The sequence below is a fragment of the Dipodomys merriami genome, unplaced genomic scaffold (genome assembly GCF_024711535.1).
Source record: "Dipodomys merriami isolate MVZ:Mamm:240054 unplaced genomic scaffold, mDipMer1.0.p SCAF_7, whole genome shotgun sequence".
NCBI lineage: Eukaryota > Metazoa > Chordata > Mammalia > Rodentia > Heteromyidae > Dipodomys > Dipodomys merriami.
In genome coordinates this window covers 70576084-70683481 of record NW_027206290.1, presented here as the reverse complement: position 1 = coordinate 70683481, position 107398 = coordinate 70576084, and the positions used below count along the sequence as shown (strand labels likewise).

General features: G+C 46.9%; 3 protein-coding genes and 1 long non-coding RNA gene across 6 annotated transcripts; 2 read left to right on the top strand and 2 right to left on the bottom strand.

Moving 5' to 3' along the window:
* The first annotated feature begins 21307 nt into the window (after nt 1–21307).
* Nucleotides 21308–48219, top strand: Snta1 (syntrophin alpha 1). Its single transcript, XM_070007062.1, has 8 exons — nt 21308–21727; nt 25221–25406; nt 40036–40240; nt 42908–43115; nt 43251–43381; nt 45079–45275; nt 47336–47523; nt 47628–48219. Exons 1-8 carry the CDS (start codon nt 21424–21426, stop codon nt 47718–47720), a joined length of 1512 nt encoding a protein of 503 aa, XP_069863163.1. The 5' UTR covers nt 21308–21423; the 3' UTR covers nt 47721–48219.
* Nucleotides 28613–37705, bottom strand: LOC138817319 (uncharacterized). The gene is made up of 3 exons (XR_011368804.1): nt 37621–37705; nt 30272–30356; nt 28613–28760 (listed from the first exon to the last, which is right to left on the bottom strand). It is a non-coding gene; the product is annotated as an uncharacterized lncRNA (long non-coding RNA).
* A 4474-nt stretch (nt 48220–52693) lies between the features above and the next one.
* Nucleotides 52694–83244, top strand: Cdk5rap1 (CDK5 regulatory subunit associated protein 1). 3 transcript variants are annotated; one of them, XM_070007057.1, is made up of 15 exons: nt 52694–52793; nt 53381–53466; nt 54758–55084; nt 56034–56137; nt 57246–57280; nt 59099–59199; nt 61252–61462; nt 63486–63606; nt 66524–66751; nt 68300–68397; nt 69242–69297; nt 69620–69750; nt 71029–71178; nt 72797–72937; nt 79970–83244. In XM_070007057.1, the coding sequence occupies exons 3-15, from the start codon at nt 54778–54780 to the stop codon at nt 80048–80050; spliced, it is 1764 nt and encodes a 587-aa protein (XP_069863158.1). In that variant the 5' UTR covers nt 52694–52793; nt 53381–53466; nt 54758–54777; the 3' UTR covers nt 80051–83244. The 3 variants fall into 3 exon arrangements, with proteins under 3 accessions (XP_069863158.1, XP_069863159.1, XP_069863160.1); XM_070007058.1 differs by having other exon boundaries at nt 53381–53653; XM_070007059.1 differs by lacking the exon at nt 53381–53466 and having other exon boundaries at nt 52750–52793.
* Nucleotides 83020–98102, bottom strand: LOC138817129 (vomeromodulin-like). Its single transcript, XM_070007515.1, has 13 exons — nt 97862–98102; nt 95212–95686; nt 94273–94374; nt 93358–93513; nt 92079–92163; nt 91696–91753; nt 90678–90748; nt 88626–88772; nt 87693–87815; nt 87124–87191; nt 84055–84074; nt 83808–83887; nt 83020–83043 (listed from the first exon to the last, which is right to left on the bottom strand). Exons 1-13 carry the CDS (start codon nt 98100–98102, stop codon nt 83020–83022), a joined length of 1650 nt encoding a protein of 549 aa, XP_069863616.1.
* Nucleotides 98103–107398: the final 9296 nt, after the last annotated feature.

Sequence of the window (107398 nt, the reverse complement as noted above, 5' to 3'; positions counted from 1 at the left end):
GTGGGGATGGGGGCACGCCGGCAGAGAACAGGCATCCAAGAAGTCCTTTCATTCCCTGCAGGCAAATGTGCAAGGAATGTGCTTTAACTTTGAGACCCTGCACCTTGTGACTTCCAATTCCGGATTCTCCCAGACTTAAAGAGGAAGTTCTGGCTTTGAGGTCATCAGGAGGTCAGGATTAGCTCTGTGACTTTGGGCAAATCCTCTGACGTGAGACTCTTTCCAAATCTTTGAACAGAGTGTGTGAAGATTCAGAGCTGAGATGTTACCTGGCTCATGGTAAATGCTCATGAAATGTTAGTTACTATCATCCAGCTACCTAAACTTTCTGATTTGTGGATGCCCTGGTCTACAGAGCACTGGGGTAAGGATAAAGTGAAGAGGGAGGCAAGAAGTAACTTCATCTCTGGAGTCAGGATTCTTACTTCAGGTCACAATCTGGATTGTCTGGGTCCCCATTTCCTTTTCTCTACCACAGGGAGGAATTTGAAGTTTATGCAATGGAAGTCCGTGGTAGAGCACTTACTCAGCATGTAGGAGGCCCTCAAAAAGGCTCACCAGACCTCAGGTTCCTTCACTCAGCTTTGGTACCCTACACTTTGCAAGCTCATCCTCTGAATTTTTGGCCAAATCCTTTTCAGTTTCAAGCATTGGTATCACCATTGCTTCTGGCATCTTGGATTGCTTCTTTACCCTTTTTCTGGCTGGTAAGATTGAGGCTTGGATTGGAGAGTGACAGGCTCAGTGGCACCCACCAGAAGGTGGTATGAAGCTGCTTTAGGAGTGCCCTTCCTTTCTCTTTCCCATGGGTCTGTGCACGCATGCGCAAGCATGCACGTGCACCTGCCTGTACTTGGCCTTAAATTTAGGGCCCAAGTACTTGGCTTTTTCAGTCAAGGCTGGAGTTGTACCATTTGAACCACAGTTCCACTTTGGGCTTTCTTTTCCCCTGTGCTGGTCTTGGGGTTGAACTCGCGGCCTGGGCACAGTTTCTGAGCTTCTGTACTCAAGGCTAAGGCTCTACCACTTGTGCCACCACTCTCCACTTTCAGCTCTGTTTGTCTGTTTGTTTGTTTGTTTTTTGGTTGTGGGGCTTGCACTCTGGGCCGTAGGCTCTATCCCTGAGCTCTTCAGCTCTACCACTTGAGCCACAGTGCCACTTCCGGTCTTCTGGCAGTTAATTGGAGATAAGAGTCTCAGGGACTTTCCTGCCCAGGCTGGCTTTGTTGTTTTTGTTTTTGTTTTATTTTGGTCCAGTCGTGGGGCCTGAACTCTGGGCCTGGATGCTGTCCCTCAGCTCTTCAGCTCAAGGCTAGCCCTATACCACTTGAGCCATAGCACCACTTCCGGTTTTTTCCTTTTTTGCTTATGTGGTTCTGAGGAATTGAACCCAGGGCCTCATTCTTGCAAGGCAAGCACTCTACCACTGAGCCACCTTCCCAGCCCTGAAACTCTTATCTCTAATAAACCACCAGAAAACTGAAAGTGGCGCTGTAGTTCAAGTCTTATAATGCTAGCCTTGAGCTGAAGAGCTGAGGGACAGTGCTCAGGCCCAGAGTTCAAGCCCCATGACCGACAAAAAGAAAAAAATAAGTGGAGAGCTGTGGCTCAAGTGCTAGAGTGCTAGCCTTGAGCATAAAAGCTCAGGAACTGCACCAGAGGCCCAGAATTCAAGCCCCAGGACCTGTAAAACAAAACATATAAATATCTTAAGCTTGACCTCAAATGTGAGTTTAAGGAATCATCCTGCCTCAGTCTACTTAACAACTGGGATTACCTTAGCCTCTCTTTTCACCTGTTCTTTTTTCTTTTTTTCCTCCTATAATACTGGGGATCAGAATTTAGGGCCTATAGGGCTTCCTGCATGCTAGGCAAGTGAGCCACCACTGAGCTACACTCAGTATCCTGACACAGTTTTTTTTTTTTTTGTCGGTCGTGGGGCTTGAACTCTGGGCCTGGGCGCTGTCCCTCAGCTCTTCAGCTCAAGGCTGGTGGTTTATTGGAGATAGGAGTCTCACGGTCTCTCCTGCCCGGGCTGGCTTTGAACCACGATCCTCAGATCTCAGCCTCCTGAGTAGCTAGGATTACAGGTGTGAGCCACCAGCGTCCGGCTCCTGACACAGTGTTAAGCAGTGACTCAAAAAAGAGTAATCTAGGAAGAATATTTATGAAGGGAGTGGATCTTGAGTCAGGGGGTCTTTAATTCATTTTTGAGACAGGGTCTGATTATGTAGCTATCCCCAAGCTGGTCTTGAACTCATGATCCTCCTCTCTCAGCTTCCCAAGTGCTGGGATCACAAGAAGGGGCCAAGAGGTTTGACCTTCTTGAATGTTTTGCAACTCACAGAACTGTTTGGGCTTGGGCAAAGTTTGTGGCATTATATTTAGAGCTGGCAGATATTGAAAAAAAAGCTCTGTCATGTAGAAAAATGAACTTTACAACTTTGGTGGGGGGAGGGGGAGGAGAAGGGGGGTGGGGGGTTAGCTGGGAAGGGATGGGAAGGGGAAACAAAGGAAGAGGCAACAATGCTTGATAAGAAATGTACTCAGGGCTGGGAAGGTGGCTCAGTGGTAGAGCGCTTGCCTTGCATGCATGAGGCCCTGGGTTCGATTCCTCAGCACCACATAAGCAAAAAGAAAAAAGCCAGAAGTGGCGTTGTGGCTCAAGTGGTAGAGCGCTAGCCTTGAGCTGAACAGCTGAGGGACAGTGCCCAGTCCCAGAGTTCAGGCCCCACGACTGGACCAAAAAAAAAAAAAAAGAAATGTACTCATTGTCTAGCCCATGTAATTGTAACCCCTCTGTACGGTGTTTTCACACACACAAAAAAAATGTCTGGTGGAGTCAAAAAAAAAAAAAAAAAGAAAAGAAGAAAAAGCTCTTGTTACATTGACATCCAAATGTTATCTGGTTACAGAGGTATTGGTGAGAAAACTACCCTAAGAAAATGTTTTGCAGGTCTGGGGATGTGGCTCAGTGGTAGAGTGCTTGCCTAGCATGCATGAAGCCATAGAGTTGATTCTTCTGTATCACATGCACAGAAAAAGCCGAAAGTGGCGCTGTGGTTCAAGTGATAGAGTGCTAGCCTCCAGCAAAAGAAGCTCAGGGACAGTGCCTAGACCCTGAGTTCAAGCCCCAAGACTGGCAAAAAAAGAAAAAGAAAAAAAATGTTTTGCAAACAGTATTTAGTGATTTACAGTCTTGTCTTTCTAAGCAACAGTTTTCTGAGACAGTCCAATCATATTACTATAAGGAGACCTCAGTTCTCAGCTTGAAGAGTAAAGGAAGATGGTCTCAGTTCTCAGGTTTATCCAGTCCCTTGTGGATGGGCACTGACATTTTCTCCCATATTTCTGTCACATGTAGTGCTGTAAAGATACCACGAACATATTGAGTGCTTTTCTTTGGTGCCCCGTTTAAAAGTGATTGGGCTAGATTTGAGCATTTGCAATCTTCCTATAGTCCTATATTTTTCACATCTCCCAGAAGAGAAGAACCTCCCTCCACAGCCACCAGAGCAGACAGCAGAAACTGCCAGGACTTTGCCCATACAGGCTGCCTACCCACCCACCTGCCTTCCCTTGTTCTGGCAGATTAACGGTGACCTATGACCTTGACAGGCTGGCCACACTCCCGGCCAATTTCAGCCTGTCCAAAGGAGTCCCAGGGGTGGTCAAGGCCTGGGGATGTGTTGGCCAGATGGGCCTGGGAGGTCTCGGGTTGGCTTATCCCAGGAGGCAGAGCAGGTGGGCAGCCCTTAGCACCCCTCCTCCCCCATCATGCATCACTGGGCTGGAGCAGGAGGCAGATGGTAGGGATGGAGCAGCCTTGCAGCTCTGTCCTGACAAAAGATCCTCTGTACTGCCCCCTCCTCTTCACCAGCTTGGCTAGTCTAGTCTCAGGCTGTGCAAGCACTCTTAGCCCTGGCTGGGCCTGGCCAGTCTTTCTGCTGAGATTGTCCCTTCCCCCACCCCATTTGAAGGGAAGGTTTCCCAGGCAGTGTTTTTGGAAAACCCTTGGCTTAGAAACCTACAGTCAACCTGAGAGACAGCAAGTATGACCAGAATGGTGTGACTGATCTGGTTATAACTGGTCACAGATTCAAATGCAATAATAGGGTCAAGCTCAATGGGTGAAGTAGGGTTGTGGCACACTGGTGCCTGACACTCAAGGAACCTCTATCAGCAGTCCCTGCCTGGGATTGCTATAGATGGGGAAACTGAGGTCTAGAAAGAGGACACTTGCAAAAGAGTATCAAAGAGCAAAGAGTTGGGCATGGGTAGCTCACACCTATAATCCTAGCTACTTAGGAGGCCGAGATCTGAGGTCAAGCCAGCTTGAGCAAACAAATCCTCTAGACTCATAGCTCCAAGCTGGAAGTAGAGTTGTAGCTCCGTTGGTTGAGTGTTAGCCAGGAGGGAAAAAAGATGAGAGAATACACTGGTCCTGAGTTCAAGCCCCAGCACTACCAAACATACACAAAGAAAAGTAACAAGGACAAGCGAATAGGTTTGCTTTGCTGCAGTGAATCCAGACCTGCTGCTGACAGCCAGTGTTGGGATAGATCACTCAAGCTCTCAATTTTCCCATCTGAAACGGCTAGGTAAGTAATGAGGGTGAGGGAAGAGGCTGTAAGGAAGCCTGGTGCTGGTGGCTCATGCCTGTAATCCTAGCTACTTAGGAAGTTGAGATCTAAGGATCATGGCAGGAAAGTCTTGGAGACTCTTATCTCCAATAAACTACTTAGGAAAAGCCAGAAGTGGTGTTGTGGCTCCAGTGGTAGAGTGTGAGCCTTGAGCAAAAGAAGCTTGGAGACCCATCCCCAGGCCTTGAGTTCAAGCCCCAAGACTGGCAAACAACAACAGAACACCTGTGGGCTAAATCTCATTCTTTTTCTAAATCTGGGAAGTGGTTGCAAGCCTAGAGATAAGAAAACCTCAGGGTGGAGAGACAAGAGTCTCAGAGCTTCCATACTAGCTTTAGGCCTGGAGTCCTCCCTAAGGGTCCTCCCCAGTTACAATTGTGAGATCTTCTAGTCATGACTCAGTTTCCTTATCTGTTTTCTGTTTTGGGATTCTATTTGTGTGTGAGTCTGTGTGGGTAGCAGCTCTAGGGGGTTGAACTTGGCCTGTGCTTGCTAGGCAGGCAGTCTACCATTTGAGCCGTCTCCAGCCTAGTTTCTGTATTTGCAAAGTGGGTTAATGCTGTCATTTATGACAGCAATTGCCTCACAGGGATGCTGTGAGGACTGAGAAAATTATTACTCAGGAAGTTTCTAACACATACTCAATTGGAGCTACTGTTGGGGCCAAGTAGAAGATCCTGAGAGGTCCTACCAGTAAAGGTGGGGGGGGGTGATGGTGGGGGGGTTGTTCCCGTTGTTCCAGGCTCAAGGCCTAGCTGAGTGGAGATAGGAAGAAAGAAAGATCACTAGGAGCCTCCACAATGGAGGTTCTGCCTCCATCTTGTGGTGCAACTCTAGGCCTCTGGAGAATACATGGCCTGCTTTCTTTCTTTCTTTCTTTCTTTCTTTCTTTCTTTCTTTCTTTCTCCGTCTTTCTCTCTCTGTCTTTCTCTCTGTGTCTTTCTCTCTGTGTCTTTCTCTCTGTCTTTCTCTCTCTCTTCCCTCCCTCCTTTTTTTCTTTTTTTCTTTCTTTCTTTCTTTCTTTCTTTCTTTCTTTCTTTCTTTCTTTCTTTCTTTCTTTCTTTCTTTTCTTTCTTGTGTCTACCGTTTCTCAGGAGATTGTGATTCAAGGAGCCTCTTGGTGGTTTCAGTAGATTAGGTGGATTAGGGATGGAGGGAGGGAGGGAGGAAAGGAGGGAGGGAGGCCAGACGGCAAAGACTTCAGCTAGACCAGGACTACTTGGGATGGTTTCCCAGAAGTCCTTCTTGTACACAGGGCCTGGGTGGCTTTCAATTGGCTCCTGGGTGCCAATTGAAGTCTATTAATATCAAAGTAATGAGGTAATTACTGTGATTTGGAAAAACTACCCACAAATGCTTTTGAGGGAATTTTAGAGAAAAGAGGGCAGTGATGAGCCATCTGTGAGGAGAGGGATGAAGAGTTTCTTTGAAGAAGTGTGTGTGTGTGTGTGTGTGTGTGTGTGTGTGTGTGTGTGTGTGTGTGTGTAAGCTGTAGGGAAACTGACAGTGTCATGCATGGTTGTGGGAGTTCTGGAGTGACCTGGGGGTAGGTGTGTGTGTGTGTGCTGGGGAGAGCTTATAAGCAGAGGTTATCCCAGATATGATTCTTGGATTAGCAGAATGATCTTCACCTGGGAGCTAGTTTTTATTTTACTTACTTATTGTGCCAGTACTGGGGATTGAACTCAGGTCTTAGCATTCTAGCTTGCTCATAGCTCATGTTCTACCACTTGAGCCATACCAATAGTCTTAGCTTTTTGCTCATTAACTTAAGAATCTGCAAGTTTTGTTTACCCAGGTTGGCTTTGAAGTTCCATTCTCAGATCTCAGCCTCCAGTGTAGCTACGATGATAACTTATTTATGTTTATAGTGAACGTGATAGGAAATTCTATTAGGAAATGAATGTGGTTCCAATACAGAGTAGATCTTTGGTGGTTATTATTAGAGGTGGTGGTGGTGGTGGTTGTGGGGCTTGAACTCTGGGCCTGGGCGCTGTCCCTCAGCTCTTCAACTAAAGGCAAGTGCTCTACCACTTGAGCCACGGCACCACTTCTGGTTTTCTGGTGGTTTATTGGAGATAAGAGTCTAATTGACTTTCCTGCTCTGGCTTTGAACTGCAATCCTCAGATCTCAGCCTCCTGAGTAGCTAGGTTTACAGGTGTGAGCCACTGTTGCCCAGCTCTCTGAGTTCTTTTGCTCAAGGTTAGCACTCTATATTACTTCAAGCCACAGCTCCACATCCAGTTTTCTCATGGTTAATTGGAGATGAGTCTCATAGACTTTCTTGCCCAGGCTGATCCTCAGATCTCAGCCTCTTGAGTAGCTAGGATTACAGCATGAGCCACCAGTACCTGGTTTAGAGAGTAGGTCATTTCTAAGGTGAGAATGATGATTTTTGCCCAACACAAGTTTTTGGGGAAGTATAAGCAGTTTGGAGAGTGAAGTCTCTCCCCAGGACTAGCTCAAGAGACAGAGTTCAGTGGGAACTTAATAACATGCAAATAATGAGGCCACTGTAGGAAACCCACTCTGCAACTGGGGTGTAGACTGTCAATCTTCTTTTTCATTTCTTCTGCTTTTGGGTGATAGGTTCATATCTACCAAGAAGGAGAAATACCCCCAGCCTTCAATCTCCTTTCTGAAACCTCTGCACAGCCCTCACAGACTAACAATTGACATAAAGACCCACATCATGTTGCCTCCCCCCACCCAAGTAATCACTCTGTGACCTCTTCTGGGAACCTACACCCAATCCCAAGGTTGAACCAGAAAGGGCCCAGAAGGTGACTTTCCACATTCCCACAGCCTCTAGGAAATGGCCAAACCATTTGGGAAAGGCCATAAGAGGAGAACCCTTTTGGTAACCCAACACTGTTGGCTAAAAGCTTTTGCTCCAGCTGGTGCTTGTGGTTCACGCTAATGATCTTAGCTACTTAGGAGGCTGAGATCTGAGGATCACTGAAGCTAGCCCAACAGAAAAGTCCAAGAGACTCTATCTCCAACTAACTAGCAATATGCCAGACTTGAAGCCAGTACTAGGAGCCCCCAAGTTCAATCTTCAGTACTGGTGCATAATTCTATTTTCCTAATAAACATCACTCTTTATTATGTTCTTTCTTATTTTTAATATGTTGTTTTACTTTTTGTTTATGTGGCACCAGGGAATTGAACCCAGGGCTGCATGCATGCTAGGCAAGCATTCTACCACTGAGCCACATTCCCAGCCTTTATTATTATGTTCTTATTCTTCTTGGAATATCAAACTACTGGTAACTCACTTTGTCTTCCTTCTTTTCTTTCTTTCTTTCTTTCTTTCTTTCTTTCTTTCTTTGTTTCTTTCTTTGTTTCTTTCTCTCTCTCTCTCTCTCTCTCTCTCTCTCTCTCTCTTTCACTCTCTCTCTCTCTCTCTTTCTGTTTGTCTTTCTGTATTTCTTTTTGTCTGCGATTGGGACTCGAACTTGGTATCTGACACTTTTGCTCATTGCTGGCACTCTACCACCTGAGCCATGCCTCCAATTCCTCTTCTATTATTCTTGTTTTATTTGAGACTGGATCTCACTCTATAGTCTAGGCTGGCCTTGTGCTTGCCTCCTCCTGCCTCAGTACCCTGAGCATATGCCATCATACCTAGTGCCTGCTATGTGGTTTCTGAGCCTCATTTTACAGATGAGGAAAGTGAGACTCAAAGGGCAAGTAACTTGTTTGAAGTTTTGTACCAAGACACTGGTAAAACAAGGGCTTCAGCCCAAGTTGGTCCCATGTTCCTTGCTTGCTTCACCGGGGTAGGGGGTAAAGGTGGGATGATGAGGGGGTATAATTATTATCATCATCTGTGACAAAAATGCAATTCTCACATGGAGAAGAGAATAAGTATTTGGCAACTGACAATCATTAGTAACACACACACACACACACATTGCAATATGGACTGCAAGTATGAGGGCAGCCTGAACCTCACAGGGAAACCCTAAGAAAAAAGAAAGAGGGGGTGGCTGGAAAGGTGGCTCAGTGGTAGAGCGCTTGCCTTGCATGTATGAGGCCCTGGGTTTGATGCCTCAGCACCACATAAGCAGAAAAAGCTGGAAGTGGCGCTGTGGCTCAAGTGGTAGAGTGCTAGCCTTGAGCTGAAGAGCTGAGGGACAGCACCCAGGTCCTGAGTTCAGGCCCCATGACTGACCAAACAAAAAAACAAACAAACAAACAAAAACCAAAAAAGACCGGGAACTGGTAGTTCATGCCTTTACTCCTAGCTACTCAGGAGGCTGAGATGTGAGGATTGTGGTTCAAAAGCAGCCTGGGCAAGGGCAAGAAAGTCTGTGAGACTTAACTTCGTTTAGCCACTAAAAACCAGAAATAGAGCTGTGGATGAAAGTGGTAGAGTGCTAGCCTTGAGCAAAAGAGCTCGGGGATAGCACTCAGACCCTGAGTTCAAGCCCCAGTACTAACCACCCCCCCCCCCAAAAAAAAAGAGAGAGAAAGAAAAGATAAACAAAAATCCCTGTTTTCCACCATCCCTTTTCTGATTCCCAATTCCTTGTCTTCAGCCACAGCCTGGGTGGCCTATTTAAGACCTGTACCATGTAGCCTTGGTTCTCTGCTGCCCTCTGCTGGCAGCAGTGATCCCCTACGATCCTTGCTATTCAATCTTCAAGGCCTCCAGCAACAGCCTGCTAGCCCTCGACAGTGCCTTTGGTGAGTGGTGGCTGGGGGAAAGGGTGGATGCTGATGTCATTGACAAGGCTGATGGTGCCCCTTCTAGAACCTCTGCTTCCTCCCTTTTGAAGTGCTGGATTGGGACTAATAGCTCTTAGACTATGACTCTGAATCTACTGCTAATCTGTTTACTGGTTCCTATTAAAGCCAGCCCCCACTCGCCCTGAAAAAAAGTCATTTGCCTTCTATTCTCAGTGCTTCTACGCTTTGAAGTGTTCTTTCCTCCCTATGGAGCATTGTCAAGAGTCCAGCTTGAACCATCACAGTAACCCTACAAGGCTTATTTTCTTGCTCTAGGACCAGAAATAGAGAGCAGGATTTGTGTCTGGTTTAAGAGGAAAATCTCTCCCTTAATCCCCAGCTGCTCCACCCAATGGCAAGTGTCCTGCTTCTAAGTTTGGTCTATTAGTCTCTTCTTTCCTGCTTTGTACCTGTCCAGAGCCCAACTCTTGGCCCATTTTTCTATGTTCATTCTCTTTTAGGTTTTCTACAAGCCTGACAAACTTAAAAGTGTCTTTTATTGACTTTCCTAACCCTTACCTAAACTGCCAGCAAATCTTAGCATCTCACCTCAATACTCAATTAATTAATTAATTTAGGTGCTAGGGGTTAAATTCAGGGTCTGGCTCATGCAAGGGGACCTGTCCCCAGGCCTCAAAATTGTAGCTCTTAATGATGGGCAATCTTTCCATTCCAGCTGCTTCTACCTCCACTTTAGTCTAAATCACCGTTCTGCCCTCTGAGCAGCTTCAAAAACTTCTGTGCAAATTATATTTTCTCTAGATAGCTACAACCCGCCCCCCTTTCTTTTGTCAGCCGTGAGGCCTGAACTCTGGGCCTGGGTGCTGTCCCTCAGCTCTTCAGTTCAAGGCAGTGCTCTACTGCTTCCAACTTTTTCTGCTTATGTGGTGCTGAAGAATCAAACCCAGGGCTTCATGCATGCAAGGCAAGTACTCTACCATTGAGCCACCTTCCCAGCCCCCCAACCACATTTCTCTCTCTCTCTCTCTCTCTCTCTCTCTCCAATCTAGAAAGAACTTTGTGATTGTCTTGACCAATGGAATAAAACAGAAATGGGAGTGTGTGATTTCTGAGCACACCTCCTTTCTCCTGGTTTGGGATGCTTGTCCTTGTAACTCAGTCAGTGTGCTGTGTGTGAGCCCAGCAGAGAGGAATTAAAGTCTTCTATTCACAATCACAGCCCAGCTCCTTGCCAAGACTGCACACTAGCTTGCCAGCCATATGAGATATTCAAAAAGATTTTCCATGCCAGGCACAAGTGGCTCACACCTGTAACCCTAGCTACTTTAGAGACTGGGATGAGAGGATTGAAATTTGAAGCCAGCTCAGGGCAAAAAAGCTCCAAAAGCTGAAAGTGTAGCTCTGGCTCAAGTGGTAGAGTACCAGCTTTGAGTAAAGAAGCCAAGTGTGAGAATGAGGTCCTGAGTTTAAGCCTCAGTACTGATGCATGCGCGCGCGCACACACACACACACACACACATAAAGCAGCCAGTCCAGGCCCCAGTCACGCTGCAATGTTGCTGAGTTTCATTTATGGTTGTAGCTTAGTTCTCTGTAATATCAGGTCCTGTATTCATGGATTCAATCAACTGCAGATTGCCATTTATTTATTTATTTTGGTACCAGTCCTGGGGCTTGAAGGCAGAGTCTGGGCATTGTCCTTGAGCTTTTGTCCTCAAGGCTATTGCTCTACCTTTTGAGCCACAGCTATACTTGTGGATTTCTGGTGGTGAGTTGGAGATAAAAGTCTCATAAGCCCAGCATCAGTGGCTCTCGCCTGTAATCCTAGCTACTCAGGAGGCTAAGATCTGAGGATCCCGGTTCAAAGTCAGCCTGGGCAGTAAACCACGGGGCAATAAGCCACTCAGAAAACCAGAAGTGGTATTGTTCCTCAAGTGGTAGAGGGTTCACCTTGAGCTGAAGAGCTGAGGGACAGCGCCCATGCCCCAGAGTTCAAACCCTAGGACTGACCAAAACAAACAAACAAAAAGTCTCATAGTATTTCTTTCCCCATCTGCCTTTGAACAGTAATCCTCAGATCTCAGCCTTTATTTTTTCTTTTCTTTTTTCTTTTTTTGGGTCTGGTCACGGGGCCTGAACTCTGGGCCTGGGTGCTGTCCCTCAGCTCTTCAGCTCAAGGCTAGTGCTCTACCACTTGAGCCATAGCGTCACTTCTGGCTTTTTTTTTTTGCTTATGTGGTGCTGGGGAATCGAACCCAGGGCCTCATGCATGCAAGGCAAGTGCTCTACCACTGAGCCACCTTCCCAATTCCCAGATCTCAGCCTTTCAAGTATGTGGGATTATGGGAGTGAGCCTCAGGTGCCTGGCTGCAAATTTTTACGTTATTTTTCATGCCAATACTAGGGTTTGAACACAGGGCCTTGAATTCTTGTCTGTGTTCCTAGCTACTTGGAGACCTTAGGTAGAAAGATTGAGGTCTAACCTGGCCCAGGTAAAAACATGAATCCCTACCTGAAAAATATAAACAACAAAAAGGGCTGAGGGTGTGGCTTAAGTAGCCACACCTCACACACTGGCCCAGTGAGTGCTCAGACTGGAGTTCACCTCCCAGTAGTGTTGAAAAAAGAAAAAAGAAAACACCAGAAACAAACCAGATACTATGCTGCAAATTGTGTGTGTGTGTGTGTGTGTGTGTGTGTGTGTGTGTGTGTCCCGACCCGCAGGACTTCAACCAGGGCAATGAACCTAAGCGAGAAGGAATGAAGGGACAAGAGACACGAAGAAGGACAGCAAGACAAGGATGTGTGTGTGTGTGTGTGTGTGTGTGTGTGTGTGTGTGTGTGTGTGTGTGTGTGTGTGTGTGTGTGTGTGTGTGTGTGTGTGTGTGTGTGTGTGTGTGTGTGTGTGTGTGTGTGTGTGTGTGTGTGTGTGTGTGTGTGTGTGTGTGTGTGTGTGTGTGTGTCCCGACCTGCAGGACTTCAACCAGGGCAATGAACCTAAGCGAGAAGGAATGAAGGGACAAGAGACACGAAGAAGGACAGCAAGACAAGGATTCTGATCAAGCTGCCAATTTTTATTTTTCACATAAGGGTATTTATATGCTTGGAATAAGGAAGCTTTTTCATTGGCCGAAGCAGCTGCAGGGTGCTTGTTTAGGGCAAGGTGAAAAGGTGGTCATTAGTAGCTGCAGGGTGTTTGCTTGGGGCAAGGTGAAAAGGTGGTCGTTACTTAGGGCAGGGTGAGAAGGTGAAACAGCCTCAAGATGTTCCAGTGAGATAGTTGGCTCCCAACGTGTGTGTGTGTGTGTGTGTGTGTGTGTGTCAGTTCTGGGGCTTGAACTCAGTGCCTGGGCACTATCCCTGGACTTTTGTTCAAGGCTAATGCTCTATCATTTGATCCACAACTACTTAAGGCTTTTTTAGTGGCTAATTGGAGATGAGATTTTCACAGAAGCCAAAGGCTAGTGGCTCAAACTGTAACCCTAGCTACTCAGGAAGCTGAGATCTGAGGATCACGTTTCAAAGCAGGAAAGTCTGTGAGACTCTTATCTCTAATTAACTACCAGAAAACCGGAAGTGGTGTTGTGGCTCAAGTGGAAGAGTGCTTGCCTTGAGCTCAGAGATAGCCCCCTGGGTCAGAGTTCAAGCCCAGGACCAAAAAATAAACAAACAACTTATGCCTGTGCACGCACACACACACACACACACACGAATGAGTCTCATGGACTTTCCTGCCTGGGCTGGTTTTGCACCACCATCCTCAGCTCTCAGCCTCCTGAGTAGTTAGGATTACAGATATGAGCCACCAGAGCCTGTCAGCTCAGCAACATTTTTTTTTTTTTTTCTTGTCAGTCGTGGGGCCTGAATCTGGACCTGGGCACTGTCCCTCAGCTCTTAGCTTAAGGCTAGCACTCTACCACTTGAGCCACAGTGCCACTTCTGGCTTTTTCTGCTTATATGGTGTTGAGGAATCGAATCCAGGGCCTCATGTGAGGCAAGCACTCTACCTCTGAGCCACCTTCCCAGCCCCAGCAACATCTTTTAATGTCACAATAAAGTGTTTATAGATTTACAATTCCCAAGTCCCACTGACTCCTCGAATCTATTGACTATTGACTTTCTCCCAAGCAATCCAGCCATCTGTGGTGGAAGGCAGGGGTGCCAAAGCTTTCATGGATGGCATTTAGTTAATAAGTGTGCTATTCTTGGAAGTTTTGTTGGCACTTGTCCACCATCAATATTTTTCTTGTAGTGAAAACATTCCTTGTCATCCTGGACACTTTTTCTGCCCCACCAGAAGTTTCAATGACATGAATTCCATCCTCCATGCTTGCCATTGCCTCCTCTCCTATCACTATGAGCAATATTGTCCCAGCATGTGTTATAGCAGGCGCTCTACCATCAAGACATGCCTTCCACTTCTAGCATATTTTTTGGGGGGGAGGGTAAGTCGTGGGGCCTGAAATCTGGGCCTGGGCGCTGTCCCTCAGCTCTTCAGCTCAAGGCTAGTGCTCTACCACTTGAGCCACAGTGCCACTTCCAGTTTTCTGGTGGTTAATTGGAGATAAGAGTCTTATGGACTTTCCTGTCAAGGCTGGCTCTGAACCATGATCATCAGATCTCAGCCTCCTGAGTAGTTAGGATTTCAGGTGTGAGCCACTGATGCCTGGCTGCATAGTTTTTTGTTTTTTGTTTTTCAAGTACTGGGCTGAACTCAGGGCCTGGGCCACTGTCCCTGAGCTTCATTTGCTTAAGGCTAGCACTCTACCACTTGAGCCACAGCACCACTTCCAGCTTTTTCTGTGTATGTGGTGCTGAGAAATTGAACCCAGGGCTTCATGCATGCTAGGCAAGCACTCTACCCCTAAGCCCCATTCCCAGCCCCTGATTCAGGTTTTTATATCTTGTTTAACTTGTTGCTGCACTTCTGCAGCTTCTCGAAAATGATTTTGCTCTCTTCACTATCTGGATCTCAAGCTTGCTTTGCTTCTCTTGTGGTTCTCCTCGCAGCTGTTCCCCAGTCTTGTGTGGGTGGATACTCACATTTCACTCCTTGGGAAAGGATCCAAGTCACATATCAGAACATAGGGAGTGTCTGTTTGAACTTTTTGGGCCTCTCTTCTTTTAGTTGTTCCATCTCCATCACAATCTCCTTCATCACCACTAGCGCTTGTCTTTCCAGATGCCTTCATACCTCTTCCACTGAGGATCTTGATTGTCTGTATATTTAGGTCTTGCTGTTTAGCTAGACTGACTTCCAACTCCTGATCCTCCTGCTTTACTATCCTGAGAGTAGGATTACAGGTGTGTAGAACCACGCCTGGCTTAGGCTTCTAATTCACTATCCAACTCCTATGCACTGCTGCAGCAGCTCATTTACTATTGTTTCTTTTTTCTTTGCTGCTTTCTCAGCCTTAGAGGCAACTCCTTCTTCCCTGTCCTCTGTATCCAGGTCATCATTCAGGTGGCTTCTTGAAGCTACTGCCTCTTCTAGCCTGCAATGTTGCCCAATAACAGAATTTTATCTATCTATCTATCTATCTATCTATCTATCTATCTATCTATCTATCTATCTATCTATCTATCTTTCTATCTATTTGCCAGGCCTGGGGCTTGAACTCATGGCCTAGGCATCACTGTCCCTGAGCTCCTTTGTGCTCAAGGCTAGTCTCTACCATTTGAGCCACAGTGCCAATTCTGGCTCTTTATATAGTTTATTGAAAATAAGAGTCTCATGGAAGCAGGCCCTGGTGGTTTATGCATGTAATCTTAGCTACTTAGGAGGGTGAGATCTGAGGAGCAATTTGTAGCAAGTCTGGGCAGGAAACTCTGTGAGACTCCTATTTCCAGTTAATCCAGAAAAAGCCAGAAGTAGCACTGTGGCTCAAGTGACAGAATTCTAGCCTTGACCAAAAGGAGCTCAGGAGCAGTGCCCAGGCCCAGAGTTCAAACCCTAGGACCTGAAAAAAAAAAGTGTCTCAACGACTTTACTGTCTGGGCTAGCTTTGAGCCTCGATCCTCAGATCTCATTCTTTTGACTAGCAATGATTATTGATGTGAGCCCCAGGGCACCCGGCAAGAAGTTTGCATCTACTTCATATTAGGCTCCAAAGAAAACAGAGAACACTTAGTCCCAGGACCAGAAAAAAAAAAAAAGTGAAGCTGGATGTTGGCAGCTTGTGCTTGTAATCCTAGCTGCTCAGGAGGCTGAGATCTGAGGATTGCAGTTCAAAACCAACCTGGGTAGGAAAGTGCATATATTTCAAGTTAATCACCAAAAAGCCAGAAGTGGAGTTGTGGCTGAAGTGGTAGAATGCTAGCACAAAAACTCAGGGACAGTACCCAGGTCCTGAGTTCAAGCCCCAGGACTAGCACACTAACATACATATGCATACACAACACACAATAAAACAAACCAACAAATATTAGTTAAGAATAGGCTAAGCTGGACACCAGTGGCTCATGCCTGTAATCCTAGCTACTGAGGAGGCTGAAATCTGAGGATCACAGTTCAAAGCCAGCCCAGATTGGAAAGTCCCTGAGACTTTAAAAAAAATTTTTTTTTTTTTTGGGTCCGGTCGTGGGGCCTGAACTCTGGGCCTGGGCACTGTCCCTCAGCTCTTCAGTTCAAGGCTAGCGCTCTACCACTTGAGCCATAGTGCCACTTCCGGCTTTTTTCTTTTTGCTTATATGGTGCTGAGGAATCTAACCCAGGGCCTCATGCATGCAAGGCAAGTGCTCTACCACTGAGCCACCTTCCCAGCCCAGTCCCTGAGACTTTACCACCAGTCAAACACCAGAAAACTGGAAATGGTGCTGTAGCTCAAGTGATAGCCTTAAGCTGAAGAGCTCAAGGACAGCACCCAAGCCCAGAGTTCAATACCCATGACTGACCAAAAAAAAAAAAAGAAAAAGAAAAAGAAAAGAAGAAGTATAGAAATGACTAGGCTTGGAGGTACAAACCTGTAGTCCAGTTAGTTACTCAGGAAGCTGAGGTTGGAGGGTAGACTGTGCTCAGGAATTAGAGGCCAGCCTAAACAGCATAACAAGATCTTAGCTCAAAGAACAACAAAAACAAAAACAATAAAAAAATGCATGTAACTCCATAAATCAGAACATTTTAGTTTTCCAGTGAAACCCTCCAGTGTGGAATAAAATGTGTTATCTTTCCCTGCCTTCTGGGGCCTACATTATCTTTCTTCTGTGACCTTTCTGGTTTTCTGCCCACACTGCCCACTCCAGTTGCCCACACTGGATATTCATTATATTGCCTAGGCTGGCCTTGAAGCTGAGAGTCTCCAACTCTCCCCTTCCTTAGTGCTGAGACTATAAGGGTGCACAGCCATGCCTGATATCTATGCTGAGGCTTTAATGGTAAGCAATTCAGTACCTACTTTAACAGAGGGAGCTCCCTGAGATGCCTACTCTCCAGGCTTTGTCCTCAAAGGACTTGCCACTTGGAAAGGGCCTAGTGCCTGTCCCTCTTTCTCAAGAGGATCTCCCTTTTTTATTCATTTAATAAATTCTTCATAGTACCAGGTTCTAGAAGATAGAGTTCCTGCTTCAGAGAAGCCTCCATATTCTAGGATGACAGGTGCTAATAGAGTTTAGGGTAGGAAACAGAAAGTGTTTGTGGCAATGGGTCTACAAAGGAATTAATATGATAATATGGGAGAACCATTCAACTTTCACCTACAGTTTGAACAGACCGTTTACACAATCAGGTTAAAAAATAGATAAAAATAAAGCTGGATGCTTGTGGCTCACGCATGTAATCCTAGCTACTCAGGAGGCTGAGATCTAAGGATCATGGTTCAAAGCCAGCCCAAGCAGGAAAAGTCCGTGAGACTCTTATCTTGAATAAACCACTCAGAAAACCATAAGTGACATTGTGGCTCTAGTGGTAGACCTCTAGCCTTGAGCTGAATTGTTGAGGGACAGCACCCAGGCCCAGAGTTCAAGCCCCCACGTATGACCAAAAACAACAATAACAACAAAATTATCTATCTGGCTGGCTATCTATCTATCTATCTATCTATCTATCTATCTATCTATCTATCTATCTGAGGGCAGGTGTGGTGATTCTTGCCTGTAATCCCAGCCTTCTGAGCACTTTAGAGCCTAGGGCAGGAAATTATGTCTGTAATCCTTGCTCCTCAGGAGGTTGAGATTTGAAGGCTGCAGTTCAAAGCCATCCCTGGGGTAGGAAAGTCTGTGAGACCCTGAAAGTAACCACAAAAAGCTAGAGCTGTGGCTCAAGTGGTAGAGTGCTAGCCTTGAGCAAAAAAGCTCAGAGACAGTGCTCATGTCCAGAGCTCAAGCCCCAGAACTGTCAAAAAAAAAGTTCATGGTTGAGAAGGTGGCTCAGTGGTAGAGTGCTTGCCTTGCATGCATGAGGCCCTGGGTTCGAGTCCTCAGCACTACATAAGCAGAAAAAGCCAGAAATGACATTCTTGCTCAAATGGTAGAGTGCTAGCCTTGATCTGAAGAGCTGAGGGACAGTGCCCAGGCCCAGAGTTTAGACCCATAACTGACAAAAAAAAAGAAAAACAAAAAGTTAGCATAAGGGAAGTAGCTGCTAACCTTTAAGGCAATGATTCTGGGTAGCCAAGATGAATAATCATTCTAAAATATGGCATGTCTCTGGGCCTACCCAAAATATAAGGACAATAGGTGAGCTTTAAGCCTTCCTTTCCTCAGATAAACCCCTCACTCTGCTGTCTCTACCCAACTTTTTACCATTTCAAAGGTGAGAGCACACATTTATACATTTATTTGTTTATTTATTTTTTGCTCATCCTGGGGTTTGAACTCTGCACCTGGGTGCTGTCCCTGAGATTTAAAAAAAATTTTTTTTTTGTGGGGTCTGAATTCTGGGCCTGGGCGCTGTTCCTCAACTCTTCAGCTCAAAGCTAGCGCTCTACCACTTGAGCCACAGCACCACTCCCAGCTTTTTCTGCTTATGTGGTACTGAGAATCAAACCCAGGGCCTCATGCATGCAAGCATTCTACCACTGAGCCACCTTCCCAGCCCATGTGCTAGCTCAAGGCTAGCACTTTACCACTTGAACTACAGCTCTACTTTCAGCTTTTTTTTTTTTTTTAGTTTAGTGGAGATAAGAGTCTCATAGATGGGGGGCTGGGAAGTTGGCTCAGTGGTAGAGCGCTTGCCTTGCATGCCTGAGGCCCTGGGTTCGATTCCTCAGCACCACATAAGCAAAAAGAAAAAAAGCCGGAAGTGGCGCTGTGGCTCAAGTGGTAGAGCACTAGCCTTGAGCTGAAGAGCTGAGGGACAGTGCTCAGGCCCAGAGTTCAGGCCCCACAACCGGACCAAAAAAAAAAAAAAAGAGTCTCATAGATGGGCTGGGAAGGTGGCTCAGTGGTAGAGTGCTTGCCTTGCATGCCTGAGGTCCTGGGTTTGATTCCTCAGCACCACACCACATAAGCAGAAAAAGCTAGAAGTGGCACTGTAGCTGAAGTGGTAGAGCGCTAGCCTTGAGCTGAAGAACTGAGGGACAGTGTTCAGGCCCCCCGACCGACATCCTCCCCCCTCCCCCCCCCCCACACACAAAAGACTCTCATAGACTTTCCTTCCTAAGTTAACTTGGAACTATGATTCTTAGATCTCAGCATCCTGAGTAAATAGGATTACAACTGTGAGCCACTGGTGCCCAGCAAGGATAAGTGTAGATAGTCCCAAGGTTTTTAGATAGTTTCCAAGGTCTTGCAACTAAGCATTTAAACAGGGGGAAGCTTAACTGCTCTGTTGCTTCCCAGTTCCAACTTGAATCTTGTCTTTTTTTTTTTTTTTGTCAGTCCTGGGGAGCTTGAACTCTGGTCTTGGGCCCTGTCCCTGTGCTCTTCAGCTCAAGGCGAGTGCTCTACTGCTTGAGCCACAGCATCACTTCTGGTTTTCCAGTGGTTTATTAGAGAGAAGAGCCTTTCAGACTTTCCTGCCCAGGCTGGCTTTGAACTGTGATCCTCTGATTTCAGACTCCTGAGTGGCTAAGATTACAGGCGTGAGCCACCGGCACCTGGTTGGTCCTTTTTATTTCATTTAATTTTCTAGTCTCCTTAGCTATCTCTCTTGCCACAGTTTGCCTCCCACCAGGCTATCTCAGTACTATACTTCTTTTTTTTTTGGGGGGGGTCCGGTCATGGGGCCTCTACTCTGGGCCTGGGCCTCAGCTCTTCAGCTCAAGGCTAGTACTCTACCACTTGAGCCACAGCGTCACTTCCAGATTTTTTCTTTTTGCTTATGTGGTGCTGAGGAATCGAACCCAGGGCCTCATGCATGCAAGGCAAGTGCTCTACCACTGAATCACCTTCCCAGCCCAGTACTATACTTCTATGCCTCCCATCCTCTACTAACATCCCAGCCTTACCTGGGATGGGAGGAAGGGAATTGGTACAGTGAATTGTGGTGCCAGACTGCCTGGGCATATTGTTTCATAAGCCTGTTTTCTTATCTGCCTAGCTGGGTAGTAACAGGACCTACTTCCTAAGATTATCTTGAGGATTAAATGAGACCGTCCATGATTACTGCTGTCACTAGGTATAGGAGGCCAGTTCTAGAGGAATAGCCGTGTCTTTTCCTGGGGCCCCTGTTGAGGGACTCCTGCTTGTCGAGTCAGGACTTCAGATTCTTGGTTTAAGAGCTTGAGCTTTCTGTAGGCTGGGCAGCTCCCCTCTTTCCTTCCTTTGCCCTTCCCCTCTCCTATCCCTTGGGAGTGAACTGGTTTCCTCTGGGAGCTCTGCCTGCCTGGGGTTTGGTGGGAAGCCAGGCCTGTGGGTGTGTGTGGGAGGCCAATTTCTGAGCCACAGCAGAGAGGTATCAGCTGACCAAGCGGGGGAGGAAAGAATTCCTCCAGCTATTTGTTCCTAGGGATTCTGGCAGGGGTACAGTTGATCGGCACCGCCAGTATGTGTGATCACAGGTCATCACCACATGCACATGTAGGCACACACCTGTGTGCACACACACCAAGTGCCACTTATGCTCTGCATCTTTCTTGCTCGGCATACAGAGCCCCTCTCCCCTTCTCTCCCATTCTACTCAAACAGAACAGTGCCCCAGGGGAGGAGCTTTTTATCAGGGCTTTTTCTCATGGGCTTGGGGCCCCTTTATGCCTCTTTAAAGCAGGGCAGTACGTGGGGCGACTTTTGATTTGGTTTCTGGCTTTGGTTCTGGGAAAGAGCCTTACTTTCCTTGGGTTTTGTCTTTTGCCTGATTGGGCCTCTCCCTTTTCTACCATGTGAGGAAAGCTTCCAGTAGCCAAGTAGGATGTGGTGCCCACCCCAGGCAGTCAGCCCTACAGGTGTGTGTGTGTGTGTGTGTGTGTGTGTGTGTGTGTTGTGGGGCTTGAGGTCAGGGCCTGGGCGCTGTCCCTAAGCTTTTGTCAGCCCTACAGGTGTGTGTGTGTGTGTGTGTGTGTGTGTGTGTGTGTGTGTGTGTGTGTGTGTGTGTGTGTGTGTGTGTGTGTGTGTGTGTGTGTGTGTGTGTGTGTGTGTGTGTGTGTTGTGGGGCTTGAGGTCAGGGCCTGGGCGCTGTCCCTAAGCTTTTGTGATCAAGGCTAGCACTCTACCATTTGAGCCACTGCTCTATTTCTGGCTTCTTTGATGGCTAATTGAAGAGTCTCATGGACTTTCCTGCCACTGATGCCTTCTTCTCCCCCACCCCCCCTTGGTGCTACCATGTTCCAGAACTACTGTCCAAGTACAGAGGGTGAGAGCTCAGAACCTTGGGTACTAGGGATCCGGTCACGCTCAGAACTCCATACCTAAGACCTCCTTTTCTTACTCCGTGCTGTTAAACACTTCTGACCCCTGCCCCCAGGTGACCCAGCACCCTATCCTTCCATTCCAGTCTAGCTACTCTCAGCTTCCAGCTCCAGTCTGTGGCCCCGCCCCAGAGATCCCCGCCCATCGAGGCCACGCCCACCCAGACCACGCCCCTAGCTGCCACGGGTAGGGTGGCTGCTGGCCCAGCCGGGCCGGCGCTGCCCTCTGGCCGGGGTACGCTGTGGGAGCGGCCGGGCACGGCGGGACTGGACGATCGAGGCGGCCCGGGGGCTCGAGGCGAAGATGGCGTCCGGCAGGCGCGCCCCGCGCACGGGGCTGCTGGAGCTGCGCGCTGGGGCGGGCTCGGGGGCTGGCGGCGAGCGGTGGCAGCGGGTGCTGCTCAGTCTGGCGGAGGACGCGCTGACCGTGAGTCCCGCCGCCGACGGCGAGCCCAGCTCCGAACCCGGCGCTCCACGGGAACCGGAGCTCAACGGCGCCTCCGAGCCCGGCGCGGCGCCTCCGCAGCTGCCCGAGGCGCTGCTGCTCCAGCGGCGCCGCGTGACGGTGCGCAAGGCCGACGCCGGCGGGCTGGGCATCAGCATTAAAGGTGGGCGCGGGGCGTGGGGGGCGCAAGGTCCTGGTGTCTGGGGGCCGCCAGGGCACACCGGGAAGTTGGAGTTGAAGGCCTTCTGTCCGGGGCCTGGGGGATCTGAGGCGATGGAGGGCGCGGAGAGCACGCCGAGCGCCAAGGTCGGAGCGGCTCTCCGGAGTTGAGATCTCGGGGTGGACACCGAAGGCTCAGGAATGGAGGGAGTGAGGGCGCACCAAGGGCATGGGGGGGAGTTTTGTTTGGGGGCATGGGAGTCTGGGAGTGGCCCCCACCCAGAAAAAAAAAAAAAAGCAGATGGGCTGGGGTGGAGTTGGGGGGAGGGAGGAGGATTTGAGACCTGGGACACTGACTGTTAGGACCAGAAGTATCTGAAATGCAACCAGGGTGCCTGGGGTGAGTGTCAGGGTTTGAAGTCTGGGAAGCACCGGGGTGGATAGAGGTGGGTGGAGCATAGGCCGGGTCACAGATAAGGGACCAGCAAGGACCCAGACTCTTGAAGCTCCTGAGCCCAGGGGTAAAGTCCCAACCACTGACGTCAGGAGTCTTCCCATCTCTGCCCATTTCCACTAAGCATAGAATGGGCAGGATGAACCCCAGAGTTGCCATTCCTTCTTGAAAGCTTTGGGACCCTAAGACCCATGGCCTTATTAACAAAGATAATTTTAGTGTTATTATTAAATTGTTGTACAGAAGGGTTACCATTTCATAAGTTAATAAGTACATTTCCTTTTTTGGACAATGTCACCTCTTCACTTTTCCTAGTCACCCTCCTTCTCCCCCTCAATGACCCTCTTTAGGATGTAGTCAGTCATACTGTTTTAAGTTGAGGGTCAGTCACTATATGAACTTGGATGTCATTTTCCCCATCTCTGAATCTGTTAACTGAAATCTGGTTGATAAATGTTTCTGTGAGAGCTAGGGTTTGCCCTGCCAGCAGGTGCTTGGTTAATTATCACCATTAGATGAGGGGGAAAATGGAGGACAGGAGGGACTAACCAAGCTTAAATCTCTGCACACCCCAGCTGCTCACTATTCCTTCCATTTGCATGTCAAGGGTGTCAGCTCTTTATCACCTGCAATGTGCTAGTCCCTTCCCAGGCCTCCTGTGGGAGCCTGCTGTGTTTACTGGTGCTCTAGACTCTTGGCCCAGGTAAAGGGTGGGAGGGGGGGGCAGTGATGGTGGTGAATACCATCATTGTGTGCCAGGTGTGGTTGGCTCTGCTTCATTCTGGCAACTAGTGGCGAAAGGTAGGGAGTATAATCTTTGCCTGTTTTTCAGGCAAAGAAACAGACTCGATAAGGGAAAATGCTTTTCCTAGCGTCACAGAGTGAGTGGCAGGACTGGGATTTTGAATCTTCACTATCACAACACTGTTCACCTTGAAATTACCCAGTGGCTGGTTCTTTTCAGTGGCAGAGCAATTCCCAGGCAGCTAACCCTGAATATCTAAAGGAGGAAATGGGGAAAACAGAAAGTAGATAACAGTCTTACCCTCAAACTCTAGGGTAGAGCAAAAGACCAATCCAAAAAATTGTATCAGAGTAGGAAGGAACAGAGAACATATAGAATTGCATTTGGCAGATGAACAGATGGACTCCTAGAGGAGCTGCATCTTCCAAGGTTACACATAGTTCATTTTTACATCCATACTTGTAGATGGGTATGATGATATATTTAGGAGACTTCAGAGAAAGTACCAACTCCATCCAGTTCCTTGTGGATGGGGACTGGGCTTCTGTTGCCAAGGTAACCTCCCCTCTAGAGTCTAGCAAGAGTCCAAGGGGCTTGAACTCTGGGCCTGGGTGCTGTTCCTAAGCTTCTTTTGCTCAAAGCTAGCACTCTACCATTGAGCCCCAGTGCCACTTCTGGCTTTTTCTGTGTATGTGGTACTGAGGAATTGAACCCAGGACTTCATGCATGCTAGGCAAGCACTCTACCACTAAGCCACATTCCCAGCCAGAATCCCTTCCTCTTTTAGGCCTGAAGTCATGAGCAAACTGTTGGGCCTGTATGAGTCAGGAAACTCTCCCTAATACCAGCTGTGCCAGCAGCTGGTTGTGTAACCTTGGAGCAATGACCTCCTACTCTAGTTCTTCATCTTCTGAACTGGGAGGATAGACAGGAGTGGGCTCTGTGAGGGGCTGAGTGTTGGTTCTGAAGCCAGGAGACTTAGGTTCCACTGCTGGTATTGCCACTTACTAGTTGAGTGACCTTGGACAAGGGGCTTGTCTCTGCACTTGTGTTTCCCTGGTAGGAAACAGTGTGCTAGTGTGATGATGTGTTGTAAAGAGGCAAGGAGACAACTTTGGAAGCATTTAGCAACATGCTCAGCACTTGCTGAAATTAGTGTGAACTAGTTATTTTATTTTATTTTTTAATTTAATTTAATTTTATTTGTGAACATACTGTACAGAGGAGTTACAATTACATGGGCAGGATAATGCGTACATTTCTTACCAAGCATTGCAGCCTCCTCCTTTGTTTACCCTTCACTGAACTAGTTATTTTAAAGAGGCATTTATTATTATTTAGCAATAAAGCAGTTATATAAAATGGATTATTTATTCTATTTTGTGTGTGCATCAGTGATACAGAAAAGATGAACATTTTAAACCTCTAGAATTTAAGGCCTTAGTTTCCAGTCTAGATCCTGGGCTGTAAAATTTTGTGCTTGCTGAAGAAGTCTCTAGGGCCCCTAGTAGGCACTGACTTCTACTTTAGTTCCAGATTGGGGCATGTCAGTGGGTTCCCATGTTGTGGTGGAATGACTTAAAAATCCCAAATATTTAAGGAAAAGTTCTTGAAGCACTTTGTAAGTTACTCAATTACTGGTAAACACCTAAATCATTGGCCCCAAAAGACCCAGGGCCCAAAGTAGAGCATTAAGAATTTATAAAAGGGGCTGGGAAGGTGGCTCAGTGGTAGAGTGCTTGCCTTGCAAGCATGAGGCCCTGGGTTCGATTCCTCAGCACCACGTGAGCAGAAAAAGCTGGAAGTGGCTCTGTGGCTCAAGTGGTAGAGTGCTAGCCTTAAGCCGAAGAGCTGAGGGACATTGTCCAGCCCAGAGTTCAGGCCCCACGACCAAACCCCCCCCCCCAAAAAAAAATTTATAGGGGTTGGGAATGTGGCTTAGTGGTAGAGTGCTTGCTTAGCATACATGAAGCCCTGAGTTCAATTCCTCAGTACCACAGAAACAGGAAAAGCTGGAAGTGGCTCTGTGGCTTACGTGGTGGGGTGTTAGCCTTGAGCAAAAGAAGCTCAGGGACAGTGCCCAAGCTGAGTTCAAATCCCAGGATTGGCCAAAAAAAAAAAGAACTTATATGTTTCCGTAAGTCTAGTATCCCAAACTTCTAAGTTTCTATGAGGATCTCTTCTCTCCCAGCATTGGGCTGGGCACTGAGTGAGCCCTAAAGAAGTAATCTCAATTTGTGAGACTCCCAAGCTTTGACACCTCTGCCTCAGTTTCTACCTCCTTCTGTGTCTATGTAGGGGGCCGGGAGAACAAGATGCCTATTCTCATTTCCAAGATCTTCAAGGGCCTGGCAGCTGACCAGACAGAGGCCCTCTTTGTGGGGGATGCTATCCTGTCTGTGAATGGTGAAGACTTGTCCTCTGCCACCCACGATGAGGCAGTGCAGGCCCTCAAGAAGACAGGCAAGGAGGTGGTGCTGGAGGGTAAGTACTGTGGCCCAGAGGGTCGGCCCATCTCCTTCTGGCCTCAAATGGCCCCAGCCTTGAGGGATAGGAGGTAGGCAGCGTTCAAAACCCTATCTGGAATCAGCAGGGAGTGGTGAAGAGAGGCTGGCACAGACCTAAGCAGATCTTGTTTGCATTTTGTGTCTCCCACGTATTGGCAATGTGACATGAGGCAAGCACTTCATTTTCCCTGAATCTTCATTTCCTCACCTGCAGAATGGCCATGTTGTTCCTGTCCTGAGTTGATAAGATGGGGACTAAAGGTCCCAGGCAGAATGAGCTATCCAGTGAGGGGTTCAGGGAAGGAGGAGAGGCTGGAAAGTTCTTCTAGCTCCTAAGGGCACGAATACCCCTAGATTACCCTCATTTGGGAGAAATTTGGTCAGTACATAGCAAAACATCTTTCCACTAAGGAAGAGAGATCGATTTGTTTTCCTTTTTGTTTTGCAGTACTGGGGTTTGAACTCAGATTCTCACACTTAAGCAGGCACTTGAGCCACACCCTCATCCCTTTTTCTTCCAAGTTTTTTTTTTTGTTGTTGTTGTTGTTGATTGTGGGGTTTGAACTCAGGCACTTTGTGCTGTCCCTGAGCTTTTTCACTCAAGACTAGCACTCTTCCACTTTGAGCCACAGCACCACTTCTGCTTTTCTGGTGGTTAATTGGAGTCTCATGGACTTTCTTGCCTGGGCTGGCTTTGAACTGTGATTCACGGATCTCAGGCTCCTGAGGAGCTAGGATTACAGATGTGAGCAACCAGTGCCCAGTGCCAATTTTTTTCAGATAGGGTCTTACATTTTTTTCTCCAGGACTGATCTTGGACAGAGCTCTTTCTCAGATACTTGCATATCATGTACCTGAAAGTAGACATGGTCTGTCATGCTCAGCCTACTAACTTTTTTGCTAGCCCTGGAGCTTAAACTCAAGGCTAGCACTCTACAATTTGAGCCATAGCACCACTTCTGGCTTTTTATGTTTATGTGGTACTGAGGAATTGAATCCAGAGCTTCATGCATGTTAGGCAAGTACTCTACCACTAAGCCATATTCCAAGCCCCACAGCCTGCTAACTTTTGCCTGACCTGACCTCAGACCACAATCTTTCAAGTATATACCTTCTTATAGTAGCTGAGAGTATAGTTGTGAGCCACCACATCCTTCCTAAAGATGAGAGCTTTGGGGAATATTGGTTGGGTGACTTTCTCCCCAGTGCTTTCACTGTGTTACTTGAGTCTCATCTGTGTCTTCACTGAGTGTCACCTTCTCTGAGCCACAGTTTCCTCCTTGGTTATGATAGGCCTCTTGCTAGGGTTGTCCCCTATCTGCCTTTTGCCATCTCTCTCAGGAGGTTTTTGCTTAGCTCAGCCCGTTCTTCAAACTCTATTCTGTCAGCTCCGGAAGCCATAGGGGCCTGAGGAATGTACCTTTGGTTCATTGCCCAGAATGGCCCAGGGAGGTGGCTGGGGCTAATAGAGAATATCAAGGCCAGCAAAGCTACTGAGCTGAGTCCCAGGCCCAAGCCTGCTAGGTGATTTCCCCACAAGGATATCCAAGAGGCCATAGAAGCAAATAGGCTGTAGATCCCTGGGTGACCTTTGGCATCCTGTGACTGTAGATCTCAAGCCCCACTAAATTTTGTTTTACTTTATTTTTTACATTTTAGGTGTGCCTGAAAATGCTATTGATACATTTTCTTTTTCTTGACATATGCCAGGCGTCAGTGGCTTCATGCTGTAATCCTAGCTACTCAGGAGGCTGAGATCTGAGGATTGAGATTCAAAGCCAGCTCTGGCAAGACAGTTCGTGAGATTTCTTATCTCTAATAAACCACTCAGAAAACCAGAAGTGGCGCTGTGGCTCAAGTGGTAGAGTGCTAGCCTTGAGCTGAAGAGCTCAGGTACAGTGCCAGGCCCAGAGTTCAAGCCCCACGACCTACAAAAAAGAAAAAAAAGAAGAAAAAGGTTGACTTTAGAGTATCAGTCTTTAGTAGCCTAAATCTCTTTCTCTCTCTTTCTCACTCTTTCTCTCTTGCACATGCATACACACATACACATGCAAACACACATGCGCATAAACAGAGTTTTCATTTTTTTTCCCTTGTACTACTGGAAATCAAACCTAGGACCTCCTACCTGCCAGGCAAGCAGTACACTACTGAGCTACATCTTCAGTTCCCTCCATCTTTTTTTTCTTTGTCAGTTGTAGGGTTTGAACTCAGGGCCTGGGTGCTGTCCCTGAGCTCTTTCACTCAAGGCAATCTACTACTTTGATCCACCACTTTAGGTTTTTTGGTGGTTCATTGGAGATGAGTCTCATGGACTTTTCCTGCCTTGGCTGGTTTCAAACCGATCCTTAGATCTCAGCCTTCTGAGTGGCTAGGATTACAAGCATAAGCCACCAGCTTCTGACAAGAGCACATTTCTTTTTGGGTCCGGTTGTGGGGCCTGAACTCTGGGCCTGGGCACTGTCCCTCAGCTCTTCAGTTCAAGGCTAGCCCTCTACCACTTGAGCCATAGTGCCACTTTCAGCTTTTTTTTCTTTTTGCTTATGTGGTGCTGAGGAATCGAACCCAGGGCCTCAGGTATGCAAGGCAAGCGCTCTACCACTGAGCCACCTTCCCAGCCCGCACATTTCTTTTTGGACAGTGTCACCCTAGGTTGTTTTTTAGATAGGGACTCAGGCCAGGCCACAGTCTTCATATCTCTGCCTCTCAAGTAGCTGGGATTACAGGCTTATACCACCCTGTCCAGCCTTTCTCTGAATGTTTGACACCAAAACAACTCTCTTTTCTCTTCTTCACCTGTTTTTAGAAATTTATTCATTCATTTATTTGAATGGCTTGCTTTGAACTTGCCAGACTCAAATCCTTCTGCTTTACCCTCCTAAGTTCCAGGATTATAGACATGTACTACCAAGTCAGGTAGTTGAAACATCTCTTGACATTAGGAACTTATATCCAGTCCTTCCCTCTAGTTGATGTACTGTGTTCCTTCCCCAATAAACCAATAAATATTTTTAGACACCTACTTCATACCTAGTGTAGAGAACAGTGAGGTTAGAAGCTAAACCAGACTCAAGCCCCTCCTGGATGGCCTATCTGGAGGAGGAAGGGGTAAAACACCAAAACTTTCCTTTATAAGCAATGTTTTAATATCAGTTCCTAACCTCCAATTTGCTCTGTGATAAATCATTGTCACTTTGGGCAAGACCCTTGTGTTGTTGATGCCCCAGTTGCCCTCCTGGTTGAGATTAGACTAAATCAGTGATGACTGATAGGTGTCATTGAAGCTCCACTGGTGGCTTCTTTGAGTTCCATATTTGAAGGACTGGGGGGCCTAGTGTGGGTGCAGCAGAGAGAAACTAGAATCGATTAACAATGCTTGTCACAGAAGCAGCGGAGAGAAGGGACAAGTGTCCCATCTCAGGAGAGGGTCTCTAACTCTTATGTTCTCAGACTTTTTTTTTGTCAGTCATGGGTCCTGAACTCTGGGCCTAGGCGCTGTCCCTCAGCTCTTCAGCTCAAGGCTAGTGCTCTACTGCTTGAACTACAGCACCACTTCTGGCTTTTTCTGTGTATGTGGTGCTGTGGAATCGAACCCAGGGCCTCATGCATGCAAGGCAAGCACTCTACCACTGAGCCACCTTCCCAGACCTTGGCTCAAGAATTTCTAAGAAGCTTGGAGGATAAGAGGATACTGGACTGTGCTTGTTCTTGAGACTGGGAATTTGTGGAGAAGGTCAGAGTATGGTAGTTGCTCAAGTCTGGAGCCAGGGTTCTTGGGAGCCTCTCAGAGCCTAGATTTCCCACCTCCCCCCAACCCCCAGAGCCACTGGGCTAACCACATTGTTTAGAACCTCCCCACCCCCAAACCACTCCCAAGACCACCTCCAAGGAGCTAAGGAAACTGGCCTGTCCTTTGGATCTGAACTTAGTAAGATAGCTGAGCTTCTTTTCTGGGACTTGGGGTTTAGTGGGTAAAGAATCCCTAAAATGTCCTAGAAGAAAGGTATCACCTGTAAACTCCAGTAAACTTTCAGAGCCGTCTTTCTCTGATCTAAGTTGAGGGCTCAGCTAGGCTTCTGCCGCCCCATTCTGCCTCCTGAAACTTTTCCTCAGCTAGTGCAGGGCTTTATACAAGTGTTCTGTGCCTGTTTGACAAGAGCCTGTGCACAAGCTGGCAGCCAACACGCCCCTGTCTGCTGCTTAGAGAGGCCCATTGTGTGTGTGAGTCTTATGCCAGGACCAGCCTGGGGCCTTGGAGACGACTCTGGGAAAAGAGAGGGATAGCTATGAAGAAAATGCCTTCTCTCGTTTCTCCTCCAGCATTGCTGCATACAGTGACTGTGACAAACAGTGAGCCTGCCATGCATTGAGAAATAATACTAAAGGGCAGCAAATACTAGTCAGGTAAATTCAAGTGCCTTTTACACAGTAGGAAAGGTACGTTTCATATACAGATTAGATTTTGTTTTTTGTTAATTTTGGTTGGTTGTTGGGCTTGAACTCTGGGCCTGGGCACTCTCCCTCAGCTCTTCAGCTCAAGGTGTGCTCTACCATGTGAGCCACAGTACCACTTCCAGTTTTCTGAGTGGTTTATTAGAGATAAGAGTCTCACAGACTTTCCTGCCTGGGCTGGCTTTGAACCTCAATCCTCAGATCTCAGCCTCCTGAGTAGCTAGAATTACAGGCATGAGCCACCAGTGCTCGGTGGTTTTTTGGTTTTTTGTTTTTTTACCCAGGACATTGCACTTGCCCGGCAAGTGCTTTGCCACTGAGCTACATTCCAGCTCACAGATTAGATTTTTAATAGCTATAAACCAAAATGATAAGTGTGGTGGTACCCACCTTTAGTCACAGCTACTGGTCACTGAGTCAGGAATATTATTTGGGCACTAGAGATGGAGGCCAGCCTGGGTAACATAGTGAGATCCTGTTACCAGGGGAAAAAAGTATACAGTATCATGTAAATAAATATGTATGATAACAGGAAGCACAAAGAAATAGGAAGGATTACATCCTCATTTTACAGACAAGATTATCAAGGTTTGTTGAGAATAAGTAAGTTCATTAAAGTCACAACTAAGAAATTGCATGGCCAGGTGCAGTGACTCATACCTGTAATCCCAGCTACTCCTGAGATAGAGATCAGGAATATTATGATTCAATACTAGCCTGGGCAAAAAGTTAGAGAAGTGGGCACCGGTGGCACATGCTTATAATCCTAGCTACTCAAGAGGTTGAGATCTGAGGATCGAGGTTCAAAGCCAGCCTGAGCAGGAAAGTCTGTGAGACTCTTATCTCCAATAAACCACCAGAAAACTGGAAGTGGTGCTGTGACTTAAGTGGTAGAGTGCTAGCCTTGAGCCAAAGAGCTGAGGAACAGTGCCCAGCCCCAGATTTCAAGCCCCACGATGACAAAACAAACAAAAAAAGAGAGGGGCTGGGAAGGTGGCTCAGTGGTAGAGTGCTTGCCTTGCATGCATGAGGCCCTGGGTTCGATTCCTCAGCACCCCATAAGCAAAAAGAAAAAAGCCAGAAGTGGCGCTGTGGCTCAAGTGGTAGAGCGCTAGCCTTGAGCTGAAGAGCTGAGGGACAGCGCCCAGGCCCAGAGTTCAGGTCCCATGACCGGACCCCCCCCCCAAAAAAAAAAAAAAGTTAGAGAGATACCCACCTCAACTAATGAAAGCCATACATGGTAGTACATGCCTGTTGACCCAGCCACCTCACAGGAATGTAGGAAATATAAACAGGAGGGCCATGGTTTAGGCTAACTTGGCTACAAGATTCTATTTGAAAAATAACTGGAAAGCCAAAAGGACTGAGGGTGTGGCTCAGGTGACAGAGCATCTACTTAACAAGTATTAGGCCCTGAGTTCAAATCCCTGTACTGAAGTTGGCACCTTCCAATTCCAAGTCTCTCTGGTTACAGAGGCCATGATGGATAATACCTACTAGTAGCCTTGTTTGCAAGTAATACATGCATGTCAAGTGGCAAGGCCAATCTTTTTGTACAGGTACTTTTGTTTATGTTATCCATACAGATAGACTGGGCATTCAAGTGTTTAAGATGTCTTTCACATGGCAAGATTTTTGATCACCATTGCGTCATCATCAGTTTTTCAGTAAACTGGGAGAGAGAGAGAGAGAGAGAGAGAGAGAGAGAGAGAGAGAGAGAGAGTGTGTGTGTGTGTGTGTGTTTCCTCGGGATGAAACGAAGGGCTTTGAGAACGCTAGGTAAGCACACTACCACTGAGATTTATACACCCCTCAGCCTGGAAGGTGTCAGAGGGCAGAAACCATGTGTCAGTGGTCTAAGTGGTCTTGGAGCCCAGGCCTGGCCCAGGGTCCACCACATCTATGCACATTTGGAGATGAATCAGTAGGGTACACTTCTGACCTTTCTTATGTTTCCTATAACCTTCCTTTTTCTTTTCTTTTCTTTTTTTTTGCTGTTCATGGGGCCTGAACTCTGGCCCTGGGCACCGTCCCTCAGCTCTTCAGCTCAAGGCTAGCGCTCTACCACTTGAGCCACAATGCCACTTCCAGTTTTTTTCTGCTTATGTGATGCTGAGGAATGGAATCCAGGGCCTCATGCATGCAAGGCAAGCACTCTACCACGGAACCACCTTCCCAGCCGCATCCTATAACCTTTCTAACGGCAGTTGCTTTCCTAAATGGTTAAGAAGGCACTCAGAGCTCACACTGCACTTGATGGACTCCTGGATTTTTCTGTGTTGAGTGCTTAGAACTCTATGCCAGCCACTTGGTGCCTCTTCCCCTGGGAAGATGGATGGCAGTTTGGCTTCATGCATTACCAGCTTCCAAAGCAGAATGTACAACATTTGGACCCACCCTGTTTGGCTGAGCTGAGTGTTCTGTGCTCCAAAGGTGTCCAGGGACTCCAGCCCCACCACTGGGCATGAATGAAGACCCATTCATGTCACCCATGGCTGCAAAGATCTGTTGTTCTGATCATTGTTCCCATGAAACCATTTATTTGGCTGCATAAACATAACCTTGGACCCTATAACTCCCCACAGACCAAACTTGGCTGTTAGGCCTGATCCACAGACCTCCACTAAAATGCCTATGGGTCCCTGGAGGCAGATCTAGTCCTGCCTAGCTGTATGTTCCTGGCTGCTTGTGGTGGAAGAGGAAATACCGATGGTACTAATCACAGTGATAGCATGTGTTATTTACTGAGCACCTACAAGGTGCTGGGCCAGTGTACTGAGTGCCTTCCATATGTTTTTATTGACTCCCCAGTGCCACCCCCATGAATTAGGCATAGTATTAACCTCATCATATGGAGGAGGACACACAATTGTCCAAGGTCACAAACTGGCAGAGGTAGAATTTAAACTCAGATCTCTCAGAAGTCAAACCCGTATTCTTTTTTTTTTTTTTTTTTTTTGGGTCCGGTCATGGGGCCTGAACTCTGGGCCTGGGCGCTGTCCCTCAGCTCTTCAGCTCAAGGCTAGCACTCTACTACTTGAGCCACAGCGCCACTTCCGGCTTTTTTCTTTTTTCTTATGTGGTGCTGAGGAATCGAACCCAGGGCCTTGAGCATGCAAGGCAAGCGCTCTACCACTGAGCCACCTTCCCAGCCCAAACCCGTGTTCTTAAATATTCATATTACAGTCATGTCACCCCTCTGAGGTCCAGCTTATCCATCTATTAAATAAGGATATTAGTCTATCTTACTGAGTTGGTGGAATCAAGTGAAAGTGTGAGAGAGAAATGAACCAACTTGGTAGTTAGTATTTAGTAAGCATTCAACAAATACTTCTCATCAGGGTGCCAGTGGCTCATGCCTGTAATCCTAGCTACTCAGGAGGCTGAGATCTGAGGATCACGGTTCAAAGCCAGCACAGGCAGGAAAGTCTGTGACCCTCTTATCTCCAATAAAACCACCAGAAAATTGGAAGTGGTACTGTGACTCACGTAGTAGAGCCCTAGCCTTGAGCTGAAGAGCTGAGGGACAGTGCCCAAGTCCAGAGTTCAAGCCCCACGAATGCAAAACAAAACAAAACAAAAAACACTTCTCTGCTGAGTGCTCATGACAGTACTAGCTACTCAGAAAGCTGAGATCTAAAGATTGCAGTTTGAAGCCAGTTCATGAGACTCTTATCTCCAATTAACCAGCAAAAAGCTAGAAGTAGAGGTATGGTTCAAGTAGCAGAGCAACAGCCTTCAGTGATAAAAGTCAAGCAAGTATGAGACCTTGAGGTCAAGTCCCAGTATCAGTACTCTCTTTCTCTTTCTCTCTGCCTGTCTCTCTGTCTCTGTCTCTTTCACACACACACACACACACACTAGTTCAAGTCCCAGTATCAGTACTCTCTTTCTCTTTCTCTCTGCCTGTCTCTGTCTCTTTTACACACACACACACACACACACACACACACACACACACACACACACACACACACTAGTTTCTTTCTCCTATTAGATCCTAGAGCTAGGAATTTAGGCTCTTAGAGTTGGTAAGAGCTTCATCTCTGAACCTTGGCATAGATGGTCTGGAATATGGTGGTATATTTTTGAAATATAAGCTAATTAAAAATGTTTTAAAAGGTGATGCACAGAGGGCTTACAATTACATGTCAGATAAAGAGTACTTCTTTTTTGTTGTTGTTGGTTATGGGGCTTGAACTTGAGACGTGAGTGCTGTCCCTAAGCTGTTTTGCCCACGGCCTGGCCCTCTACCACTTTGAGCAACAGCACCACTTCTGATTGTCTGGTGTTAATTGGAGATAAGAGTCTCACATGGCTGGTAGTGTGGCTTAGTGGTAGAGTGCTTGCCTAGCATACATGAAGTCCTGGGTTTGATTCCTCAGTACCACATAAACTGAAAAAGCTAGAGAACATTCTGGGGCTCAAGTGGTAGAGTGCTAGCCTTGAGCAAAATGAGCTCAGAGACAGTACCCAGGCCTTGAGTTCAAGCCCCAGGACTGGCCAAAAGAAAAAAAAAAAAAAGAGTCTCACAGACTTTCCTGCCCTGGCTGGCTTTGAGCCATGATCCTCAGATCTCAGCCTACCAACTGGCTCCCAGCAAGAGTACAATTCTTTTTGGACAATGTCACCCCTTCCCTCATTCTCTTCCAGTTTTTTCCTTTCATCCCTGCCACAAGTTGTTTATGTAGTTCATTTTCAACATAGTGTCCGGGGGTAACACTGCTGCATTTGTTCACTTTTTGATTCTCTCTTTTTTTTGTCATACGGCTTGAACTCTGGGCTGTCCTTCAGCTCTTCAGCTCAAGGCGAGCACTCTACCACTTGAGCCACAGCGCCACTTCTGACTTTTTCCATTTATGTGGTGCTGAGGAATTGAACCCAGGGCTTCCTGCATGCAAGACAAGCCCTCTACTACTGAGCCACCTTCCCAGCCCTGTCTCTCTATTTTTGTGCAAGCTAATTAAAACAGAAATAAAACATAGGGAAAAAATAGGGAAAGTAATGTGACATCTTATGATTATAATAGGGAAAAAATAGGGAAAGTAATGTGACATCTTATGATTATAATCAGGGCTGGTGAAGCAGCTCAGTAGTAGAGTGCTTGCTGTCTACATTCAGGACCCTGGGTTCAATCCATAGTACTGGAAAACAAAACAAAACAAAGTTAAAAGTGAAAACAAAAACCTACTTCACAGTGACAGCCACTGATGATATTTTTACAGACTTCCTTATAGAAAGTTTCCATGTTTGTTTCTACCATTTTTATGATTCAGAGGACTTCATGCTAGGCAAAGAACTCTACCACTTTCTTGCTTTTTTTTTTTTCTTGTCATTTATGGGGCTTGAACTCAGGGCCTGGGTGCTGCCCTGAGCTCTTTTGCTCAAGGTTAGCACTCTACCACTTTGACCACAGTGCCACTTTTGGTTTTCTGGTGGTTAATTCGAGGTAAGAGTCTCAAGATGACTTTTCAGCCTAGGCTGTTTTTGAACCATGATTCTCAGGTCTCAGTCTCCTCAGTAGCTAGGATTACAGGTGTGGGTCACCAGCACCCAGCTGGCTTTAGATTTTTGATAACAGATCCCCCACCCACCTGTAATACTCATGGGCATGGTAAAGGGAGCTGTTACCCCCCAAGCTGTGGCAGCCAGGGCTCTGCTGATCAGCCTTGCGTCAGGCCCGGCAGGATCCAGGAATGGAAACTATTTTTAATCCAGCCTTGCTAGGCCAGCAAGTCCTAAAGGTCATCCCTTTTAGGTCTGTTGGAATCTCACACCTTCTCCAGACTATCCTGATTAAGCAGGTAGGCAGCCTGAACATGAATCTTCACAATGCCTTGCTTGAGAACTAAAATACCAGGATCCATTTTATATAGGCAAAGAAAAGGGCCCAGAGAGACCTCAGGAGTTGCCAAGAGCAGAAATTCAGTGACAGGCCTGATTCAGATCCTTGCCTGTCTGTTTCTATATCCTGCACCCATCCTCTTAGACTGTCCAGGCTAAGAACAACATCATAACTATCGCCACACAGCTGCCTGTTGAAGATCTGTTCTCTCTAGTGGAATCTTTTCTTGGTCACTAGGACTAGGATGGGTTCTGGCTTCCCTCCTTGGCAGAGCTAAAGTCTGTGGGAACTGGGACATCTGTTTGTATCTGCCTGGTTTCCCTAAGAAGGAAACCCATGTATCCATGGGAGCTTTACCAGGTTCCTGGGCCCAGGGCCTAACTGGGGAGAAAATAAACTCCAGGCCATTCTTACAGACTCTAGAATCCTGGCCATGGGCCATGGTGGTGCCCTCAATCCTGGAGGCCACAGCCTCGTGGCAGCCCCACCCTGCCTGGTCAGGTGACTCAGGCAGAAATCAGAGCAGGAAGGAGGCTTTGGACCTGGGCTATTTATGGTCATTCCAGGGCCCCCAGGCCTCCACTCCCCACTCTGGGAGAGGCCACTTGGTTTGTGAAATCCAAGTCCTGCTTCTGGCACCAGCTAGTGTGTTGTCCATTTATAGCATATGCTGTGGGAAAGGAGGAGGACCCAGTTCTGGGACAGTCGGGCTGAGCTGAGTCTCCAGACTTTTCTCTGGCTTCAAACTTGACAAATGTTCATTTGCGAAACCCATAGCATGTGAGACCCCTGCTGGATTCTGGGGGTACAGAAACGAGTCCCATTAGTGCTTCTGCCTGGCTGTCTTAGCTAGAGGAGAGAAGAGACAGTGTGTTTTCTCTTACATTTCACTGGCCAGAGTTGTATCATCTCTCCTTTCTCACATTGACAAGGAAGAGGGAAGCAATGATGGCTATCTTTGACCAAGATGTTCCCCCTCAGTTGGGGAGAAGCTGACTTTCAGGGCTCAGGAGAAAGTGGGGAGATGGTTTTTGTCTGTCAGAGAGGCTGTGATGTGTCTCATGTCCATTGTCCTTTGAGATATAATCCAGTAGTGAGTCCTGGGGTAAGTCATTGCTATAGTAGTGGTGAGCCATTTTAGGACTGATCCCCAAACATCAGAACTAGATTTAGTTCTCTTTATACTACAAAGCAAGGGCTGGTGGAATGGTTCAAATTGTAAAGTGCCTGAGATCCTGAGTTCAAACCCCAATTTAACCAAACAAAATAAAATAACAACAACACACCCTTATTTTCAATATAATTTTTTTCCAACCTCAGTAGGGTTTGTAACTGCCTCCCTCATGCACCTTTGAATGGTCTTTCAACCCGAGGGGTGTCTCCAGCAAGCCAAGAACTGCTTCCCAACCCTTTCCTGGGCTGAACTCCCAGATGGGTCATAGTGGTTGGGCCTTGATTGTAAATGTGAGATAGCTAGCAAGTCAGATGTTCTAGGGAGAAGGTATTACAGTTGAGAGCAGAAGGGAGAATACCCAAGGCTGACTGTAGAGCAGCTGGGGTAGAATGTGGCTAGGGAACAAGAGACCAGTTATCAGATAGATGAGTCTTACCACCTAGATATGTACACTGCCTTCCTAATAGGTTAGGATAGAGAGGAGGAGTCTGTCACCTATCAGAATTGGGAATAGTCCTGGTGCCAGGGCATGTTGACAGCCACTGTTGGGGTCAGTTTCCCTTCTTCCTTGCTAATAGAAGATTGATTTTATTGTGTAGAGACAGGCATAGTCGCTGGGCGCCAGTGGCTCATGCCTATAATCCTAGCTACTCAAGAGGCTGAGATCTGAACATCATGGTTCAAAGCCAACCTTGGTAGGAAAGTTTCTGAGACTCTTACCTCCAAATAACCACCAGAAGAGAGTGCTAGTCTTGAGCTGAAGAGTACAGGGACAATGTCCAGGCCCAGAGTTTAAGCCCTATTACCACCACCACCACCAATAACAAAAAAGAAACAAACAAACAGGCGCAGTCACAAAAGCTGAGGTGTGATTGGTCTGTCACATGACTATTCTATGGATGATTATACCATCATAGTGATGATTGTGCTAGCAGTGGGCACATAGGCCAGTTCTAGCCAATAAGGTGGAAGGAAATGTCTACTTGCAGCTTTATGGATGTATTTACTTTGCTGAAAAGAGGGAGATAGGAAGAGATACTCCTTTTCCTGCTTTTCTCTTCCTACTTTGGGTTTTGTCACATGAGGAATGATTAGTTTGAGTTGTGTCAGCCATGCTGTGGTCACGGGGAAGACCAAGAGAAAGGTCAAGAATTCAGTGTTATTTAGCCCCTGAACCAATCCTGAACTGCCTTCCTCAAGGCTTCTTGGTGAGGAAGTAGAGATGTGGCTCAAGTGGTAGAGTGCTAGCCTTGAGCAGAAAAGCTGAGGGACAGTGCCCAGACCATGAATTCCAGCCACATGACTGGCACAAACAAAAACACTGTTGGCAGACATTCAGTCATTGTCAGTTAAACATACCTAACTGATTTAGCAAGAATGACCAAACTGTTTTTTGTTTTTGTTTTTGTCAGTCGTGGGGCTTGAACTCTAGGCCTAGGTGCTGTCCCTGAGCTTTTAAGCTCAAGGCTAGCGCTCTACCATTTGAGCCAGTGCCACTTCCGGCCTTTTCTGTTTATGTGGTGCTGAGGAATTGAACCCAGGGCCTCATGCATGCAAGGCAAGCACTCTAGCACTGAGCCACCTTCCCAGCCCTGACCAAACTTTTATTAGCAGTCAGCCTTGATTTATAATGGCTACCAGAAAACTGTATGATTGATCACAAGGTAGGCAGAAAGAAGAGCTTATACAAGTGTCATGTTTGGAAAGTTACAAAACCAGAGAAAAGGAAATGGTAATATTAGGTTAAAATGCTTCTTAGACATAAACAGACTATTTGAGTTTCTTAATACTGAAGATGGAAGAATATTAAGGAATATTAAAGATGAAGGTATATATAAACATGAATATAATACTTCATATGCTAATAAATGGAGAGGTAATGGCAAGCAATAAGACAGTGGCAGAGCATTCTCACATTCTGGTTCCCATCTTTGTATTCTTTCCCCTCAGTTGTCTGTTTTCTTTAAATGGCCATCTTAGCTGAAAATATGTTGACAAATGATTTGTATCGAGAATACATAAAAAGAAGCAGGGGGGCTGGGAAGGTGGCTCAGTGGTAGAGCACTTGCCTTGAATGCATGAGGCCCTGGGTTCAATTCTTCAGCACCACATAAGCAGAAAAAGCTGGAAGTGGCGCTGTGGCTCAAGTGGTAGAGTGCTTTAGCTGAGGAGCTGAGGGACAGCGCCCAGGCCCAGAGTTCAGGCCCCACAACTGGCAAAGAAAAAAAAAATGCAGGGCACCGGTGGCTCATGCCTATAATCCTAGCTACTCAGGAGGCTGAGATCTGAGGATCTCAGGTTCAAAGACAGCCCGGGCAGGAGACTCTCATTTCCAATAAACCACTAGAAAACTGGAAGTGGCACTGTGGCTCAAGCGGTAGAGTGCTTGCCTTTAGCTGAAGAGCTGAGGGACAGCGCCCAGGCCCAGAGTTCAAGCCCCATGACCAACAAAAAACAAAACAAAACAACAAAAACCAAAAAAATAGCCATCCTGAAGGTCCAGATCCTTTTTCTTCATTAGTATTTAGTTATGCTACCATGTCTTGCTGCAAAGGGTCCTGGAAAATGGTCTTTCTTTTGGCTGGTCATGTGTCTATAAACCAGGGAGAAGCTGAGTGAATGGATATTGGTAGACATCCAGTGTTTTCTACCCCATTATCCCACTGGGAACTTTAGCTTGGAATAAGATAGTGATATTGGACAGGACTTAGACTCTTTTTTGTGGGGGAGGGTGCTAGCTTTAACTTGCATGACCTTCCTTCCTTCCTTCCTTCCTTCCTTCCTTCCTTCCTTCCTTCCTTCCTTCCTTCCTTCCTTCCTTCCTGTCTCTCCCTACATTTCCCTCCCTACCTCCCTCTCCCTCTTTCTTGTTTTTTTTTTTTTTTTTTCCTGTCTCTCAAGGCTAGCACTCTACCACTTGAGCCACAGATCCACTTCTGGCTATTTTGATGCTTAATTGGAGATAAGAGTCTCACAGAGTTTCCTGCCTGGGTTGGCTTCGAACCGTGATCCTCAGATCTCATGCCTATAGCCAGAATTACAGGCATGTGCCACCAGCATCTGGCATGACTTAGACTCTAAACTGATGATGATGATGTCTGCTGGTAGGTAACTGCTGGCCTTTCTCTTGACCAGTTAAGTACATGAAGGAGGTTTCACCGTATTTCAAGAACTCTGCTGGCGGCACCACAGTTGCTTGGGACTCACCTCCTGCCTCACCCCTTCAGCGGCAGCCATCCTCCCCTGGCTCCCAGCCCCGGAACCTCAGTGAAGCCAAACACGTGCCCCTGAAGATGGCATATGTCTCAAGAAGGTGCACTCCCAATGACCCAGAGCCCAGGTAAGGCTAGGATTGGGAGCACTCATGATGAGAGCCTTGGTGTTCCCTCTGTGTTGTAGAAATAAGCACAGAGTAAGTGCTTAAGAAATAGGCTAAACAGGGCTGGGAAGGTGGCTCAGTGGTAGAGCGCTTGCCTTGCATGCCTGAAGCCCTGGGTTCGATTCCCCAGCACCACATAAGCAAAAAGAAAAAAAGCCGGAAGTGGTGCTGTGGCTCAAGTGGTAGAGTGTTAGCCTTGAGCTGAAGAGCTGAGGGACAGTGCCCAGGCCCAGAGTTCAGGCCCCCTGACCGGACCTCCCCCCCCCCCCCAAAAAAAAAAAGAAATAGGCTAAACAGATGCACGAGTGAAGTTTTGTGCTGGTGTGCTTTGTGTCTCATTTCTTCCTGTGGGCATTTCACATCTGAGCAAGAAGTAGGTTTGAGGAGGAGTCCTGGGTTCAAGACCTGGTTGTTCTTGACCTAGTCTCTCTTTCTCATTGACCTTCTAGACTCTCCATGAAATGAGGTTGTTGGTCTTTTTGTTTTTGTCTGAACTGGGGCTTGAGCTCAGTTCTTTACCTCTTGCTTGGCTTTTTTCACTCAAGACTGGTACTCTATCACTTAAGTCATATCTCCACTTTGGCATTTTTCTGATTTATTGGAGATAAAATCTCTTAGATTTGTCTGCCACTGCCTGCCCCATGAGGTAAAAAAACAGGTGATCCACAGGTCATTTATGGTTACTCTATTGAATGTGCCTTTAAAATTTTTTATTATAAAGCAGTTATACAAAATGTTTATAATTCCTTAAATCAGGTTATGAGTACAATGCCTCTTGATCATTTCCATTCTTCCGCATTTTTCCCTCCTCCTATCCCTACCCTCAAGTCATGTAGTTCAATTTTTCATTAAGTGAAGATGAGGCAGAATTGCTCTTTCGTGAGATTCCTAACACCTTAAGGTTCCCAGCCTGATCCCAGACATTATCCACAGTGTGTGTGTGTTTCTAAATGTGTGTGCACATAGATCACATGTAAGTACAAGTGTGTATTTGTTTTTTTTTGGGGGGGTCCAGTCGTGGGGCCTGAACTCTGGGCCTGGGCACTGTCCCTCAGCTCTTCAGCTCAAGGCTAACACTCTACCACTTGAGCCACAGCGGCACTTCCGGCTTTTTTCTTTTTGCTTATGTGGTGCTGAGGAATTGAACCCAGGGCCTCAGACATGCAAGGCAAGCGCTCTACCACTGAGCCACCTTCCCAGCCCCACAAGTGTATATTTGTATACACTTACATGGGAATGGGGGTAGATTTGTTCATATGTATTTATATGAGGTAGTGGTGATGCTCTACCACCTGAGCCATATCTTCACTTCTGCCTTTGTTGTTGTGCCAGTCCTGGGGCTTGAACTCAGGGCCTGGATGCTGTCCCTGAGCATTTTTGCTCAAGGCTAATGCTCTACCATTTGAGCCACAACTCCACTTGTTTTTTTTTTATAGTTAATTGGAAATAAAAATCTCATATAGACTTTCTGCCTGGGTTGGCTTTGAACCAGGATCTCTGCCTTCTGAGTAGCTAGGATTTTAGGCATGTGCCACTAGTGCCTGGCTCAGTTTTAGCTTTTTGCTGGTTAACTGGAGATAAGATTCTCTTGGGATTTTGTCTGTCAGGGCTAGCTTTGAACCTTGATCCTCATTCTCTGGAGTAGCTTGGATTACAGGTGTGAACTACCCATGCTTGACTGAGATAGGTGGTCTTGATAACTTTGCCTGAACCAGCCTTGAAATCTCAGTCCTTCTGCTTTTGCCTCCTGAGTAACTGGGATTATAATTGAGTCCTATGTCAGCTGGCTCTCTCACATTTTTTTTTTTTTTGGGTCCGGTCATGGGGCCTGAACTCTGGGCCTGGGCACTGTCCCTCAGCTCTTCAGCTCAAGGCTAGCACTCTACCACTTGAGCCACAGCGCCACTTCCGGCTCTCTCACATTTTTGTTGTTGAATCAAATCACAAGGTCAAGCAGAACAGAAATGAACTTCCCCTTTTTGTTGGAGAAGTGGATTATGTGTACAGGCAGAACCTTTGGTGACTTAATACCCTACCTAGGAAAGATATCTCTGCAGAGGTATCTGTCTATCTAGAGACTCTCTAGAGACTTTTATCTATGAATCATTGGTCAGAACTGGCTCACATGGCTAGCCATAGCTGCAAGGGAAGCTGGAAATTCTTCTTTTTTTTTTTTTGGTCAGTCATGGGGCTTGAACTCTGGGCCTAGTGCTGTCCCTGAGCTCTTCAGCTCAAGGCAAGCTCGCTACTTCTTCAGCCACAATGCCACTTCTGGTTTTCTGGTGGTTAGTTGGAGACAAGAGTCTCACAGACTTACCTGCCTGGGCTTGAACCATGATCCTCAGATCTCAGCCTCCTGAGTAGCTAGGATTATAGGTGTGAGTTTCTGGTGCCCAGCTGAGTGTGTATATATTTGTGTGTGTATGTCAGTCTCTTGTCCTTCCATCTCATGAAAACTGAACAATTGTGGCTGGAGTCCTCTGCTTGGAGCCTGGCTCCTGATAATCTTCATGGATTCCCTGTGGTTTCTTCTCATTTGGTGGTGGGTGAGGTTTCTTGGGCCAGATTATCTGGTGGGGCATCTATAACCCAGAGCCAGCCCTTCCCTCTAACCCATTGTGCCTGCAGGTACCTGGAGGTCTGTGCGGCAGATGGCCAAGATAACCTCTTCTTGAGGGCCAAGGATGAAGCCAGTGCAAGGTCATGGGCAAGTGCCATCCAAGCCCAGATTGGCACACTGGTGCCCTGGGTCAAGGACGAGCTGCAGGCATTGCTGGCAGCCACGGGCACGGCTGGGAGTCAGGACATTAAGCAGATCGGCTGGCTGACTGAACAGGTGCCCGCTGGGCCTGGGGCCTAGCCTTCCCCCTTTTTTCCTCCCCTGTTCCTGATACTCCCTCATCACCCTGGTCCCCCTGACCTCTGACCTCTCCCTCCATATACCTTCTTACTACTGCTTTTCTTTCTATAGTTGCCTGGTGGGGGCACAGCTCCCACCTTGGCCCTGCTGACCGAAAAGGAGCTGCTTCTCTACAGTGCTCTACCCCAGACCCGTGAGGCCCTGAGCCGGCCAGTCCGCACTGCCCCGCTCATCGCTACCAGGTACCCATGGGCAGGAGTGGTATGCTACACCCAAGAGTTTGGGGGAGATGGGCCTGAGAAGCTGTGAGCTCCAACCCTATTCTGCCCCCATTTATCCTCCAACTGACCTAAAGTAATCTCTACCCTCACTAGGCCTCAGTCCTCTCATCTGTAAGATGAGGGCTTAGAACAGAAGGCTTTGTGAAGTCTTACTGGTCACTAATTTGTTGATACCTATACCTTGAACTGCATGGTTGAGGGAACACAGAGCTGACCCCAGCAGTCGCTGCCATCACTGTAGAATCCAGCTGTGTGGGAGACAGATCCAGGGACAGCCATTACAATGAAGTCATATTATCCACTTCACTAATTCTGCCTGGCCTGGTCAGGGAAGGCTTCCCAGAGGAGGTGGCATTTGATCTGTCCTCTGATGGATGAGTAGGAATAGGTTGTTTAGGCAAGGGTATAAGAGCATCTTCAGAGAGAATGTCCTGGTCAGAGACACAAGAGGTGTGAAGGGTGTAGCATGTTCCTAGAATTATGAATGTGGGGTAGGCAGCTGTATCCATATAGGAAACAGGGAGAAGGAAGATGGAGTTGGCCAGGTTTGGCCTTTGTAGTGCCTATACAATCTGGAGAAGGAACGCTAGCTTCCTTTTATCACTTGGAGCAGCATTGGAAGGGTTGAGATGGGGAGCCTGGTGACAGGCTGCATTTTAGAAGAAAACCTGTGGCTGCCACGTGGACCTTGTGGGCAGAAGGAGGGAGAGATGGAGAGGGTGGGTGGAGGCAGCAGATGGAGAAGAAAGTCAGCACTTGCAGTGGGGAGCAGGTGGTGGGAAATCTCCTAGGCTATGGGCTTTGCCAGCTGGGAAGGCTGCAGGAGAGAGGGTGGTCTCGGGTGAACAAGAGGCTTGGATCTTCTATCTGGAGCGGGGGCAGTAGGATAGAGGCTGAGTGAGATGCTGAGTCAAGTCCAAAGTAGAGGTCGGGCACTTGGGGAGCATGGAGGAGGGGCTTCTGGACTTGTGGGTTTGCAGCTCAGAGCTGGAAAGTGGTTTCCATGGGAACTGAGAGAGTGGGTAGAGTGAGGAGCAGAGAGAGCCAAGGGTCAGCACTTGGAGGTCTGCTGGCCAGAGTGAGCCCATGCCTGCCCAAGGCCACACAGCAAGTGAGAGTCAGGCTGGCTGGACCTGGGTCCTTCATCCCCAAGGTCTCCCCTTCCTGGGCTGGGCTCTGGTCTAGATGGCAGGAGCTTCCTGGCAGGAGGGATCGTGGACCGCCTGCCTAATCAGGTGACTTGAGGTCCCAGCATGTGTCATGATTTGAGTGACTGAATATAGTGGTGAACAGAGCAGAAAAAAGCATTTCTACCAACACAAGTAAATAGCATGGCATTTCAGGTGCCATGGTGAAAAGGAAGGCTAGTGGATGGGGGGTATCTTAGATAGAGAGGTCACAGAGGGCTTCTCCGAGGAGGGGACAGTGAGGGGTGAGCCAGACTGAGACTCAGGAAGCACATCCAGGCAGAGGGGGCAGCGTGTGCAGAGGAGCCGGGGGGAGGGGGCAGGGTCGTGGGACATGCCTCCTGCCAAGTTGCTCGGTGACCCCTCAGATGTCTTATCCTTGTCAGATGGTAAAAGAGTCACTCTGCTCGGAACTGCTCTCCCCATCCCTGCCCAAGGCCTCCGGCTCAGCCCTCTGCCCTCTTCCCCCAGGCTGGTCCATTCAGGCCCCTCCAAGGGCTCTGTGCCCTATGATGCAGAACTCTCCTTTGCCCTGCGCACGGGCACGCGCCACGGCGTGGACACTCACCTGTTCACTGTGGAGTCACCGCAGGAGCTCGCTGCCTGGACCCGGCAGCTGGTGGATGGCTGTCACCGGGCCGCTGAGGGTGTGCAGGAGGTGTCTACAGGTGCGCTGGGCAGATCGAGGAGCCATTCTGGTGATGAGCCTCTTATCCCCAGAGGCATTCAAGCTTTTGATGGGGTTAGAAAGTGGGATTTGGGGAGGGGACCTGGTAGGTAGTGAGCCTGCTCCCTGGGGTCTTTCTTGATTTGTCTTTGTGGGTTGGCTATTGGGAATAGAGGTAGATAGGGTCAGATAAAATACAGGACATTCAGTTTGATTTTGATTTCAACTTCAAATAAACTGTGATTTTATTTTATTTTATTTTTGCTGGTCCTGGGGCTTGAACTCTGGGTCTGGGAACTGTCTCTGAGCTGCTTTTGCTCAAGGCTAGCACTCTACTACTTAGATCCACAGTGCCACTTCTGGTTTTCTGGTGATTAATTGGAGTTAAGAGTCTCACAGGGCTGGGAATGTGCCTCAGTGCCTCAGTGGCTCAGTGCCTAGCATGCATGAATCCCTGGGTTTGATTTCTCAGTACCACATAAACAGAAAAAACTGGAAGTGGTGCTGTGGCTCAAGTAGTAGAGTGCTAGCCTTAAGCAAAAGAAGCTCAGAGACAGTGCCCAGGCCCCGAGTTCAAGGCCCAGGACTACCAAAAAGAAAAAGTCTTAGACTTTTCTGCACAGTCTGGCTTTGAACTGCAATCCTCATAACTCAGTCTTCTGAGTAGCTAGGATTATAGGTATGAACCACCAGTGCTCGGCTCATGAATACTTTGTGTGTGTGCATGTGCCAGTACTAGGACTCCAACTAAGGGTCTTGAATTCTTTTTTTTATTTTTCTTGTCTTTTTTTTATTGTGAAAATACTGTACAGAGGGGTTACAATTACATGGGCAAGATAATGAGTACACTTCTTTTTTTTTTTTTTTTTTTTTTGTTTTTTTTTTTGGGGTCCGGTCGTGGGGCCTGAACTCTGGGTCTGGGCGCTGTCCCTCAGCTCTTCAGCTCAAGGCTAGCGCTCTACCACTTGAGCCATAGCGCCACTTCCAGCTTTTTTCTTTTTGCTTAATGTGGTGCTGAGGAATCGAACCCAGGGCCTCAGGCATGCAAGACAAGCGCTCTACCACTGAGCCACTTTCTCAGCCCCATGGGTACACTTCTTATCAAGCATTGTAGCCTCCTCCTTTGTTTCCCCTTCCCATCCCATCCTCCCCCCAACCCCTCCAGGTCTTGGCTTTTTCCACTCAAAGCTAGTATTCTACTATGCAAGCCACAGCTCCCTTCCAGATTTTTTTTTTTTTGCTGGTTAACTAGACTTGTGAAACTTATTGACTTGTTTGCCTGGGTTGGCTTTGAACCACAATCCTTAGCTCTCAGTCTCTTGTATAGCTAGGATTGTAGGTATGAACCACTGATGCCAGGCTTGCTTTTTTATGTTTGTGCAAGTCTAAGTTATCTACTTTTTTTTTGTTTTCTTTTTTTATTGTAAAGAGACTGTACAGAGGGGAGTTATCTACTTTTTATATGAAATTTTAAGTGAATCATTCTATACCTTTAGAGAGTAAGCTCTTTTTTTTTTTCAGTCATGGGGCTTGAACTCTGGGCCTGGGTGCTGTCCCTCAGCTCTTCAGCTCAAGGCTAGCACTCTACAACTTGAACCATAGTGCCACTTCTGGTTTTCTGGTGGTTTATTGGAGATCGGAGTCTCATGGACTTTCCTGCCTGGGCTGGCTTTGAACCATGATCCTCAGATCTCAGCCTCCTGAGTACCTAGGATTACAAGCCACCGACGCCCAGCTCCATGACATACTTTATGCCCCCATTGTTGTGGTGCTAGGGTTGGAATTCAGAGCCTGTACAAGTTAGATAAGCATGCTACACCTGGGCCATATCAACCTAAGTAGTCCCCTTCTGCTCACAGCGCTGCCATTAGTGGGACTAGAAGCAGCTGTATGTTCTCTGAGGGCCCATCTTTCTGTATTTCAAGGTGGGAGTGACAGAAGGTGGCTGCACAGGTGTCAGGGCAGTGAGCCTCCCATCCTTTGGGGTAGTTGAACCCTGCTCTGTGGAGCTGGCAGTGTGTGAGGTACCAGCTGTGCCTGTGCCCCCGTGCCTTCCTGCAGCCTGCACATGGAACGGCCGTCCCTGCAGCCTCTCTGTGCACATTGACAAGGGTTTCACACTATGGGCGGCCGAGCCTGGTGCAGCCCGAGCTGTGCTGCTCCGACAACCCTTTGAGAAGCTGCAGATGTCCTCGGATGATGGCACCAGCCTCCTCTTTCTGGACTTTGGGGGTGCTGAAGGAGAGATTGTAAGTGATGGGCTGCCTCTGTACCTTGGGAGTAGTGGAGGGGATACTGTCCTGGAGGCCAGGCTGGACAGAGCCCCTGACCCTTCTCTCCATTCATCCTGCAGCAACTGGACCTGCACTCGTGTCCCAAAACCATGGTCTTCGTCATCCACTCCTTCCTCTCGGCCAAAGTCACTCGCCTGGGGCTCTTGGCCTAGAGATCACCAGATATACTCACCCTGAAGAGGGTTGTCCCTCATAAGGCCAGATCTGGCTCACTGCCAAATGCCTGCTCACTGCTGGGCTGAGGGAAAGGAGAGGAGAGGAGCAGGGGCCTCAGAGACTCAGCCTCTGAGGGAGGCTGGTTTGGTCTCAGGGACCAGGACCCAGACCCAGGACACTGCGGACCTGCCTGTGATGGGGCGGCCTTCCCGCTGCCCACTTCCACCAGTGCCTTTTGCAGAGATATTTTGTGTACACAGAAGCCATTCCGAGCCTGGGACCTGCCTCAATGGGGATCCTGACCCCAACTGACAGCTGGGTTTGGCCCCTAAGCCACCCCCAGGGGCCCCTCTGAAGCTGAAGTGCCCTGAGCCAGCGACAAGAGAAAGAAGAGGAGCCTTTCTGTTCACTTCCCTGTGGGGGACCTGGTTTTTCTCTTCATCCTCTCTCCTCCTTTTATTTGGATAATAAACAGCCTGTGAGCACATAGGCAGACCTGCTCAGTGTCTGTGGTTTGTGTCTTGGCCTTTGGGCACTGTGGTAGCCTCAGACCAAGCATTAGGGCGCCTTTCCAAGAAAAGGGACAGACTTTAAGAGGCCCCAAAGAGAGGGCATTGCTTATGTTATGTGACAAATTAACCTACAATTTATTGACCTAAAACAATACTTATCATTCCTTTGGTTCTGTGGGTTAGGAACTTGAGAGGGGCTAAGCTGGGCTGCTTGTGTCTCAGGTCTCTCATGAAATGCAGTCACTATGTCCTGTGAGGGCTGGGCTGGACCACTTCCTGTATCGCTCAGGTTTGTGATTGTTGGCAGGAGATCTCAGGTCCTGGACACATAGGTCAAACCATAGAGAAAATAAGTATCTCCATGGATGGCTTCCCCCAGAGTGAAAACAAGGAAGAGGGAGCAAGGAGAGATAAACAGAGCCTCTTAGGAACCCATTGCCACTTCTGCATGCAAAGTGAGTCACAGTTGAGGCCACATTTAAGGAGAGGCATTCGCACCACCATGAAGAAAGGGTTCATTTGAACGAGTACTTGTAGCCTATTATGAACACATCCTGACATTCTATCTATCATGAGGCTGTTAATGTCGCCCTTCCACCTGGATGAGGTGCTTCTAGGGCTGTGGGCTGGGCTTGAGCTGCGTGAGGCTGGTGGGTGGCATAGGCACAGAGCTCTGGGCCCATACTACCTGAAGGATTGTAGCTCTGCTAGCTGTGCATCAACTTTTAAATTAAAATGAACCCCCTCCTCACAATAGCTGCATCCCATGTGGCATTGGCTCCTCCACTGCTTCAAGCAATTCTAATTGTACCTGGCACCTGTGGTTCCCACCTGTAATCCTATCTACTCAGGAGGCTGAGATCTGAGGATCAAGGTTTGAAGCCAGCCTGGGCAGAAAATTCCCTGAGACTCTGTGTGTGTGTGTGTGTGTGTGTGTGTGTGTGTGTGTGTGTGTGTGTGTGTGTGTGTGTGTGTGTGTGTGTGTGTGTGTGTGTGTGTGTGTGTGTTGGAGGGCTTGAACTCTGGGCCTGGGTGTGTGTGTGTGTGTGTGTTTGCAGGGCTTGAACTCTGGGCCTGTGTGTGTGTGTGTGTGTGTGTGTGTTTGCAGGGCTTGAACTCTGGGCCTGTGTGTGTGTGTGTGTGTGTGTGTGTTTGCAGGGCTTGAACTCTGGGCCTGTGTGTGTGTGTGTGTGTGTGTGTGTGTGTGTGTGTGTGTGTTTGGAGGGCTTGAACTCTGGGCCTGGGTGTGTATGTGTGTGTGTGTGTGCAGGGCTTGAACTCTGGGCGTGTGTGTGTGTGTGTGTGTGTGTGTGTGTTTGGAGGGCTTGAACTCTGGGCCTGGGTGTATGTGTGTGTGTGTGTGTGTGTGTGTGTGTGTGTGTTTGCAGGGCTTGAACTCTGGGCCTGTGTGTGTGTGTGTGTGTGTGTGTGTTTGCAGGGCTTGAACTCTGGGCCTGGGCACTGTCCCTCAGCTCTTCAGCTCAAGGCTAGTGCTCTACCACTTAAGTCACAGCACCACTTCTGGCCTTTTCTGTTTATGTGGTGCTGAGGAATCAAACCTGGGGCTTCAAGCATGCAAGGCAAGCACTCTACCACTGAGCTACCTTCCAGCCCCTCCATGAGACTCTTTATCTCTAATTAACCACCAAAAAGCCAGAAGTAGAGTTGTGGCTTAAGTGGTAGAGTGCCAGCCTTGAGTAAAAAAAAGGGGGGGCAGTTTCCAGGTCCTGAATTCAAGACTTAGTACCAGCATATACCCACACAAAGCAATTGAACCTCCATACGAGGAAACTACACATGCCAGAGCAGAGATGGTTCTGGAAACTAGATAGTAGTGTTGCAGATAAGCAGAGACATTCCAGCCTTGATCATCTAGCCTATCCTCTGTTAGTCCACTGTTTACTTGCTCTGCATTGGTCCTTGGGGACAGAAGGTGATATAGCTGAGAGGAAGGCTAATGGGTCCTGAGCCTCAAAAGACTCCTCAGAAGCTCCCACAGTCAAATGTGTGATTCTGATTGGGCAGGCACATGGAGGTAGCCAGGAAGGCAGTGGGACCTAAGTTGGTTGGGGAGCAAGGGGACATTTCTCTCAGGAAATGAAAGCAGAGGTCTGTCTGAATCACATGCTTATCAGCTATTCTTGTTCTAATGCTATGGAAAAATCCAGCCCTATCTCATGGGCTCCAACAACTGGCATTTATTTTCATGATTTGAGGCTGGCTGCACATTGACTGTAGGTTGACCAGTGTGGTCTGGTTTGGGCAGTTTTGCTCCAGAGTATGGGTTGGGCTTAGATCTGTTCCGCATTCTTCCTGAAGCCTAGGATGAAGGGACACTGGATCCCAGGACATGATTTTCCCTCAGCAGGCCACTCCATAAAGTAAATGAAAGTAAGTCATACATCTTCAGCCAGACATTTTGGGAAAGAAATAGGCCCCACTCAGTGGGAGGAAAAGAGGAGTGAAAAATTCTATCAACCAGTAGAAGTGAGACAGGTGGAAAGGGCAGTGCACCCCAGAAAAGCATCTGGGTGGAGGGTCTCAAGGTCAAATGGAACACTAGGTTCCCAAATTCTTGGAATCTGAGGGGTTTGTTTACATCATGTTCATTGCCTGAGATGCCATACTGGTCCAGAAATCCTCTATTAACTTTCTGGATAGCTACCACAACTCCAGTGCTCTCTAGGTTTGTCTAACTGCTACCACCCCTGAGACAGTGTGTTCATGACATAGCAGCCACCTTGTAGCAAAGATGCCAGGACTCAGAAGTGACTAGTTGGCCATAGTTACCCAGTTAATAGCAGTTGTTAATAGCAGAGCCTCAGCAGGAACACAGTCTAGCTTGAATGAGTAGCTCAGTGATAAGACTAGGAATTTGAGGTTAAGCTGACCTGTGGGTGGATCTGATTCATGTTCTGTCACATACAGGTTTTGTGAGTTCCAGCATGCAGCTACCTGAAGAGTTTGAGTTAATAACCATAGAAGGTTTTTTGGGGGGGGGTGCGGGGGGAGGTGGGAGTGGTACTGGAGTTTGATCTCAAGCTCACTCAGTTTGGTTCTCTTACCACTTGAGCCATGCCTCCAGCCTGTTTTTTTCCCTAGTTATTTTGGAGACAGTCTCATGCTATGTTTGAATCATAGTCCTCTGGACTCTCCCGTGGGAGAGGTATGTGTGTTAGGGTTCTCTTGAGCAACAGAACCAATAGGAGATTATATATGGATCTATATTTCTGTTCAGGTTTTGTAACAAAAATGCCATCAACTACTGGGAATGGTGGCACTGAGGCCACAAATTACAACACTTGGAAAAGATTGTTTCACTAGAAGAATGAATCCACGGATAAACAAGAAGTAGAATAGTCAAGATTTATATAAGGAAAAGAAAACCAGAGCTCCTAACAGACTAGAGGGACACCACCTAGAGACATCTTATTAACCCCCTCAACTCCTGGGCTTAAGCATCCTCTTGTCTCGGCTGGAACATAGGCACATACTAACAGCAGAGAGGGGACAGTGGAGGAAAGAGGAGAGAAGAGGGGAGAGACAGACAGATGCAGTGAGCCGGTGGCTCACACTTGTAATCGTAGCTACTCAGGAAGCTAAGATCTGAAAATCGAAAGGTTTTTTGTTTTTTGGTCGGTCGTGGGGCTTGAACTCTGGGTTTGGGCATTGTTCTGAGCTCTTCAGCTCAAGGCTAGGGCTCTACGAACTTGAGCCGCAGCGCCACTTCCGGTTTTCTGGCGGTTCCTTGTAGATGAGACTCATGGACTTTCCTGCCTGAGCTGGCTTTGAACTGTGATCCTCAGATCTCAGCCTCCTGAGTAGCTAGGATTACAGGCGTGAGTCACCGGTTCTCGGCTGAAAATCAAAGATTTAAGGCAGCCTGGGCAGGTAAGTCCGTGAGACTCTTATCTCCAACTAACCACCAAAAAGCTGGAAATGGAGCAGTGGCTCAAGTGGTAGAGCACCAGCCTTGAGCACACAAGCTCAGGGATAGCGCTCAGGCCCCGAGTTCAAGCTCTAGGACCGGCACACACAGAAAAGACTGGCTAGGCAGGCACGGCGAAGTCTCCCTTCTCCTGGAGAGGTTCAGCACTGCTCAACGCGACCTTGAGCGGTTGCCCACGTAGGCTCCTACACATCCCGTTCAGGCCCACTGCCCCAGGACCAGCAGAACGGACCTGAGAGATGTGGGCTGGAATAAATGACTCGTAAAAGGTTCATGAAGGTCGCGTGGAGCCTCCGATTGAGGCCCGGGACTGATAGGACCCTAGACTGCGACGCCCGGTCGTTCCCTGAGACCTGAAAGGCCCCTTATTCTTTAGGCCCCACCCCCACCCCTAAAGTTCACCACAAACATCGAGCTTTCCAAAACCTCCAGGAGTCTGGGTCCAGCCGGAGTGTACACCGAGAGCACTTCCGCTGGGACGTCTCGGACGGAAGTCGTGGCGGAACGAAACTCGCGGGCATAGACGCGCAGCGGCGGCCGGCCGGAAGGGGATCGGCGGGCTGGCCGGGACTTCCGGTGCGGGACGGAAGACCCGTCGTCTGCGTTAGGTGAGCGGCTCTCGGGATGGAGTTGGCCTGGGGTGGAGTTGCGCGCGCCTCGCGCCTTCCCCTAGAACTCGCGGGTTCTAGAGGAAGAAGTCACTGTGGCTGTGCCCTGGGATCTGGAGCCAAGCTTTCCGGGTCGCTACCGTGATCCTGCCTCCCAGTCCCGTGTGACCCCCGCTTCCACCGCGCCCTCATTTCTCCGCCCTCGGGGCCGGGGTGGGAGCTGAGAGGGTGAAACGGACTGTTCGTTGAAAAGCCTTGTTTATACCGTGCCACCCAATGGTAGTCACCCACGAAAGCGCTGAGGATGCTGTGTTGATTGGTCCATCCTCATTGCGGCTGTCAAAATTAACTCGAGACACAGAGAGGCCTTCCTTGTGTAACACAAAGCATTTTACCTGTCACTCACAGCAGACGTAGGCTGTGTGTGTTGAAGGGGAGGGTAAGTGTCTTGGGTCCAGTTTTTACATATACAGTCATGGCTCCTGAGACGCATGACAGAAGTCCACGGTTATCTAGAGATGGGCCGCAGTGGTGCACATTCTGACTCTGGTGCTTGCTGTTAACCACGATGTTCCGGTTTCCCCCAGGAAAAGAGGTCTGGGCTGCAGTTATCAAGTCTTCGTGGCAAGTCGAGCGAGTTCTGTCTCCCCCACCTCCAGCCTCCAGCAGCAGGGTTTGAACTCAGCTCTTCCCACTAGATTTGCTTGCTTGCTTGCTCAGATACCACTGTGTCACTTGAACCACATCTCCCGCTTGGAATTTTGCTGGATAATTGGATAGAAAACCTCAAAGGCTTTTCCAGTTTGGCTTTGAGCTGCAATCCTGTGAATCTCAGCCTCCTGAGTTGCTAGGATTACAAGGTGTATGCCACAGGCTCCATGTGGGCAGGGGAGAAATACTACTTCTTACCATTTTTAGAGATGCAGAATTGGCAACCTAGAGTTAGGCATTTATTAGACTTGCCAAAGATCTTAGTGATTAAGGGGCAGGAATGGGTGATTTTAAAGTCCATACTAAAAATATGCTCTTTTCTGACATTTGAAATTTGGTTGGCATTGCTCCGGACTAAAGTGTTGGTGGCAGAGACAGAAGGTGATGAGGTTGGAAAGTTAACAGGCTACTTCTGCTCATTATATGGGTAGTACCTGATGGGAGCCAGTTTTTAGAATTGCTTAGAGCTTCCAGAAGTGGGAGCTGCTGTGGGTATAGAATGAGATGCATTCCTTGCTTTCAGGCACCTTTCAGCTGCAAGGGATGGCAGAGGTGTAAGTAATAGTTGACAGAGGTGTGAGTGACCTTTGTGATGGAGAATCAGGAAAAAGCGTTGGGAACTCAGAGGAGGGCCTCAGCCTAGATTAGGGTGGTGGCTGTGGCAGGCCTCAGGAGGGAGCAGACATCTGCTGTTGGCATAGGATTTGGCTAGCTCAGTTGAGAGGAAATATACCAGCAGAGAGAACGTGTGGAAAAGCCTAGAAGGTAGTGGTGATGAAGCCGAAAATACCTGGTATGGCTAGCGAGAGACAGTCAGGCTAGCTGTAAGGTCCACTAGGAATACATGGTAAGGGCTGGGCTTAAGTGGTAGAACCTGCCTAGCAAGTGTAAAGCCCTGAGTTCAAACGCCAGTCTCACGGGGGGGGGGGGGGGGGGGGGGGGAAGAAAAGAAAAAGAACATGTGATGAGCCAAGCATGGTCTGGCTTTGAATTGTAATCCTCATATATTAGCTCACTTTGTAACTCAAGGTAGTCTCAAATTTGCCATCCTACTTCAGGCTCCTGAGTGCTAGGATTATAGGCATGAGCTACTGTGTCTGGCATTGAGATGGTATTGTTAGGAGTACCTTTTTTTCATGATTTTGTGTGTGTGTGTGTGTGTGTGATAAATGAATTAGTATACTGGAAGTGCTCAGAGCAGTACCTGTGCATAGTGCTTAGTAATATTGGTGATGTCGCTCCTTCTTTTGCAGACTTTGGGCTGTGAGGTGCCATGTATCCTGTACAATGTGTCCTGCATGTGCTGAGGACTGTAAGGTGGGGGCCCTTGGCCTCTGTGTCCTGGCTGCTGCTCAGAACCTGCAGGGCACACAGCAGTCACCCCAGCGCTGCATGTCCTGGTCCAGAGAGGCAGAAAAATGGAGAGCAAAAGGATTTCAGCTCTAGGCTGGCCACTGGACCAACATTTCAGCATTTTTTAAGAAACACTTCAGCCCCTCAAGAGAAGCCATCTCTTCCCGAGTTGGAGGACCCACCTCCCTATCTCACAGTGGAAGAGCTTCTAGGAAGGCAGAGGAAAGGTATGCCTTGGTACCTTTGTCCCTTTTGCTCCTGTCTTGCTGCTGCTTCTTCTTTTTTTTTTTTTTTTCAGGTCGTGGGGCCTGAACTCTGAGCCTAGGCGCTGTCCCTCAGATCTTCAGCTCAAGGCTAGTGCTCTACCACTTGAGACACAGCTCCACTTCCGGCTTTTTTTTTCTGCTTATGTGGTGCTGAGGAATTGAACCCAGGGCCTCATGCATGCAAGGCAAGCACTCTACCACTGAGCCACCTTCCTGCCCCTGTCTTGCTTTTTTCCAGCATCTATGGCCTGATTCTTTAATTGACTTTGTAGGCTGACAGTGTGGGCAGCTTACTTAGTTATGGAGTCAAGACCATCAATATAAAGAAATTCCTAGGAGGGGTGAATATGATCAAAGTTGTTATATGTGTATAGGGAAAGCACAGCAAAACCATTTTACATAAATGATATTTCAATAAATTATTTTTAAAGGGAGGAAAAAAAACAACAAAACTCAGCCAACTAGCAGTGCCTCATGCCTGTAATCCTAGCTACTCTGTAGGCTGAGATCTGAGGATTGGAGGATTGCAGTTCAAAGCTAGCCTAGGCAGGAAAGTCCATGAGACTCTTACCTCCAATGAACCACCAGAAAACCGGAAGTGGCACTGTAGCTCAAGTGATAGAGGGCAAGCCTTGATCTGAAGAGCTCAGGGACAGCACCCAGGTCTAGAGTTCAAGTCCCACAACTGACCAAAAAAAAAAAAAAAGCTGTAAGTGGACTTGGCTCAAGTGGTAGAGCACTAGCCTTGAGCAAAAAGAAGCTCAGGAACAACCATTACATTAGATGTTAGAACAGAGGCAACAGGGAGTTACTTTATGGATAACCTGTTACTTTAGGTATTTCTGAGGCTTTAGGAAGATGTTTTATGGTGCCCTTGTCTGCCTACCCTGGAATCTGTCTCTCCTTGCAGTCTACCTAGAGACCTATGGCTGCCAGATGAATGTAAATGACACAGAGATAGCCTGGTCCATTTTACAGAAGAGTGGCTATCTTCGGACCAGCAACCTCCAAGAGGTACATGGGATTTCAGGGTGTTCATACAGATCCTTAGATGCAGTGTCAGGAATGAGGGTGCTCCCTCTGCTGAGGTGTTCCATTGACTGACATGTACTATTAGATTTTATTTATTTATTTTTGTTGGTCGTGGGGCTTGAACTCTGGGCTTGGGCGTTGTCCTTCAGCTCTTCAGCTCAAGGTGAGCCACAGCACAACTTCCAGTAGTCTGAGTGGTTTATTGGAGATAAGAGTCTCATGGACTTTTGTGCCCAAGCTGGCTTTGAACTGCTATCCTCAGATCTCAGCCTCCTGAGTAGCTAGGATTACAGGCATGAGGGCTGGGAAGGTGGCTTAGTGGTAGAGTGCTTGCCTTGCATGCCTGAGGCCCTGGGTTCGATTCCCCAGCACCACATAAACAAACAAACAAAAAACCAGATTACAGGCATGAGCCACCAGCGCCTGGCATTGTGATATATTTTTGTTTTACTGTACTTGAAAACTTTGTGGTGACATTTACCATTAGGCAAGGAACAAAGTTATAAAAGCTGCCCACGGGGCTGGGTGTGGTAGCACATGCCTTTGAGGCTATCCTGGGCTACATAGAGGCTCTATGTAAAAAAATGGCTGTGGGAGGGGAGATGAGTAGTGGTGAGTTAGTATACAGTGGGTTTGGAGTTTTGTTGGGGAATATGAAATAGTTCTAGAGGGAGAGGGTGGTTTCATGACCGTCTAATATTACTAAAGTGATAAATTTTGTTATGTATAATTTGCCACAGTAATTTTTTTTTTTTTTGGTTGGTCATGGGCCTTGAACTCTGGTCCAGAGCGCTGTCCCTCAGCTCTTCAGCTCAAGGCTAACGCTCTACCACTTGAGCTACAGCGCCACTTCCGGTTTTCTGGTGGTTTATTGGAGATAAGATTTTCATGGACTTCCCTGCCCGGGCTGGCTTTGAACCTCGATCCTCAGATCTCAGCCTCCTGAGTAGCTAGGATTACAGGCATGAGCCACTGGAGCCTGGCTGCCACAATATTTTTTTTTAAAAGCTGGGGATTGCAAGAGAGTGATTCCACAAGGCTAATTGCAAAGATAATAAGAATTTTACTGTTTTCCTTGCTCTTCATTCAGGCTGATGTGGTCCTTCTTGTCACGTGTTCTATCAGGTATGGATCTGCTCTTTCTCTAGGGAGTGGCTGTAGGGTATATAACTGTGTCACAGCTAACAATGCCCAGATGACTTGCCTAGCATATGAGCCAATGGTCCATTCACCGAGACTTGTGGTTTTCCCTCATTGGACATGGTCTTGGCACAGCTGGCTGACATCTGCTGACATGGACTGTGTGTGGGATGCCGTGAGAGCACTATGCTTGCAATAATGAATCTAACTCAGTCACAGTGAGGGGCTCTAATCAAACTCATTTTACATACAGGTTCTTTGAACCAAGACAGTACAGAGTTGCCCAACTTTTCCTGAGATTTTTCTTGCTACGGATAGCACATGTTTCTAATACTGGGTGAGGGCAGTCAGTGGCTGCGGAGGGTGTTCTAAACAGAGGTGGGTACCATCCATCAGAGGTGGTTTGGAAGCATTTAGCCATAGGAAGCCCTTCAGCATGTCCTCTTTATTAGTTTGTTTCTGTGTCCAAGGCATTAGTGTTTCCCTAGCTGGCTGCACTAACTTGTTCATTAATCCAGCATTTTTGTTCTGTGGGACTTTGCTGCCTGCTGACATTTAGCTGGGGTTTTGGGAGATTTAGAAAAGAACCCTTTGGGGCTGGGAAGGTGGCTCAGTGGTTAAAGTACTTGCCTTGCATGCCTGAGGCCCTGGGTTCGATTCCTCAGCACCACATAAGCAAAAACAAAAAAGCCGGAAGTGGCGCTGTGGCTCAAGTGGTAGAGCGCTAGCCTACAGCTGAAGAACTGAGGGACAGTGCCCAGGCCCAGAGTTCAGGCCCCATGACCAGACCAAAAAAAAAAAAAAGAAAAGAACCCTTTGGTCAGGTGCTGGTGGCTCATGCCTGTAATCCTAGCTATTCAGGAGGCTGAGATCTGAGGATTGCATTCAAAGCAAGCCGGGGCAGAAAAGTCTGTGAAACTCTTTTTTTTTTTTTTTTTGCCATTCATGGTGCCTGAACTCTGAGCCTGGGCACTGTCCCTCAGCTCTTCAGCTCAAGGCTAGTGCTCTACCACTTGAGCCACAGCACCACTTCCAGCTTTTTCTGCTTATGTGGTGCTGAGGAATGGAACCCAGGGCCTCATGCATGCAAGGCAAGCACTCTACCACTAAGCTACCTTCCCAGCCCCTGAAACTCTTATCTCCAATAAACTCCTCAGAATAAGCTGGAAGTGGTGCTATGGTTCAAGTGGTAGAATGCTGGCTTTGAGCCAAAGAAGCTTAGGGACAGCTAGGCTCTGAGTTCAAGCACCAGGACCAGCACAAAAAAAAGAGGGGTGGGGAAAGAAAGAAAAGGAAGGAAGGAAGGAAGGAAGGAAAGGAAGGAAGGAAGGAAGGAAGGAAGGAAGGAAGGAAGGAACCCTTCCTTAGGGAGCCTAGCTTCAGAGTTTGATCTACCATGGGGAGTAACACAGACTATAAACAGCTTTAAAACTGTCAGAAAGTATTAAGTAAAAACAAACAAACAAACAAACACATTAATTAGAAAAAACTCCAAATACAGGAAAACTGCAGTCAAAGTTGAAGGCTGTTAAAGGAGGAAAGTCTCTCATAGCAGAGAGTTAGGAAAGGCTTTGCTATGTAGATTGTTTTTGATGTAGGTTTGAAGCTTGTCAGGATTTGGAGATGTTCAGGAAGATGTCATTGGAGGGGAAGTGAATTAAAGCAAGTGATGTTCTTCATTTAGCCTTAAATACAAAATGTCCTTTTCAGGGTCCAAGTGGTTTTTACTTTCTTCCCACTGTCCTACTCTGCTTGACTGCTCTGTCATTTTTGGCTCACTTTTGCCTCTTTTGCTCTCCGCAGGGAGAAGGCTGAGCAGACCATCTGGAACCGTTTACACCAGCTTAAAGCCCTGAAGACAAAGCGGCCCCGCTCCCGGGTGCCTCTGAGGGTTGGAATTCTAGGTATCTGGTAATTTGCAGAGTTTGTCTGTTTTGAGATGAGGGGCTTTATATAGTAGAGTTTCCTTCAGAGGCTAAGATTCCAGGGTGGGAAGAAACCTTATCTACGTCTTGTAAATCCTTAATATGAGTGGCTGCAATATTCATTGAAAGGGCTTTTCACAGTATATGGAAGTCATCAATGTTCAGAAAGTGGTTTATTCTCCCTGTAGTCTCATGCTAGTCATGGTAGTGTGGAATAATAGACAGGGGGCAGCATAGTTGACAGTGTAAGCAACTTAAAAAAATTAATTAATTAATTTTTTGGTGTTGGTACTGGTGCTTGAACTAAAGGCCTGGGTCTGTCCCTTAGCATTTTACTCTAGGATGGCACTCTACTATTTAAGTCACAGCTTTTTTTCCCTTTGGTGGTTAATTGGAGATAAGAGTGTCACAGGCTCGGGGCTGGGAATGTAGCTTAGGGGTAGAGTGCTTGCCTAGCATGCATAAAGCCCTGGGTTCAATTCCTCAGTACCACACATACAGAAAAAGCCAGAAGTGGTGCTGTCGCTCAAAGTGGTAGAGTGCTAGCCTTGAGTGAAAGAGCTCAGGGAAGCTGGGCGCTGGTGGCTCACGCCTGTAATCCTAGCTACTCAGGAGGCTGAGATCTGAGGATCGCGGTTCAAAGCCAGCCCGGGCAGGAGAGACCGTGAGACTCCTATCTCCAATAAATCACCAGAAAACCGGATGTGGCGCTGTAGCTCAAGTGGTAGAGCGCTCTCCTTGAGCTAAAGAGCTGAGGGACAGCGCCCAGGCCCAGAGTTCAAGCCCCACGACCGACCAAAAAAAAAAAAAAAGCTCAGGGACAGTGCCCAGGCCCTGAATTCAAGCCCCATGACTGGTCAAAAAAAGTGTCACAGACTTTCCTTCCTGGGCTAGCTTTGAACTTGATGCTCAGATATCAGCCTCCTTAGTAGCTAGTGCTCAAGGCTAGCACTCTACCACTTTGAACCCCCATTCTACTTGAAGTTTTTGGGTGGAGATATAGTCTCATGACTTTCCTTCGTAGGCTGGCTTCAAACTGCAATCCTCAGCTCTCAGCCTCTGAGTAGGATTACAGATGTGAGCCACCAGTGCCTGGTAGTGCCCAGCTTTTATTTGGCTTTCATATTCATAGCTGGTGCTATTTTGCTGGTTAATTGGAGATGGAGTTTTGTAGATTATTCTGCCTAGGCTGCCTTAGAATTGGATCCTGTGATCTCAGCTTCTTGAGTAGCTAGGATTACAGGCGAGTCCCTAGCACCTCACTTGAGAGACTTTGGAGGTTGTTAGGGATAGAGCTCAGTGTTAGCATGAAGGAGGCCCTGGCTTTGATTCCTAGCTATTTTTATTTTTATTTTTTTATTTTTTTCTGCCAGTCTTGGCTTAAACTCAGGGCCTGGGCACTGTCCCTGAACTTATTTTGCTTAAGGCTAGCACTCTGCCATTTGAGCCACAGCATCACTTCCAGCTTTTTCTGTTTATGTGGTACTGAGGAATTGAACCTAGGGCTTCATGCATATAAGGCAAGCACTCTACCACTAAGCCAGATTCCCAGCCCCCCAGCTATGTTTTTTTTTTTTTTTTGGTCCGGTCGTGGGGCCTGAACTCTGGGCCTGGGTGCTGTCCCTCAGCTCTTCAGCTCAAGGCTAGCGCTCTACCACTTGAGCCACAGCGCCACTTCCGGCTTTTTTCTTTTTGCTTCTGTGGTGCTGAGGAATCGAACCCAGGGCCTCAGGCATGCAAGGCAAGCGCTCTACCACTAAGCCACCTTCCCAGCCCCCCCCAGCTATGTTTTTAAAAGAAGACTTTAGAGTGCTGTTTTCCCCCTCCTATCTATTTGATTGCTGTAAACTTTTTCTGGAGAGTTTTTCTTTTTCTTTTTTTTTTAATATAGGAAGTTATAATATTAGGGGTCAAATTTGAAGGCGGGTACTAAACTCTGAAGAAAAGCTTTCAGTACCCTGGTCTATAATCCAAGATGGACTGAGAGAAGCCAAGAGAGCAGATAAATTTTAGAACTTCTCTTCTTCCCAGGTTGCATGGCTGAGAGGCTGAAGGAAGAGATCCTCAACAGGGAGAAAATAGTGGATCTCTTGGCTGGTCCAGATGCCTATCGGGACCTTCCTCGGCTGCTGGCTGTTGCCGAGTCAGGCCAGCAAGCAGCCAATGTGCTGCTCTCCTTGGACGAGACCTATGCAGATGTTATGCCGGTGCAGACAAACCCCAGTGCCACTTCTGCCTTCGTGTGAGTTACTGCCCAGGACTCTAGCACTGAACTTCTCTTTTCCTTCTCACTGTTAAACTAATAAGTTAACTTTGTTACATAAAAAAAAGAAAAGTGTCGCTGGGAATGTAGCTTAGTGGTAGAGTGCTTGCCTAGCAGGCATGAAGCCCTGGGTTGGATTCCTTAGTCGGAATAAACAGAAAAAGCCAGAAGTGGTGCTGTGGTTCAAGTGGTAGAATGCTAGCCTTGAGCAAAAGAAGCTCAGGGACAGTGCTCAGGCCCTGAGTTCAAGCCCCAGACTAGACAAGGAAAAAAAAAAAAAAGAGAGAGAGAAAGAAAAGCGCTGCATGCATATGACAAAAAGACTCCTTCATGCCCATCAGCCCGATCTCCTATGACTTTTCTCAAAGGCAGCCATGTCAGTCATTTCCTATATAATCCTTTCAAAACTGTTCCTTGATAAACAGTCACAGGATAGGAATCTTTTCCTGCCCTTCTTTTACCATAATAGTATATTGCTTTATTCTTCACTTCCAAAAATATCCCAGACTTTCCTGACTTAAAAATGATTTCTTGGGGCTAGGAAGGTGGCTCAGTGGTAGAGTGCTTGCCTTGCATGCATGAGGTCCTGGGTTCGATTCCTCAGCACCACATAAGCAGAAAAAACTGGCACTGTGGCTCAAGTGGTAGAGTGCTAGCCTTGAGCTGAAGAGCCGAGGGACAGCACACAGGCTCAGAGTTATGGCCCTAGGATGGACAAAAAAAAAAAAAAAGATTTCTTTTTCAGCTGAATATGGTGGTACATGCCTGTAATCTCAGCATTTGTTTGGGAGGCTAAGGCTAGAGGATCATGAACTTTAGGCCAGCCTTGGCCACATAGTGAAACCCTGTCTGAAAATAAAATATAAGCAAAGTATTTTTTTTCCTCCCTTCTGATCTTTAAAAAACACAAATAACAAGTGGGGTATTGGTGGTTCATTCCTGATCCTAGCTATTCAGGAGGCTGAGATCTGAGGTTAGTGGTTTGAAGCCAGCCCAGGCAGGAAAGTCTGTGGAACTTCTTTTTTTTTTTTTTTTTTTTTAAATAAAAAACTATGGGACTGGGAAGGTGGCTCAGTGCTTGCCTTGCATGCATGAGGCCCTGGGTTCAATTCCTCAGCACCACATAAGCATTAAAAGCCAGAAGTGGCGCTGTGGCTCAAGTGGTAGAGTGCTTGCCTTGAGCTGAAGAGCTAAAGGACAGCACCCAGAGTTCAGGCCCCACAACCAACCAAAAAAAAAAAAAATTGGCTAACCTCTGTTCATTTTAATGACTGTCTCATTCTATTATTAGAGTAAAAATAATAACATTTATTAAATAATTCTTCAGTGAACATTTTACAGTATACCTGGAAAATTCCTTAAGATAAACTGAGGCTTGCATAGACAGAATATAGGTGAAAGAGTGATTGAACTTAGCTGTTAGATCTGGAGTGCAGGACAAATGCAGATCCCTGTATTACTATAATATTGATTTTTGTTACCAGGGAATGAAAAGTTGAATTATTAGATCTCTAAAAATGGTAGGAAGTCTGGACACCTGTGGTTCATGCCTGTAATCATAGTTACTCAGGAGATTGAGATCTGAGGATTCAAACAGGAAAGTCCATGAGACACTTATCATGAGTTAACAGCAAGTGGAGATGTAGTAGAGTACTAGTCTTTTGAAAAAGTTCAGGGGCAGCACTCAAGCCCTGAGTTTAAGTCCGAGTACCAGCATAAACAACCCCCAAACAGTAGAAAGTCCACCTGTGGTAAGTCTGTTCTGTGTCCCCTCACCATCAGTGTGTCCATCAGTTATAGTTTGCTCTATATTCTGTGACTAGATAGTAGTCTTTAAAGATAAAAACTGTCTGCCTTAATGCTTTGTAGAGGTCAGATTGGTCCAAGGTGAGTGTAGAGACAAAAAAAATTCATAGAGAAAAATCCCAATAGAGCTTGACCAGTTTCTAGGGGCACATGCCAAGAGCTCTGCTGTTACTTAAGTTCTGGTACTCTCATCCAGGTCTATCATGAGGGGTTGTGACAACATGTGCAGCTACTGCATCGTTCCTTTCACCCGGGGCCGTGAGAGGAGTCGGCCTGTTGCCTCCATTCTGGAGGAAGTGAGGAAGCTCTCTGACCAGGTGAGTTCTCCAGGCTCTCTTCCTGTGAACCTGTTTGGGAAGGTTGAGGCAACTTTTCTGGTTTTGCAGCCTGTGTTTTCTCTAAGTAGTAGAGTTTGTAAGACAGTGTCTGGCCAGAAAGAAATACCCAGCTGGCCATTTGGGGCTTGCTGATGCATTGTGATGTTTGCTTAGGATGCAGCAGAGTGCAGTGGTCTGAATCTGGTGGCCTGAGTATAAATTCTGGCTCTACTGTTCTTTGGCTTGGTGCCTAGGCAGAAGGCATTTAATTATTTTCTTGGTATGTACTTTTTATTTTTATTATTATTTTTTAATAAATTCAGTTGTGGGGCTTGAACTCAGGGACCAGGTGTTGTCCTGAGCTCTTTTTGCTCAAGCCTAGAACTCTACCACTTCGAACCACAGTACCACTTCTGGTTTTCTGGTAGTTAATTGGAGATTAAGAATCTCATGGATCTTCCTGCCTGGTCTGGCTTTGAACCTGGATCTTCAGATCTTAGCCTATTGAGTAGCTAGAGTTATAGGCATGAACTGCTAGGTTTTTTTGTGTTTTGTTTTTTTTTGTTATTGTTGTTTTGTACTGTAGTACTGGTGCTTGAACTGAGGGCCTGGGTGCTGTTCCAGCCCCACACCCAGCCACACCCAGCCTAACTATCTTCTTTGGACTGAGGTTTCCCATCAATGAAAAGGAGATAAAGTAATGCCTTCTGAGGGGCTGGTCCCTCAGCCTTTGGGCAGGTCTGTCCCTAGCCCCAGGCCTGAACCAGTAGTTGAGGACTGTAGGTGGAAAATGACACTTCTGTCCCAATGCGCTCTCCGTGTTTCCTTCCTTGTTTGTCTCAGGAGCTGTGTGGGTCCGGATGTCTGCCCCTGCCATTGCAAGCCAGGGGTTCCCTGTGCTCACATGTCAGCAATACTCTCTTCTCTTGCCCGTCTCCATCTCCCGACATGATTCTGCCCTGATTTGGACCCTAGCTTCTCACCTTCCTGTGAGGCTTGTCCTGAGTTCACTTGTCCCATGCTTCCCTTCTTAAAGTTGTCCCCTTACTTCTTCAGCTTCCCACCACACAGAGCTCACTTCTTCAGGAGAGACATTTTGTTTAAATAGATTGAGATGGTGACAAAAACTCCTTAACCAGTGTGGATTATTTACTTATGAAAGAGGAACTTCACACTAAATCAAAACTTGGTAAAGTCCAGTCTCAAGTTGAGACTTGTGGGAAGTTAAGATTCTGCTTGTGTGTTAAAATATTTGGTAGTCATTGATTTTGCTAGTAGTAACATAACTACTTTATTTGTTTATTTTGGGTCCGGTCGTGGGGCCTGAACTCTGGGCCTGGGAACTGTCCCTCAGCTCTTCAGCTCAAGGCTAGTGCTCTACCACTTGAGCCACAATGCCACTTCCGGCTTTTTTTCTTTTTTGCTGAGGAATCGAACCCAGGACCTCATGCATGCAAGACAAGTGCTCTACCACTGAGCCACCTTCCCAGCCCTATCTTATCTATTTCTATCATATATTTAGACTAGAGTGTAAATGTACAGTAGTTTAGACTATAGTCTAAAGAAAAATACAGACTATTCTACAGAACAGAATCTTCTACCTTTAACATATCTTCCTGCTCTACAGAAATAGATCATTATTATTATGCGTTGATTGAGCTTATTCCCAGTTTTGTTTTGTTTTTTGTCTGAGACCAGGACTTGAACTCAGTACCTGACGATTTTACTTATTGGCTAGCACTCTACCACCTGAGACATGCCTCCTCCAGCCCCTGCACCCCCAGTTTCTTTTATTTTCACCATTCTGAATATTTTGAGGGCTTTTACTTTATTATTAACACTCTCCGTCTCTCTCTTTTTCTCTCTCTCTCTGTGCTTGTCCTGGGGCTTGAACTCAGGGCTAGACACTGTCCCTGGGCTTTTTTTTTTTTTGGCAAGTCTAGTACTCTACCACTTGAGCCAGCTTTTTAGTGGTTAATTGGAGATAAAAGTCTCACATACTTGTCTGTCTAGGTTGGTTTTGAACCTTGATCTTATCTTCCTGAGTAGCTAGGATTATACGTGTAAGCCACCAGCACCCAGACCTCTTAATTTTTATTCTTAGTATTTTTTAACACTTCAATAAGATGCCTAAGTATGAATTTTTTTTTTTTTGGCCAGTCGTGGGGCCTGAACTCTGGGCCTGAGCACTGTCCCTCAGCTCTTCAGCTCAAGGCTAGTGCTTTACCACTTGAGCTACAGCGCCACTACCGGCTTTTTCTGCTTATGTGGTGCTGAGGAATCGAACCCAGGGCCTCATACATGCAAGACAAGCACTCTACCACTGAGCTACCTTTCCAGCCCCTGAAATTTTTTTTTTTTTTTGTCGGCCGTGGGGCTTGAACTCTGGGCCTGGGCGCTGTCCCTCAGCTCTTCAGCTCAAGGTGAGCGCTCTACCACTTGAGCTACAGCGCCACTTCCGGTTTTCTGGTGGTTTATTGGAGATAGGAGTCTCACGGTCTCTCCTGCCCGGGCTGGCTTTGAACCGCGATCCTCAGATCTCAGCCTCCTGAGTAGCTAGGATTACAGGCGTGAGCCACCAGCGCCCGGCTGCAGCCCCTGAAATTTTTTATTGTGTTAAAATAGAACACATTTATAGATTTTTTTTTTTTGGCCAGTTCTGGGGCTTAAACTCAGGGCTTAGGCACTGTCCCTGAGTTTCTTTTGCTCAAGGCTAGCTATCTACCATTTGAACCACAGCACCACTTCCAGCCTTTTCTGTTTATGTGGTACTGAGGATTCGATCCCAGGGCTTCATGCATGCTAGGCAAGCATCTATCACTGAGCCACATTCCCAGGCAGGTTCAACTAATTTTCGGTGAGTAATTTGGCATAAAGCTACTCAACATGTTTTTAACACATGTTCTGCCTTTCTTAGGGGCTGAAAGAAGTCACACTTCTTGGTCAGAATGTTAATAGTTTTCGGGACAATTCAGAGGTTCAGTTCAACAATGCAGCATCTAACCTCAGTCGTGGCTTCTCTGCCAACTACAAAAGCAAACAAGGAGGGCTTCGTTTCTCTCACCTTCTGGATCAGGTTTCCAGAATAGATCCTGAAATGCGGATACGTTTCACTTCTCCCCACCCCAAGGATTTTCCTGATGAGGTGAGTGTCCTCAATAGCCACATGACAAGCTGGTATTAGATGTGCTGAGGGGGTGCCTTAGGCTGGACCCAGCAGATGCAGCAGACCTGGTACCTTACTTGGAGGATCCTGTGGAACTAATGGCCCTTCAGAAAGATGTAATGTGTACCAAGGTTGAAGTGCAGATAAGACTAATACTGAGATCCGTGGGAGATGAGGGCTGTGTTTCACTGCAGCATGGGCAGCTGTGTGATAGCGAGGGTAGCAGTATTTAAGGGAAAGCAATGAGACAAGACTTTAATCTCAAACAGACCTATTTCAAATCCCTGGTCTTGCCAGATATGGTGGTACATGTTTGTAATTCTAGCACTTGGAGGGGGGAGGGCTGCGCAAGAGGATTGTAAATTCCAGGCTAGCTTGGGTGAAATAGTGATATGCTCTCTCGAAGAAAGAGAGAGAAAGAGAAGTCGGGGGAAGGGAAAGAGATGGAGAGGGTGAGTTTGGTCAGGGTACATTGAATGTATACATGGAAATGTCACAATGAAATCCCCATCTTGTACAACTAACACCTGCTAATAAAAAGCATCCTAGGGGTTTAAGGCAAGGCTTAGTTGGTAGAGAACTAGCCAATGAGAAGAAGCGGCAGGTACTGAGTTTGAGTCCCAGTCTAAGACCTAAACATCTTAAAAAAAGGCAAGGGGTGGGGGGCGGCTGGGAAGGTGGCTCAGTGGTAGGGTGCTTGCCTCATATGCATGAGGCCCTGGGTTTGATTCCTCAGCACCACATAAGCAGAAAAAGCCGGAAATGGCACTGTGGCTCTAATGGTAGGGCGCTAGCCTTGAGCTGAAGACAGTGTCCAGGCCCAGAGTTCGGGCCCCATGACCAACAAAAAAAAAAAAAGGAGAGAAGGAACCATGTTAGTAGAAGAGGTATAGAAATGCTTTTCAACTTGCCATCTTCACGTGTAGAGCTTGACTAACAGTTACCTTCTGAGGACTAGGTGTGGTGACAGGTGCCTGGAGTCCACCTACTTGGGAGGATGAGAGTTTGAGCCCTGGCAAAAAGCTAGTGAGACCTTGTCTTAATCAACAAGCTGGATAGGGTGGTGCATATTCTAGCTATGTGGGAGGCATATGTTGGAGGATGGTGGTCTGAATCTAGTCTTGTGGGGGAAAAAAACCCCACAAGACTCTATCTGAAAAATATCTTAAAACAAAAAGGTCTGGGAGTATAGTTCAAACACAGGCCTTGAGTTCAAACCCCAGTACTACCAAAAGGAAAAAAAAAAATTATCTCCTGTTCCTTCTTCCCTTCTCTTTCTGTATCTTTTAAAGACAGAATCTTGGTGTATAGCCCAGTCTGGTGTTGCACTTTTGATCCACTTCTGCCTCCATCTCTCACATGTTGAGAGTACACCTGTACACCATGTAATCAATTTGATTGGACTCTCCTTGTGATTACTTGAAGACTGACCTCGTTGGGGATGGGGGCAGAAATAATTATGATATTTCTTTCTGCAGGATACTGTGGTGAGAACTGGTTGACTAGGAGTGTGTTGTGTTTAATCAGGTTCTGCAGCTGATCCGTGAGAGAGACAATATTTGTAAGCAGATTCACCTACCAGCCCAGAGTGGAAGCAGCCGTGTGCTGGCCGCCATGCGGAGAGGGTGAGACTTATTTGAGGAAGAGACAGTCCACATCTTTTCATATTTCTTTAATGGCCAAACAGTGTCTATGTAGCTAAGAACCTAGCATAGAGCTGGGTACCTGTGGCTCATGCCTATAATCCTAGATACTCAGGAGGCTGAGATCTGAGAATTGAGGTTCAAAGCAAGCCAGGGAAGGAAAGTCTATGAGACTTAGAAAAGGCTCCATTAACCATCAGAAAGCCAAAAGTGGAGCTATGGCTCACATGGTAGAGCACCAGTTTTGAGTGAAAAAGCTAAGGGACATCACTCAGGGCCTGAGTTCAAGTCTCAGTACAAAAAAAAATAGAGAATGTAACATAATACATAGTACATATAGTACATGGTTTGTGCTCAGTAAATGTTTATCATTTGATTAAACGAATGGCATTCTAACTTGCTCATAAACAGGAAGGATGGGCCACTTTCATGCCACTCTGTGGCATACTCTGAAATTTTAATCCTTGAACTTTGAAGAATAGTAAAATCTCTCAGATCTTGAGTATGTAGTGGATTTCTTTACTTTGAAGACTAAATATTTGCCAAGGAAAGGAGTGATATGACCCAAGGTAGATATTATAGCACTACTACTTGGTCTTTTTTTCTAAAGTGGCAGCGTTTTAGAGAGCCATTTAAATGTTTAATTTGTCTTAGTTTAGAAAATAATAAGGCAACTACTCAAAGTAATGCTCTGGATTAGATAGTAACTTTAACATGTTCCTATGTTGTGCTGGGTGGAAGAGAAGTGATTACATGTGTGGTGTCTTTATAGTATTTGTCTGAAGATTGGTATGTCTAAGTTTTTTCATTCTGTACTTTGTTTCAGATATTCAAGAGAAGCTTATTTGGAGCTTGTTCACCATATCAGAGACATTATTCCAGGTACATTAAGAAATACTGAGCTCTGAGGTGGGAGGGGTCTGATCAGAAGGGAATTTGCTGATTCAGGGTTCTGAGGTAGAAGGGAATCCAGTAGAAGAGCCTCCAGCAGGGTGTGGCCACCAGTTAACCAATCATTAGCTTTTTTGCTTAAAGCTGATACTCTACCACTACAGTCATACTCCACTTCTGGCTTTTTGTTGGTTAGTTGGAGATAAGTTTAACAGACTTTTCTGTCTAGTAGGCTGGCTCCCTGTAGTTCAAAATTACCCTCAGCACTTCTACAAGGAAAGCTACTGTCCTTTACCCTTTGTTTGTATGACAGGCGTGAGCCTCAGCAGCGACTTCATTGCTGGCTTTTGTGGGGAGACAGAGGAAGATCACCTGCAGACAGTGTCTCTGCTTCGGGATGTTCAGTACAATGTGGGCTTTCTCTTTGCCTATAGCATGAGACAGGTGAGCCTGGGATGGAGGGCTGCCAGGTATTCTCATCAACTTGGGTTGGGCTGAGGGGACATTCCTTTTTCTTTTTTCTGTTAAACTCTCTTGGCTAGTGCTCTACAGTGCCACTTCCAGCTTTTTCTGAATAATTTATTGGAGATAAGAGTCTCACAGACTAGAGTCTTGCCTGGACTGGCTTTGAACTACAGTCCTCAGATCTCAGCCTCCTGAGTAGCTAGTGTTATAGACATTAGCCACTGGCACCTTCATTCTGTTAAACTCTTGTCTACTATATATTACACTTAGCTTTTCTTTTCTTTTGTTCGAGATAAGTCTCACTATGTAGGCCAGGCTGATCTCTAACTCAAAATCTTCTTGTTACAGCATCTTAAGTGCTGGAGTTACAGTTATATGTGCACCATGACTAGCTTTAGCTTTAGAGCTACCATTCTTTTCTCTGTGTGTGTATGTATGTGTATGCTGGTGCCAGGGCTTGAACTCAGGGCCTCATGCTCTCAGTTGGCTTTTCCGTAACTGATATTCTACCACTTGAGTGGTACAGTTTTTATGCTCCAGTACAGTTTTTATGCTGACTAATTGAAAATGAAGTTTCTTGGACTTTTCTGCCTAGACTGGCTTTAAGCTAAGCTACTCAGATCTTAGCCTCCTGAGTAGTTAGGAAGCCCAGTTAGAACTATCATTCTTCTTGACATTTTTTTTTTTTTTGGATCCAGTTGTGTGGCCTAAACTCTGGGCCTGGGCACTGTCCCTCAGCTACCACTTGAACCAAAGTGCCACTTCCGGCTTTTTTCTTTTTGCTTATGTGGTGCTGAGGAATCGAACCCAGGGCCTCAGGCATGCGAGGCAAGCGCTCTACTACTGAGCCACCTTCCCAACCCTTCTTGACATTTTTATAATACTCCATTGTGTAGATATATCATAATTTACTAGGTACCTCTTGGTAAGCATTTAGGCTGCTTAGAAGTGTTGGTGATAAGCTTGTATACAAATCATGTAGTGTATGTCCTTTAGTAACCCTAGGATGTTTCTCAAGAGCAACTTTAAGTGATTGTAATGAGATAAGTTTAGAATTTGACTCCTGCAAAACAGATTCTACTAGTTACCTTTTTCTTATAGAATGCTCCCAGAACAGAGAAATAAACCTCTAGGTTCACACTTGGGTGCACATATGTCTGTAACTTGCAGATAGATTGGACATATTCCTATTCAGAGGACTATGAATGGATTCTCCAAGTCCTTAATGACCTTCATTTTCTCTTTTTCAATTAATAGAAGACTCGGGCCTACCACAGACTAAAAGATGATGTTCCAGAAGAAGTAAAATTAAGGCGTTTGGAAGAACTTATTAATGTCTTCCGAGAAGAAGCTTCAAAAACCAATAAGACTTTTGTGGGTTGTACCCAGCTGGTGCTGGTGGAGGGGGTGAGGCCACCTGGATATGCATATATTTTGTTTTTTGTTTTCACAACACAGGGTGTCGGGGTGGGAAGGTAGCTCAGTGGTAGAGTGCTTGCTTTGCATGCATGAGGCCCTGGGTTCGATTCCTCAGCACCACATAAGCAGAAAAAGCTGGAAGTGGGCGGGGAAGTTGGCTCAGTGGTAGAGCACTTGCCTTGCATGCATGAGGCCCTGGGTTCAATTCCTCAGCACCACATAAGCCAAAAAGAAAAAAAAAGCCAGAAGTGGCGCTGTGGCTCAAGTGGTAGAGTGCTAGCCTTGAGCTGAAGAGCTGAGGGACAGCGCCCAGGCCCAGAGTTCAGGCCCCACGACCGGACCAAAAAAAAAAAAAAAAAAAAAGAAAAAGCTGGAAGTGGCGCTGTGGTTCAAGTAGTAGAGCTCTAGCCTTGTGCCTAGGCCCAGAGTTCAGGCCCATGACCAGCAAATAACAAAAAAATCAAACAACACAGTGTGTCTCTCCTTCATTTAGATAGTTTTTTTGTTTTTGTTTTTGTTTTTGTTTTTTTTGTCATGGGGCTTGAATTTGGAGCCTGGGCACTGTCCCTTAGTTTTTTTCCTCAAGCCTAGAATTCTGCAACTTTGAGCCATAGCATCACTTCCAGTTTTCTGGTGGTTTATTGGAGATAAGAGTCTCACGGACTTTTCTGCCTGGGCTGGCTTTGAACTGCAATCCTTAGATCTCAGCCTTCTGGGTAGCTGAGCCACTGGCATCTGGCTTATTTATTTTTTTGGTGTGGGTCTTGGGGCTTGAACTCAGAGTCTGAGTTTTTGTGCACAAGGCTAATGTTCCACCACTTGAGCCACAGCTTCACTTCTGTTTTTTTTGGTGTTAACTGGAGATAAGAGTCTCACAGACTTTTCCTGCTCCTACTGCTTTTGAACCATATACTCAGATCTCATCCCACTGAAGTTGCTAGGATTATAGGTGTGAGTCACTGGTACCCATCGAAATCATATCTATCTATCTATTTTTTTTTTTTTGGGGGTCTGGTCATGGGGCCTGAACTCTGGGCCTGAGCGCTGTCCCTCAGCTCTTCAGCTCAAGGCTAGCACTCTACTACTTGAGCCACAGCGCCACTTCAGGCTTTTTTCTTTTTGCTTATGTGGTGCTGAGGAATCGAACCCAGGGCCTCAGGTATGCAAGGCAAGCACTCTACCACTGAGCCACCTTCCCAGCCCTCTATTTTTTTTTTTTTGTCAGTCATGGTTCTTGAACTCTGGGTGCTGTCCCTGGCTCTTCAGCTCAAAGTGAACGCTCTACCACTTGAATTATAGTGCCACTTTCTGTTTTTCTGGTGGTTAATTGGAGATAAGAGTCTCATGGACTTTCCTGCCCAGGCCAGCTTTGAAGCATGATCCTCAGATCTCAGCCCCCTAAGTAGCTAGGATTCAGGCATGAGCCACTGGTGCCCGGCTCCCTACATACGTTTTGTTTTATCCATACTGATGTATTTCATTGCTATTGTATAGAAATGCAATTGAACTGTGTGTTGTATATATGTATGTGCACATGTATGTGCTGATACTGGGACTCTCCTAGAACTTAGGACTATTTATAAACTCTTGTTTTTCTTTTCTGCAGCTGAGCAAGCGCTCTTCCACTGACTTGTATGGCCGGAATGATGGGAACCTTAAGGTGGTCTTCCCTGATGTAGAGATGGATGATGTCACTAATCCTGAGCTCACAGGCAGAGTCCAGCCTGGGGACTATGTTCTGGTGAAAGTAAGATATGCTTTGGGCTTTTTTTTTTTTTTTTTTTTGGGTCCGGTCATGGGGCCTGAACTCTGGGCCTGGGCGCTGTCCCTCAGCTCTTCAGCTCAAGGCTAGCGCTCTACCACTTGAGCCACAGTGCCACTTCCGGCTTTTTTCTTTTTGCTTATGAGGAATCGAACCCAGGGCCTCAGGCATGCAAGGCAAGCGCTCTACCACTGAGCCACCTTCCCAGCCTGTTTTGGGCTTTTTGTACGGTGGAATAAGTGTTAGTGTGGAATATGTAGGTGAATAAAGTTTTTTTCCTAGAGTTTTATTCCTCCCCCTCCCAACCCTAGCATTAGGGTTTGAATTCAGGGTCTTGCTTTGAACTTGGTCAGCTGATGCTTTACCACTTGTGCCATACCTCCAGCCTAGCCTTGGCTGGTTATTTTGGAGATGGAGTGTCATGGTTTTTTTTTTGGCCTGAACTGGCCTTGAATCACAGTTCTCTGGATTACACCCTCTTTAAATATCTAGGATTTCACTTAATCACAATTAAAAAAAAAAAAAGAACCTTGGGGAAGGGAGGGAGGGAGGGGATGGTAGGGGAAAACAATGGAGGGGCTAACAATGTTCAAGAGGAAGTGTACTCATTACCTCACTCATGTAACTGTAACTCTATGTATAGTATCTTTACAATAAATAAAAAAAAATAAAAGAAAAAAAATCTAGGATTTCAGGTCAAGCCATTAACACCCAGCTGGATTTTTTTTTTAATATATTTTTATTGCGAACATACTGTACAGAGGGGTTACAATTACATGGGTAAGATAATGAGCACATTTCTTTTTTTTTTTTTTTTTTTTTTTTTTTGTCGGCTGTGGGGCTTGAACTCTGGGCCTGGGCGTTGTCCCTTAGCTCTTCAGCTCAAGGCGAGCGCTCTACCACTTGAGCTACAGCGCCACTTCCGGTTTTCTGGTGGTTTATTGGAGATAGGAGTCTCACGGTCTCTCCTGCCCGGGCTGGCTTTGAACCGCGATCCTCAGATCTCAGCCTCCTGAGTAGCTAGGATTACAGGCATGAGCACATTTCTTATCAAGCATTGTAGCCTCCTGCTTTGTTTCCCCTTCCCGTCCTTTCGTATCCTTCCCCCCTCCATCCCCTCCCCACCAAAGATGTAAAGTTCGTTTTTCGACATAACGACTTGTACATCTCATTGTTTCAATGGGTCCTCCTGTATCCCTATTTTAACAATTTGTTTTTTCCCTTCCTCCACATATACCAACATCATATATAGTGAAAGCAGGGGTTGTACCATGGGGGAGGGACATACAAGGCAACAAAGACATAATCTTATAAATATGTTAGAAACAATCGCATGAAAGATCTCTCTCTCTCTCTCTTTTTTTTTTTTGGTCAGTCGTGGGGCTTGAGCTCTAGGCCTGGGAGCTGTCCCTGAACAATTATCAAGGCTCATGCTGTACCACTTGAGCCATTGCTTCACTTCTAGTTTTCTGGTGCTTTTTTTTAAATTGTGATTAAGTGATTACATAATTTCCCAAATTTCACAGTATTGTGGAATAATTTAAAGTCACAAGCTCATTCTAACTTTCCTGGAGCAAATTGTCTATCACGGTCTATAACATATAACGGTGTACACATGTACACTATACATGTGATCAGCAGCATGGGGATATTTAGTAGTGGTTCGACCAGATGAGTGGAAGTTCTTTGTTCCTTTTTTTTTTTTTTTTGGTCTGGTTGTGGGGCCTGAACTCTGGGCCTGGGCGCTGTCCCTCAGCTCTTTGACTCAAGGCTAGCGCTCTACCACTTGAGCCACAGCGCCACTTCCGGCTTTTTTCTTTTTGCTTATGTGGTGCTGAGGAATAGAACCCAGGGCCTCAGGCATGCAAGGCAAGCGCTCTACCACTGAGCCAACTTCCCAGCCCCAAGTTCTTTGTTTCTTAAGTCCTGTTAATTTTGTTGTATCACCTAACATTTTGGATTTAACATCCACTTATCAGGGAGACCATGTACCATTTGTCTCTTTGCTCTTGGCTTACCTTGCTCAACATGATTTCTTCTAGCTCCATCCATTTCCCTGCAAATGCCATTATTTTGTCATTTCTAATGGCTGCATAATATTCCATTGTGTATAGATACCACAATTTTTGGATCCATTCATCTGTGGTGGGGCATCTGGGTTGTTTCCATATCCTAGCTATTGTGAACAGTCCAGCTGGATTTTTAAAAATTAAAATAAAAAACATTTTTCAATGTTGAGATGAAAGGACACCTTGGGTTAAATTTAGATGCTTCTAAAATACTTCCTTTTTTTTTTGTCAGTCTTGGGGCTTGAACTCTGGGTCTAGGCAATGTCTCTATTCTCTTCAGCTCAAGGCAAGAGCTCTACCACTTGAGCCACAGTGCTACTTCTGGTTTTCTAGTGGTTTAATTAATTAATTAATTAATTTTTTTATTGTGAAAATACTGTACAGAGGGGTTACAATTACATGGGCAAGGTGATGAGTACATTTCTTTTTTTTTTTTTTTTTGGGTCTGGGCGTGAGCCTGAGCTCTGAGCCTGGGCGCTGTCCCTCAGCTCTTCAGCTCAAGGCTAGTGCTCTACCACTTGAGCCACAATGCCACTTCCGGCTTTTTTTTCTGCTTATGTGGTGCTGAGGAATCGAACCCAGGGCCTCATACATACAAGGCAAATGCTCTACCACTGAGCCACCTTCCCAGCCCGAGTACATTTCTTATCAAGCATTGTTGTCTCCTCCTTTGTTTCCCCTTCCCATCCCTTCCCATCTCTACCTCGCTGTGCCACCCCTCTCCCATCCCCCTCCCCCTTAGTGGTTTATTGGAGATAAGAGTCTTACAGATTTTCCTGCTTGGGTTGTCTTTGAACCGAGATCCTCAGATCTCAGCCTTCTGAGTAGCTAGGATTATAGGGTTGAGCCACCAGCTCTAAAATACTTTCTTATCTTTTCTCCTACTCTGGAAGGATTTTGGTTTTTTTGGGTGGGGAATATGGTGGTGTGGTATGTATATGTAGTAGCATGTGATTTCCTGCTGCAGAGGCTCGAGGGGAAGTGACTTGAGAAAATTGAGGGTGACTTTGGTGGAGATAAAAATGCCTTTTGTGATCTCTGACACACAGGCCTCCTTAACTTGCATCTGCTCCCTTCTCTGGCAGAGAAGCTGCATGGCTGTATAGCTGTATGGCTGTGGAGATATCCCTTCTTTCTGTGCTCCCTCATTTCCTCCCTCTTTCCTTCTCTTTTTACACTGCCACAGACCCACACGGCCACCTTCTTTCTGGTTCTCTCTGTTGTGGACCAGAAGCTGGCAGGACATGTCCCCACGAGCTGGGCAGGAGTAACTCTGAGGGAGAGCAGAGCAGCCGGTTCTTTCTCTGCTGATGTGCTCAGTGTGATGCCTTCTCTCATTTTTTTTTTCCTCCCAGATTTTCTCCCCGTTTTTCCTGCTGCAGCCTTTATTGGGTTTTCTGTCCTGGCTCTAGTCACCTGTCTTGAGTGATGGGAGCTACAGCCCATGGCTTATATCTGAGGGAGGCTCATTCTCCTGGTGTGTAAGGACTTGGATTAGTCAAAGGCTTTATCAGCACTGAGAGCTTCTCTGCTCCTAAGTGAACTATCTTCTCTTTTTCTGCCCATCTGACAAACATTCAGAGCACAGTTGGTAGTCAGTTAGCAAGTTGGGGGCTTCTTGGCACTGCTGTCTTTTTTCCTTGCCCTGACTGTCCATTAAGAAGTATCTGATGCTGGGCACCGGTGGCTCACGCCTGTAATCCTAGCTACTCAGGAGGCTGAGATCTGAGGATTGTGGTTCAAAGCCAGCCCAGGCAGAAAAGGCTGTGAGACTCTTATCTCCAACTAGAAAAATGGAAGTGGCACTGTGGCTCAAGTGGTAGAGTACTCACCTTGAACTGAAGAGCTCAAAGACAGTGCCCAGGCCCAGAGTTCAAGCCCTATGACTGACAAAAATAATTTTAAAAAAAGGTCTGGTTTTCCTGAGGAAAATGATTCCCACTAGTCAGCAAATATGATTGATCTGGAAATAAGTTTTCATTTTTTTCCTGTGCTATTTTTTTTCTTTTTTTCATTCATGGGTTTGATCTCAGGGTCTGTATGTTGTCCCTGATCTTTTTCCTCAAGGCTACCACTTTGAGCCACAGCACTACTTCTGGTTTTCTGGTGGTTAATTGGAGATTAAGAGTTTTATGGACTTTCCTGCCTGGGCTGGCTTCAAGCCGCAATCCGAAGATCTCAGCTTCCTGAGTAGCTAGGATTACTGGAGTGAGCCACTGGTGCCCAACCCTTTGCTATTTTTTTTTTTTTTTGTCGGTCGTGGGACTTGAACTCTGGGCCTGAGTGCTGTCCCTCAGCTCTTCAGCTCAAGGCGAGCGTTCTACCACTTGAGCTACAGCACCACTTCCAGTTTTCTGGTGGTTTATTGGAGATGGGAGTCTCAAGTCTTTCCTGCCCGGGCTGGCTTTGAACCTCGATTCTCAGATCTCAGCCTCCTGAGTAGCTAGGATTACAGGCGTGAGTCACCAGCGTCCGGCTTGCCCTTTGCTATTTTTGATAGTATAATGGACTTACTTGTATTACTTCTGAAAGTTTACTTCTTTGACTTTAGTTACTTTCACATACATCCTATAACTTTCTTCCCTAAAAAAAGAGATTACATTATTGGGTTGGTGTAGCATTAGTATAGTATTCTTTTCCAAAGTAGAAAAGTTTCATTGGGGGGGGGAGGGGAGGAAGGGAAGGGATGGGAAGGGGAAACAAAGGAGGAGGCTACAATGCTTGATAAGAAATGTACTCATTATCTTGCCCATGTAATTGTAACCCTCTGTACAGTATTTTCACAATTAAAAAAAAAGTTTCATGGGTCAGAAAGAAAGATAGTGTTGAGTTATTCAAAACTTCTTTTTGTTTCCCAGTGACATAAATTCCATAAGAGATTTAGTGGAAAGACTGTAGTGAAGAAAGAATGGGTATCACCCGGCATCTGTCACTCACCTGTGCTGTCCCCGCATTCCTTCTGTCTAGAGTCTCTGGACTATATTGCCTCATAAATTTTACTCTTTTATTTCCTTTTCTTTCTTTGCTTAAAGTACATCCCTGGGGCTGGGAAGGTGATTCAGTGGTAGAGTGCTAGCCTTGCATGCATGAGGCCCTGGGTTCGATTCCTTAGCACCACATAAGCAGAAAAAGCCAGAAGTGGCACTGTGGCTCACGTGGTAGAGTGCTAATCTTGAGCTGAAGAGATGAGGGACAGCGCCCAGGCCCAGAGGTCACACCATGCCCCGCCCCCCACGACTGACAAAAAAAAAAAAAAAGTACATCCCTAATGAGACTAGTCATGTGCTTTCTCTGTGTGCTCCAAGGAGCTGAACATCACTGGCGAGAAGCACATGGTAACAGGTTAGATTAGAAGGGGGTTCACAACTCAAAATACTGTGGCTTCAGTTCTCTTCCTCCAAAGACTGGATGTGGTGGGCCCAGGACTGGTGTATGGCCATGACACTTGAGGCTCATCTGTCTTGTTCTGCCTTGGGGCAGGTCACCTCATTCCAGGATGACTGCTCAGGCTCTAGCCACTGCATCCATGTGTTATGGAGCATGAAGGGGAAAGGAGAGGAGAAGACATGTCCTCTTCTTATTAGGAAGTAACATGCTATAGCACACTGCAAAGAAGGTGAAAAATGCAGTCTTCCTGGGGAATGGCTGTGTATCCAGCTAAAAGTTGAGAGTTCTCTTACTGAGGAGGAAGAAGAGAAATGTTGGGGAATAATTTATAGTCTTTACTGCATGACATGACTACATTTATTTCAAATCCATAGCCATAAAGCTTAAACAAACATTCAGAACACCCTTGAAGTTTTCATCCTACTAGATTTTCCTGTGAAATGGACTCTCCTTTCCCCTTAAATCCCCACTCACTTATGTGATCCCTAAACTTTGCTCATATCTCTGCCTCTTGTATTACAAGAAAAAGAAAACAAAACAAAATTAGATAGGACCTTGGTGTCTGAGTGTATCTGTCTGTGTTTAAATACAATACATTTTTTGATAGATTGTGAAAAGATAAAGACATTAAAATTTTTTCATTTACTTGTGAATCCCATTAACAAGCCAAAAAATTGTTTGTTAAAGAAATAGCACAGTTTTGCCGGGCGCTGGTGGCTCACGACGCCTGTAATCCTAGCTACTCAGGAGGCTGAGATCTGAGGATCGAGGTTCAAAGCCAGCCCGGGCAGGAGAGACCGTGAGACTCCTATCTCCAATAAACCACCAGAAAACCGGAAGTGGCGCTGTAGCTCAAGTGGTAGAACGCTCGCCTTGAGCTGAAGAGCTGAGGGACAGCACCCAGGCCCAGAGTTCAAGCCCCACGACCGACAAAAAAAAAAAAAAAAAAAGAAATAGCACAGTTTGTAATTACAAGTATTATACAGCAATAAAGTAACAGCCAAAATAACCTAGTGGTCTGGGGGATATGGGGATATCTGTCTCTGTATCCAGCACCTAGGGTAATTCCTAGTATACAGTGAGCACTCAGGAAATATTTACTAATGGATGGACTTATTTATGACAAATGTGAGCATTGAACATTTCAGCCCATAATTAAAGAGGAAAGAACATTTCTTATCAAGTTATGGCTGTGGGTATCCTAAAGATGGATTTATCTAGCCCAGCTTGGCTCCAGCTCACCCTGGGGGCTCAGAGGCAGGGTGTGTGATGCACAGCGCCTATCTAAATCTTGTGGTTGGAGCTAGAGAGGAGCCATCCCCCAAGAGAAAAGCAAAAAGCACATCTCTGAGAAGGACCTGGACCTGGAATTGGCTTTCACATTATATGTATTGCCATTCCGTGGGACATTCCCCCCAGGGCTGGGGACACAGGAGTGACATTCTCTGTTGGCCTGTCACTTCTGCCAGATTCCTTTTGGTGACTTCTGTAGAGGCTCGATGGTCAGTCAGTGTATTGCAGTCCTGCTCACCTTGCCTTCTTCTGACTGGTTTCCTTTCAGATCACCTCTGCCAGCTCCCAGACCCTCAGGGGACACGGCCTCTGTAGGACCACTCTGAAGGACTCCTCAGCACATCGCTGACCTGAGCAGCTGGCCTCAGTGGACTTGACCAGTCCTTCCCAACAGGAGAGAGACTTGACCGGTCACTAAAGAAAGAAGCAACAAAGCTTGGAAGACAAGCTGCAAGTGGTGAAGCAACTGCAGCGAGTGGAAAAATGTATCTCTGCTGCCTCATGAACAACTGTACAATCATTACATTTACTTAAACCATCAGCCCCTTTGCCTCTCTACTTCCACTTCATTTTCTTTTTTGCCAAGATTAGTGTTTCCAACGAAGTGTTGCCATTTTCTCTACAGTCTTTTTTTTTTTTTTGGGTCCGGTCATGGGGCCTGAACTCTGGGCCTGGGCGCTGTCCCTCAGCTCTTCAGCTCAAGGCTAGCACTCTACCACTTGAGCCACAGCACCACTTCTGGCTTTTTTCTTATGTGGTGCTGAGGAATTGAACCCAGGGCCTCGAGCATGCAAGGCAAGTGCTCTACCACTGAGCCACCTTCGCAGCCCCTTTCTCTACAGTCTTAAGTGTTTGCCAGCCCAGTTTCTATTGCAGACACTACCAGCCTGTGGGTTTCCCCCTGGACGCTGTGTAGTAGAGACTGAAGGAGGGGATGGTGGGAGCTATTTGACATTTTTATTTGCTGCAAATGGTCCAGCTGCCTGTTGTTGCATGGTAGTCTACCCATTTTGCCTGTGGACTTCTTGTGTAGCCTGTCAGCTCATTCACTGTGTGCAGGTCTGGGAGTGCTTGGAGAATCCCATGTCTCAGGAATAGGTTCCTAGTGGTAGTCCTTGGCCTGTTTACTACTACAGTTACTTTTAGCTCTGCGCATCCTGAAAACAACTGTTAAGCTATAACCTGGAGATACTATGGTTGAAGTCACCACTATTGCTTAAGAGTCATATGAAGGCAGGGATAGCTTAATGCAAGAGCACTTGCCTAGCATATATACGGTGCTGGGTTCAATTCCAGGCACTGTATCCTGATATGTAAAAGAGCAGAAGCTGGGAGCCCAGCTGCTCTGGGGGCTAATGAGGGTGATTTGTACTAGGAAGGGGAAGGAGGGAAGCACAGATAGGAGAGGTAGAATCCGCAGGGCTTGGTGTATTGGTGAGAGGAAGAAATTAAGAATGAGTTAGGTGTTGTAGTGCATAACTGTAATCTCAGCCTTTGGGAGACTGAAGCAGGAGGAATATGAGGTCAAGTCTATATAGCGAGACTGTCTCAAAAAAATACAAGCACTTGTGTAAGCATACACAGTCAAAAAGGGAAAAATAGAGTGTCAAGTGTCTGGTTAGAAAAGTGGAGTAGATTAGACGGCTGTTTACCTGGGTGTGATTGGTGGGGAAGTCTGATGTGGGGAAAATTGAAATGTTAAATCTGGGCAGAAGCTAAAGGCAGTAGTGTACTGTTCCTCATTGTGAGACAGGCCCCCGTGTAGTCTTTGTGTTTATGGTGAGCTTTTGTGGTTCTGGAGTGGTCACCTCTGGCTAACACTGGGTGCAAGGCCAAGAGTCTGTGCCTGACATACAGGCAGCAGCTGTGTTCCCAGATCCTTTGTGGGGATATTGTGGAGACTTACAGCCCTTGCTTGCCTGCTTTGTGGTGTTACTAGGATCTTACCTGCTCTTTTTTTGGGGAGGGGGGGGTCCAGTCGTGGGGCCTGAACTCTGGGCCTGGGCGCTGTCCTTCAGCTCTTCAGTTCAAGGCTAGCACTCTACCACTTGAGCCACAGCACCGCTTCCAGCTTTTTCTGCTTATGTGGTGCTGAGGAATTGAACCCAGGGCCTCAAGCATGCCAGGCAAGCGCTCTACTACTGAGCCACCTTCCCAGCCCTCTTACCTGCTCTTTATCTCCCGTGTTTTGTATTTGATTGTTCCCTTCAGTGCTTAATGTGGAGGAGTGGGATTCTAGCCCCTGTATGACTCTCATATTGGATCAACATGCAAAACAAAGCATTTAAATTTGAGTGTTAGCTTTCTGCTGTTAGAACAAGAGTCAACTAAAATAAAAGTTTATTTTGGTTTGCAAATTTAGAGGCCCCAGTCCATGAACTATTGGTCTTAGTTTCTTTTGGGCCTGGTGAGGTTGCCCTTGGTGGGGAGTGTGTAGGGGTCAAAGCACTCACCTCATTACCAAGAGGAAAAAAGAAAAAAGAACAAGGCCCTACCGTCCCCTTCAAGAGCACACCCCAGTGACCTAAAGACCTCTGTCTAGGCACCAATCCATAAGGCTTCACCACACCCAGTAGCACCCAGCTGGAGACAAAGCTTTAAACACCTGGGCCTTTGGAAGACATTGCAGATCCCACCTACCCTAGAGAGGTCCGGGCAGACTCACAGAAGAAATGTGTTCATCATTATTGTGCTTGTCCCTTTGTATACAAGGTAACAGTGGATTTTGTTACTTGTGTCATTTTTTTCTTCCATTCATGCTATTTGTTTCAATCCTGTCTTAAGAATTTCTCTGACAAGCCAGGTGCTGGTGGCTCAGGCCTGTAATCCTAGCTACTCAGGAGGCTGAGATCGCGGATCAAAGCCAGCCCGGGCAGGAGAGACCATGAGACTCCTATCTCCAATAAACCACCAGAAAGCTGGAAGTGGCACTGTAGCTCAAGTGGTAGAGTGCTTGCCTTGAGCTGAAGAGCTGAAGAGCTGAGGGACAGCGCCCAGGCCCAGAGTTCAAGCCCCACGGCCGACCAAAAAAAAAAAAAAGAATCTCTCTGACTAGTTGTAAACAAAGATTCTTATGTACAAGTAATGAAGACCAGTGAATACTTTTTTTGCTTGAAGAAAGATTGTTTATTAAAGAACTGATTACAACAGTGCCAGAAATCCCTGTGGCAATTGGTGAAAATTCCAAAGGATTCCTGACATCTTAAGACTAACGCTACTTAAATCATAAGGATGTCAATTCCATATTTCATAGGCAAAGTTGTACAGAGGGTTTTGCTTTTGTTGAGGGATCCTTGCCTGGCTTCAGGTGTGCAGGGTTCACTTTGCTGCCTGAAGATCATTCTGTGGGGAGATAAGAGACAATGTATCAGACAGTTGAGGGCACTTCATTCCCTGCCAGTTTCTTGCTTCAGGGGTGGGAAGTAAACAGATCACATCAGTGTGAGTCCCAGAGGTTATTTCTGGTGATGGTTGTTTGCACATATCAGGGACAGAAGCAGAGGGTGATGTTTGGTAGGTGGGGGGCCTCCATGTAACCCCAAAACAGCCCATCCAGAAACAATAGATCCACAACACTGGTTGTGGTGTTATTCGATCAGTGAAGCCACTGTGGTAGCTGTCACCATGCTGGCTGTTCAATACCAATAATTGTTGCTTAAAAGTAGCCTGGGCTTGGCTTTCTTCCACTTTTAGCAATAGCAGTGTCATCTGATCTGACCCCTTGAGGTAAGGCACAGTGTGGGTTGTAGTGTAAAAGAGAAATGTTTGCAGAATGCTTGCCTTGTATACACACGGCCCTGGGTTTGGTCCTCAGTATGGCCAAGAATAAAACAAAACCAACTAAACCAACTGAACAGACAAAAAGAAAAATACTTCTTTTTTTTTTTTTTTTTTTTTTTTTTGTCTTGTGGCCTGAACTGTGGGCCTGGACGCTGTCCCTCATCTCTTCAGCTCAAGGCTAGTATTCTACCGCTTGAGCCACAGCACCACTTCTGGCTTTTTCTGCTTCTGTGGTGCTGAGGAATGAAACCCAGGGCCTCATACATGCAAGGCAAGCACTCTACCACTGAACTACCTTCCCAGCCCCAGAAAAATATTTCCCTTACCGTCTTCGTCAGCGTGATATTGGTGTCCTCTAGGGAGCCGATGGTCACTGTTTCTGGCATGTTGGCTTGATTCAATAGCTCTGAAATAATAGGTTGTAATAGAGGTTGAAGGAAGACAAACACACTCTGGGGTGGCTTGTTTTAGTCCTAGTCACATGGAGGGTCCTCTGGGTGTATTTGGCTCTAGGAGCAATCACTGCCCTACCCACTCATCAGTGTGACTGCATACAGACCTGCATGGTCTTACCCAGTCTGTTGAGATGGGGTCTGGGGTGGGGTGAGAGTGCAGTAGAAAGAGAGATTCCAGAAGCAGATGAAAACCTGATGGTAGCCTAATATTGATGCCATGTGACACACTGGCAGGTCTGACTCACTACCTTATAACACTGGGCCTTAGGTCCTGCTGTTTGTGGTGGTCACTGCACTACTTTGAACTTGAGAATTCACCTGAAGGCTGTGCAGATTCCATGTCGCTCCTTCAGCATCACTGTCACAAGGGTTATGGCCCCACCCTCTAGAGTTATCAAACCCTTAATATCTGTATGATATTACACTAGGTGAGATAGGGCCATGTTCTACTCAGTGGCCTGACAGCATTGATTCTTAGACACCTGTGGATCTGTTTTTTTTTTGGGGGGGGGGAGCTATAGAGGGACAATTTTGATCTGGTTTTCATTTTGACCATTTCCCGATGTTGCCTCGTCTATCTTGAGAGGAAGGGCTTGGGATCCAGGTGACGTTGGGACCCCATGCATTGTGCTGCAGCCCTGCAGGGTGATGTGTGCCCCTCTCCTGTGTCTCTCACTCTCCTAGGCATCTGGGTTATTGATTTCACATACCATTAATTTTAGCTAAGAATGTCTTGAAAAGTTCTTCCATCACAGCTATAGCCTCTTCTTTCTGCAAGAAATAGGAAGGGAATATTTTCACCAATATCTTTTAATTTCACCCCGCTTCCCCTACCTCTGGGCTTGAAGTGGCAGCCAGGAAGAGCAGTCTTCAGATGATGTACCTGAAGGGGATTTCTAGTGCCAACTCTCTTACTATACAAGGCTGTGGAGGTGGGAGGGGGAGGGGAACGCCAATCCATTCCTTAGGCTGAAGCTCAAGGCAAGTGCTCTATCACTTGAGCCACAGCGCCACTTCCGGTTTTCTGGTGGTTAATTGGAGATAAGAGTCTCATGGACTTTCGTGCCCAGGCTGGCTTTGAACCGCGATCCTCAGATCAGCCTCCTGAGTAGCTAGGATTACAGGTGTGAGCCACTGGCACCCTGCTTCTTTGGGAGATTCTGAGGCCCCCCAGTAGGGTTTTGCTGGCTTCTGTGCCACATGGCTGCAGGCACAAGGGATAGATCTGAGCTTTCAGGAGCAACAGAGATCAATGGACAGAGGAATGGTTGTTAATGATCATTGCTGTTCCTGCCCTGTCTTCAGATTCCGAGGCCAGCCTGGTCAGGTTCTCCCTGTAGCCCTGTGAGTCTGTTCTGCCTCCCTTACACATTTGGCTCCCTCTCCCTGCTCCACACTCTACGTGTGACAAAGTACTGCCCTTCCTTCATGGAGCTCTAGCACTGCCTTCCATTTGATGCTGCTTCTTTCTGCACTATATTCTTGATGCCCAGGTGACAATTCTGTGTATAAATGTCTGTGTCCCTTAAGTCCAGAGCCCACACAGACTGTAGCTGCCTAGCAAATCTGAGATGGAGAGAATGTGAACTTGTGATGACTCCCAGAATCTGTCTTGCAGCTGACTCAGTGCTGACACAGGAGACCCAGATCCTGAACTCAGTCATAAGGCTGCTCAGCTATGGGTGCCCACTGTGGGCCTCCATCTCTCATGTAGCCACCAGGCTTTTAACTTTTCCCATTTCTTAGGTGTTTGCCTGTGTCCATCTAGCCTCTACCCTGGAGTGCCAGCTCATCACCATTTTATGATGTATTTGCAGGGCCAGCTGCAAACATCTATTGAATTAAGGAATAAATATGCTCAAGAGCAGGTGTCTGTTTCCTCTCTATTGCTGGAGCCTGGCTCCTGGGCTTTGCCCTCTCTCTCCTCTCTCCTCTTCTTCTTAGACTCCCTTTTGGGCTTCCCTGGGCTTGCCTGGAAGCACATGATCACTATACGTGGTTATAGCACCAGGTCAGAAAGCACTGACAAGAGCTGAGGTCACACAACAAGCCAGATCTGCTTAGGAAATGCTCCAGGCTTGCTGGCCTATTGCAACATCCAGGACACTCAAGAAATAGGGGCTTCAGGTCACAGACTGGGCAGTGTACTTTACAGGAGATGTGGGTAGTGTGTTTTAAGAGCTTGCCAGAAGCCAGACATGGTAGTGTACACGTGTAATCCTAGCATGTGGTAGGCAAAGGAAGGAGGGTCCTAAGTTCTAGGCTGGGAGCTGGTAGTCCTACGCCACAATCTATCTGTCACCTAGTCTTTGTGATCACCTCCTTCCCTGTGAGACTGGGCATCTGGCATTAAAATAACTTCCCACATGTCATAGGTAAATAGTGAAAAACACATCAACTTACCACCTCTGAGGGCTCTACATGGTGCTCAGTTCTGCCAAGAAACAAAGTACAGAGAAGTTTTAGATTCATTATGAAGACAACCATTCAGGCTTAGCTTATAATGATCTCAGTTGCTGCTTTTTCCTTTTTTTGTGCCAGTCCTGGGGCTTGAACTCAGGGCCAGGGTGCTGTTCCTGAGCTTCTTTTTGCTCAAAGCTAGTGTTCTACCACTTAAGCCACAGCTTTTTCTGAGTAGCTTATTAGAGATCAGAGTCTCACAGACTTTTCTGCCTGGGCCGACTTCAAACCGTGGTCCTCAGATCTCAGCCTCCTGAGTAGCTAGGATTACAGGTGTGAACCACCAGCACCCATCTTTCTCAGTGATTCTTTTTTTTTTTTTTGTCAGTTGTGGGGCTTGCACTCTGGGCCTGAGCACTGTCTATCAGCTCTTCAGCTCAAGGTGAGCGCTCTACCACTGGAGCCACAGCGCCACTTCCGGCTTTTTCTGCTTATGTGGTGCTGAGGAATCGAACCCAGGGCCTCATTCATGCAAGGCAAGCACTTTACCACTGAGCCACCTTCCCAGCCCTCTCAGTGATTCTTAATGAAAGCAGTTATCAATCAACTAGAAAACTACTCTTCAGAAAGGACAAGATGAATAAGAGCACGTGAGTTTAAAACCCCATTCTGATTTCCCTATAATTATCCAAGTAGTTTTTGAGAGCCTTAGGACTTAGTGTGCTTGCAATGAATTGTGTTGGGGTTCAAAGGGTCCCATGGAGAATAATGTAGTCACTGGCATTACCTGGTCACTTTGATGTCTACTTTCAGTTTGTTTTTGAAAATCTTGCCTGTAGATGTGATGGTTGCATTCTGAAATAACACAAAAAAATGAGCATAAGTTAAAAAAACACATATCACAATGTGACATGACCAGTAGGGTCCCGGGCTAGGACCAGAGGAGAGCCTGCCTAGTCTTTATCTTTCCAGGCCTAACCACTCATTTGTTTTTCTTGCCCTGGGAGCTGAACCCTCAATTTGGCTGAGGGTTGGGGTTTAGTAACAGTTCTTCCCACTGAGCACCAGTCCTTGTAATTTCTTCCCATAACTCAGTTACAGTTTATTCTTGTGCATGTGTGTACATGCGCGTGCGTGGTGCTGTCCCTGAGCTCTTTTGCTCAAGGCTAGTGTTCTGCCATTTGAACCACAGCTCTCCTTCCAGATTTTTGGGCAGTTAATTGGAGATAAGAGTCTCATGGACTTTCCTGCCTGGGCTGGCTTTGAACAGTGATCCTCAAGTCTGAGCCTCCTGAGTAGCTAGGATTATAAGTGTGAGCCACCAGGGCCTGGCTCCAATTTGTTCTTAACACTCACCGTTTTCCCTTTAGCAAAGCTCTCACCATTCTTTTGTATCTGAACACTGTAAGTGGCTTGAATGGTATTATTTTTCTGCAAGGCATAGGTTACTTTGGTGATGTTTACAACCAGGCCGTCTTTCTGTTGGAAAGAAGTCATCAGTTAGCATGTAGAGAGGATGAAGGGTGGCACTTTTGTTGCATTGTGAGCTATTCACGTACTGGTCAAATTATTCATTTCAATCTTTATTGTTCCTCTAATGCAAGCTGGTCACCTAGCTAGGTGCTGGTGTGGCCATGGCCATGGTACCCACAATATTGAGGCCTACTTACAAAAAATTTTCTGTATCTTTTTGCTTTCATGGAAGGAGAAGAACAGAAACCATGTGAAATTGTGCTTTTCTATTACACCTTATCCGATTTGAAGCCTAGTCCTTTTTTTTTTTTTTTTGTTGGTCATGGCACCTGAACTCTGGGCCTGGACACTGTCCCTCAGCTCTTCAGTTCAAGGCTAGTGCTCTACCACTTGAGCCACAGCGCCACTTCTTGAAGCCTAGTTCTTTCTCAGCCCTAATGGCAGGCTAGCTCCCAATCGGTCATTTAGGAATATATATTTATTGTTTCAGACTGAGCCTGATAGACCAACAGTGTCACTCTGGATATTCTCTCACACCTCCCTCTCCTACTTTTAGCACCAAGAGTAAATGAATACCTTATGGGTAGATAACCTGTTGGTAAATTAATTAACTCCCTCAGGTCATCTGTAAAATGGGGAGAATATCTCCATCCAAGCGTTGTGTGGTGCAAGGACATTAATTCTGTAAAGTCACCTGTCTGGGTACCTGGCAAACAGATAGATGGCACTCAGAAAATGTCCTCCTATGACTTTGCTCTTTGCTTTCCACTGATGTAGATGTGGACTCTGAGTGGCCATGGAGAGGCCAGCACTTACTTTGACTGAGCTCTCCTTGGCAGTATAATCAACCAGTGTCTTCATCCATGTACGGGACAATGTTAGGGAACTGTTGGCATCTTTAGGATTTGGAGGCAGAGAAATTCCAAGCACAAGCTTTGTGGTTTTGCCCAAGATAGCTTCAACCTGGAGTGAGAAAAACAGAAAAATCTCTGAGTGATGGAGACTGCCCCTTAATGTCAAGGTCTTTGTGGGTGGTTGTCAAGGTGACAGAGGAGGCCTGGTGAGCATTGCCTGAGAGTGAGCAAGGCCTCCAGTTTGGGTGACCACAGGTAGTGGTGAGTTTATGGTGAGGGCAGAGCCGCTGTCCCAGCTCCAGATGATTGTAGCTGATGTGTGTAGTATGGCTTGGGGCAAACAGATCTCTGATTTTCTAAGAGAAGCTATAGTGCCTATTTCTCAGAAAAATCCTCTGGTTCCTGGAAGGCATGTCTATTCACCAGAGTTTTATCTTTTTCTAACATGCCCTCCCAAACTGGAATGCCCAAGCTCCTTTCTTCCTTCTCACCCTTCAAAGCCCCTCTTGTTCTGAAATTATTGCATATATATTCTGCCCTCTGTTAAGGAATTTTTTGGGGGAGGAGTCAGGGTGAGGGGTGCCAAGCTTGAACTCAGAACCTGGGCACTGTCCCTGAGCTTTTTTGCTCAAGGCTAGCATTCTACTACATACCACAGATGCAGCTTTTGGGTGGTTAATTGGAGGTAAGAGTCTCAAGACTTTTTTTTTTTTTTTTGCCAGTCCTGGGGGCTTTAACTTAGAGCCTGGGCACTATCCCTGAGCTTCTTTTGCTCAAAGGTTAGCACTCTACCACTTGAGCCACATAGTGCCACTATCTGGCCTTTTCTGTGTATGTGGTACTGAGGAATTGAACCCAAGGCTTCATACATGGTAGGCAAACACTCTACCACTAAGCCATATTCCCAGCCTCAGGACTTTTATGTCCTGGATGGCTTTGAACCTTGATCCTCAGATCTCTGCCTTCTGAGTAGCTAGGATTACAAGTGTGAGCCCCCAGCACCTGTCTAGGAGTTTTTTTTTCTTGAGTGTATTCTCCCCCTGCTTATAAAGCTCAGACTCCATTTGGCCAGAACATTAGAAAATTTGGAGAGGTAGGAAAGAAAAGGGGAACTTCCTGCATAAGACCACTGATTCTTCCTCCTCTATTTCATGTATACCTCATAGTGCTTTTGTTACATTTTAAAAGAATTAGCAACACCTGAATAGCATTTCCTTACATTCATTAAATACCTTGTAATGTTTAGCTTGATCTTATCATTGGTTTAGCTATTTCCTTTAAGTTTATTCCAGGTTATTTTTCTAATCTCATCATGCGGCTTTACACTTCATTAGATCTGTAGTTTTTTTTTTTTTTTTAATGGATTTCAGAAGTGAAGCTAACTTGTTCTTTTTTTTTTTTTTTTTTGGTCATGGGGCTTGAACTGTTGGCCTGGGCACTGTCCCTCAGCTCTTCAGCTCAAGGCGAGCGCTCTACCACTTGAGCTACAGCGCCACTTCCGGTTTTCTGGTGGTTTATTGGAGATAGGAGTCTCACGGTCTTTCCTGCCCGGGCTGGCTTTGAACTGCAATCCTCAGATCTCAGCTTCTTGAGTAGCTAGGATTACAGGCGTGAGCCACCAGCACCCAGCTTGCTAACTGGTTCTTAAATGTCCCTTTTAGCAGTTCTCCTGGCCTATTTCTGCTCTCCTTTTAGTAGGAAAGAGAGGGAGAGTAGGAAGAGCTGGCACTTGTCATTTTGTTATGTGTTGTCCATTGGACACCAAGATTTGGGCTAAGTAATGGTGGTTATAGTTATCTTTGTTGGGTTGCTTTGTATTGGACTTGAATGGAAAAGAACACAGCCTATCCCAAGGGTAGGCCCAAGGTATGGTAATGCCAGTCTAGGAAATTGAAATGAAAGGTGTGGGGAGCTGAGCAGGAGTTGCTCTGTTTTGGCTTCCTGATCTCTCTTGTGAGTTCAGGTATGTCTCCAGCCTCTGACCAGAGCCAGCCAAAGGTCAAAGAATACTTACGCAGTAGAGGACATAAAGACCTTCGGGGGAAATCTTGGCATTCTTAATTTGGTACTTGAATGTGCCAGTGGCTGCAAGAGAGAGAGAGGAAAAGGAGGAATGGAGAGAGCACAGCCCTCTTCTGTTTGGCAAAGTCCTATACTTTCTGCCCAGCACTGCCGTCCCCACAAGGATCAGTATGAACAGCTCCTGCTGGGGTCCCTGGCAGAAAGCTGGAGTGCTGTCTGGATGTGGTGAGGATGAACCCATCAGGATCCTCCCTTTCAATGATGTGCCAAAGCCTCCATAGGGAGGAAAATATAGGCGTAGCCAGTCCTGTGTTTTGTCTGTGTTTGAGGACTTGGCAAATGTCACTGTTTGGCATTAGCTATCTATACCACTGCCAACCCACCATGTTGTACCCATCCCCACTCTGGCTTGTGTATGAGACCTGAGAGATTTCCTGGTTCTCAGGCTGTTGGGAGATGGGGCTGAGGACCCAGGGCACCTTTGCCCTTCGTAAACCATTTGGGACTGGAGAGCTCTGAGGAGACCCTGGAGAAGCTCTTTGTCCTCTTTCCTTCCTAGGGGATGCCAAAGTAGCCTCAAGAGAAAGGTCACCTCCGTTCTGAGGGTATTGAGGAGGGATGTCTGGGTGCTTGCAGGTGTAAGGTGTTGCATTTTGCAGTCTATTCTTGCTGGTCCACACTCAGTGGAATTCCTACGGTGTCTGGGCCATTGCTGTTCACTGAAATGAGTGTCCCAAGAGGGTGAAAAAAATTTTTTTTGTCAGTTGTGGGGCTTGAACTCAGGGTCTGGGTGCTGTCCCTGAGCTTTTTTGCTCAAGCCTAGCATTCTATCACTTTGAGCCATTTTGTTACTTCCAGTTTTCTGGTGATTAATTGGAGACAAGAGTCTCTTGGACTTTCCTGCCTAGGCTGGCTTGGAATCCAGATCCTCCAATCTCAGCTTCCTAAGTTAGTAGGACTACAGGAGTGAGCCACTAGTGCCTGGTTTGAGGGTGAAATTTTGTACTCACAGTTCTTGCAGTCACTGAAGTCACTGAGAACAATCTTACAGGAATCTGCTTTCTCCAACTGAAAAATTATCTCCAATTAGTTTTGCTATGGAAGCCTTCCCATGGCTCCCACCCTGCTAGCCTGGCCTTAACCCAGCTCTGCTGTTGCTTCTTTCCCCTTCCTTCCCTTTTCCTGGCCTCTTTTCTTGGCTCCTCTCTATGCAGAAGCCATAGTCCCTCTCCATAGCCTGAGGTATTGTTAGTTCTGCTGGGTGGCTATTTGGACCAGAGGGATTGTGGGTTCCCACCTGAGTCTCTACTGGCATTAGGCCCTTTCTGGGGCCAGAACTCCTCCCCAGTGATGCAAGTCTTCAAGGGGTACCCGCCTCTTTCCAAAAACTTACATTCTCCTGCAAATGTATTGTCAACACTTTAGGGATAATATTATCCATAGGCAGAGGCACAGGCACAGGCAGAGTGTCCGTGAGCCTGTGAAAGGAGAACCATGTGATTCCTGTGTTCCTGAACTTGCCCAAACATTAAACAAACCCACCACTGATGAAACAGCCACAACCAGGTCCTGCTGCTTATTATGGGTGTGCGCCTGAGCCCTTCACCTTGGCTTTCTGTCCTTAAGGGAGGTACATGGCAACATGATCAAAGCACAGGACATCTGGCCTAGAAGTCTACCTGAAGGAGTTCATCCTTTTAGATACCTGAAGGCATGCTGGGCAGACCTGTCTGTGAATTTTTTCATCGTTAATATAAAAGTTAATAACCAACATGGGGGACTGGAGTAAAGAAATTATAATGAGTCTTCCTAAGGGAATATTTAGAATCATAAAAGATAGGAAGCTGATTGGTAATATGGATGAAACATCTCTCTCTCTGTCTCTCTCTCTCTGTCTCTGTTTCTCTCTCTGTCTCTGTCTCTTTGTCTCTCTGTCTCTGTCTCTGTCTCTCTCTCTCTCTCTGTCCCTCTCTGGTTGTGGTGGTCATGGGGCTTGAACTCAGGGCCTGGACACTGTCCCTGAGAAATTTCACTCAAGGCTAGTGTGCTACCACTTGGAGTCACAGCACCACTTTTGGTTTTCTGGTGGCTAATTGGAGATAGAAGTCTCACGGACTTCCCTGCTTGGGCTGACTTCAAACCATGATCTTCAGATCTCAGCTTCCTGTGTAGCTAGGATTACAGACATGAGCCTCCAACACCCAGCTTTCCAACTCTTTTTAGATGTGAAACAATTAAAGTCCAGAGAGATTTGTGTCCTGTCGCTTTCTACATGTGCATGGACAGATGCCAATGTGTGTTTGTGAAAACAAACGGAAGAGCTTGGGTCTGGTAGTTGTTTCTAAGAAGGAGAAATTACCAGCAGGCAGGCACAGCTGGCAGAGACAGTTTTCACTCTATGGACTTTCTGTAGTCTTATAGATCTGACCCAAGTGAATGTATTGAAAGCAAATTATTGAAGTACGGCTGACAGGCAGAAGGAAGGGGAGTGACAGAAGGGTCTTCTCAAATGCAGTGGGTCATCTCTATGCAGAGACATTCTTTGGACTTCTTCACTAGTAGTTCACCTGATTGCCTTAGGACAGCTCAGGGGCTCTAGGGGTGATGGCTGAGAGCAGTGGGGATGGCCAGGCACAGCTGACCCAGAAAATGAGAAAGATGGTCATACGTACATATTCGTTAACTCCATAGTCATTTTTTTGCCTTCCATTTTTGTTTCCTGGATCTCGAGGTTGACGCATTGGGTGTTGTTTGTGGAAACACCAATGTGCAAAGTCACATCCACATTCAATTTAAATCCCAATATGCTGATCACGGGTCCAGCTATGCTGTGGAGAGCAAGGTACAGGTGAAACCAGGTCTGGCACCAAGATAAGACTAAGGCTGTGCTGTAGGCATTTGGAGAATTGGCCTTATTATAGTTATCAGTTAACAGGGGAAAGGAATGGTTAGTGCTCCAGCACTTGTGTACTCTGGCCACTGACAACACAGGTTGTTAATTAACATTTACAACAACCACTACCCTAACCTGCCTGAGAAAGTCTGATATAGGTGGTGGTACCCAGCACTCTAGCCCTGCTTGTTATAGGCTACACTGTAAGAAAAGTCCACCATGTGCACAGGTGTTGTTTTTCTTGGGAGGTAGGGTGGGGGGCTTGAATTCAGGGTCCCTGGGCCTCTTTGTGCTCAAGGCTAGCACTCTACCACTTGAGCCACAGCAACTCTCCTGGCTCATCTGCCAGGGCTGGCTTTGAATCAAGATCCTCAGATCTCAGCCTCCTGAGTAGCTAGGATTACAAGTGTGAGCTACTGGTACCTGGCTCAAGTGGGTTTATTAAAGTGAGAAGTTGTGGCCAATGCAAATGGTTCTTCCTTGAGTCAAGGGCTCACTAGTTAGTCCAGGCTGGCATTGAACTGGCCATTCTCCTACCCTCTGAATGCTGGGATTATAGGCTTGGACCCCCACTATGGTGACAAATGCCTCTTCCTGAGGTTGTAGTCTATGTGTTCTTACCCTAGTCCTTGAACTTTGAGCCACAGTCCTTGGGGGTGGGGGACCCAAGGGATTCTCATGGAAACAGGCTTACCCTTTCCCGCCTATGGTAGCGGTGGTTGCAGCGTGGACTTGGATCATGTTGCCCATCATAGATGATTCCATATTGTCCACAGTTACTCCTTGGACCTCCAAGCTGCAAATTGACAACATGAAGAGTCAGTTCAGTTCTAGTTCAAGGAACCAGTCTGGATTGCAGGAGAATCTTCCTTCTTCCTTCCTTCCTTCCTTCCTTCCTTCCTTCCTTCCTTCCTTCCTTCCTTCCTTCCTTCCTTCCTTCCTTTCTTTCTTTTTTTGGCTGCCCTGGGGCTTGAACTCAGTCCCTGAGCTTCTTTTGCTTAAGGCTAGCACTCTACTTCTTGAGCCACAGAGCCAGTTCTGGCTTTTTCTGTGTATGTGGTACTGAGGAATCGAACCCAAGGCTTCAGGCATGCTAGGCAAGCACTTCCACTAAGCCACATTCCCGACCCAGGAAAATTATATTTTTGTGTGTGTGTTAGTCATTGGGCTTGAACTCTGGGCATGGGCACTGCCCCTCAGTTCTTCAGCTCAAGGCAAGTGCTCTACACCACTTGAGCCACAGCACTACTTCCGGTTTTCTGGTGTTTTATTGGAGATAAGAGTCTCACAGGCTTTCCTGTCCCGGCTGGCTTTGAACTGTGATCCTCAGATCTCAGCCTCCTTAGTAGCTAGGATTACAGGTGTGATCCACTGGCATGCGGCTAGAAGAATCATTTTTAAAGCAGCCAGTTCACAACCTGCTAGGTACCACCACTCCTTTGCCCTGCAGCCCCTTTCCAGGTTGTTTAAGCTTAAAAAGAAATTTCCACCATAGTTTCCAGACAGGGTACTTGTGTATTACTTTGTGCAAGAGTAGTGGTCACTTTCACTGGAAGAGTTAGAGGTTCAACTAATGTTCCCAACAAGCAGATTTTGGGGGGGCCCAAATTCTGTGAGTCAAGGAAGCACTTACCCCAGCAGAAGTTCGCTTATGTCCACACCTGAGAGCATACTGCTGATATCGGGTGGCAGGGCACCTTTGATTGCATCCTGGGTGGTTTCTTTGATGGCATCAACTTTTTCAGTCACATCACCCAAGGGCTCCTGGAGGCTGGGAAGACTGATATCCTCGATGGCTCCTCCAACAGGACTCTTGTCTCCACCGAGGAGGCTGCTCACTGCTTTCTTACCTTTCGGTAATGTGTCATCCACTGCACTGGTGGCCTGGGACAGCAATGGAAGACCGGAAGATTCACTACCACCTCCTTGGCCTAGGAGGTCACTAACGCCAAGGCCACCTCCCAAATCTAGGAGGGAATTGACATCTAATATTGATAGCAGGTCAGCGTTTCCCAAAGTAGACAAAAGGGTCCCGAGCAAGCCAGCTAAGTCGACATCAGCACATTTCACCAAAGCCTCGATTTGTGGGGGCAGGACGGCCTGCAGATCTGCAAGAGACCAAGAGACACAGCCCTGATGAAAGACCACTTACTGAGCCCAGAAAGAGGATTTTTTTCCCAGCAAAAGAGGGGCACCTTCAAATTGGGGGATGCATAGGGACTGTGTCCTGTGCCTCCCAGAAACATCAACCCTTGTCCCTGCTGATCCAGGGGCGGCTTGGCGTTGGAGGAATCTGTCTGTCCCCTTGTGAAGAACTCACTGTCACACCTGAGCTGAGGCCACTGGTGTCCAGGATGTTATACCCACAGAGATCTGGATACAGAGTGAAGAAACTTAGTTTGATGTCTGAGCTTTGCAGTCCAGGGTACAGAGTCAATGCTGGCCTTTAGATGGAGTGAGAGGTCTAAGCCAGGGGCTTGGCTGACCTGGGCCCCAGGCTCTGTGCTTGTATTATTCCAGGGGCTACTGCATGGATTGGGGTGGAGGACAGATCAGGACAGTAGGTTCTAAGTGCTGAGTGAGGTGGTGGTGGGGAGGCATAGAGCTGGCAGATCTTGATTCTTCCCTTCTCTATCCCTGCAATTCTGCTCAAGGCCCTTCCCCTTTTCCAGGTTTCCCCTGGCTCCACCCCTTTTCTGTGGGCTGGCATTTTGCTCCATCATGACTTTTTGCACTTCAGGCTGGGAAGGTAACTATTAGTGTCCCCCCATATCTGGGCCAAGAGAGATGCATGCCCAGGGGCCTGTGGAGAGGGTGGGAAGGTAAGTCCTCCCCCTGGAGAGTGGCCAGGTCACCAGGATCCTGTCCTATTGTGCTGTTCTCAGTGGTCTTAGCAGGAAGTGGGAAATAAACAGCTGTGAAATCTGGATGGTGGGAAAAGTTTGCTGGTTTTATATATTTATATATTCACTAGGGCTGAAGTAAATATGGCCCAGCAGGGTGGTAGTTAGAGCAAGCTTCCCTCTCCCTTCCCCCAGTCCTAGCCCAAAAGCAGCCCCCAGGGAGCCCGTGGGCCCCACACTTTGGCTCCTCACTGATGCTTCCCTTGTCAGAGCTCCGAGCTATGGAGAGTCAGCTGTGTCAGGAGATGTGGCCATGTCTCAACCCCAGGCTTATGTCCTAGGGAGTCCCTTTTACAAGTTAACTTAGGGGACTTCAAGAGAATGGGTGCTAGATTCAAGGCAGTGCTGCTAGAAATAGCAGACAAGGGAGAAAACCCCAATCCCAATAGATGCCTAAACTGGAGGATTCATCCAGTCAAAGATAGCATTGCAAAGGAATGACAGTGTGGATGAACCCTATCCAGACACACAGTTTGACAGTGTAAGCAGGTCACCTATTTTGCAGACTTTGTAACATGTAGTTCAGTCTCTTCTATTGATAAGAGATTGAGAACCAATTTTTTGTTAGACCATGAAAGATTGCCAGGGAAAAGTAATCAAGCTAGAGGCTTCTATGTGATGGAAGATTATAGATGCAGGACTGAAATCTGGGAGTAACCCAGGGTCTCTGGCCCTTTGGCAGGGTTTATTCCTTTACTGCAGTGGTGAGTAAAGTAAATTCATAGCTACCACTGCCAAGTGACTGCATGATAGGTACCCAGGTTTTCACCTTTGAACTTTTCTTACATTCGGTAACAAGGAGGCTGAGAAATGCTGAGCTGATTGGATAGCCAGGCACTGGGTGTCCCTGCAGCCATGCTGCACTAGAATGTCTACGAGTGCTCCAGGTATCCCTTCTCTCTACAAGATCTGAGCAGATGTTGTAGCCTTCTTATGATTGGGAACAACCTGTTCAGAAGATAGAAGTAGCTCTCTTGGTTTGGAAGTGAGAAACTTGAATGTGACACACATTTGTGAGGTAGGAGGATTGCAGTTCAAGATCCGCCCTGGGCAAAAGTGTGAGACCCCATTGAAAAATAACTACACTAAAAAGGATTGGGGGGGCTGGATAAAGTGGGAGAGTGCCCAGTGTGAGGCCCTGAGATCAAGCCCCAGTACTTCCAAAAAAAAGAAGGAAAGGAAGAAAGGAAGGGAGGGAGGGAAGGAGGGAAGGGAGGGAGGGAGGGAGGGAAGTGAGGGAGGGAGGAGGGAGGGGGAGGAAGGGAGGGAGGGAAGGGGGAAGGAAGGAAGGAAGGAAGGAAGGAAAGAAGGGGAGAAAAGTAAAAGCCTGTACAAAGTCTGGACAGGATAAAAGGTGCAGGTGAATCAATTTTTACTTACATTCATCAATTTTGCTGCTAGACAGAAAGTACTTGGCTGCAGGTGCACACCTGCCTTTGGTGAACCCAGCTGAAGGTTTTGGGGGAGCGCTTTGCTGGGTTGAGGGACTGCCTTGGGCTGCAAGATTGGGCACAGCAGGTAGATCGACAGGAAGGCTGCCTATCACTGGAGGTGTTTCCAGCTGGGCCAACACACCCATGTGGAAAGCCACCGTGATGGCTAAGGACCAGAGAGTCCACATCTTGGTGGTGTCAACCTGCAAAGCAGAACTTGGTTAAACAGCACATTCCCGATAGATCACGCAGCCATCTTGCGTATTCATGTAGAATGGCTTAGTGGCTTTTATAGGAGCTCACTCTCCACAATGTAGGCATACCAACCTGCATTCTGCATTCATGGGAAATGCCCTTTTCTACTCATAGTTCAGCTTTGAAGGAATGCAGGACAAACCCTGCCTATGGCTTGACCACTTGGTTTGCCCTCCCTCCATCTTCCTCATTCAAATACCCTTGATACTCTACCACTTGAACCATACTTCTACTTGCAGCTTTTTGCTGGCTAATTGGAGATAAGAGTATCATGAACTTTTTCTGCCCAGGCTGACTTCAAACTGCAATCCTCACATCTTAGCCTCCTGAGTAGCTAGTATTACAGGGACAGGTAAGAAGCACCAGTGACCAGCAAGTCAGTAAATCTTGGATAACATGCACAGGCACTAAGAAAGGCAAGGCTTCTAGTCTAACTCCCAAGAAAGGGTAGCTATGGCAGAATCTGCACCAATGACAATTCTTCCCTTGGAATAACTTAACCTTTTTTTTTGGTGGGGGCAACCTTATCACATTTCCATCCATTTTCATTTGGCTCTCCCATCTGTGAGAAATTTGAATTGTTATTTTTCTCTTTTTTGGGGTAGGGGGTCCAAGTCTAGGACTTGCACTCAGTACCTGATGCTTTTGCTCTTTGGCTGGTGCTCTACCAACTGAGCCATGCCTCCTACTTTAAGGGAAGAAATGCTACGCCCATGATTGAGTCCATGACCCTATTGTTAGATTTTGCTCTGAGAGGAGCCATTTGTGGATCATAGTAATCAATTCTCCATTTTCTTTAAAACAAAAATTACAAAGTAGGAACTTGTACCATCCCCCATGTGCTGGCAGGACGCTACATAGTTCAGGATGGAGGAAAGAGTCTAGATGCTGAATCTAAATCTTAGATACAGCTTCGTGGGTGAACTCTCTTCTTCCTAGCTCACAATTTCACATTCCCCAAGTGTTTCAGGAGCAAGTTCTTACCTTGTCCCTTGCTGATGGGTCGAAGGGTTCAGAAGCTGCCTCTCCTCCTGCTTCTGAACTGTTGGTGATGGAGCTGTGCCCCAGTTTTATAGTCTGATGTGTTTCAGAAAAACGTGTAAGAGGAGGGACTTGAGGTAAGTGTTCTGCGAAGGGGGGCGTGACTCGGGGAGCCTTCCAAAATCAGCACCTGCTCATTGTTCCAACCTTTGTCTGTGTCTTCCTGAAGGATGGACAGAGGGCTTGGAAGATGTTGTGATGGGACGAGTGGGCACGTCCGATGCCCTGGGGGCCTCCTGGTTCTTCGTGTTTCCCTCCTTTAACCTCAGGGAGTGGGGCAGCCATTGAAATGTCCTAATCTTGGATGCCAGGGTGTTTGCCTCATTGGGTGGCTTATCTCTCCCCTTCTAATTTTACATCTTCATAGCTTGTGGTCTTGGATCCATGGAGGTACTGGCAGAACAGAAGGTGCTGTCTGGCCCCCAGTACCAATCCTCTGTGAACCTGGTGACCTGGGCTTGCTGGACTCAACCCCGAGTGAGCAACCTCAGGGCAGGAATCTGTGGGACCTTTTGGACAGGGTATCTGAGGCGGCCTACTAGCAAGTACACCTATGTCAGGCATGCATGTGAAATAAAAGATTCAGCCAGGACTAAGAGAAGGGATGAGCAATAGATGAGGGGGATTCAATTGTACAGACAACCTGAGTTGGACAGAGTAAGAATGGAGGTCTAGAGATTGTTGTCTCTCTCTCTCTCTCTCTCTCTCTCTCTCTCTCTCTCTCTCTCTCTGTGTGTGTGTGTGTGTGTAGGGCCTGAGTGCTGTCCCTGAACTTTTTTTTTTTTTTTTTTTGTCGGTCGTGGGGCTTGAACTCTGGGCCTGGGCGTTGTCCCTCAGCTCTTCAGCTCAAGGCGAGCGCTCTACCACTTGAGCTACAGCGCCACTTCCAGTTTTCTGGTGGTTTATTGGAGACAGGAGTCTCACGGTCTTTCTTGCCCGGGGTGGCTTTGAACCGTGATCCTCAGATCTCAGCCTCCTGAGTAGCTAGGATTACAGGCGTGAGCCACCAGCGCCCGGCCCCTGAACTTTTTTTTATGCAAGGCTAGAGCTTTACCACTTAAGTCACAGCTCTACTTCTGGCTTTTTTGGCTTAATTGAAGATAAGAGCCTTATGTATATTTCTTCCCAGGCTGGCTTTGAACAGTGATTCTCAAATCTCAGCTTCCTGAGTAGCTAGGATTGCAGGCATGAGCCACTGTCACCTGGCTCTAGAAATGACTGGGTTTTTTTTGTTGTTGTTGTTTGTTTTTTTTGTTGGTCGTGGGGCCTGAACTCTGGGCCTGGGCGCTGTCCCTCAGCTCTTCAGCTCAAGGCTAGCATTCTACCACTTGAGCCACAGCACCACTTCTGGCTTTTTCTGCTTATGTGGTGCTGAGGAATCAAATCCAGGGCCTTATGCATGCGAGGCAAGCACGCCACACTGAGCCACCTTCCCAGCCCTAGAAATGATTGTTAACCAGGGGAGTTAGATAATAGGCTCAGCAACTTGCTTCTCCTAGTTCTTCTGGAAGGAGACAGAATGGGGTCAGTAGCCTGCTGAGGTGTGTGTGAGTATGTATGTTGGGGGTGGGGTGGGGACTGGGAGTTGAAGTCAGGGCCTGGGTGCTATCCCCAAGCTTTTTTACTCAAGGGCTGGTACTCTATCACTTGAGCTCAGCTTCACATCCTCCTCCTCCTCCTCCTCCTCCTCCTCCTCCTCCTCCTCCTCCTCCTCCTCCTCCTCCTCCTCCTCCTCCTCCTCCTCTTCCTCCTCCTCCTCCTCCTCCTCTTCCTCCTCCTCCTCCTCTTCCTTCTCCTCCTCCCCTTCCTCTTCTTCTTTGTCTTCTTCTTCTTCTGGTAGGTAATTGGAGATAGGAGTTTCAAGGCCTTTCCTGCCCAGGCTAGCTTCGACCCATAATCCTCAGACTCAGCCTCCTGGGTAGTTAGGATGACAGGCATGAGTCCTTACCACTCAAGAATGAAATAAAAACTAGAGAGGTCCCACTGAAATTTGGACTCAGAACACTGGATTTAAAGTCTAAAGTGCTAACCATCACATCATGGGGCCAATTGAGTTCCTCATTTGTACTAAAAATTTCCCATCTGCAGGCCAGATTCCTGCCCTCATTCTATGGTTCTCATTCTATGGTTCCCAAGCTTCTGTAGCCTGTTGTCTGGGCCTCAGGTTTTTCTTTTGCTTCTAGAGAAGATTATGAGATTCCTAAAACTGGACGGCTTGCCATTTTGTCCTGTACATGCTGTCATGGTGTTTGGCACAGTCAGAGCACTAGACCAGGGCCTGGATGGGAGTGAGAATGACCAGTGACCATGGCCAGTGCTGCATGCTGGGAGTGGAGCTGGCTACTAGTTTCCCCTTTCCCTTTCAAGCTCAGCATGCTGGTTGCAGGGTCCTCTCTAGCCCCCCCCCCCACTGTGCCCCTCATACTGTTAACTATAGTTCCATTTCCAAAAGTCCTCTCTGTGGGCCTTGCTGCAATGTCACATGCAAAAGATAAATGACAGCTGACTTTTTCTCAGAGGGCAGAGCTTAGTTGGACGCACGATAAGCAGAAGACAAAAGCCAACTGTCCTGAGTCTTATTTTTCTTGGATATTTGAAAGAAATGGAATCATCTTGTAGGTGAAATTTGTGCCACCTATAGGTGGGTCCCCTTTTTGATTTGATGCCTATAGTGCTTCTCAGGTGCCAAAGAATGAGTCTAACTCTAGAGGTGGGGAAAGGCACATCCGGGTGGCAGCCTCTGATGGCCCTGGGGGCCTACTGGTCCTTTGTGTTTCTCACCTTCCAACCTTTGGGAGTAGGGCAGCCATTGAATTCTGCTAATCCAGGATGCCATGGCAGGTGTCATGCAGGTAGATTACCAGGCTGGGAACAAAGCTCTGACAAAGGTCAGCCTGTGGATACCAAACACTAAGTGATTTGACCTATTGATTCTTTGAGCTAAGTGCCCTTTCAATATGGCCAAGGCTGGCATCACAAATGTCAGAGATAACACAGGTGCCAATTCTTAATGGCCTTGTGGGAAGAGATCACAATGGGCCAGGTTGAGCCAAGATGCCTTGCTGGCAGAAGCATCAAAATTTTGACCTTTCATAGGTGTGTCTTTAGTTGTACGTGCTCACTCCCCCCACGCCCCCCCCCAGCATACACCTATAGACGTGTTTGTATGTCTGATATTAATTATGTGTTGTCTGGGTCTAGTTTCCTGATCAGGGGTCATGTCGGTACATCTGGCTTAGTCTTGTAGTGAATAGTCTCAGATCCATCCACTGAGGCTTCTCTCAGGCATTTTGTGACTCCACTGAAGTTACATGCAGAGTTTAATGTTAACATTCCCTTCTAGACACATCTGTGTAAGTAGAGTCTTGATGGTTCTGATGATGTGATAATGGTAAAGGTGATTTAGGAGGAAGAAGCTTCTGTTCATGGGTTTGGGGGCCAGATGGTCCTAGGTGAATCTTGATTCAGCTGCCCACTGGCTGTTTGAACCCCGGACATTTTTTCAACTTTCCTATGCCTTAGTTTCTCAGCTGTAAAACATGGATGTAGCCCTATGAGAGGATTTCCATGAGATGAACTGTGGCAAAGAATCAGCACCATTCTCAATGTGTGTGTTCTGTGGTTCCCTTCCCTTCCCTTCCCTTCCCTTCCCTGCCCTTCCCTTCCCTTCCCTTCCCTTCCCTTCCCTTCCCTTCCCTTCCCTTCCCTTCCCTTCCCTTCCCTTCCCTTCCCTTTTCTCAGTTGTGGGGCTTAAATTCAGAGCCTGAGTGCTCTCTGAGCTTGTTTTGCTCATGGCAAGCACTCTACCATTTCAAGTCACAGTGCCACTTCCTGTTTTCTGGTGGTTAATTGGAGATAAGAGTCTCACAGACTTTCCTGCCTGGGATGACTTGGATCCAAAACCCTCAGATCTCAGACTCTGAGTAGCTAGGATTACAGGTGTGAGCCACAGGTGCCCTTCTTTGTTCTGTGATTTTCTGTCAACATCTTGACTATTAACATCATTGCTACCACCACCACTACCATCATTATCTTATCATCACCATTATCATCACTTTCACCATCGGTATCACCATCATCATCATCACCACATCACCATACTATCACCATTGCCATCATCATCACTATCACCACCACCACCATCATCATCACCATCATCATCACTGTCATCATCGCCACCATCACCATTATTATCATCATGATCACCATCAGCATCATCCTCATATTGCCATTGCATTAGTAGTGTCTTATTTTTTCTTCCTTCTCAAATTTTACATCATTTTCCTTTAACAGGTGCTTAAAGGTTGCTTTTGCTAAAAAGGACCAACTCTACTTGTGCTCTCAAATGAAATAAAGGTAAGACGGAAGCTAAGCATCCCAACCTCTACTTGGTATCTGTCTTTGGTTTGAGTCTTTCTCTCCTGCAGCCACTACTCTGGGATCAAGGATGAGAGACAAAGGCTACTGGCTGGAGAGTGATGACTCTAATCATAAAAAATCCACTCCTGACGCATCTCCAGACCACCAGAACACATCTGCAGCTGGGACCCTTTACCAAGTATGCACACCTCTCCTTCTGTCCCTTGTTCTTCCTCTAATTTAAACCTAAAGCAAATGTCTGGAGAAATGGGCTAAAATGCCCCCTTTTCTCTTCCACTGGTACAGGCCACATAATAAACCCCCTTTCTCTACCCTTCCCACCTCGTGTCTTTTTATATGGTGTATTGGGCTAAGTGGCCAGAGCTGACCTAGGAAACCCAGGAGCTGGAGCTTGGGAGCTAAAATCTCCTGTAATAGAGTTAATGACCACATAAAAATGGACAAAATGCACCCTTTCCATGCATTAGCCACTGATAGCTAGCTGATCCTGGATGAAGAGAAAAGATGGAATTGGTTCCCACGGCGCCTGGAATTCCTGTTATGCCAGCAACTTTATATCCTTCCGCTTGGGCTTTTTTTTTTTTGCCCTTATTTGGTGAGAAAAATGAATATTTGGAGTCTACGGGCCCTGACCCTTGGTGCGGTTCCCCCCAGCCAGGCCTTGTTGTTCCTTTTCCTATGCTCTGCACCATTTGGGATCCAGCCAAGCTATCTGAATTTCTGTTGTCTGGCAGGAAAGCTTCTGAGTTCTCTACGGTTTGAAGGCTCTCTGGAGCCCCTTTTGGGTTCAGTTAAACTGATTTGCATTTTTGCCAGTGGGCTGTTGGGGAACCAGGGATTTGCCTTTGTCTTGGCAATCAGCAGGAATATGAAGCTCCCAGAGAACCCACGGTTAAGGATATCTGTTTATGTCAGAGTCTTTCAGAGGAGCAGCTTATCACTGGTAAAACGAATGTCTAAGCTTTTTAAGTGATTCAAACACATCTAGAGTTCTATACGTTTATGCCAAAAAATGGTATCTAAAGGTTGTGCAAATGTTGAGTTAAAAGTGCGTTTGTGTATGTAAAATGGCCAGCTAAAATTCTTTTTTATCCAAAAATATATCACATCTAAACTTCTTCCATATAAAAATGGACTGTGGAGCTGGGAAGGTGGCTCAGTGGTAGAGTGCTTACCTAGCACGCATGAAGCCCTGGGTTTGATTCCTTAGTTCCACATAAACAGAAAAAGCTGGAAATGGCCCCATGGCTCTAGTAGCAGAGTGCTAGCCTTGAGCAAAAGAAGCTCAGGGATAGTTCCCAGGCCCTGAGTTCAAGCCCCAGGACTCGAAAAAATAAAAATTAAAATTAAAATTAAAATAAAAATTAAAAAAGGCTGTGATAGCCAGGTGCTGGTAGCTCATGCTTGTGATCCTAGCTACTCAGGAGGCTGAGATCTGAGGATTGCAGTTCAAAGCCGGCCCAGATAGGAAAGTCCATGAGACTGTTGTCTTCAATAACCACTCAGAAAAGCTGGAAATGATCCCGAGGCTCACATGGTAGAGCACTAACCTTAAGCACAAAGAAGCTCAGGGACAGGGCCCAGGCCTGAATTCAAGCCCCAGGACTGACAAGAAAAAAAAATTGTAAGATTTTTTACATTTCTACTATTTCTGACCAGTCTCATTCAGATGCCAATAAAATCTGCCATGGGGACAGTTCGGCTATTTAAAACCTGGCCTATGTCTGTTTGTCTTAAGTAAATGAATGTTACACATATACAAGATACTCCTGAATATTAGAAAGTAGGCCTACTTGGGGTCACTGGCACTGTTCCCCTAATTTGTGAGCAATAGAGCTCTGCCTAGTTTTTGAGATTCTCCAGGGCTAGAAACATCTCACTCACCTTGTACATCCATGTGCTCACCTACTATGGGGTGAATGAATGAATGAATGTTCAAGTCTCTGAATTTCTCTCCACTTCTCTCTCTGTTACTCAGGCTGCCACCTCCCTGCCTGCTTCTCATTCATGGGGCTCAGGGGACTCAGATGAAATGTAGTAACAGCTGTGAGGTTGCTCGCTCCTTTCCTGCTGTCTCTGTCTTCTATTTTCCTTCAGAAGGGTGCTGGGCAGCAATTTGGATTTCCTCAGTGTCCAGTTTGGACAGCTCGAGGTGAATTCCATGCTATCTCACAATGAAACAGGTGCTGCTGCCCCTGGTCCCATCTGAAGCTCTGAGATTCTGGTTTTATACTCATGGTCCCATTAGTCTTCTTAGAACAATGGCTCACCATTGAAAACATATCTGTATTTCAACCCTGATCTCTGTGGGATTTTGTTGTTGTTGCTATTGTTTGTTTTGTTTTGTTTTTGTGGTACAAGACTTTAAGGCCTCACACTTGCTAGGCCAGGGTTTTATGGTATGAGCCACATCTTCAGTCCTTTTGCTTTTAGTTTGTGTTTCAAATAGGGTCTCTGACTTCTGTTCAGACTGGCCTTGAATCTCTCTCAATCCCTTACTTCTCTTTCCTGAGCAGCTGGGATTATAGGTATGTGCTGCCAGGCCCAGTTTCCCCCGGGTGACTTGATCCCTGTCTCTTGAAACTAGTTTTCCTTCATTTGTTGTGAATTATTTGAGTTGTTTTCCCATTAGTTTCTCACATAAACTGAACTTGGTCTCAGTTTGATCCCTCAGCATCAAACTCAGTATCTTCGCACCTACTTTCACCTGTCACGTGTTAACTGACTTCACTCATCCTGCAGGTCTTAGCTCAACTATCTTTTCCTCTGAGGCCTTCTAAATCAGGTGGTCCCACCATCCATTCACTTTGTCATCTGGAATCTGACAACCCTGTCACCACCACAGCTCTGGTGCAACGCTTCTCTGGTGTTCAACATTGTCTGCATACCACCCTGTTGTGTGTGGACTATGTAAGCTAGTCAGAATGGGACAAGGACATTTGGGACCCTCCCCTACCATGCCACTACTCTTGGGAGCATGCTCATGGGTCCACAGCCCCACATCTAGAGGTCCGGAACTCTCAGGGGTGTCTGTTCCACTGCCACCTGCCTTCACCCCTTGCATCTGCACCTCCTGAATAGCTAGGATTAGAGGCATGAGCCACTGGTGGCAGGCTCATTAAACACATTGGCCAGACGATAAAAGCACATACGCAATATGTTCTTTGCTCTAAGTATCATATTCCTTCTCTGATCTGTGACACATACAGGAAAACCTTCTCACCTTCCTGGCTTGCTGACATGTACCCTTGGCCCTAGGACTCAGCATGCTTGTCTGAGGAGGAAAGTGCCTGGACAGTTCCTCCTTTGATCTGCACACTGACTGCCCATCAGTAATTATTGAAAGCAATCAGATGTGGTGGCTCATGTGGTTCTCCTAGCAAGTTGGGAGGCTGAGATGAGCAGAATTGTAGTTTGGAGCCAGCCTGAGCTCATTCATTAAGCCTGTTATCCTAGCTAGACTGGCTCACATGAGCACCCAGAAAGGGCCCTATTTAAAAAATAACCAGGATTTCTGGGCACTAAGGGCTCATGCCTATAATCCTAGCTGCTTGTGAGGATCGCAGTTTGAAGCCAGCCCAGGCAGGAAAAGCTGTGAGACTTTTATCTCCAACAAACCACCAAAAAGCTGGAAATGGAGCTATGGCTCAAGTGGTAGAGCTCCAACTTTGTATAAAAGAAGCTTAGGGACAGCACCCAGATCCTGAGTTCAAGCCCTAGGACTGGCACACATACACACACACACACACACACACACACACACACACACATACACACACACACACACACACACACACACACACACACA

Excerpts from the sequence above, each read along its gene's own strand:
- Snta1 (XM_070007062.1), top strand. The coding sequence starts at position 21,424 with ATGGCGTCCGGCAGGCGCGCCCCGCGCACGGGGCTGCTGGAGCTGCGC. Across the intron at positions 43,382-45,078 it reads GCCCCGCTCATCGCTACCAG|GCTGGTCCATTCAGGCCCCT; the intron begins GTACCCATGGGC and ends CTCTTCCCCCAG. Across the intron at positions 47,524-47,627 it reads GGGGTGCTGAAGGAGAGATT|CAACTGGACCTGCACTCGTG; the intron begins GTAAGTGATGGG and ends TTCATCCTGCAG.
- Cdk5rap1 (XM_070007057.1), top strand. The coding sequence starts at position 54,778 with ATGTATCCTGTACAATGTGTCCTGCATGTGCTGAGGACTGTAAGGTGG. Across the intron at positions 57,281-59,098 it reads CTTGTCACGTGTTCTATCAG|GGAGAAGGCTGAGCAGACCA; the intron begins GTATGGATCTGC and ends TGCTCTCCGCAG. Across the intron at positions 59,200-61,251 it reads TCTGAGGGTTGGAATTCTAG|GTTGCATGGCTGAGAGGCTG; the intron begins GTATCTGGTAAT and ends TCTTCTTCCCAG.
- LOC138817129 (XM_070007515.1), bottom strand. The coding sequence starts at position 98,102 with ATGTGGACTCTCTGGTCCTTAGCCATCACGGTGGCTTTCCACATGGGT. Across the intron at positions 94,375-95,211 it reads ATAAGCGAACTTCTGCTGGG|CTTGGAGGTCCAAGGAGTAA; the intron begins GTAAGTGCTTCC and ends GTCAATTTGCAG. Across the intron at positions 88,773-90,677 it reads GTCTTTATGTCCTCTACTGC|GTTGAAGCTATCTTGGGCAA; the intron begins GTAAGTATTCTT and ends TTCTCACTCCAG.